At 42.3% G+C, this 144179-nt stretch overlaps 4 protein-coding genes and 1 pseudogene across 13 annotated transcripts in view; 4 read left to right on the forward strand and 1 right to left on the reverse strand.

Annotated features, from left to right (window-relative positions):
- The first annotated feature begins 4246 nt into the window (after positions 1-4246).
- On the forward strand, positions 4247-84761 carry LOC134302927 (muscleblind-like protein 1). Of its 6 annotated transcripts, none has more exons than XM_062988187.1 (11): positions 4247-4324; positions 33798-34543; positions 69153-69323; positions 72341-72547; positions 78200-78439; positions 79036-79089; positions 79746-79896; positions 81737-81772; positions 82967-83058; positions 83584-83656; positions 84257-84761. In XM_062988187.1, the coding sequence occupies exons 2-10, from the start codon at positions 34370-34372 to the stop codon at positions 83638-83640; spliced, it is 1182 nt and encodes a 393-aa protein (XP_062844257.1). In that variant the 5' UTR covers positions 4247-4324; positions 33798-34369; the 3' UTR covers positions 83641-83656; positions 84257-84761. The 6 variants fall into 6 exon arrangements, with proteins under 6 accessions (XP_062844257.1, XP_062844256.1, XP_062844260.1 ...); XM_062988186.1 differs by lacking the exon at positions 4247-4324 and adding an exon at positions 13998-14185; XM_062988190.1 differs by lacking the exons at positions 4247-4324; positions 82967-83058 and adding an exon at positions 13998-14185.
- On the forward strand, positions 28425-28566 carry LOC134302944 (U1 spliceosomal RNA; annotated as a pseudogene).
- Positions 84762-93728: 8967 nt separating the features above from the next.
- pcsk7 (proprotein convertase subtilisin/kexin type 7) lies at positions 93729-110626 on the forward strand. Its single transcript, XM_062987523.1, has 16 exons — positions 93729-93830; positions 96302-96759; positions 97169-97303; positions 97691-97856; positions 98513-98603; positions 98728-98782; positions 100770-100908; positions 101338-101438; positions 103118-103285; positions 103536-103640; positions 103730-103832; positions 108269-108425; positions 108935-109029; positions 109122-109221; positions 109457-109574; positions 109841-110626. The coding sequence occupies exons 2-16, from the start codon at positions 96352-96354 to the stop codon at positions 110057-110059; spliced, it is 2160 nt and encodes a 719-aa protein (XP_062843593.1). The 5' UTR covers positions 93729-93830; positions 96302-96351; the 3' UTR covers positions 110060-110626.
- A 1583-nt stretch (positions 110627-112209) lies between these two features.
- On the reverse strand, positions 112210-118563 carry tagln (transgelin). Of its 3 annotated transcripts, XM_062987400.1 has the most exons (6): positions 118380-118563; positions 115480-115522; positions 114522-114710; positions 114132-114303; positions 113852-113954; positions 112210-112798 (listed from the first exon to the last, which is right to left on the reverse strand). In XM_062987400.1, exons 2-6 carry the CDS (start codon positions 115489-115491, stop codon positions 112654-112656), a joined length of 621 nt encoding a protein of 206 aa, XP_062843470.1. In that variant the 5' UTR covers positions 115492-115522; positions 118380-118563; the 3' UTR covers positions 112210-112653. The 3 variants fall into 3 exon arrangements, with proteins under 3 accessions (XP_062843470.1, XP_062843471.1, XP_062843472.1); XM_062987401.1 differs by lacking the exon at positions 115480-115522; XM_062987402.1 differs by lacking the exon at positions 115480-115522 and having other exon boundaries at positions 114522-114713.
- Positions 118564-130147: 11584 nt separating this feature from the next.
- The window catches only part of LOC134302664 (death-associated protein kinase 2-like), a 16448-nt gene continuing 2416 nt past the window's right edge, over positions 130148-144179 (forward strand). For 2 of the 3 annotated variants that reach the window (XM_062987835.1, XM_062987836.1), the window contains exons 1-10: positions 134773-134877; positions 135492-135609; positions 136124-136345; positions 138032-138170; positions 139882-140011; positions 141889-141937; positions 142022-142048; positions 142562-142714; positions 142809-142854; positions 143460-143549. In XM_062987835.1, coding sequence (XP_062843905.1) covers positions 134844-134877; positions 135492-135609; positions 136124-136345; positions 138032-138170; positions 139882-140011; positions 141889-141937; positions 142022-142048; positions 142562-142714; positions 142809-142854; positions 143460-143549 — 1008 coding nt within the window. In that variant the 5' untranslated portion in view covers positions 134773-134843. Of the gene's footprint in view, positions 130412-134772; positions 134878-135491; positions 135610-136123; positions 136346-138031; positions 138171-139881; positions 140012-141888; positions 141938-142021; positions 142049-142561; positions 142715-142808; positions 142855-143459; positions 143550-144179 lie in introns of those variants that run through there. The other variant, XM_062987838.1, reaches the window with a different exon arrangement.

The following is a 144179-nucleotide window of genomic DNA, read 5'->3' on the forward strand; positions in this document are numbered from 1 at the left end:
GGAGGGTATATTCATCTGCCCCACACCCCCTCCGACGCGTGCACAGTCCCTCGACCTCTTTTTTTCGCCCGTGCGTAAGTGGATTCGTACACGAGGTTCCTCCACTTCACTTCCACAGGCACCTCGGGCCGCTAACCAGGGTCCTTGCACAGCATTTGAAGACCCCACCTGGCCTTTTCCCACCCAGCAGACTTGATAACCAATTTTGTCTGCTGCAGGCACTGCCAATTGTGCCCACTAGATGGCGCCCAGCCGACTGGTAGCTGAGATGAAATTGGAACCGGAACGTTCAGGATTATCCTACTGTGCCACCTGGGTGTCAGACCATCCACCTTTGACTGTTTGCTCACCAACATTGTACCAATGTTCTATGTCTCATCAACAAGGCGCTTCTGCCTGGAAACTGCTGCACACTGGATGTTTTTTGTTTGACTTTTTAAACTCTAGAGATGTTTTGCATGAAAATCCATTCATTTCTGCAGTTGTTGAGCAACCAGACTACACTTGTTTCTCCGTTCTGATTTTTTTTTTACATGAAGCCCTTGACTCGGGTCTGTAGGGTTTTATACGACGCTCTGCTGCTGCGTGGCTGGTGAGAGTCTAGTCTGCATTAAAGAACGCAGCACTGTTTGTACTGGCAATACTCAAACCTTGTACAAAAAGACGATGAGCCTTTAAAGGAAGGCAGAGAGACAGAGATGTAATAAAACACAGCACTGAATGCAGGATTTGCTAGAACCAACTTTTACGATAGAAAACCAAAACTGGCTGATTCATGGCAGAAGAATTGCTTTGGATTGTTTTATTGCTTCACTCATTCTGGAGCTGTGAGCCACTTTACCCAACCGCTGATGTTAGGCAACGAGCCCGAAAGTGGCAGGCAGGCCAACACAGAGCGTCGATACTTTCTGGATGGACTGTATCTGATTTTACTAAATGATCTGGTGAGTTTAATCCTACACTTAAATCCAATTCGAGCCAGTTTGGAGACCCAGTAATAGTACGGACAAGTGAGACATATTGTTTTATTTCGGTGCAGTGGGGCTAGAGTGAGTGTTGACCTTCAGAACTGGGTTTATTTTTAAGGCAGCATGATGGTTTAAAAAAAATACTGGCTTTTCAAGCTGGGTTGAAGGTTTTTAAATGGACGGTCACTTCTTCCTCTGGGTATTGTTTTTAGTTTCTGTAACCTTCTAAAAGAAGGCTGGCTGGAGTCTGTGGTGGACTGTAATGGACTGCTGCCCCACTTGAGCGCCTTAAATGACCATAAACTTTCTCATTTCTCCAACGTTACATAAAGAATTGGTCAGTTGTTGCCGCTCAGGTGGCGCAGCGGTAAAAACACACGCTGGAACCAGAGCTGGGATCTCGAATACATCGTATCAAATCTCAGCTCTGCCTGCCGTCTAAGGCTGAGCGGCCACATGAACAACGATTGGCCTGTTGTTCAGATATGGGCGGGACTAAGCCGGATGCGGTCTCTCTCTCTCTCTCATGACTGGTGCAATTACGACCTCTGCTGGCTGATTGATGGCGCCTGCACAGAGATGAGAAAAGAGTGCTCTCAGGGTGTGTGTCTCCGTACACAATGCTGAACTGCACTGCACTCGTCAAAGTGCGGGTGATAAAAAGCGTACTGCCGCTGCCCACATGTCGGAGGGGGCGTGGGTTAGCTTCGTTCGAGGAAGCATGACGCAATCGGGCAATTGGACGCGCTAAAAAGGGAGAAAATGCATACATTTATGAAGAAACTAAAGCAGAGACTGAATCTCCATTTCCTTTGATAAAGTGATGCTCCACACCTGTATATAAAAATACTAACAAAAGTAAATTAAATTAAATTAAATATCTGAGGGAATAACTGTTACAATAATACCTAAGATCCTGCATACATATCTCATCTTCATTTTAACAGTTAATCATCTTTTATTCCACGTTCCTGCGCTTCTGCCCGAGGCCGTCCGTCCTCTCCGCAGCGTAGCTCCACGCCGGCCCTCTAGAGGGTCGTGCATTAAATATAAACGCACCTCCTTTGTCTTTTTAAAAATATTTAATTTAATAAAATATCAAGTGAAAATTACTTGAGGGAAAACTGTGTTTAAAAAGTGTCAAGTAATATTCCACGTGTCCACGGTGAGGTTCAGTTTACATGTGACAGTCATGCAACACAATCAGAAAGTATCGTGGACTTTGTGACTGGATTTAGGATCTAATAATAATAATCTAGGGTACATCGGAATACGACGATCTTAATTTGTCATATACAGCGGTACCTTGAAACTTAACTTCAGTTGGTTGTGGGAGTGGCGTTGAGTTTAAAAGACGTTGAGTTTTAAGATAGCCTTGTGACAGTGTGAACGTTGTGAAGTTCATGAAGGAGAAGAAAGTGAGGGGGAGGACGGACAGTGTGGGAGGACGGACAGGTCAGGATGGACAGTATGATCGATCAGCGTCCCCACTGGACCGAATGATTGACAGGAGCTTCAGGAGGTTGTAGGTGATGCAGAGTATCTGGGCACATTGCAGCAGGTACATACACAACCTCTCCATACCCTACACACACACACACACAAACACACACACCACCTCTCTACACCCTATGTGCATATACACACATAAATTCACACACATACACAATCTCTCCATACCCTACACACACACACACACACACACACCACCTCTCTACACCCTACACACACATATACACATATACACACACACATACACCATCACTCCATACCCTACACACACACACACACACACACACACCACCTCTCTACACCCTACACACACATATACACATATACACCACCTTTCTACACCCTACACACACATATACACATATACATACACATATGCACCTCCTCTCCATACCCTACACACACATACACAATCTCTCCATACCCTACACACACACACACACACACATACACCACCTCTCTACACCGTACACACACATATACACATATACACACACACATACACCATCACTCCATACCCTACACACACACACACACACACACACACACCACCTCTCTACACCCTACACACACATATACACATATACACCACCTCTCTACACCCTACACACACATATACACATATACATACACATATGCACCTCCTCTCCATACCCTACACACACATACACAATCTCTCCATACCCTACACACACACACACACATACACCACCTCTCTACACCGTACACACACATATACACATATACACACACACATACACAATCTCTCCATACCCTACACACACACACACGCACATATACACACACACATACACCACCTCTCTACACCCTACACACACACCCTACAAAATCACCTATACAGTCTAACAATTGAATTGAATTTATACATCTAGGTGAACATGAAACTACAGGTGTGTGTGTGTGTGTGTGTGTGTGTGTGTGTGTGTGGCATTAGTGCTGGTAAGAGCCGATTCCTGAAATACAACCCAAGGTCTGCGCTAAGTGGTGCAAAGTGTGTACATGTGTGTGTGTGTGTTCTGATGACATCAGTAATGCTGCCACACTTCATATTGAGGCAGCGTATAATGTCAATAATGATATACGATTCGGTAGAGTATAAAATAATAGAATCATTTAATAATACTATAAGTTTCCTTATGTTGAACTCTGCAGGTGACACAGTGGCATTGTGGGTAACACTGTCGCCTCACAACCTTGTGTTTCGTTTCATATTTCTGTTCATTTCAGTTTGTGACGTGGTTTTTACAACCGTGAATCAGGTAGGGCTTTATAAATTAGGTATAATGCCCTGACGTAGAAACACAGAGACCCTGTTACAGGCTGAGACAGATGCTAGCGCTCTGATTAGCGCAGGGTTAAGACTGTTAACATAAGCGGCCGAGTGCTGACACGGTGGCCTGAATACGCTTCCCTCCCGTACGTTCTCTTTACGTTATCTAATCGCAGAGGGCGGAGGGCGCGCGCCACTTCCTTTCACTGCTCCACGACGTGCGCTTCCTCTGGAAAAAGCAACAGGTCTGGACTCGTGTGCTCGGCGTACACACACTAAATCATGGATGGATGTTAAGAGAGAGGTGTTGCTATAGTAACCCGAGCAGCATCGTGGCAGTAGTGTGGATGCTAATTCTAGTGAGAGAGAGAGAGAGGAGTAACCGCTCGTCCCTCTGTACCACACAGCGTGCCTGCTTACACCCTCGCTGTGGATTTTAGTAGCTGTGTGTAGTTCTGCGCTTCATTATCACCTGAGTGAGCATCAGAAAAGTGAGAGAGGAAGAGACAGTGATAGATGAATTAGAAATAAAGCGAGTCTGACTACAGATCAGGTAAGAAACACTTTAACGTTTTTCTTTACATGAGCTGTTTGTGTTTCTGTATTTAGATAACTGACCTTGTGTGGGTCCATGTAAAGCAGATGTAAAACCACCTCACATAGCTGATGTTGGGAAGACTGTTTGTTATATTCAACACTGTAAATGACTGGAGCAGTGTTCTTAAATAAATAAATAAATATACATTTTAATTACAAGCCTGTTAACACTGTTAAAAACTACATTACATTTAAAGTAATGCTTGATAAACATCAAACACATTTTATTATTACCTACGACTACTTACTTTATTATTATTATTGCCTATTATTATCCTTATATTACATATTGTTACTAATTTATTATTACCTATTATTAATTATATGGCACCTATATGTTACCCATTACTACTACTTATTATTATTATTATTATTATTATTATTATTTATTACTACATTACTACCTATATATTGCCTATATCATTACTTACTTAATTATTATTATTACCTATTACTACTTACTTATTGTATAACCTGTTGTTACCTATATATTACCTACTACTACTTACTTATTATTATCATCTATCACTATGTTTTACCTATTACTACTTATTATTATTATAACCTATTATTACCTATATATTACCTATTACTTCTTATCATTATAACCTGCTATTATCTATATATTACCCATATAACTACTTACTTATTGTTATAGCCTGATATTACCTATATATGATCTATTACTACCTACTTATTATTATAACCTATTATTACCTATATATCACCGTCTACTACTTATTTATTATTATCACCTATATATTACCTATAACTACTTATTATTATTATTATTACCTACTATTACCTATATGTTACATCTTACTACTTACTTATTGTTATAACCTGTTAATACCTATATATTACCTATTACTATATACTTATTATTATTATTACTGTTGTTACAACAGCCTAGTCAACCCTCGCAGTCTTGAATCGTCATTGTTCCAATGTTGGCAGTGAAACACTTTTAATACAGCCCTTATAATGATGGGTTAATGTTTTAAGTGTTAAAACCCACCATATGAATTCATCATTATTTTAAAATGTGCTGAAGTGGCAGCATCAGAAGTGCCCAAAAAAACTAAATGGATTGTCCAGGAATCACAGTGACCACTAAATAAACCAGTTGGAGTCTTTTCTTTTTACCTGATTGTTGAGGTAATAATAATGAGGCTATTTGTTATTATTTCCCTAAAAGTGTTTCTAATTCTAATTATTATAGATTTTAGCTTCAGTCTGAGGATTGTCTACGCCAGTCTTGTGTTTTAGTTTTAGATAAGTGCTTATTTGTTATTTTTGAAGAATCAAATGTAACAGTGTTTGTTGTTATTGTCCTGAATGTGGGTTAGGAAAAGCGAATATCACAATGATAGTTGTTGAACAGGTGGTGGTTGAGGCTGAGGGAGTTAAGGGCCTTGCTCAAGGGTCCAACAGTGGTGGCATGACAGGATTTAAACCCACAACCGTTGCTAACCCACAGCTCTATCCACTAGACTACCACTGTATATAAATTATGCTCAGAAACAAGCAAACAACAGCAGGACAGAGATGTATGGTTTAGGTGTTGGTGTTTTGGTTTGCTTTCCACTGTAGACCCTTTAATCGTGTTCTGGATGTTTCCGAGTTTCTTGTTAATGTTCAGATTTCTGTTCCGCCGCGGAATCTTTCTGTTCTCTCCCTCTTTTCATCGGTGGATCTCTCCGTAGTTTAGCTTCTGCGTAATGTGTGCTGTCATCTTGTGCAAACACTCTTTAAATCATGGTATTTGAGCGTGCTGTAGAGCTCCTTCTGTTTCTGACTTACAGCTTCCACCGCTAACCAGCGTCTTCTGAGCATCACGTGCTGGCTCCTGCGGCGTGCTCAGAGGGGAATTAGTTCTAAGTTGCCATCTGTTGAATTGGATTCAGACACCAGTAGCGAGAAGCAGTTGGGAGTTGTGGGAGGACCAGAGGGAGCATGTTCTCGTAATCGGTTTATATAAAGATTTATGGGAACAACAAGAGAAAGATAGTTTGTTGTAAGAAAAGATAAGAACTATGCATCATTACCCAACCTTAAGGGATCCTGGGTTCGATTCCAAGGTGGAGCTTTCCGGGTCCTTTCCGTGTGGAGTTTGCATGTTCTCCCCCTGTCTGCGTGGGTTTGTACTGAGTCATTTCCTTTTCAACATTTTACCCGATTTCATTTTGCCTTTAATTTCATTTGGGATCAATAAAGTGTCCATCCATCCATTCATCATCCATCCATCCATCCATCATCCATCCATTATCCATCCATCTATCCATCATCCATCCATTCATCATCCATCCATCATCCATCCATCATCCATCCATCATCCATCCATCCATCCATCCATTATCCATCCATCTATCCATCATCCATCCATTCATCATCCATCCATCCATCCATCCATTCATCATCCATTATCCATCCATCATCCATCCATTATCCATCCATCCATCCATCCATCATCCATCCATTATCCATCCATCCATCATCCATCCATCCATCCATCTATCATCCATCCATTATCCATCCATCCATCCATCATCCATCCATTATCCATCCATCCATCCATCATCCATCCATCCATCCATTATCCATCCATCCATCATCCATCCATCCATCCATTATCCATCCATCCATTATCCATCCATCCATCCATCTATCATCCATCCATTATCCATCCATCCATCCATTATCCATCCATTATCCATCCATTATCCATCCATCCATCATCCATCCATCCATCCATCATCCATCCATCCATCCATCCATCATCCATCCATCCATCCATTATCCATCCATCCATCATCCATCCATCCATTATCCATCCATCCATCCATCATCCATCCATCCATCCATTATCCATCCATCCATCATCCATCCATCCATTATCCATCCATCCATCCATCCATCATCCATCCATCCATCCCTTATCCATCCATCCATCCATCCATCCACCCATGGACATAGACATGATTGAATGAGACATGATTGGATGATTGGCTAATGTTTGGGGAAAGGGAGTGGAATGGCCAAAGCAGTCCATTGTGGGGTGCACTTGTTAGTGCGCTCTCAGTGCTGGTCACAAGTCGAATTCTGTCTCTTAATAATAAATGTGTCTCTATTATACAAAAGTCGAGTACTTCCCGGATAATGTTTCCATTAAAACTCATTAACAACCTTATTTATTGGACGGTTGAGTATTTCCGAATACATTCCATTTTATATCTCGAACCGAGGTGTGATGAGATGAAACAAGGTTCTGAGAGGATATCAGAGACCAGCCGAGGATTTTGCTTCCGCTTTAATCTGAGAGTTTCATACGTGATAATGGAAGCAGACGGGGGGCACTGGGTATGACAGGGGCGATGCTTCTTGGCAGTAGTGCTTTAGCACTTCGGCAGCTGATCTCATGCATCCCATAATGCATCACGCAGTGCCCTGGCCTGGGTTCACCCTCCGCAGTGAGAATTCACAGCCAGGCTGCGGATATTCGCAGGACCTTGATAGTTCGCTGTTATTCAGAGCAGAGCCGGGGTGAGATGAAGGGTGAGTGGGTTTATTTTTGAGGACGGGATTCATATGAGGGGCGTGGCGGTGTGTCGGTGTGGTGATATAATGCAGTAATGTAACTAATCCTCTATCTGGGAAACAATAGACAGTCTCTTCATTTAAGCTAAATTGTTTAATAAGCTTATTTATATTGTTTATAATTTAGGTACACTGATCAGCCATAACATTAAAACCACCTCCTTGTTTCTACACTCACTGTTCATTTTATCAGCTCCACTTACCATATAGAAGCACTTTGTAGTTCTACAATTACTGACTGTAGAGATCATTCTCAGCACTGCATTGACACTGACATGGTGGTGGTGTGTTAGTGTGTGTTGTGCTGGTATGAGTGGATTAGACACAGCAGCACTGCTGGAGTTTTTAAACACCCCACTGTCACTGCTGGACTGAGAATAGTCCACCAACCAAAATTATCCAGCCAACAGCGCCCCGTGGGCAGCGTCCTGTGACCACTGATGAAGGTCTAGAAGATGACCGACTCAAACAGCAGCAATAGATGAGCGCTCGTCTCTGACTTTACATCTACAATGTGGACCAACTAGGTAGGAGTGTCTAATAGAGTGGACAGTGAGTGGACACGGTATTTAAAAACTCCAGCAGCACTGCTGTGTCTGATCCACTCATACCAGCACAACACACACTAACACACCACCACCATGTCAGTGTCACTGCAGTGCTGAGAATCATCCACCACCCAAATAATACCTGCTCTGTGGTGGTCCTGTGGGGGTCCTGACCATTGAAGAACAGGGTGAAAGGGGGCTAACAAAGCATGTAGAGAAACAGATGGACTACAGTCAGTAATTGTAGAACTACAAAGTGCTCCTATATGGTAAGTGGAGCTGATAAAATGGACAGTGAGTGTAGAAACAAGGAGGTGGTTTTAATGTTATGGCTGATGAGTGTAGATTGATTTTGGGGGTTCATTGGGAGGTAGCGTGCTCTTATGGCTTGTTAGGATTGATAGATTGCTCTCTCCCAGCTGTTTGTTTACCTGTGTGTGTGTGTGTGTTTATATGAGTGGGTGTTTTTAAAAAGGATATGATGCACCGGTCGAGTCAGCAGGGACCTGAACTGCGCTCGACTTCCCTCAGAATTGGGAAGTTAGATCCCAGGATTGCGTCATCTCTACGACCCTCTGTTGGTTTGAAGTACAAAGTGTGAAGAGACGGACGCCTCCAGGAGAGCTCCACTTCTGTTTGGTCTGTTTGAGCGACGGAAGCTCATGAATAGATTCAGAGTCCACATGCTGGAGACGTAACTCAGTACTGAACTCGGGTGCAACAAATCTACAGTTTATTCAGGATAAATTCAGCTCAAACGTCCCTTAAAGATTTGGTTTATTTAATTAAGAAAAATGAAGTTATTTGGAACATGAAGAAAGGTGCTCTTTAAAGTGAAGCTTCTAAAACCCAGTGTTGTTGTTTACACCTCTAATGATGAACAATTATACCTAATTATACAATTATTTATTAAAAAAGCTCCATCTATTGACAAATAATAATGTTGCACAACCATATTTCTTCACTAAGCTCTTAAAAAACATCACTGCCAACAACGTTCCATTAAGGAAGATATACGAGTACTGACCGGATCTTCTCTTTACTCTTCCTCCAGCTCGGACACACAAATGTTTGCAGTAAAAGCTGAAATATGCTTTTTGAAATCCGTATCTGAGTTTTTTCCACTCGCTGCTGTATTTTATGTGTGTGACGCACATCTGTTCCATGCTCTTTGGGTCGTCGTGCCTGTAAATATGTTTTGTTCAGGCTTCTGGTCCTTCAAAATCATTAAAACTCTCTGACTTTTCCTTACGATTTAGTACAAATAAACAAAATAAATACAGTTAAGAGAGAATAACCGTTATCATAATCATAACAAAACATTATTGATTATATTAACAAAGACATAAAATAATAATAATAGTAATAATAATAAAGACATTAAAAATAATAATAACAATAATAATAATAATAATAAAAACATTAAAATAATAGTAATAATAATAATAACAAAGACATAGTAATAATAATAATATGAATAATAATAAAGACATTAAAAATAATAATAATAAAGACAATAATAATAATAACAATAATAAGAATAATAATAAAAAACATTGTTAATAGTAATGGACATAAAAAAAATAATAATAACAACAAAGACATTAAAAATAAAAATAGTATTAATAATAATAACAAAAACAACAGTAATAATCATAATATTAATAAAAGTAGTAGCAACATTAACAATAATAAAAATAGAAATAACAAAAACATTATTATTAGTAATAATCATAATAATAAAACAAGACAATAAATTTAAATAATAATAATTATAATATTTTGTAATAAATAAATATATATTTCATAAAATAATAAATACACAAACAATAACAAATAATAACAATGACAAAAATATTAACAACACCAAAACAACAACGATAATAAATGTAATAATAAAAACATTAAAAAAAACAGTAAAATAATAATAAAAATCACCAGTATTGATATTATTGTTTTGTAGTTTGTGTGGATAAACTATTAAACAAGCAGTGTTTAGTATCTCCAGTTATCCTGACTACACGTCTTTGGACTGTTGGAGGAAACCGGAGCGCCCGGAGGAAACCCACACAGACACAGGGAGAACATGCACATAACTCCATATAATAAGGACCTTGGCTGCCCGGCTCGTCCCACTCTTCCACCGTGTCGCCTCTGGACAGTCTTACACACTTTTAAAAGCTGGAGGACTGAAGGAAACGTTTGTGTGTCCATGACTGTATGTTATATAATAGATTATATAATCTTAACGTGATTGAAATAATGAAAAACAGAGAGAGAGAGAATTCTGATACTGATGCAACTCAGACTCAAGCTCGTCCTGCTGTCCTTACTTTACCAGAATCAAACTCCAGCGTGAGAGAAAACAAGAGTAAAATCCTGGTACTGACCTGATGGGGGAGGTAAAGGTCATTTCCATGGTAACTGTGTCAGGTCAGCATCTCAGTACTGGAGCTTCTGATGTAACAACTGAATCCAACAAGTAGTTTAACACACACACACACTCACTCACACTCACACACACACTCACACGCACACACACACTGTATACGGCCAAAAGTATTCGGTCAGGAGGACTAGATTGGAATTCAGGTTCTAGAGCAGCTGCAGAGGATTGTGGGATTTCTTTCATGTACAGTCAACGTTCTTCTGATAAATGCAGGATGCGGCCCGACGTCCTTATTTGGTTCCAGTCCCACTCCAGGACACAAGGCTGTGAGCGAGGACTGTAAATATTTATCAAGGTCCAAACTAAACATTCACACTCGTTCTGACAGAGAAATCCCTCATGTTAACTGTCAACGTCCTCGCTCTCTCATTCTCTCTCTCTCACACACACACACACATTCTCTCACACACATTCTATCTCTCTCACACACACTTTCTGTTTCTCTTTCTTTCACTCTCATACACTCTCTCATTCTCTCTCACACACATTCTCTTTCACACACTTTCTCTCTCTCACACATTTTCTCACACACATTCTCTCTCACACATTTTCTCTTTCAGTTTCTCTTTCTCTCTCACTTTCTCTTCCTTTCACTTTCTCTCATACTCTCTCATACACTTTATTTTTCTATCTCATACACTCTCACTTTCACTCTTTCTCTCACACTGTTTCTCTCACTCTCTCTTATGCACTCTCTCATACACCCTCTCATACTCTTTAATACACTCTCATACTCTCTCACATTTTCTTTCTCTCTGCATTCTCTCTCACTTGTTGTGAACTACAGTCTTTGTTTTTGTCTTTAATATTGTCTCATGACTCTGTGACACTGCTCACACTTTCAATATATTACACAAGCTTCTCTTTTTCATTAAAAATGTGGGCATGATGAATTACATCTGACATTTCCAGATCTATCATTTGTGAAGCTTGTGGGAAGCATGTGCTAGTCTCGACCTCCCGATTTATTATGTACACTATAGAAATAAGTCTCGGTTAATTTCTGACATTCGATTAAAGTGATTTTGTAGATTAGGACGAGAGTCCATATACATTTGGTTAAATAGTGAAGCTTTTTCTGGTTTTTACCTTCTCAGATTTGTTTAAATGACCCAAATTCCTCATTGTGCATTGTGTAAAATTGGTTGACTGTTTTTATCTGACAGTAATATACAGACGTCTTCAGATTTATTGGCGTACTTGATAGAATTATTGACACTCGGACTCAATTTCAGCTCCTCAACAGCAGCATTCTAATGTTTATTTAAAATCTCCTGGTACTTTACGGACTGCCTCATGCCGTGTCTTCTTAACAAGGTTTCCTGAACGTTTGAACAGAGCAGATTAGCTTTTCTGCTGTATGCTCCTGTATCTGCTACAGCGTTTATAAAGTCTAAGGATTCTCAGCAGCTGTGATGAAGGATTTATTCTGCACTGTTCGGGATGTGAGGAGTCGGACTGTACGCAGGAATGAGAGGCTGTAATGGACACTGGAATTCGATGAAGAATTTTCAGACTTTACTGACCAAAAAAGGTCTGAAGGATGTAAGGTATGTGCTCGTGTGTTTACTCCAACACTGGCTCAAATCTACAGAAACAGGAGGCAAGTAAAGAATGAAGAAATTAAAACAGCTGCGTTTCAGGGGTGTGAAGCCAAACATGGCACGAAGAAGAGACAGTTTTTATAATTACATCTACAGAAAGTTTAAGATGAACGAGTCTGAATGATTTCTGCCCCCTGCCCCCCCCCCCCCACACACACACACTCCACCAGGAAAAAATAACTGATGCCCCTAAACAGTGGATTCATTTACACTTACGCCTTTATTCAAAGCAATTTACAGTACAGTTGACTGCCTATATATTTACCCAGCGATCTATCAATATATCACTCACCTATCTGTCTGTCTGTCTGATTGTCTATCTATCTATCTATCTTTCCTATCTGTCTGTCTGTCTGTCTATCTATCTATCTATCTATCTATCTATCTATCTATCTATCTTTCCTATCTGTCTGTCTATCTATCTATCTATCTATCTATCTATCTATCTATCTATCTATCTATCTATCTATCTATCTATCTATCTTTCCTATCTGTCTGTCTGTCTCTGTCTTTCTGTCTATCCATTTATCTGTCTGTCTGTCTACTTATCTGTCTGACTGTCTGTCTGTCTATCGTCCTTGTCTGTCTGTCTATCTATTTATCTATCTATCTATTTATCTATCTATCTCTGTCCATCTGTCTATCTGTCTGTCTTGTCTATCTTTCCTATCTGTTTATCTTTCCCATCTGTCTGTCTGTCTTTCCTATCTGTCTGTCTGTCTATATATTTATCTGTCTGTCTATCTTTTCTAACTCAGTCTGTCTGCCTATGTCTTTTCAATCTCTGTCTGTCTATCTATCTTTCCTATAGATCTATCTGTCTGTCTGTTTGTCTGTCTATATATCTATCTGTCTGTCTCTCTATCTATCTTTCCTATATATAGATATCCTATATATCTATCTGTTTGTTTATCTATCTTTCCTATCTATCTATCTGTCTATCTATCTATTTTTCTTATCTCTGTCTGTCTGTCTGTCTTTCTGTCTGTCATTTCATTGTTGAGTGAGTAGGTGTAATTTGCCCTGTTATGAATCGACACCCTGTACACCTATACTATACGTCCAGTTTTTTGCAGGTGGCACCACACACACTGCAAGCCTGACCATGACAGCTCGCTTAGTGAAATTTAAGCAAAAGCAATACTGGGTTTCAGTTACGGATGGCCAAAAGGGTAACATGTAGCAGGAGAGGTTCTGGAGTCTATTTTTACATGTTCAACAGCTTGGTGTTTGCTTGCTTTACTTTTCACCCGTCTCTCTCTCACCCGTCTCTCTCTCTCTCTCTCTGTTTCTGGTGGGATGGTTGGGGGGTGGAGTCGGACTGTGAGTGGCGGGAGGGTCTCCGACGCAGAGCCACAGGCATGCGAGTGTGTGTGGTGTGTGTCTCACTGAGAGAGAGAGAGAGAGAGAGAGAGAGAGTGTGTATGCGAGAGTAGACGAGGGCTCCAGACGGGCAGAACGTTCGGAGTGTGACACTCGCTGCTGGTCAGAACAATGAGCCTCTCAGCTCTGGCGGCTCTGCCCATCTCGTCCGGCTGTGTCTGAACACACACACACACACACACTCACACACACACACACACACATGCTTGCTCTCACATGCTGCTCAACGATGTAAGGTAAGCCTGATTATTTATATTGCTCTGGTTCTGTGTCTGATCTGTGGAAAATGAAAAGAATGTGTGTGTGTGTGTGTGTGTGTGTGTGTGTGTGTGGGTGGGTGGGTGCAATGCCAGCGTGTGCCGTGTGTGCCATGTGTGCATGTATCACTGCAACACATTGACATGCATGAATGCAGTGCGACTGAGTCTTGTTACTCAGTGTGTCATCTGTTTGTGATCCATCCTGGATCTCTGGATCACATCCAGGACCGAAAAGGTTCATAAACACGGACACACGTCCGCACGTACTCGTACGAGACCGCCGGGACTGCGCGGCGTGATCTGTCTGCTCAGACCGACGCAGAGAAGTTTTACGGCAACTCCGTGCTGCAGCGTCTGCTCTGAAAGGTGAAGCGCAGCCCGGCGACGATAAATTACGCGTGACACGTTTAGCTGGGCCGCCTTATATGGCGCCCGCTCGGCCGGGCGCGGGACTGGGAAGCGTTCGATCGCTGAGCTCGGCGGCCCGGAGCTGAGCGAGTAAGCGTAGATCTCTCGGTGTGGGGATTAACGCGTGCAGGAGCTCTGCGGGAGCTTTGATTGATAGATGTGTGATTCGTCAGTGTCACATTTGGTGACGATGCGGAGGCTCTGAAACACATTTGATCAGAAACTCGGCTGCATTGTGAACTCTGCATTAAACGTCGGTTTTCCCGCAGGAAGAGATTAAACAGTCGGTTTCCTCTCGCTCTACGACGTTCTGCTCACTCGTGTGTGTTTAAGTTTTACGTTTGTGGTTTTGAGGTTTAAATCTGATCAAGCGCCACGTATTTACAGCTTATAGTAAAACTCCACTTGATCCTTCATATGGTACGTTTAGACACGATGGTTGTGTGTGTGTGTGTGTGTGTGTCCTTATTGACAGTCATTTTATCACTGATATCTTGTCTTGAGGTTTTGGAATTTCTTGTTTAAGCATCTTGAATTTGCTTTTTATTTGTTCATATTTCTGGTGAGTCGTTATTGACAGTCGTGTCATCACTGTTATTCTTTTCTGAATACGATTTCAATGGTGTGTATAATTCAGATCAAATAATCTACGTCTTGTTTGGGCAGCTTGAGCACTGCTTGAGTCAAATAAAACTATTTACACACACTGGTCCTTGATTATTGGTTTTCCTTATCATTATTGACCATCATGTCATTTTTGTTACCTTTTTCTAAATTCAGTTTCAATGGTGTGTATAATTCTGATCAAATACTCTACATCTTGTTTGGGCAACTTGAGCACCATGTAAAGCAAATAGAACTATTTACTTACAGTGGTACTTGATTATTGGTTTTCCTTAGTCATTACTGACAGTCGTGTCATCACTGTTACCTTTTTCTGAATCCGGTTTCAGTGGTGTGTTTAATTCTGATCAAAACCTCAAAAACTATATCTGTAATGACATGATGAGTATAAATTAGTTTGGGCAACTTGAGCACCACCTCCAAACTGAACTATTTACAAACAACTAAGGCTTCATTAGTTATTATTGTCGTGTCATCACTGTTACCTTTTCCTGATTATGGTTTTTAGTGTTGGTTTTTATTTGCTTAAGCTCTAAACAGCAACGTTTAAGCAACTTGAGCAAATTTTTGTTTCATTTCGTTTTGTTGTGCCGTATTTGAAAGTCACGTCATTACTGTTACCTTTTCTTAATTAAACTTTTCTTAGTTTGAAGAGCAGCTTTGAGTAACTTAAACGCCACTTTAGTCAAATGGAATCGAAACTGGAATCTTCGTTTGTTGTCGCGAGTCAGTATTGACAGTCAGATCATCACTGTTACCGTTTCCTGGTCATGGTTTTAAAGATTATAACAATGGCAACAAGAGTCATTTTAAATACCGAACTGAAATGAACATCGCCGTTGTTGAACACTGTGTTGTTAATAACATTCGTGTCATTACTGTTACTCTTACTGGTGCTGCTGTTTTGTTCTGAATGCTGACTGTGTCATTACCGATACCTCTGCACTGTTACCTGGTCCTGGATGAGGTTTTGGTTTGTATTCGTTGTACTTTGTCGTGTCTGTTGTGGACGAGGTTTGTTTAGGGTTAACATGCAGTGGGAGTTTGAACCGGTCGATAAATCGGCTGTCTTTCCTGTTATCGTTTCTGGTCTAACATCATGCCATGTCGTTGGTTGTCGGGTGTGTGTGTGTGTGTGTGTGTGTGTGAGATGGGGGGGCACTACGCCTGATGTGGCACCCAAATGCAAATGAAGAAGCGTGTGTGTGAATCGAGACGGAGAGCGACGTTCATTAGAGCTCGAGGGCTAAATGACTGCTGTGCGGGTGGCACGTGGAGTCTGTAATTTGGAAGATTACGGTGTCAGCGAGGCATTCCGATAGACACACACACACACACACACACACACAAACATGCTAGCCTGCCAAGAGTCCTGACAGATGACATCACAGACTGGCTCAACAAGGCGTCTCTTAATATGAGGGGCTTAACGGTACATAAATTGTACATTTTGATTCCTTACATGCAGCGTGTTTACAGATGGACAACAAGGCCAATATGCTGGTTCAGAAATATACATACATTTACTTTTGTGGCATTTAGCAGACGCTTTTATCTAAAGCGACTTACATTCATTACTGAATTCAGTTTGAGCAATTTAGGGTTAAGGGCCTTGCTCAGGGGCCCAACAGCTGTGGCAGCTGTGGAGCTTGAACCGGCAACCTTCTGATCACTAGTCCATGTACCTTAACCAATGAGCTTTGACTGCCCTTACAGCTCACATACAGCATCATAACATCATTTAACTTTAAAACCTTGTAATTCCTTGTTCATGATACCAATAAATCCACCCGGTGACTTCTCTGTGCTCATATAAATATGGCTATTTTGATTGCAAAAACCGTGGATAAAATACCTAAATTTTCACCTTATGCCCTGGGTCAGACAATCCAGGAGCCACCAAGAGCAAAATAGGTCTTCTATTCATTCTAATGATCTGTACCATTGGAAACAAGTGGGACAGTGGTAGCTTAATGGGTAGAGCTTCGAACTATCAACTGAAAGGTTGAGAGTTCAAATCCCAGCTCTGGGCCTTTGAGCAAGACCCTTAACCCTCTCTGTCCAGGGGCGCCGTACAATGGCTAACCCTGCACTCTGACCCCAGCTTCCAAACAAACTGGGATACGCAAAGAGAGAATTCTGTTCTACTGTACATCTGTATATGTTTATATAAAAGCATTCAAAACATTGTCCACAGTCAAGCGAGCTTCACATCTCCATAGAACTAGAGGTGGTCGGGCAAACAAAAAGGCTGCTGCAAAATCAGCACCTAAAAATTGAAGTATGTTACTGATGCTCATGCCAGTGTAATGCTCACCTGGGTTTGTGAGTGTGTCTGTGGGAATTTGTGTCACTGTGGTTGTAGCAAGTCATATTCAGTGCATGTTTTAATATCAGTCTTATACATTTGTGAGTTCAGGGGCTGATGTTGGAAGTGAAGGGCTGTCAGTCATCTCTAATGTGTTCAGTAGGGCTGAGGTCAGAGCTTTCTGCTGACCACTGGACTTCCACATTGAGTCTTTTTGATGGATGCTGGAACATGCTGGGACGGGAAATGGCCTTGTCCAAACTGCTTTAACGTGTGTATAGAATCTAATATAATAGAGCGCAGGGTCAGCTATTGACCGGCGCCCCTGGAGCAGACAGGGTTAGGGGCCTTGCTCAAGGGCCCAGCAGTGGCTGCATGGCAGAGCTGGGATTTGAACTCACAACCTTTTAGTTGATAGCCCAGAGCTCTACCCACCCGGCTACCACTGTCCATATATGTGTAGTATTGTAGTATATAATTTAGGGCAGTTGTAGCCTAGCGGGTAAGGTACTGGATTAGTAATCGAAAGGTCACTGGTTCAAGCCCCATTACTGTGAGGTTGCCACTGTCGGGCCCTTATATATATATACATACATATTCAGTACAATTAAATGCTTTATTTGCATATCCCAGCTTGTTTGGAGACTGGGGTCAGAGCACAGGGTCAGCCATTGTATGGTGCCCCTGGAAAAGACAGGGTTTAGGGCCTTGCTCAAGGGCCCAAAAGTGATTTGACCCAACAAACTTCCTATTAGAATGGATGTCTACATATTTTTGGCCATATAATGTATCACTCCTGATCCCTGTTTTGTTTCCTTATCTTTTGTTGACCATTATTGCTCCACACTCACTTTTCTAAACGCTTCCACCACAAATCAGGACCCTGGATCATCAGGATAAACGTCCTTACAGCTCAGGATGTCTGTATCACACACACCCCACCCCCCACACACATACCCTGCTCACGCGCCCCTCCCAGTGCCAACCGGGTAAAGGCTAGCATAGCACATTTCACATGAGCTGCATCATCGGTCTACTTCTCTCCCCATGACACACTGGAGTCAGTGTGCAGCTCCGGCCAGTCCGTTTAAGTCATGAGTGGCTCCTTTGTCCGAGTGCGGACACACACACGCACACACACACACACACACACACACACACTGAGGCAGAAACACAGACAGTTCACAAATGAAATGACACACTTCTGCGTACAGCTATAAGGGAAGGTACAGCGAGACAGTTCCTGCTTTGTGAGCACTGCTGCTGCAGTAGTTCCCATTTGTAGTGTGTGTGTGTGTGTGTGTGTGTGTGTGTGTGTGCAAGCATGTGGGTGGGTCCTGTGACTCGTGGGCCATGTGAAGCAGTGCCGTGTACTGCACCATGTGTGCCCAAAAGAAAGAGATAGAACCTAAAATACCTTTTTAGGAATATAATAATTTTTAGTCTGTTTACAGATTTTTGCTTCACACAAAATACTCACACAAAATCGGCCAATCTCTGATCAGTATTTGCAGAACAGCCAATCATGGCACTGTTTACAGACCAACATGTGACTACGCTTTAATTCAGCCGAAAAAAGATCACTCTCATTATATAACATATGTATAACGTATATATAACATGATATAACATATACCATATAACAGACATATGTTATAATGTTTGTATAGCATGTTATAACGTCTGTATAACATGTATAATGTATGTATAACATATGTTATGATGTATGTACAACATTATGAATGTATAACATATGTATAACGTATGTATGACATAATGTAATTATAGCATATGTGATCATGTATATATAACATGTTATAACATCTGTATAACATTATGTATATACAACATATGTTATAATGTTTGTATAACATTATGCTTGTATAACATATGTATAATATGTATAGGGTACGTATAACATTATAATGTATAAATAACATGTTATAATGTATATATAACATTATGTATATATAACATATGTTATACACGTATGATATGTCTATAGTATGTATAACATACGTGATAATGTATATATAATGTTATACCATCTGTATAATATTATGTATATATAGTATAACATGTTATATATAGTATAACATTATGTTTGTATACCATATGATGTATGTATACTATAATGTATGTATAACATATATACAACGTATGGCCAGATGTATGTGGACACTGGACAGTGAGACTGTTAAACATCCTATTTTTAAATCATGGGAATTCAGGTCCTTATTTGGTTATAACAGCCTCCACAAGATTTAGAAATGTGGCTGTGGGAATTTGTCACCATTCAGTCTAAAGTTCATTCATTGGGTCAGGCAGTGATTTTTGGCGAGCAGTCAACGACTGGCGATCAGTGTACCAAACATTTATGGTCCTCGTTTTGTGCACAGGAGTACAGTTATGCTGGAGCAGTAAAGGGTCTTCCCTAAACTGTTACCCCAAAGATAAATTGATACTGTATCATTTATATTATAGATTTGATTTTTATATACAATTGGTGTAAGGAAGAAGAATCGAAGAATTACAGCAGAATGAAATTTAAAAGTTGATGTTTGGTGTTGGTATATAACGGACGGCTGATCTGTGGTCAGTGGTTTGTAGGGTCCAGTGAGAGCGAGACGGGTGGGCCAGGTCACTCACATGCTGTTTAATTAGTCATTTTTGTCCAACCTCCAAATAATGGTTCTCGCCTCCACTTCATTAGAGCAGACGGCCGTCACAGTGTGAGAACGCCGCTCGTGATGGGCTCAGATACACGCCCACGCTCAGCTTCCACCACCACGGCCGGAGCATGCTTCAATTCAATAATAAATAATAATAATAATCAGCCTCACAATGTGGCTATCACAAAATAACATGCACTGCAGGCTGGCCAGAAGTACTGTATTTGGACACTTGACCATGAGCTTGGCGGACATGGTTTTAAAATCGAGCGATCTCTGTATGATCTTCTCAGCTGTAACAACAAGACTTTGGAGTATGTCTGTGGTAATTTGTTTCCCATTCATTTAATAGAGCATTTGTGTGGCTAGGCAAGAAACCCTCAGTTGATGTTCTGGTTAATTCCAAAGCTGTTGGGTGGAGCTGAGGTCAGGACATGCTTTATGCACAGTGGCACAGTCATGCTGGAACAGGAAAGGACCTTCCCTAAACTGTCGATGGGAGACGGGGTGTCCCAATACTTTTTTCCAGTATATATATACATGGTACTATATAAATTCACAAATGTCATATGTGCATGTGACCATCAGGAATCTATTAAATGTCGGGCTGATGGAACTTCCTCATTGTTCACGTCTTGAATACAGCAGATCTGATCAGGTATAAAGCAGCATCTCTCACAGGCAGTCGTACCCACATACGGTGGTCCGAGGAAGGACAAGCCACAAACCGCTGACTTACTGATTCCAGAGGACGCTTTGGTGTCTGGTCTGTACCAACAGAAGATCTGCTGTGGCTCAAATTGCAGCTTGTTTCAATTCTGCTGCTGACACACGCTGCATCCTGGTCAGTCAAAGTGTCCATCCTAACTCCTGTCCAGAGTCCAGGTCACCTTTAAACTGCCCACAGGCATCAGAACCGGACATCATGACAGTCCTGTTTTTTCCAGGGTGGACGACCGGGCGTGTGTGTCGTTTACTCGTGGAAGAGACGCCACATTTTCTTTGACCTTTTAAGGCTGCTTACAAATGACTACAGCGCAGGACTGAGAACTCTGCTCAGCTACGAATTGTGCTGTTACCATCACGTCAGCTTTTTAACCACATCAAATTCATTACAGGATGTTTCTATACAATACAGGTCATACAGAGAGCTGTTTCTTACACAATACAGCCTGTTTATAAGTTTTCGACAGCGGTGACCTTTAATACTTAAGAATCTAAAACCAAAAGTGTGCTTTAGCTTCCTCACAGAGGGGTGAGGGTGCAGGGTGACTTTATTTGTTTATTTCCCCCACCAGTTTTCCTCCCAACATAGTCGTATCCAGATACCCGATTGTATTTTGCGTCCTTTCCTGTCCGAGTGCCTTCTCTGTCACATATGTAGTAGCCGAATACTTATTCTCACTTGCGCCGGATTGGCTCGTATGGGGATCCGTATAGCGCACCGAGAGTCACGCGCTGATCTTCATCATCGCCATCTCTGCGCAGGCTCTATCAGTTCTGAGGAACTCCGGCCCTCCCTCCCCTGGATGGCCGATAGCAGAGCGGTTTCAGATCACATGACTATTTTTCTAAATAATTTTAGACATGTCCTATTCCCCCATTGCACTGGCTAACTCCCTGCTGGCCGAGGAGCACTGCAGACTAGCACAGGCTCCACATGTAAAGCCATCAGGTTCTTTATCTCACCAGTCAGTATGAGTCTTTATATAAAGCTGGAACCCAGACAGAAGAACACACTGTACTCAAGTGTACCTCTGCTGCTTATAAGGTACTGGACTAGTAATCAGAAGGTCACTGGTTCAAACCCCAGCACTGCCAGAATGGGCCTTCAACTGCTTAGACTGTAAGTTGCTTTGGATTCAAGTGTCTGCTAAATGCAGGGGGTCGCTGTTACAGTCAAGTCAGCTGGCCCAGTGGCACCAGTGGTGATGGGGGTAGTGTAATAGACTGTGGCACCGGTCCAGGGGTGCGTTTACTTTCTTATTTTTAATAAACAAGCTGCTTCGGGTTGCTACTCGTGTGCATATGCAGCAGTGGTCACCTTTCTGAGGTCTGATATTACGTAGCTGACCCTTGTGTTGTAGGTCAGTTTGTATTTGCTGCATCGAGCTTTTTATTTGTCCTTCAGATGTTGCTTTGGACGGTGTGTGTGTGTGTGTGTGTGTGAGATGAGCCTGCATTCACTTGAACAGTGAATCTGTACGTTCACCTACGGATTAAGAGACACTGCGTATGGATTACAATGCACCGTGACTAATCATCCTGCACCATTCTCCTACACGATACCCTCACGATGAAGCCGTCAGATTTATTCATCAGCATGTCGAACGTCTCGCTCGCCGTTCTGATGAGCAGGCGAAATAAAACACCAGGCGTAAAAGCCAATGTTCATTTTCATGCGCCGCGTTGGTCGCGTTTCCGATCGAATGTCCCGGTCGGCCGATGAAACGGAGATGCGCCGATGCTCTGGAAGCTCCAGATTAAGCCGTAACTCAAACCCTACGTGCGGGCTGCAAGCTAATCATAGACTTTATGGCGGTGTTCATATTCATTTAACACACCTGCTGCAGCGCTCGGACCATCTGCACGCTCTCCGTGGGGCTTTCTTGATGGTAACGACCTTGCGAGGGGTTGTTGTGCGTCCCGTGGCGCGAGGCTCCACCCGATCCTGAAGGAATTGAGTCGTATCTCTGTGGCTTTTCTATTTAGAATAATCTATAGGAAGCTTCTCTGCCTACAGAGCTGTTCTCATTGTGTAGGTGAGCCTGGGGAAATAATCGTTTCCTTATTCGCTGGGATCCCAACAAAGGAACTGCTGACATTAATAAAAGCTTAGGTCCGAGCACAGGGTACCTAATTATATTTATATAAAGGTAATAGACCCGTGGACTGGGCATGCTGCACGTTTTAGCAGGAATTGTTGGTAATACAACACAGGGGGTATCATTAATCTAAAATGACATTCGGTATTCAGGGTTACTGGTACCTCATGTTTATTAAAACTTGAACACAGTCGGCTGATGCATAAGCTGGCCGTATCCTCAGAGGAGCGGATTAATACATCACTGCAGATGCTAACGGCTCAAGCCTGGACGTTGCTGATGATCCGGGCAGGATTCTTCTGATCTACCCTGTTCTCGACACATATTTAGACCTTACAAATGACAGAAATTCCAACACCTTTTTTCAAAGAGTGGGAGCTGTTAATGCTGCTAAAGGGTGTGTGTGTGTGTCCACACACACTTGATTTTGGACAGTGGTCAGATATAGTTGGCACTTTTTTGGCATAATGAATAAAATAATGAATTAAAAGATAATGGGGGACTAGATAACTTCCTTTTTCTCGTCGTTATACAGCAGATATAATTAATGTCCTTTGTGAAGTAGGTATTTAGGACCGTGGTAATTGGATGGTCGCTGGTTGAAGCCCAACCTGCACCACCAGGTTGACACTGCTAAGCCCCTGAACAAGGCTTAGCTTATTACCTAGATATAAAAATAAAATAACTGATCTGTAGCTTAGCTTTAACTATGTATTGGTTTTAATGGTTGCACTATTTTACAGAACAATAGGAACAAAAGTAACAAGAACTGTCTCAATAATTTTAGACATGTCCCAAAATGCACAAAAGTAAACCAGACAGCCAAAGGGTTAATAAATATGTTACTAATGTTTCTAAGCTGTTATAACACAGTTATTACTACTACTGAATTATTAAACACCTCTGGAGTGATGAAAGGACTCCAGGAACTGTTTAGGTCTGTTAGTATAGATTGTCCAGATTGTTCTGGAACCTTTAGTGTCTCAAGGGGTAGTGGTAGCTTAGTGGTTAAGGTACTAGACTAGTATTCAAAAGGGCACTGGTTGCCACTGTTGGACCCTTGAGCAAAGCCCTTACCCCTTAATTGCTTAGACTGTATACTGTCACAACTGGATAAAAGCGTCCGCTAAATGCTGAAAATGTCAAATAAATCAGAAGGTTTGATCGTGTTATAAAGACGTTATTAAAGCTGTTATAACACATTCATTACTCTCATCTGTCTCCAGCCTTGCACATTTTTCACTTATCATAACACTTCATAGTGCAAACAGACCGATGCACCAACCCTGCGTACTTCACAGCTCAGGCTTTTCCTCCTTCCTTCCTCTCTCGGCTCTTTCACTCTCCTCCGCATTCCAGCGCTCTCCTCCCTTCTCCTCCCTTCCCTCGACTGCGGCGCTGAGAGCGGCGCTTTGTAATCCGAGGCCTCGAGTCCATGTGAACTCCTGCCGCAATCTCTGACCTCAAACTCCTCTGGACTTACTGACTCATCACTGCAGAACTGCGCCCGCTCCAACCTGGCATCTCAGGTGGGATGGGATAAAAGCCCAGCGCCGATCTGGGGACGGTTCGGATCTCACAGCGATTGATAATTTGATGAAAGCAGACGTGCGGTCTGAGTTATTATTCATTTTTTATGATGCTTTTATCCTGTTATCTATAGAAAATGCTTTGTCATGATCAGGGCTGTACTAGGACTGGAGCTTTTCCAGGGAACACTGGGCACAAAGCCTTTTGGACAGGGTGCCAGTTTGATTGTAGGGTGTTGTACGGTCATTTATTAAAACTTACTCACACCTAGGGGCAGTTTAGAGCAGATGATCCAACATACAGCCACAGTAGGATAAAATTGTAGTATAGTGGAACCTTGTTACTCAACGTCCCCTTTAACTCGCATTCTTAGAAACTTGACGTACTTTGTGGACAAATTTGTGCCCTTAAAATCGACGAATTAAAAATAAACAGCCGCTTCGTTCAGCGCTCGGCTTGAGCGGTGCTGTAAAACGTAGTCAAAGTGTGAATATAAGATGAATCTGCATCTGTGTGGAATAACCATCAGATCCAGTGTTACAGCTCCACATGTATCTGTGTTTATCTGGATTTTCCTCCCTGTTTCACATTTAAACTTGTGTTACAGCTCGAGCTTCTGAGAAACTGTGAGAATCAGAATCAGCTTCTCCCAGAGTCTAAAACGCTTCTGGTTGAAAATAAAGCTTAACGTGGTTTAATGTAGTAAAAGAAGGAGACAGGAGCACTAAACTTCTCTTCATTATTACTGCTCATAAGTTCCTCCACTAATCAAATTCCTCACTCGCTGTTTTACTACATTAAGTCACATTGCAGCTTCCAGTGCAAAAACTATTTTGCTGCTTCTCATGTGAATGCGCTGGTACTAAACTCGCTAAGGAATACGAAATTCCAAGATCAAGCATCTCCATGATTAAGAAGCATAAGGAAACAATAAAGAAGTCAAGCTAAAGTGTAGCTTTTATTGTATTTTATATTGATTTGAACTGTTTTCAGTTGTATTTCAGTATTTTTTTTAATTATATTTGTTATTATTAGTGTATAAGTGTCAAAAACAACCCCATTACTTTACATTTGCCTAAAATATATGCAGTTCCACGGGACCATGGACGCATTAACAGGTTTCCCAAACATCCTTATGGGAAAATATACCTTGAAACTCAACGTCTTTTTGACGCCACTCCCAAAACCAGCTGACGTTGAGTTTCAAGTTACCACTGTACTTGGAAGACACATGCCATGGATGTTATGCTAAAAGTGAGTTACAGTATATTGTCTAAGCAATTATAGGCTAAGGGTCTTGCTCAAGGGCCCAACAGTGGCAACCTGACAGTGCGGAACATTTGTGGGAAGAAGTCTTTTGATCTGCTGGGTTGGACACTGCGTCCAGATAATTAATGATTTAAGCTTTTGTGTGGAGTTTTTGCTTTTATTTATTTCCTGCGGACAGGAATCAGTTGAGCTCATGTTTAGATCTTCCCAGCTTTTATTCCTCCAGACTGCTCAGCAATAAAGCACGTTTTGTACTGTGGGGGGTCGTCGGTACAGTAGTTTTGTTATTTATTTATACTAGTTTGGCTTGTTTTGATGGTTTCCAGTCTGTATTGTTTGGTTACAAAGGTCGGCGCTTGGCGTTTGCTTTGCTGGAAGTTATTTGAGGTGAAAAGATGCCGGCAAGCAGAGCGGCACGGTTTCTGTTTTTGGTTTTCCCTGTTTTACTTTCTCTCCATCCTGGATTGAGTTTTTTCTTCTCATCTCAGCAAGAAGTTTCATTTCAAAGATTCAACCAAAGTCGATCAACTTAAATTGGCATCGTAATCCACTGAAACAGCTCCAGCGTACCTCTCCATGGGTTCTGCATGTTTCTGTAACTTACCAAATAAATAAAACTCCATTTATTTAAATAAAAAAAATCTTCAGTTCTGTCTTGAGCTCTTTCATAGCGTTTTTATGGGTCGTTTTTTTTTGCTTTTTTTCATATATGCTTAGTTACAAATATAAATAAATACAGCAACTTAAAAAAAATGATTTTTTTTATGTGTTTTTCTATAAAGTCATTAAACTTAGTGGCATGTCATGCTAATTAATAAAGAAATAAACAGTAATAATGACTGTAATTGTCACAAATCAAGCCTTCTAGTGCTCCTGGAGCTCATGTTTGTGCATGTTGGAGGCGGCCTGGTTTTTGGATTGGTCAATGAAGCTAATGATCTTTCAGCGGAGACGATTTTTGCTTTTTTCATTTATTTTTTAGTCCTATAGGCTGTACAGCAATCGGACACAGCACTTTACCTTCCATGGAGGATGGAATCTAAACAAACAAGCTGCTCTGGCAGTTAAGAGGTGTGTACGTTAGCAGCAGAGGGAATCAGGAGTCGTCAGGAAGGACGCTTTTATCCAAAGCGACTTACAGTTATGACATACACTTCAAGCAGTTCAGGGTTAACCAACAGGGGCATCATGCAGGTGGTGGGGCTTGAACTGGCAACCTTCTAATTACTAGTTCAGTACCTCAACCACTAAGCTACCCCTGTTTCTAGGATGATCATGAGTAATAATGTGTGTGTGAGGGCAGTTCTAGCCTAGCGGTTAAGGTACTGGACTAATAATCAAAACGTTGCTGGTTCAAACCCCACCACTGCCAGGTTGTCACTGTTGGGCCCTTGAGCAAGGCCCTCAACCCTCAATTGCTCAGACTGTATACTTAGTACTGTAAGTCGCTTTGGATAAAGGCATCTGCTAAATGCTGAAAATGTAATTAAGCGGTGTCCATTTACTTTTGTAGGGCAGTTGTAGCCTAGCGGTTAAGGTACTGGACTAGTAATTGAAAGGTCGCTGGTTCAAGCCTCACAACTGTTAGGTTGTCACTGTTGGGCCCTTGAGCAAGGCCCTTAACCCTCAATTGCTTAGACAGTATACTGTCACAGTACTGTAAGTCGCTTTGGATAAAAGTGTCTCCTAAATGCCAAAAGTGTAAATGTAATCAGCTCTGCAGGATGAGGTTTGAATCCTGGTACGTTTCTAAGCCCTAAATTTCTGCCAGAAGTAAAAAAGCTCAAACAAAATTCATAAATATTTTAACGTTTGCATCAGTTTCTCAACATCGCAGAGTTCCGTTAAAGCTCGGTTACATTTCTTTTGTTGATTTGTTTATATAATATTTTATAATACAATTTATTCAGCTTTATTTTCTGTGTAATTAAAAAGCCGGAAGATTCGTTTATGCAACTACATTAAGATTATTGAAATGTGTGTGTGTGTGTGTGTGTGTGTGTTTAAAACGGCGGTTTGGGAAATATTAAAAACACGGTGTGTTTACTGACGTGGCTCCTCGTGTATGTGCGGATGGAGAGGACGGGTGTAATAATATCTCAGAGCCTCCGGCTACATGAAATGATCTTATTCATAATTCATTCACGTCCAGACTCTTATTGATGACGCGTTTATTCAGATATTTTATCGTCGCCGCTTTTTAACAGAAACCCGTGGAGAAAACGACTCTTATTGATGATCAGAGTAAGCAAATGTAGCTGGGTTTATTTCCAGCTGTGCTAATCGGGCGTTTCATCAGATGGGTGATAGATGTTATACGGTGCGTTCGCTACATCGGTCTCAGTTTGACTTTTCAATTATGTTCTACGTGAAGTCGGAGGAACGTCTAGAGGAACCTCTCTCAGCTGGAGCTTTCTGTACAGAGGTTGGAGGACGATCACGTCTTAAATAAACCCGAGCATGCATGCAGACCTGAGTATGTTTTTGCACACTCATCACTGTCCGCTGCTCAGATTCAGCTCCACGTCTGAAGAACGCAGGATGGTCCTGATGATTTTATTCATGTGTTTATTGCATAAATACTTACCTGGCAGGGGCGAGACCATGATGAAGAAGGTGGTTCACCCAGGGTGAGGCTCAGCCAATGCACTCCGGTTGTTCTGACCCTTGGAATCTCGACTGTGTTCTGATAGTCCGGGACTGTGTTCGCGCTCTCCTCGGATTTGGGACGGCGGTAGCCTAGTAGGTAGAGCTTTGGGCTTTCAATATGAAGATTGCTGGTTCAAATCCAGGCTTTGCTATGCAGCCACTGTTGGGCCCTTAAACAAGGCCCTTAACTCTGTCAGCTCCAGGGGCTTGTGGTGGGTCCGGGCTCCTCAGAAACGCTGTGTGCAAGGCAGGAATACTCACACTCACTTTCTTAACCGCTTATCCAATCAGGGTCGCGTGGGGTGCTGGAGCCTATCCCAGCTTTTCAATGGGTGCAAGGCACACAGTAACATCCTGGACGGGGCGCCAGTCCATCGCAGGGCAGACACACATATACACACACATTTACCTATAGGGCAATTCAGTGTCTCCAATTAACCTGACTGCATGTTTTTGGACTGTGGGAGGAAACCAGGGCTCCCGGAGGAAACCCACACAGACACGGGGAGAACATGCAAACTCCGCACAGAAAGGACCCGGACCACCCCGCCTGGGGATCGAACCCAGGACCTTCTTGCTGTGAGGCGACAGTGCCGCCAGACAGGAATACACAATAGTTCATTAAAAATGAGTTAATTAAAAAATCACCTCTGACCATGTCTGTGTTGATAATGTATGTATATATTTTAACAACTATTTTTTTCATATCTAAAGCTTCTGATTAAGGCTTCATGTGTGGGGGAGCTGCTTGCTTCAAAACATCAAAGCAGCCGTTATCTGACTGTCAAAATTTGCCTATGTGCAAATCTCAGGTTCAGGTCGTACCCCTCAGCCTCGGCGGCATGATCGTAACTGTAGGAACCGTAACGGTCCTCCCCGCTCGCTGACTAATCACAACACGGCTTCGTTCAGTCAGACCAGACAAACGTGTCATGGAGTGTCGGGTTTAATGAGCTGGAAAAGCCCTGACAGGAAAATTTCCCAGCCGTGCTGAAGACGACGTATTATTGAGTTAAACTCTACGCGCCGGGTGTCATAACATCAGTTTACCGGCGGTCCACATGATGATTACTGTGATGCCGTGATTACGGGGAGCGTCAGCGGATCGTGAGGGCTGGAAACGTTTCAGCGTGACGTCCGGCGGGAGGATCACCGGTCACAAACACACCTCACTGTTCTCTGATGGAACAAAATACAATAAAGGCTGGGCCACGCCCAAAAGTTCATTTTAACCATCCAGATGTTAGAACCGCCTTCAATTTTGGATCACTGGCTCACTGGCACAGACACTATTGACATATGAATAAATATTAGAATTATTAACTTAGACATGGTCAGAGGTGAAAAGTAACCCCCTGGCCCCCAATTTTATTTAACTATTGTGTCCTCCTGTCTTGTGCCCAGCGTTTCCGGAAAACCTGGACCCACCGCAACTCTGACCAGGATACAGCAGTGTTAAAAATAAAATGAAATAGAAAAAGGACCTAGAATTAAACTCAGGTCTGTAAGACCGGTGTAGCTGCGCTGTTAGATGCACCCACTCTGCATCTAATTATGATTTCAAGATTTGATGGTTTATGGGATTTGGCAGCAAGCAGGTACATGCACCATCTCTGCTTTCTTAGACTGTGGAATTTCGTGATGTGTGTGTGTGTGTGTGTGTGTTCAGCTGTTAGGCTCTTTAAAGCTGGACTGTTGCCCCTGATTTCCAAACCACGTCTGGATGCTCTGCTTGCAATCAGTGGTGCAGAGGCAAGTGTGTGCAAGTGTGTGTGTGCAAGTGTGTGTGTGTGTGTGTGTGTGTGTAGGTGTATACGTGGGTGGATAAAACCATTTGAGTTGGAGTGGGCATGTGTTAGATGGGCGTTGCAGTACCTCCCAGCATATTTGTGAGCAGGCCAGTGCCTGTGTGTGTGTGTGTGTGTGTGTGTGTGTGTGTTCTCTGTGATAAAGGTAATGACTGGGTGAACCTCAGAAGGCTGGAAGTGTGTTCGGTGTGCAGGTGGAGGAGTGAAGCGCTGCAGGCTGCAGCATGTACGCAGAGTCACAGCGGGACGTTCAGACTAAATTTAAAGGAACTTTAATAAAATTTGGGCTTTACTGGTTCCGTTGGGGGGTGAATGCGTGGGGCGTGATAAATACTGCAGGTTCATCACAGGATTCACTGATTTAAAGCCTAAAAATCATTTCATTACATGTTTAGAACGTAAGAGTCAGTAATAAACTAATACTGGTTTATTAATGCAATAATTTTACCAGCTGAGTTTCAACTGGGTGAAAATGACTGCAGGGATTCACTTCAGTTTTACCACAGTGGAATTACTGAGTTTGATGTTGGGTGTGTGTCTGACTAACCAAAGGCGTTTGATGGAATTCAGGTCAGGGTCTCTGTGGAGGCCAGTCCAGTTTATATTTTTCTCCACAAACTTAGCAAACCACGTCTTTATAGATCTCATTTTGTATTTAAACAGTAAACAGTAGCTCAGTAGTTAAGGTACTGGACTAAAAATCATAAGGTTGCCTGTTTAAGCCCCACCACTGCCAGTTTGCCACAGTTGGGCCCTTGGGCAAGGTCCGTAACCCCCAGTTGCTTGAACTGTATTCAGTGGTAATTGAATCCTTAAATTTTTTTTGTTTAGTTTAAATGAAAACAGCATCTGAACATCACAACAGGTGTGTTGTTTTTTTTCTATTATATTTATGCATTTTCTCCTAGTTTATCATAGTCAATTTGTTTTCTGGGGGATCCCTGATTGCAGTCGAGGTGGGTATATTGCTGCTCACGCCTCCTCCGACCCGCGGGCATCCCTTAGCGGAACCCCTTTTCACCCATGCACTCTGCACAGGTGCCTCTCTATCTGCTAATCAGGGTCCTTACACAGCGTTTGAAGACCCCGCCCACATAGTCCGGTCATCCCGGCCTAGCAGAAACTTGTCTGCTGCAGGCACTGCCGATTATGCCCGCTAGATGGCGCCCAGCCGACCGGTGGCAACACCGAGTTTCAGACCGAGGAGTTCAGAACAGCGGAATATCCCGCTGCGCCACCTGGGCACCTCAGGTGTGTTTTCTTTACATCTTTCCAACCCAGACTTGCCTGTTAGATCGAGAAGTTTCACTCCTGAATCCAGAGGACATATTTTTACAGGTCCAGTGGTGCTGTGCTTTATATCACACCAACAGATGCTTGATATCGTGCCCGGTTATTTAAGAGTCGTGTGGCTGCTCAGCTATAGTTACGTTCTTTCTTACAGTTACGTTTCCTTCTAAATGCAGTTAGAATTTCTGTCAGATTATCACCTCATTAGGGAGCATTTTAAGGAATCTAAGAATTTAGACATGCCCTCCTCTCCGGAGTGTAGGATGACCTAAAGTTCTCCTTGTAGAGAGATCACAAAGTTCTCAGACAGACCCTGTGATAAGCTTGTGTAGGTACGAATGAGGTGAAAGCAGCTTTAATATTTAATATTAATTTAATATTAATGCCTGTAGTTCTGGAACGGATGTCCAGCGAGCTCCTGGTGAGTCGTCCACATACTTTTGGCCACACGCATGTGCGCAGACAGTAGAATGCCACGGTTCTTCCACAGGGTGCAGCACATTTGAAAAAGGCCAGAGGAAATGAAGAACTGGAAATTAAAAGGAGGCCGTGCAGGAAAATGAGGAGACAAATCACCTGCTTCATATTTAATGGGCTGATAATGGAATTAGCTGTGGGCACGGTGGAGCTGGCGCAGCGCATGGCACTCCGCTTTCTCTTCAGGGCAGGGCCCGACAGAAGGACGGGGGGCGACCGAGTTAACCGCCGAGCGGGGATACGGCGACTGAGCGGGCAGCCTGTGACATATTGGGACTGTCTTTTAAAACAATGAGGTATTTTTACCTAGCCTGGTTTTACACCCACGCCGGGTCTAATCAGAGCACAGATGTTCGGATCGACCCTCCTCACACACACGGGCCCAGATGTGATCTTCCCTTACAGAAGAGTTCATATACACTTGTAGGGAACGTGGAACAGTGGTCTCTTACCAAGGTTGGGAAGGAAATACTGACATACTGACAAGAAAATGTGTCCACCTGGTCAGATGTGGGTTTGCATGTACAGGACAGGAATGCTTTGGCCATCCCCCTCCCTCAGATCACGTCTGTGTAGATGCCCGATCGGCCGATAGCACCACAACAGTACGCTAGGTGGTGGGCTGACATAATAGACTGCTGTGCCACCCGAGCAGCTATGTATATGTGCTTGCAATCCAACAAACACAAATCGTAAGCTGATGTAGCCTGGGCTACACTGTCCACAGTCAAGCATGCTTTACACCGCCACCGCCGTGTGCTTAGTCCATAGTAATGTGAAGCTTGCTCGACTGTGTCACCCCTGCTACAGCAGCTTACAATTCGTTTCTTGGATTACAAGCACATATATATACATATATATATAGCTTCTCGGGTGGTGCAGCAGTCTATTATGCCAGCCCACCACCTTGCATACTGTCGCTGTACTATCAGCCGGCCAGACGTCCACACAGACGTGATCTGAGAAAGGATCTGCACCTTGTCCAAAGCTCTCAATGAAACCAGACCCACTGTGATCCTGACCAAGATAAAGCATTAATATAACCAGAAGTATGTGGACACCCTCTATTAGACTCCTAACAGCTGTTAAAAAACATGCAAACTCCACTGAGAATGAACCCTGGTCGCTTGACAGGGGACTCGAACCCAGACCCTTCCAGCGCTCTGTAGTCAATCAGAATTAGTATGAATATTTATCAGGAGTCTGGAGGCTTTAAACACGACAAAAGAAACCAGTTAAATTGCCAGGGAGGTACGGTGGCTCGGTGGGTAGCTCTGTCGCCTCACGGCAAGAAGGTCCTGGGTTCGATTCCCAGGTGGAGCGGCCAGGGTCCTTTCTGTGTGGAGTTTGCATGTTCTCCCCGTGTCTGTGGAAGTGGAAGACTGTTGTAGATGTGCATTACTGCTGTACTCTATGCACAGTTTAGACTTGTATTGTAGGTCTTGTTGTTTTGTGTTATCCTTGGGCGCGGTGCCCTGGCGAAGGCCGTGTTTTCTCACACCTGGCCACAGCACAGCTTTATCTGATTGGCACTTTGCCCGGGGTTCGCCAGTCACTCCTGCTCCGCTTTTAAACGAATTTGCCTCTCGCTGTAAGAGATCTGCTGCTCGATTTGATTGTTCCACTTCAGTACTAAGCCTGTTGATTTGGCTCATGAGTGTGTGTGTGTGTGTGTGTGTGCGCGGTCTTGTGTGTGAAGCTAAACGTTAACCCTCTCTCTCCCCGCAGGTCGCCACCGACAGACGTGCCTTCGACATCCACTGCTGCTTGGACCGCTTAAAACGGGCAGCGCCGCCCCCCCCTCCTCCCTGCTTCCCCGCTTCCGCCACCCGCTTGTGGAACGGTCTCCGCTACGTACCTGGTCGCCACGGCAACGCCCCGCACCCCTCGACGCTCGCCCCATGCCGCTCCTCGAGCCCGTCTCGTAGGGATCCGACCAGCGAGTCTTCGACGCCTGCGTGTGGGTGAGAGGTGACTGCTCTTTCCACAGCACCAGCTCCGCCCACCTCCTCCCTCCAGCCTCCGCAAGCGCACGTAATCAATAATGAGTTTCACCATCCGTCTGGCCCGGCAGCGCAGCTGAGAAAAGAGCGAGAGGCGAGAGAGTGGGAAAAACGAGAAGCATCGAGGCCTCCGAAGGGGCTTCAGAACCGAAATAAAGGTAACAAACATGGGCGTCTGATCCATCAGCCTGAAAAACACCCGTTGTTTTTGGTACTTTTCCGTACGAGCGGCGCTGCACAAACCAAACCGGACCCTTAAATAAACCATTTCTTCATTGTTGCCGTGGTGTTGCCAGAATGGCAGTGAATGTTATGCCCATCCGGGACACCAAGTGGCTGACGCTGGAGGTGTGTCGTGAGTTCCAGCGTGGCACGTGCTCCCGGCCCGACTCTGAATGTAAGTTCGCGCATCCGGCCAAGAGCTGCCAGGTGGAGAACGGGAGGGTCATCGCCTGCTTCGACTCCCTCAAGGTAAGTACGATTGTTTTGGGGTACAGCGTGATTCGGGTTCCAGTTCTGGGTGGCGGTTTCGGGTCAGTACTGGTCTTTGTATTAAATGTTTGATAGTGACTGTCGGGACCTTGCAGGGGAGTTATTAGACCTGTATGGAGTACTATATTGGAAGTGGTGTTTAGCGTATGGAACACTGTTAGGGCACATTCCCATGAGAAGCGGGGAGTAGTTCTTTCAACCTGCCAGAGGCGGCGTCTCACAGAGAGCAGCATGGCGTACGGAGACTCTCGTGCCAGAGGCTGAACCCGAGGAACCTCACTCACTCGCTTTCTTAACCGCTTATCCAGTTAGGGTCGCGGTGGGAGGTGATGGAGCCTATCCCAGCTTTTCAATGGGCGCAAGGCACACAGTAACATCCTGGACGGGGCGTCAGTCCATCGCAGGACAGACACTCACACACCCATTCACCTATAGGGCAATTCAGTGTCTCCAATTAACCTGACTGCATGTTTTTGGACTGTGGGAGGAAACCGGAGCTCCCGGAGGAAACCCACGCAGACACGGGGAGAACATGCAAACTCCGCACAGAAAGGATCGAACCCAGGACCTTCTTGCTGCGGGGCGACAGTGCTACCCACCGTGCCAGTTGAATGCACTGAAGGACGCCAGCATTAGTCATACAGGTTAAAGAGCCACACACACACTCACACACTCTCTCACACACACACTCACACACACTCTCTCACACACACACTCACACACACTCCCTCTCACACACACGCTCACACACACAAACAAAAAACCATAGCCCTTTGGTGCCAGCGTCTCCGCCTGGCTTCTGACAGGATGACGTATCTGTTTTTATCTCTGCTGGAATTGCTTACACCTCGAAAAGAGAGAAAGAGAAAATGAGAAGTGTAATACGTGGCACAGCGTGGCATTGCCTGGCATTTCTACTAAAACAGAACAGAGGAAGAAAGTTCCATGAAATGTTTTATAGTTAATCCTTACTGAGTTCCTCACTTCTGAGAGTCTGACTAATTATAACCTAGTGAGCTGCCTTGCTGCCTACTGCCTACCTCAGCTGCCTCAGTAGAGAGGATTCTAATAACACATCGAACTCATAAGGCAGATTATTTAGATGCACCGCAGTTTAGTATACTAAGCTACCACAGTTGGCATCAGGCAGCACAAACCGCTGGCACGTCAGCTAACGTCTCCGTCCGTGTACCGAAAACGCTTAAACTCTCTCCGACGAGCCTGAATTTACAAATAAATGACACTTACATAATTCTACCTTTATACACATTAAACATTATTGAGAATTTATTTACATGTAACAAGAACTTTGTTGGTTGCTCTGCATTTATTCGTCCGGCATGTTTGTAGTTTCTTGTGAGAAAAGTTGTGCCGCACTGAATGCTGGGATTGTGTTCAGCGCTGATGAGGCGTCGGATGCTTCCTCGTTATTCAGTCAGATTATCACTCAGAATTAAGGCGCCTCAGTAGGAGCGTTTTAAGGGATCTAAGAATTTAGACACGCCCTCTTCTCGGGAGTGTAGGATGACCTAAAATGTGTCCATGCATCTACACAGACCCAGTGTACGAGAAGCCGACCAATTCGTGCCCAGTTTTATTCATTTATGGGTGAAAATTAGCACTGATGTTTGAGGACTTGGTTTTAGGGATTGTTGTGGTGATCTGGCAACCTTGATGTCCTCACAGTTTTACTGCAGGAGTACAAATGTACCCAGTTAAGTGTCATTCATCAAGTTACTTCAGGCTGATGCCCTAAAGGTGTTCTGTTATAGGGAAATAAGACCAAGATGCAAAGCAAAAGCTCTGGACCCCCTGCCTAGTCCCTATTTGCTTATTTGAGGACTGGTGTAGGACTCAGCCGAGGTACAATCCCACCCTGACTGCTGATGAGAAGCCGTGTGACATCACAGGAGTTTCATTTTCCGACACAGTATAAATATTTATTGTGTCCAAATTCTATTGGAAACTTCCAGACCGCAGTGGAACAAACTTTTGGTGTCGATTCATCTGGAGATACAGACGTACTGTGTGGATTAGCGAATGCCTCCCTGCCAGCCTGCCAAAAAAAGCAAATAAAAGCAAATATATTGGCAGTGGAGATTTTCCATGTCATTATCGACATTCGTTCCTAAAAAATGAATGAATATTTATATTGTGGGTGAAAAATGCGAGCGTGCCAGCGAGGCCTGGTGTAACAGAGTCATTTTAATATTTCCACTGTCTGATGCCAAGCTGCTCCTGCTAATGAAAGAGGCAAATCGTGAATATTCAAATCTGTGGATTATTTATGAGAATGCAGAACGTATTAAAATTTATAAAGGATTAAAATAACATGAATTCTGACAACTTACATTAAAAAATCATGTGAGTTTTGATCTATTTTAATGATATTACACTGAAAACTACATACTAACACAGGACGTTAGATTTTAGATTCAGTTCCAGTCGGTTCTTTACTCAGGGGGATTTTGCCAGGGGGTTTTGATGCTCTGACACTAAAAAGTCCCTTCAAATTATTTCTGGATTCTATTTAACTATTTCAGATCATCTGCTTTTTAGAGACATTTCATTTTTACCAACCACTTTATACTGGTCTGGATCACAGGTAACACTGGGAACAAGGCAGGATTATGCTGGACAGGGTGCCAATCCATCTCATGGCCAATCATGTCTGTGTAGAAGCCAAGTTGGCCAATAACACAGCTAAGATTCAAACCTGAATCCAAAAGATCGTGAGCTAGAGTAATAAACCTCTGCGCCTCATTTTTTTTTCCACTTTTTTGCCTGTGGCACGAGACCCTCGGCAGCTGAGGAGGGTCGCAGGATAGCCCACCCCCCGACTCCAAAATGCATGAACTGCTTCTTTACCCCAGCCAGTGGGGAATTCTTACACAGTCTTAGCACCCACAGAGGACCTGCTCAATACTGCTTCTGCATATAGCAAAAACTTTTAAAACCACCTTAAAATACACAAACCAGTTTAAAATTAGTTTCAAAACCACCTTACAAACACAAAACCAGTTTAAAACCACCTTAAAAACACAAAACCAGTTTAAAATCAGTTTTAGGATTAGGACAACTGTCATTTTATTATCACCACGATCTTCTCGATCAATCCTAAGTGAACTGAAGTGAACCGACCTCGCATCCGCTCAGTGAACAGTGACCGCCGTGCCACAGCAGATTGGCATCGTATTTATTCCATATGCTCACAGTGGCAGGTGAAAATGCCAGCCTGTAGGTGTTGCTTTGACCTCTGCCGTGTCCTTGCCCGCGTTCAGGTGTCAGTGCACCTCATGCCGGGTGAGAGAAGGAGCTGGAGAGGTTGCCATCATCATCATCTCTACGACGACCTTCTGCTTCTGTTCTCTACGCTGTTCTCTAACCTGGTTTATACAGAACACACTGTTATTGATCAGGGTCGCGGTGGGTCCAGCAGCAGCCAGAAACACCGGGTACATGGCAGGAATACCTAGTTCATACATTTTCTTATTAAACCCACATGGGCACTGCTACCAGAGCCAAGGTTTGAACCCAGATCCCCAAAACCTATTTAGTTTAAAATGATCCCCAAAACCAACCAAATGAGGAATCAGCCTAATGCTCATTTAAAAGCATAACAAATTATTGTCCAATTATTTGTCCAAAATCAGCCCAAACCAGCCTGTAACCCAACCCAGCATGCACTGGAAAAAACCTAAAACTAGTCTGGTACGAAACCAAGGACTATTTAAAACCAGACCTAAAAGCAAAACCAGTTTAAAACCGCCTTAAAAAAACACAAAGCCAGTTTAAAATCTGTTTTAAAACCACCTTAAAAACACAAAAAACAGTTCAAAATAGAAATCACCTTAAATATACAAACCAGTTTAAAATCAGTTTTAAAACCACCTTTAAATACACAAGCCAGTTTTTAAACCACCTTAAAACCACCTTAAACCACCTTTAAATACACAAACCGGTTTAAAATGAGTTTTGAAACCACCTTAAAATACACAAACCAGATTAGTTTTCTGAATTCTTGTACTAGGTTCCAGTTCAGCCCTGATGTTTTACACAGTATAGACCACTGAAGTCGTTTCGTCATTTTGTAGGCCACGCCATGTTGGTATGCCCATATTTGGTAACCCGGGTGTAAGAGAAATTTTGAATGGGAAATATGAATGGAGATTTCGCAAATTGCCTCTCTCGCATCCTGTAGTCATAAAAAATTTTCCAAAGCTGTTACGTTTTGTTTTATGGAGATTCTTCTGTCTATTATCACTGGATCCTCTGAATTATGAAGTCGTTAAAGAGTCAAAATATGAATATTGCTACATGTAAGCTAATGCTACTGCGCACTGAACTGACGTCACTAAACTGGAAGCCTCTTAATGTTTTCTTTTTTTTTCTTGTATAAGCCTCTTAAATAACCACACGAAGCAGCGCGATTCACCAGAGTAACTGTGGTGTGATAGTCACAAGTTTTGGTTGATATTTTTAGTAGAAAGCAAGGACGGTCGGGTGTTACGCCTTTGGTTGTACTCACCAAAAGCGAGCCGCCCGTTCCGTTGATTTGATTGGTGTAGTTCAGTGACGTCTAATTTATGTGCAGTAGCATTAGCTTGTAGCATTATTAGTATTACGACCCTTTAACAACCTCGTAATTCAGAGGATCCAGTGATGTACAGGAGAAAAATGTACACAGGACAAAATGTACAAGGTTCTGAAAATGTTTATTTAGCACAGCATGCGTTAGAGTCGATTTTTCCCATAGGAAATCTGAGTTAGACCCGGGTCTCCAAATTTGGGCATAACGAGGACTACAGAATGACGCATGACTTCAGAGAACAAACGTTCAGACAGTGTTGGACGGCGGTAACGACGACACAGAGGACAAATCTGATGAGAAATGAGTACACTGGATCAGAGCGACTCTCAGGACAGTCGATGATGCTGAACGGTTTAAGTGTCATAAATCAGTCAGAGAAAACAGGAGAACTAATGAGCTCAGACGTGATCGACACAGGAACACGATACAGATCCGGGCGGAGCTAAAAGCTAAAGTCTCACCGCCACTGCGCCATTGATTCTGTACAGAATCTAAACATATCAGCGGCACTGTGATGGAACTGTGATGGAACTGTGAGGGAACGTTCTCTACGCTCCTCACACGAGACTCACAAATAAATATAAACACGTGAATCCGAGCCAGCGGGGGGGTCACGGCATGAACGCGCAGAGCTACGCCTCTATTTTCGTTTTACTATCACACATACACACGATCATTTCCATTTCACAGAGCCGAGCCTCCGTCTCCTCACCCCCGTGTGTCTGCGCTGGGATTTTATTTGTCTTTCTGCATGTTAATGCCATTATTGATGTACTGAAAGTGAAGCGTGAGCTAACAGAAGCACGGCGCTGTCAGAAATGCATTTAGCTCGATTCTGTTCTGATTTAGTCAGTGTCAGTTCCCAACTGCTGGCTGAGACGACTGATCACATGACAGCTACCAACTGGGAGGGTGAAACACAGGGGTCGTGTTTTTAACTGCTTTAGACTTTGACATCTTGGTCATTTTGACTGAGTGATTACTAACTGAATTGCTGTAGGATTGTTAGGACGCCTCATAGTGCAGATTAACCAGTAATCGTGATGCACTTGAACGCAACACGCTATGCCTTATTTAATGGTACAGATAACATGATAATGGTATTTAACTGGATATTAGGGCAAACTGTAGCCTAGTGGTCAAGGTACTGGACTAGTAATCAGAAGGTCGCTGGTTCAAGCCTCACAACTGCCAGGTTGCTGATGTTGGGCCCTTAATCCTCAATTGCTCAGACTGTACACTGTAACTGTAATGTAAAGTCACTTTGGATAAAAGCGTCTGCTAAATGCCAATAATGTAAATGTAAATATTAAAGGTCATGACATGTTTATGACATGCTTATTCCAGTGCTCTTCTGTGCTAAATATTAAGGAAATAAGGAAATAAAATACATTTCGTGATGGGACACCAGGCTCCAGGTAAAATCCGCGTCTGACTCCTTCACCCTGACGTCATACCGCTTCAGAAGATGCGTCCAGCATCTCAACGAAACCGGTCGTCTCTCCCTCGCCCTCCCTCCGCCCCGTCCGTCCGCTCCCCATCGGATATTTATCCCCTGCCTCCCCTCCTCAGCCGTCTCATGATTTTAAGCAGGCCATTTGTAAGCCTCGCCAGCGCTGCGGGAACACAAACATCAGAATTAGGATGCAGACGGGAACAGGACAGAGGGAGGGAGGGAGGAAACGGAGGGGGAGAATTAATTCAGGTGAGAGCTCATCCCCGGAGCGGCTCACGCGCTCTCGCTGGAATATGTCGTAGTCTCCGCTTTTATAGGTTTGTGTACAGAAGCGACCTAGCGGGTGCTAATCTGCAAGCGTCCTCGGTCTGAGCTGGTGGTGCATGTGGCATAAACATTGTAAAAGGGAATTAGACATGACTAAATTGACACATTTATTGTTAACTTTTAACGTTTATAATTAGTCCGGAGGGTTTGGTGTGATGAGCTTCAGCTTTAGTAAATTGAGCCATGTGTGTGTTTAAATCTCTCACACTTTATTTTACACTCGTTTTACTGGATCTCGTTTTGTTTTGTCACTTCCCGTCTGTCTGGGCGTCTTGTTCGTATTCACCACGACCTTAAGGTTTGACAGCTTCCTCTCTCTCAGAGATTAAGTGCTGTCATGTGTTTGAGAGTGTTTGAGAGTGTCTATTTAAAAAGTAAAAACGTCTTCGACCTCATCAGTCATGTTGGGACTCACATGAGTCGACTGTGTCGGTCTGAGCAGATTTTAGATCGTAATTAAAAGAGGTTTGAAAAATCCTGAAAACTCTCATCTGTTTAGCACACAGGGTTTAGGTTTTATTTGGTTTGTTCTGGTCTGGTGTGGTATAGTGTGATCTGGTTTAGTTTGGTTTGATCTGTTATTTTGGTTTACTTTTATTTGATTTAGTTTGGTTTGGGTTTTTTTTGTTTGATTTGGTTTGGTCTGATCTGGTTTGGTTTGATCTTATTTTGTTTGGGTTTGATTTGGTTTGGTTTGATAAATCCCATCAACTATTGCACTTTAAATTTGTAAATTCAGATTCCATTTAGCAGATAAAATCAACAGAAAGACGAGTGTGGAAAGAATTTGGCTTAAACTATGTGGACATCTTGAGTGTGTTGGACTCTGTGTTGTACACAGATTTTCTTTAAAAATGTTTTTGCTCCAATCATTCAGTCACAGAAATCATCGAGTCCTAAACCAGTGTAAGAAAACCTTTTACCTCAGATCTCCAGCTGAAACGTGTTTTAGTTTTTAGTTTCTGCCCTGACGTTTCCTCTCCTCTCTCTCCGTCTCTCCACTCCTTTTCAGATCCAGCCCTTAAAAAATGCAAGTCATTTCCCAGGATCATGTAACTGGCCTAAAATAACAGGGACTGGCAGAGCGGGGCACACGGAGGGGCAGCGCCCTCATCTATTACTGAATCGGCTTGTCTGAATGATTCATGCAACAATTAAGAGAGGAATTCAGACTCGCTTCTGCGTCACGTGGATCTACAGTGAGCTGAACGAGCACTCGAACCCTGTCATACACCGTAACCCTGATATACAACGTAAATCTACACATATGAACAGAAAGTATATAATTTAATAGAAGTATATGTTTACGAGCATAAACAAAGCTGTCGAGTGGGGTGAGGTCAGGAATCTGTGCCGTCCAGCTCACTGGAGTTTCTTTACTTTAATCTGGACTTTTCTTCATGTCTTTGTAGAGCTTGTTGTGCTGGAACAGAAAAGGACCTTCCCTAAACTGTTGCTGCATAGTCAGAAGCCTAAGATTTCCTTTATTTAGCTGATTTATTTCACCTGTTAGCAACTGTTGTGGCTGAAACTTTTGTCCGTACATTTACACTTACAGTACCGTGACAGTATATTGTCTAAGCAATTGAGGGTTAAGGGCCTTGCTTAAGGGCCCAAAATTGGCAACCTGACAGTGGTGGGGCTTAAACCAGTGACCTTTCGATTACTAGTCCAGCACCTTAACCGCTAGGCTACAACTAAGTGTTTAAATACTTGTTTCCTTGTCTGTTTAGTCTGGATCTGTGTGTTTTTGAGGGTGAAGTATTTGGGTTTGCGTCTCGTACCCTACGTGAGACACTCACGCTACGCCACATCGCTATCACGACCCATCAGCCCCATCTATTTTTTGCTGACTCGGCAGCGGGCTGAAAGGTCGTACGAGGTGAAGCCCTCCCTCGGGGAGCAGGGCTAATCGACTCCCTCTAATTTAAAAGCAGGAGGGAGGAGGACGAGGAGGGAGGCTAACGGAGGGGAATGTAGGGGTGAGGTTAAAGACTCTGTGCCAGCACGTCTCGGGCTCAACGCCAGCGCACCGGGGCTGAAGGCTAAGCTTTAAAGAACAGAATTTTAGACACATAACTTGACTAACGTTCTAAAAAACAGGCCTGAATTAGAACTCCCGCTATAGGAAGAATCTGGATTTTGGCTTATTTGTGCCCAGTTAAGTTGCATAAACCTTCAGTAAACAAGAAAGGTATTTAGAATACAAGGAAATTAATATGAGCATCAAATGATAAGCTGCTAATAACGTATGCAAGCTAACAGGAGCTTCTGACTTTCCTCAGTTCTTAGCATCTCAGAATGACACGCCGTATCCCATTAAGCTCCTTCCATTAGCGACTGCTCACTTTAAAATGCTAATAACGGATGCCAGCTAGCAGGAGGCTTTGCTATCTAAACTTTCTTCTTAGCCCTATTAGCATTTTAAGATGCTGTGCTATATTCCATTAAGCTTTCATCATTACAGAACTCTTAGAAACTTTCCCCGAGTCTTTAAAACACTGTAGGAGCGACACGGTTACACGTTTACCTCGTTTGCATTTACAGGTTAAAATATAAAATATAAAAGTGGTGTTTGTGTGGAACCGAAAAAATAAATAGCGTGCAGGAGCTCAAAAATAAAGCTGTAAGATTAGCACGATCGCTAATCAGCTGCTAATTGCCATTTGTTATTTATGAGGTTAAATTGAAGTAGTAGGAATAGCTACCATTAAAAAATTCCTGTTAGTTTGAGATTAGAACTAATTTTAAAGGAGCAGCTCCAAGTTATCCAACGCTCACATCAGCAGGTCACAGAATTGAATGTGCTAGCCTGTTAATGAAACACAGCCTCTACACAGACGCATTTTAGGTCATCCTACACGTCTGAGAAGAGGGCGTGTCTAAATTCTTAGATCCCTTAAAAAGCTCCTACTGAGGCGCCTGAATTCTGACTGAATGACGAGGCAGCGTCCAACGCTTCATCAGCGCTGAAGGCATAGGTTGATCGGCCTCAGGCTAACTGTGTTAGCGTAGTAAGCTAAAACTGCAACGTAATCAGCGTAATCTCTGTATAAGTAGTACGTCTAAATAATCTGCCTTATGAGTTCCCTGTCTTATTAGAATCCTACTACTAAAGGGGACAGTTGTGGCCTAGCGGTTAAGGCACTGGACTAGTAATCCAAAGGTTGCCGGTTCAAGCCCCACCACTGCCAGGTTGCCACTGTTGGGCCCTCGAGCAAGGCCCTTTACCCTCAATTGCTCAGACTGTATACTGTCACTGTACTGTAAGTCGTTTTGGATAAAAGCGTCTGCTAAATGCCGAAAATGTAAATGTAAAGCAGCAAGGCAGCTGACTAGGTTTTCAGACAGACACTATATGACCGAAAGTATTCGGACGCCTGACCATGAGCTTGTTGGACGTCCTTTTTCAAATTCAAATGCTGTTAAAATAGATCAGCTATAACAACAGCCACTCTTCTGAGAAGGCTTCTCACAAGACTGTGGGAATTTGTGCCCATTCAGTCGATAGAGCATTAGTATGACGGGGCACTGATGCCTCGGTTGATGTTCCCGGTTCATTCCAGAGCTGTTGAGGACTTGGTTAGCAGGAAAGGACCTTCCCTAAACTGTCCGTGCAAAGCTGAAAGCATTTAATTTCCGTTATGTAATTGATATATTACGCTTGTTAGCGACTGTTGTGGCTGCACAGAATAAATACTAAACCATCGCGCCGCTCAGCAGCTGTTTTGTTGTTGGCGCTGATGTGAACAGCTGGAGCTGCGGCCATCAGGAGAAGTCAGGAGAGGACAGAGTTCTCTGAAGGCCAGAGCGAGGAACAGTTCTAATCCGTTTTATTGTTATGGTTTCTGTCGGAACAGCGATTGTGGTCGTTGCTATTGCTCAGCAGAGCTTAACTCGATTATCCCACAATTCTATCACCAGGAAGAGAGAAATCATTTCCTGTTGCTCATTGGGTTTGCTTGAAATGTAGCATCGTTTTTTTTCTGGCACAGGAAACGATCGGTGTGGCACAGCTGTAACGACTGGATGAAGCTACTCATGTTGTGGACACGGAGCTGAAGGAAATGTAGAAATGAGCTTTTAACTTCTATAAAATATGGAAATTCTTTCTTATCATTAAGTGTTTTAGCCACACACATAAAATTTTAGCGTCATGTTTGTAAACATAACATAAAGATGTAACATAAAGCCTCCATAAGGGGGCGTACGTGGACAAATTCATTTTGTGTTTATGTGCCTGTTGAAATTCATCAGTTAATTATTATTAATTTTCTCTGCGATTTTTTTTGGTTCAGGACCCACCCAAGGGTCACGACCCTGCGCTAACCCACAGCAGCCAAGTCTTACTGGAGCCGACAGACCGGTTTGACGTGAAATCAACTTCCTCCCACTGCAGCAGTGACACCTACAGTCTGGGAGAGGAGCTTCATGAGTGGTGGAGGAATACAGATTGCGTAGTGTGGTCCTCCATATGTGCTGAGACTCTCTGTATGACTCCATCGCTGGCTGGTATGAAGACGCGATGTTGAAAAAAACAGCACTGGTGTCATGTGACCAGCAGAGGTCACAAAAACGCACAATGCACAGTTTTGAAACCTTGCTAAAGAAGTGCAGCGTTTTTGTGGCATAAGCTTTAGCGTCAGGTCCTGCGCCGCTCTCAGCTGGAGTGGCATTACCGCTCTGATCGATGCCGATCGATGTGGGTGAGTGGATCTCCGGAAGGGTAGCGAGAGACAAAGGAACAGTGATAAAACAAAACGCGGTGCTGCCGCTCCACCCTTCGTACAGGAAAGGCCACCTCCGCATAAACACTCAGGACTCCCACACACACACTCGCTTACACACACACACTTCAGCTCAGTCAGCTGTTCTGTGCTCTATAAAATTAGATTTGAGTCCCTCCATCATATTGTTTTTATTCAATACTTAAGGGCGTCTGTGTGGAGCGCGATACCTCTTGACATTTGCTTAAAATTCAGACGCCCTGTGCTCTCAGTCCGAGGGCTCGTATAGACACGGCTCACCTCACTCTAGGGAAGGGAGGTTTGATTCACTTTTACACGCTTTTGTTTTTTAAGCGTTTTCCTCCCAATCTAGTTGTACCTAATGACCCGATCGCATTTCGTACCAGATGTCACAGCCCTCACGGTCTCCGGCATCAGTGAGCCTTGGCCGTACGACACGGTGTCAGCGGTTCGCACGGCGCTTTCCGCATCTCTGATGCCACCTCTCCCACTCGCTGCTCCTGGTTTTAGATTGGTGATCAGTACGGTGGGTGTGGAAGCTCTTGTGTGAGTTTGATCCTCTGAACCTGGTAGGTGTGTGTTGGTAGATGTTTCCAAAATCCATCCGTGTCTTACATAAGCTCATTTCACATCGTTGATTGCTCGGAGGCTCGAGTGTGATTTTATTTTTAGTAATGAATGAGTGTAATAAAAATGTAAAAATGTAACATCAAACACACTCGTGGACAATTTAGTGTCTCCAGTTCACCTCACTTGCACGTTTTAGGACTGTGGGAGGAAACCGGAGCTCCCGGAGGAAAACCCACACAGACACAGGGAGAACATGCAAACTCCACACAGAAAGGATCCGGACCTTTTGCCCAGTGATTCTGAGGAATCTGGACCAACCAGGACCAAATGAAACACACACACAGGCAGTGTTAGCTCAGTGCTTAAGGTACAGGGCTAGTAATCACTAGTCGCTGCCAGGTTTCCACTGTTGGGCCCTTGAGCAAGGCCCTTAACCCTCAGTTGCTTGCAGTGTATGTGGTCGCTTTGAATAAAAGCATCTGGCAGAAATGTAAGTGTAAGTAATACACCATGACCCGTGCACGCGCGTGTCAGGAGGCGTGAGGGAGAGTCAGGAAGTCGTTCAGCTGAATATCGATCTCACATTCAGCTCAGATGGACGCCGGAGACACAAATCCGTTCGACCAATATCCACACGTCCATCCCCGGGTCGTCCTTCAGCGTCCATCGGTTCTCACGTCTCTGTTCTGTAACTGAGACATCAGAGAGAATCAGGCTGTGAGATATGGAGGCTGATTGACCTGTCTGGCGCCGATACTGTCCATCGACACTTCCAGTCAAAGGTTCGGACGCGACTGTTTAAAACGAGCTGAACTCAGTGAGACGCGGTGAAGATGCTCAGCGGACGTTCTTCATGATGCTGGACAAACATCGCAGGTGATTATCGAAGGACTTGAGCGTACAAAAAGTTAATTTTACATAATACATTAGCTAAAGTATGTGGACACCTGAGGGTGAGCTGGTTGAACAGCCCATGGGCATTAATATGGGGATGACCACGCCTTTCTTCCAATTTAGTGTAGTCAATCTGTCTTCCACTGCTGGTGGATCCCTGATTGCAGTCGAGGTGGGTATATTGCCGCTCACGCCTCCTCCGACCCACGCACAGCCCTTAGCGGAACCCTTTTTAGCCCATACATTATGCACAGGCGCCTCTCTATCTGCTAATCAGGGTCCTTACACAGCGTTTGAACATTCACATAGTCCGGCCTTCCCGCCCTAGCAGAACCGTGTCTGCTGCAGGCACTGCCAATTATGCCCGCTTAACCGACCGGTGGCAACGCCGAGTTTCAAACCGAGGAGTTGCCTTCAGCGCTGAGGAAGCGTCGGACGCTCCCTCGTTATTCAGTCAGATTATCCACTTTGAGTACAGGGCTAGTAACCAGAAGGTTGCTGGGTCAAGCCCCACCACTGCCAGGTTTCCACTGTTGGGCCCTTGAGCAAGGAGTTCTATTTGTGTTTGATTCATTGGGTGAAATTCGGGAAACACCCTGGAAAGGTCACCAGTCCTTCACAGTTCCGAATCTGGACTCTTAGATCTTAAGCCATCAGTACAAAACTATAATCCCTGGAGCTCAGAGGTGATGGTTAAGTGGGTCAGCTGACCCGACCGGACGCTCCTTTTGTCAGTCCCAGTCCTTGTAAGTGATAAGTGGAAGCGAACCCGAGCCTACCGGCGAAACACACGCGACTCAATACAGATACAGCGTCAGGGTCGAGCGGAGTCATGTCAAATTGCAGCGAATCAGTTTCTAAGCGGCGCGTACGGCTCTCGGAAGAGGATTTGTTATCGGGGGGGAACGCCGGGGTGACCGGGGGCCGCAGCCGAATCCTAATGCCTGTAGTGCTGCTGCGGTGGCTGAATGATAGTGCTGAAATGTGAGCTGTGTAAGTCCCTGAGTCAAATAAATAAGAGAGATGGAGCAAGTCCCACTGGAGCTGAACTAATCCCACTCTTTACCTTCTCCGGCTCTGTGTGTGTGTGTGTGTGTGTGTGTGTCAGCACCTTTACTGAAAGCAGCAAAGCCTACACTGAACTACGTTTCAGAGCAGATGAAGTAGGGTAGATGAAGCAGGGCAGGTGAAGAAGAGCAGATAAAGCACGGTAGATGAAGCAGGATGGATAAAGCAGGACGGATGAAGTAGGATAGATGAAACAGGGCAGATGAAGCAGGATGGATAAAGCAGGGCAGGTAAAGCGGGACAGATAAAGCAGGGCAGATGAGGCAGGACAGGTAAAGCGGGCAGGACAGATAAAGCAGGACTGATGAAGCAGGGCAGATGAAGCCGGACATACGAAGCAGAGCAGATAAAGCAGGACAGATAAGGCAGGGCAGATGAAGCAGGACAGATAGAGCAGAGCAGATAAAGCAGGATGGATAAAGCAAGGAAGATTAAGCAGGACAGATAAGGCAGGAGTGATGAAGCAGAGCAGATGAAGCAGATCAGGTGAAGCAGGGCAGGTAAAGCAGGATGGATAAAGCAAGGTAGATGATGTAGGGCAGATAAGGCAGGACTGATAAAGCAGAGCAGATAAGGCAGGACAGATGAAGCAGGGCAGGTAAAGCAGGACAGATGAAGCAGGCCAGATGAACTAACTTGTTAGAAAGGTGCCATCCTGCATTAACTGCTTTGCTATGACCCGGTGAAACTGGGTGTATTTTAAATACCTGTCAGCAATGGGTCCAGCCAAAATAGCTTAATTAGGTTTAGGTAAAGTGTCTACATACTTTTGGCAGTGTGTGTGGTGTGGTGTGGTGTGTGTCATGTCTTACCAAGGAAGGTCTGAAGCCAGTGTGTTTTGTGAGGGTCTTTGTTCGACTGGCGCTGCCAGGCTGTTTAAATAAACAGTTGTCTCTATGAGCTGCATGGCTGCTGACATGGTTCGACGCGCACACACACACACACACACACACACACACACAGTACTGAGAAACTGAATCTATTCATTCATTTATGTTGCTGTTCTTTGTTAAAACACACTATGAAGCATTATAATGCTGTAATAACTCTGGTTCTCCGGCTTCTCGAACATTTTATAATCTAAAGAAATTGAGCGGGACTGGACCAAAGACATCTGTAGTGTTGGCCAGTGCATAATAAGTAAAATTAAATTAACAAATTTTAACATGCACAAATATGAAACGGCCCCTTGTGGAGGCTTTACGTTACATCTTGTAAACCACAGTGGGACCAGATTGCCACTATTTTTATTAATAAAGTATATTTCGCTTTGGTGCGTTGTTTGTGTTGCCAAAATGTGGGTCACTTGAAATAGAATTTGAAAAACCCTGATCTACAGGAGGGCAGGGGGACAGCCGGGTGGATTGTTTATCTTTGTACGCTTCACCTGTCAGTATGTCTGACAATCTAAAAATAAAACTCCTTTATGCCGCAGCTCTTTCAGTTTGTCCTGCAAGTGACCACTAGTGACCGTCCAGTATGCACCGTGATTCACAAATCCTTAATGTACATGCCTGATTTTAAACCCAAAATAAAAACTGAATTAATAGAGACCTGGACAGACATGTTTGCTTTACAAAAACGTCCGCTGGGCACACACACACACACACACACACACACACTCCGACCTCCACTGCCAACACAATCGCCACCTTTATTTCATCAGCGCTTGTCTTGGCGTCGCCGCACGACCCCGTCCTTTCTTCTCTCTCTGTTTAGTATTTTAATGAGATAAGAGGTCCTCAGTCGCTACCCGCTGCTCAAAAATCTCTAAAACAAACTCAGGAATGAAAAAAAGACTAAAATGGCAGATAACACAGAAGCTTTTCCGAGCGATAAAAGCCTAAGAATAGAAAAGCAGGACAAAGTCTGGCTAGAGACCAGCAGTGATACGGAGGAAGAGATTGAAACCGAGAGAGAGAGAGAAGGGGGGGATAAAACGAAATGAGTCCACATGTCACAATTACAGAACCCGGCTATTAGGCAATCAAACAGAAAAAAAGGAAATGAGGAGGAGGAGGAGGGGGAGCGATCTAAAAGATGTTAATTCCCTCGTGCTCTGCAGGACTTTTTCAATTTAGCCCAGATGAAAGTTCGGGAGGGAAATAATTACGACTAAAAGATGACGAGTGGCACCTTCATTCCTCTGCTCCTCTGGTTATAATCGCGGTGCGCTCTCTTTTGGTTTTTTCTTCCCCCGTTCAGAGGGATTAAACTGGATCAGAAAAAGAGTCTCAAGTCCTGATTTGGAGTCTCGGGTACAGCTGTCTGTGTCAGTTTATTTAACCCCTGAAAAACCTTTCAGACTAAAAATGTGTATTAATTATTCACCTAAAAATTCTATATATGCATCTCCCTCAATATTCCTCCCAATTTAGTCATATCCAATTACACAATTTGTATTTCCAAGCCTACTGCTGCAGACCTACACTCCTGACCTAGGAGAGCCCTAACTAACACACACACCCTTGTGCATTAACGTGTTAATCACGTGTGCATTAACAGACCACTTCCTTTCACCTGCTTAGGTGAGTGGGGATCTGTATCGCGTACTGAGAGATTTCCCATTCATTACATTACATTCACAGCATTTAGCGGACGCTTCTATCCAGTATACAGTCCAAGCAATTGAGGGTTAAGGGCCTTGCTCAAGGACCCAACAGTGGCAAAAACTGTGCCGAATCAATGATACGGATCACGATCCGCCAGCGACCCCTAACAGGAGCAGCCGAGGAGGATAGATAGATAGATAGATAGAGTCATATTTAGAATAGAATAGAATGCATTTATTTGTCATTTATATGTATACACGTGTACAATACAATAAAATCCGCATATCCCAGCTCATCAGAGCGCAGGGTCCTAAAGCCGAGAGGATTAAGGGCCTTGCTCAAGGGTCCAACAGTGGCTGCATGGCAAAACTGAGATTCAAACTCAACCTCTGGATTGATAGTCCAAAGCTCTACCCACTAGGCTACCACTGTCCCCAAAGTGTTTAGTAAATTAAATAATGTTCTGGGTAGAAAAAGGGTCATAACAAGTCTGTGAAGTGGAGAAAATAGAAACAAAGTGGTGTTGGGATCAGATCTGACTACACTGGACAAACTTTCCATTACATCTTCATCCAATCTAGACAAGATTCACATCTGATTATTCATTTGTTTGACAGTGTTAAAACCGTTTACATTTTTCCTCATCTTCTTCCTCTGCTTCCTCCTCATTTCTCCTCCATTTCTTCATGCACCAGTTCCCGAATCTCAGTCTCGTGTCTCCTGGATCCTCACAGCAGACGGAGGACGCAGGATTGTCCTTTGTTGTCCTGATTAATGAACTCTCGTCCGTCTGAGTAATTAGTTGCAGTTCTGTGGCTCTTGCGTGTGTTAAGGCGTGTGTAGCGAGCATCGAGGAACTGGAGACGTGCCACGTCCTCGTGGCGGATCTGAAGTCAGCGGGCACCTATTTATCACTGCGGGGTTTTGATGACTTTCCTTTTCTCTGACCTGCATCTACTTGTAGCGGCTGAGCACGGGGTTGGATAAATCCGATCGGTCTGATGAGACGTCTGGGGCTGTCACTTCCTGGAGGTCGACTGACGCCACGTTCTAGCTCTGAAATAAATGAGAGTATGTGAGATACGTGACCTTAGGAACCTCAAAAAGCTCAGCAGTTAAGGAAAGGGCTAGTAATCAGAAGGTCGCTGGTTCAAGCCCCACCACTGCCAGGTTGCCACTGTTGGGCCCTTGAGCAAGGCCCTCAACCCTCAATTGCTTGCGATGTATATTTAATGTCTCTCAATTGTCCTGCTTGGGCGGCACGGTGGCTAAGTGGGTAGCACTGTCGCCTCACAGCAAGAAGGTCCTGGGTTCAATCCCCAGGTGGGACAGTCTGGGTCCTTTCTGTGTGGAGTTTCTGTGTGCATGTTCTCCCCGTGTCCGCGTGGGTTTCCTCTGGGTGCTCCGGTTTCCTCCCACAGTCTAAAGACGTGCAAGTGAGGTGAATTGGAGACACTAAATTCTCCATGACTGTGTTTGATATAACGCTGTGAACTGATGAATCTTGTGTAATGAGTAACTACCGTTCCTGCCATGAATGTGACCAAAAGTGTAAAACATGACGTTAAAATGCTAATAAATAAACAAACAAACAAACAATTGTCCTGCTTAAAACGCCTTTCAGTCAAATTGAGCGCTTTGTGTTTGGAATATACAGCTACAAAACAATTCACATTTCACAAACACATCAGCGATCGCATCGTCGTTCAACGTGAGGAGCCGTAACGCCCGTACACGACTGTGTGGCAACCCGGGTCTCCCCGGACCGCGTACGGTTAAAGCTAGAATACGTGTGAAATGAGATGTTCCTCTTCAACACGCACGGAAATGAAACACAGCCGCTTGTCTGGCTTCAGTCTGTGCCTGGAGATGACATTACTCACAGGACTGTCTTGTCTTGTGTGCTTTTACTTCTAATGTAAGACGGGGACGAGTGGACGCTGCTGGGAAGCTTGTCAGAGCTACGTGGGGTGGTTAGCTGGATGGTGCTAGCTGAGTTGACAGATCCGTGCTGAAATATCCGGCCTCAGGCTGTAGCATCGTGTGTAAAGGTGTTGTTTGTTTGTGTGTAATCCGCTGGATGTATGAGCTAGAGATATCAGAGAGGATCATCATCAAGGCTAAGTTTAACAAACCCTAAAGCTTTATTTCATCCTGATCAAGTGCACGTTTTCCAGAACCCTTTTTTTTTTTTTCTTCTATTTTTCCAACCTTTTCCCCCCAATTTTCTCCCCCTAATCCAGTGACTGACGACGCTTCTCAACTGTCACACCCCCCCTCCGACACGTACAGTCAGTACAGACTGCATTTTTCACCTGCCTTCACGAGGCGAGTTCACATATACCGATCAGCACTGTGCACGGAGAGCCACACCCTGATCAGCATTATTCCTCAGCCCTGTGCAGGCGCCATCAATCAGCCAGACAGTTATGAGGACCCATGATCCGACTTGCCCCTAACCCTCTGAACAACAGCCAATCGTTCATTCCGCCGCCCAGTCCAGCCAGATGGCAGAGCTGAGATTCGATACGATGTATTCGAAAACCCAGCTCTGGTGTGCTAGCGTATTTTACCGCTGCGCCACCTGAGCGGCCCCAGAAAGCTCATTTTTATCTCAGCGTAAGATAATGGGTTTTATTCTGACCTTTACGAAGAGACGTCTGATCCATGTGCTTTGTATTTATGAGCAGTTGTTTGTACAGATATTCTTGCAAGAGAAATAGATTAGCATAATGGTTCAGGTCAGAATAATCACGCCAGACCGCTGAATGAAATCAGCATCGCTAAAGCACTGGAAAGAGCTGGACAGTTGTTTAAAGCTGCCATAAACAAAACTATACACACATTTCTTATACATATTTAGCTTAATACCGACTCTCACGTTATTGATACAAGTAGACGAACAGAAAGTAGTAGTTTCTTGACTTTCATATTTGAAACTGTAGTAGGCTGCACAGCAGCCTTGATTTTAACCCCAGTGAACACATTTGGGGTGAATTAATGCCATTCGACAGCTTGGCCTGACATACAAATGCTCCTTGGGCACAAATTCCCACAGACAATCCACAATCCTTTATAAAAAGCCTTTCCGGGTAACTAAAGCTGGTTATATTTGCAGGACAACAAGGAAAGTCGACTCCACATGAATGCACATGCCTTTGGAACTGGAATGGATACTTGAATTATAACTTACAGTCTGGCGTGCACATACTTTCGGTCAGTCCAGCACCAGCCAGGTTGTCCAGATGATATTAAGACATAAAAGAGCATCTACCCGGTCCACGCTTCGGTTCGAGCATGGTTGGCAGTGATGATGGACCGGGCTGGCCCATCATGGAGAAATTCTCCGGCCAGGCCGCGCTATCGATCCCCCTCTGGCCTCCTGAGAAAAATGAGGGGTTTTTTTACCCTCCTCCATTTGGCACATCGATAATGGGGAAGCGGTCAGCCCGGGCCGGTTTAAAGATTACTGATGTGGGCAAAAAGGCGAGCAGGCAAAAGGTCACCATCAGTCTGCTGACGTCTGAACTGAGGGAGTCATTATCACTGGCTGAAGCAACAGTACCGGTACAAGTACCTCTCTGTCTCTCTCTTTCTCTCTCTCTCTCCATCTCTGTTGGATGTGTTTTGGGTGGCATTAAAGGGGTATTAATAATAAACAAAGGGAAAAAGGGCGTGTGCCTGTCTCTCTTTCCAAATATCTGCCACCAGGACCTTTTTTGATTCCAGCATTTATCAAAAACGAATAACATTTTCCTGAGATAAATTATTCATGATACATAATCGATTCTTTAGATATTTGAAAAGCCTCGTATAAAATCGAACACAGGGTTGATGTCAGACATTTATATTATTATACATTATATATTATAAAAGACCACAGTGACTAAAAGTATGTGAACACCCCTGCTAAGATGATTTGACGAGTTTTAATTGGATGAGGCCTAAACAGAGCTCTGACCTCAACCCTAATGACCATCGATTGCATGCTATCTCATCTGACATCAGTCAGTGCTTTGACAGTGTTCACAGTCAAGCCAGCTTAATACAAGTCTTTGCTCTGGATGCTCTTTGGGCACAAATTCCCACATATACTCCATAATCCTTTAAAAAAGCCTTTCCAGGTAACTAATATATTTGCAGGACAATAAGGAAAGTCTGGAATTGTTACTGGATTTATAACTTGTCCAACAAGCTTACAGTCTGGCGTGCACATACTTTCGGCCAGTCCAGCACCAGTCAGGTTGACAGTGTTCACAGTCAAGCCAGCTTTAAGGTGCCGAATTTCTCTTGAGCTGCACCTTACATAAAACAAGCTTACTTACCCAGAATCGGTACCCCATCTCACTGGGGTTAAATTTCCTCACATGTCAGTACTTTGGAAATTTGTAAAGATGGAATAATGTTACAGGCTACAGCTGCTAGCAGTTAAGGTACTACACCAGTAATCAGAAGGTTACTGGTTCAAGCCTCACCACTGCCAGGTTGCTGCTGATACTCTGAATTGCTCAGATTGTAAACTGTCACAATACTGTAAGTCGCTTTGGATAATAGCGTCTGCTAAATGCTGAAAATGTAAATGTATTTCTTGCGGTCTTACCATGTTACAGTGTGTGTGTGTGTGTGTGTGTGTGTGTGTGGGACCTGTTGATAGCCGTCATAAGTGGATGGATAGCCGACGTGGTGTGCAGTAGTTTTCCATCAGATAAAACCCAGAGGGAATCTCTGCACTCCGCTTTGATTAACACCGATGTGAGAGCAGATTGCTCTCTCACTCTCTCTCTCTCTCTGTCTCTCTGTCTCTCTCTCTCTCTCTCTCTCTCTCGCTCACTCACTCTGCCTGGGTAATTCTCTCTTTGTGAATGAAGGAGTGAACAAATGGAGGAATGAAACGTAGGACAGGGATTAGAGCTGCTCGCCGGCGGGATCAGGAGGTGCACGGTTAATCCTTTCCCTTCTGTAAATGATCCTGCTGAGACGTGGCGTCTCTTCTTTTTGTGAGCTCTTCAAACTTCTGAAGCTCTCAAAGAGAATGAGAGGAATCTTCCTGTAAGCGTCTGCCAGTTCCTAAAGACGTTCACATTGCCAGAAGTATAGAGACAGCTTTTTAAGAGAGGAACACTGGCGGTAGATTGTGATATAGTAAGGAGGTTGTTTTATTGAATACGCTGCTACCTTTCTAGTCAACAAGTCACATTTATTTGTATAGTGGGTTTTTTTTGTACAATGGAAATTGTTTGGCCACTTTGGGCCCCCAGGTGGTGCAGTGGGATATTCCGCTATCACACCCGCGCTGAGATTCTGAACTCCTCAATTTGAAACTCGGCGTTGCCACCGATTGTCTGTGCATCATCTAGCAGGCATAATTGGCAGTGCCTGCAGCAGACACTAATTAAACACCGTGTCTGCTAGGGTGGGATGACCAGACTATGTGGGTGGGGTCTTCAAACGCTGTGCAAGGACCCATATTAGCAGATAGAGGCACTCTGCATGGGCAAAAAGAAGTATACTATTCTGACAGTATACTCTCTAAGCATTTGAAAGTTAAGGGCCTTGGTCAAGGGTTCAACAGTGGCAATTTGGCAGTGGTGTGGTTTGAACTATTAGTCTAGTGCCTTAACCACTAGGCTTCAACTGTCCTGCTTACTATTCTTCTCACATCTTTATGGATTTCATCTGGATCCATCGGTCACCTTCTGAAAGCATCCAGATGGTGGATTGGCTGCTTAAAATCTGACAAAGATTGAATAGATGAGCATCCATAAGTTAGTATTTCAGATAATCAGCTGCCACCAATCAGTGAGCTGCATTTAATTCTATTTCTCATCACAGGACTGAAGCATGTTCACTGCCCGACCTTTGAATTCACCAGGCGAGGGATTTCAGACTAGATCTCATGTCCTTCCAGTCCCCAGACCTTTCATCTGACACCCTGTTTTAATTGGTTAATACGATACATTAAAAATGTATCGGGTGATAAATGAGCTCCCTGATTTATTGTTCTTTTAGGATCTTTTGGCATTTTGGTTGAAGGTACCGAGGCACTGGTGTTGCCCTTTATGTCACTCACGCAGAGGTTAATATTAGCACCCCAGGTGGCGCCTCCTGCCTGTACTGCCAATGTTTTATTTCCTGCGTCCCTGGGGCTCTGCACATCACATCTCAGTGTCACTGTGTATTTTTATCCACCTTCCTGTCTGCCCCGGTTTCTTTCCCACACTACGTTAAACTGTCCTTGGCCAAAAGTATGTGGACACCTGACTATGAACTTAATAAGCATTGCATTACAATTCATTGGGCAGAATGATGGTAGTCATGTAGTCCTTTTTATACCAGCCTCTACTTTTATAGAAGGTATTTCTCGACCATTTGTATGGTCGGACACTGAGGTTGGGAGAATGCCTGGTTCACAGTCTACATTCCACTTCTCTTTTGTGTTGAGGCCACTCTGTACTGGTCACTAGACTTTTTCCACACCAAACTCATCAAACCAAGTGCTTATAGACCTCAATTGTTTCAAACCATGTGTTTATGGACCTTGGATGTGTTTAGGTATATTTTACACAGTCCCCTAGGGCAGGACAGGAAAGGACCTTCCCCAAGCTGTTACCATAAAACTGACGTACATTGTATATTATTGTATATTATTTTAAACGTCTTGGGAGGGGTGTCCACATATCTTAAAGCCATATAGTTTATTAAACCCCAATGATGTGAGTAGCATTAAACAGCTGGATTAGATGTTGTTGGTGTGTCTCTGATGTTCTCAGTCAGCTGATGATGGGAGGAATAAAAGGACGCATTGTAATTACCAAGAAAGCTCTGTGGTGATGATAGCGGTTTTTAAAGATAGATGTTTTAGTATTTAAGGAATGGGGTACTGATAACTACTGCCCACTGTTGTCTGTCGTCACATCCAGTGTGAAAAAAACCACTGTTCCATGTACGTTTAATAGGATTAGTCAAATTAGCCCTGTTTATACACGAGTGCATGTGTGAATTTTCCACAATGACGGGAGATGAAAAACATCATGTGATATGATGTCACAGATCTGTGTGTGTGTGTGTGTGTGTGTGTGTCTGTGTGTCTGTGTGTGTCTTCAAAGCATTATTTACCTTTTTCAGCAAACGTCTCTGTCTTACAGTGAGCATTAAAAGATAAAAGACTGTAAAAGTTAGTGGTGGTAGCATTATACTACAAAAAATAAACTCTAACCCTTTACACTAAATCCTTAACCCTAGCCCTAAATCTATTCCTAGCCCTAACCCTACCCCTTAACCCTAGCCCTAACCCTACCCCTAGCCCTAACACTTAACCCTAACACTTAACCCTAGCCCTAACTCTATCTACCGCCACCACCAAGTTGCCACTGTTGGGTCCCTGAGCAAGGCCCTTAACCCTCAATTGCTCATTGTGTTCTGCTCATTGTGTAAGTCGCTTTGGATAAAAGCGTCTGCTAAATGCTGCAAATGTAAATGTAACACTTAATCCTAGCCCTAATCCTAGCCCTAACCCCAGCCCTAACCCTACCCCTTAAGCTTAGCCCTAACACTTAATCCTAGCCCTAACCCCAACCCTAGCCCTAACCCTAATACTTATACTCAGCCCTAACCCCCAACCCTAGCCCTAACCCTAGCCGTAACCCTACCCTTAATTCTAGCCCTAACCCTAATACTTATACTCAACCCTAACCCCCAACCCTAGCCCTAACCCTACCTTTAACCCTAGCCCTAACCCTACCCCTTAACCCTAGCCCTAACCCTAACACTTAAACCTAGCCCTAACCCTACCCCTTAACCCTAGCTCTAACCCTAACACTTAACCCTAGCCCTAACCCTAACACTTAAACCTAGCCCTAACCCTACCCCTTAAACCTAGCCCTAACCCTAACACTTAATCCTAGCCCTAACCCTAACACTTAACCCTAGCCCTAACCCTAACACTTAATCCTAGCCCTAACCCTAACACTTAACCCTAGCCCTAACCCTAATACTTATACTCAGCCCCAACCCTAGCCTTAACCCTACCCCTTTACCCTAGCCCTAACCCTACATTTAACCCTAGCCCTAACCCTACCCCTTAACCCTAACCCTAACCCTTAACCCTAGCCCTACCCCTTAACCCTAACCCTACCCCTTAACCCTAGCCCTACCCCTTAACCCTAACCCTAACACTTAACCCTAGCCCTAACTCTAGCCCTTAACCCTAGCAGTATACCCTAACCCGAAATCCTAACTCTAAACTTAACCATAGCCAAAACTTAACCATGTACTAAATATATTAATAATTTGAAAATTAAATTCCCTAGTAAAACAAATTGACATTTCAAACAAGTGTGTAAAAAAAGACTTCATGGCGCTGTACATTACACACACACACACACACACACACACACACACACACACACACACACACACACCTGGGTTCCACTTTGCTCTTCAGGATGTGGACGTGAAAATGGCTCGACACTTTTTTCAATCGCTTCAGCAGATCAGTGATGTCAGAGAGTGTGAAATATACGAGCATGTCATCTGACACCTGAGTCCTACGGCAGCGCTGCTAACACACACACACACACACACACACACACACACACAGACAGAACAGTACACACACACATAAACACCTTCACATGCACACACAGAACAATACACACACGCCAAACAATACATACACACATCTTTCTGCACAGGCATGTAGGCAGTGTGTGTGTGGTAGACCTGACCAGCTGTTACACACTCTCACTTTTATGATCGGCTCAGTTCAGAAGGTCAAACATCTTACCTAAGTACAAAAACCATCACACACACAAACACACACACACTTTACATTCCAAAATTCCCAGGGAGGTGCACTTGTGTTGTGCTTTTCAACCTGAGGGCTGTGGCCCCCTAGTGTGCTGTGGTGGTACTAACAGGTGGGGGGATTTATAGTTGACATGGGTTTAACCCCTGATGTACTGTGTACATTTGCCTTGATCAATCATTCAAGCCCCTCACTAGTGGTGCACATCAGACGGAAGGTTTCTCCAGGGCGAAGCTCAGTCAAAGTGCTTTTATTAACAAATATCTTCATCATATAACGTACACGCCAGATTTAACTGTTAGCTGCAGCTTTGTATGATTGTTTAGCTACCAATAAACTGCCAGTTTCTCAGCAAAACCTTTGATTAGCCACTTATTTCAGCCTTTCTGTGGATGTTTTTCAACACAAATGTAGCAAAATAGCACACGTTGATTTATATCACAACTTGGCCAGTTCGTGCCACATGGAAAGTGTCAGCTTCTGACTTCATTGACGTTTACTTTTTCGGCATTTAGCCGACACCTTTATCCAAAGCGACTTACAGTAGTGTGACAGTATACAGTCTGAGCAATTTAGGGTTAAGGGCCCAACAGCAGCAACCTGGCAGAGGTAGGGCTTGAACCGGCAACCTCCTGATTACTAGTCCAGTACCTTAATCGCTAGGCTACAGCTGCCCTAACACACTTCCGTGGTTGTTCATGTGGAGCGTCCTGGTGAGAAACTCGTTTTTACGAAGGGAAAATGATGTATTCGACCAGACAGGAGTCGTCCCTCTCACTACGGGAACAAGAGGAGAACCCTGACTGACCTTCAGTCCCTCAGACACAGCCTGACCAGTCTACAAAACCTGATGAGATGCCGTAAAAGCAACCCACATTTTGTCCACGATTTTTACCGAGACCCAGGCAACACAAATGACCCAGACATCAAAACAAACCACAAAGTGAAATATACCTAATTAATAAAAGGCGGCAATCTGGTCCCACTGTGGTTTACCAGATGTATTGTAAAGCCTCCACAAGGGGGCGCTCGTGTACAAGTTTATTTTATTCAAGTTTATTTCATTATTAATATTTTCTTTTTGGCTTGCGACCCACCCTGGCGTTAAAGACTGCTGTGCCACATTAGTGCCCGGTGTACTTCTGACTTCTGACTCCACCCAAAAGTTTAAAGACACCCATTCAGGTTTGTTTAAGTCTAGAAAGTCTCGGGTTTGACTTGAGATTTTTTCTCAGACGTTAATTATTTCTAATGTGTTTTACAGACGAGAGTTTTTTCTGAAAGAAATGCGAAGGCTCTACGCATAACTCCTGATTAGACTTTGAGCGGTCTAGACATCCAGTCCTGAGCATCTCAGACTCTACGGTTATTTTTTCTCTTTCATTCTCTTTCTCTTTCTTTCGATTGTTTGGTTTGCTGGCTGTGACTGTGAGGGTGTTTTGAAAACGCTGACCTTGTTGAAAACACAATCCTGCACCAGATTCTTTCTTCTCGCTCTACGTCTATGTCCAGTCCTGCTCGTCCTCCCCCTCGTTCTCGTTCCCCCATCTACCGAATTCCAGCCGAGAGATATCTGCTATAATCAGGCCAAGGTGATTTATAACAGCCTGGCGCTCTATATAGACGCATTTTTATAACCCCTCGCTGCATATGATCTCCTTGTGGCGTATTCTCCATCCACTCCAGCTTTAGCTCTAGCTTTCTGCAGTCCACCCACATTTTGCTCTAGAGCAGATGCTGTGGAAAACATTCCCGCTGTAAACACCATTTAACCAGTCGTTAGTTTGTATGTATACCTGGCCTCTGACATATCGATGCACAAACACACGTTCACGTTTCCGCACCAGTTCATATCGGTGTAGCAGATCTGGCGCATGATTGACAGACTAACAGCCCCGGATACGTCTGTTCCAGTTCTCTTGCTAAGATTAGATCCGTGCTGCGAGCGGGTGAAGAATACACACGACGTGCACTCTGGCCTACTAACCCAAGTATCAATTTACCAGTCACATAAACACCAATTTTAGACGCAGAAGGCTTCCATCAAGCAGCCTGATTGTATATGACATCGCAGCTGCGGTGAAACCAGGCTGGTTTAAAGAAGCCAATATACAAACCTGAGTAAAAACAATAAAACAATAATAGTGTAACGGCTCCACATGCTGCACAGACCTCCATCACTCCGACAAGTGTGCATTTACATCAGTTTCATATATGAATATTAACACACTGACCTACTTTATTACCCGTCTTTGTGTAAAGAAGAAGAATTATTTGTCACATGTACATATTCAGTACAATGAAACTCTTTCTCCGTATATCCCAGCTTGTTTGGAAGTCTGGAGCAGACAGGGTTAAGGGCCTGGCTGCATAGCAAAGCCTGTACTTAAACCCACAATCTTCTGACTGATAGCCCAATGCTCTACCCACTAGGCTACCACTGTCCCAATAAAACAGACATCATCTAGCCATATCAGCAGAGGCCATAACTGCAGCAGCAATCAGGAATCCCTTCACCCTTCTTTCCCTCGGACACAGTCAATCATGTCTGTGTAGGTGCCCAACCGGCTAATAGCAGAGCTGATATTCGAACTCGAGAGCTCGAGATCGCATCGTGTTTTACCGCAGCGCCGCCCGAGCACCAACAGTTGGTCATTTCTTAGAGATGGAAGACCAGATTAGATTTGCACTCCTTGAGGGAGCAACATCTACTGTTTGATTGAGGCATTGATTGGTTAAAGCTTTCTATAGGAATCCACCACTGTCCGGTAAAAAGAAGTGATCCAGTTAGGGTCACGGGGGGGGGTACTGGAGCCTATCCCAGCTTTTTAATGGGCGCAAGGCACACAGTAACACCCTGGGCGAGGTGCCAGTCCATCACAGGGCAGACACACACACACACATACACCCACACATGGGGAGAACATGCAAACTCCGCACAGAAAGGACCCGGACCGCCCCGCATGGGGATCGAACCCAGGACCTTCTTGCTGTGAGGCGATAGTGCTACCCACTGAGCCATCGTGCCACCCGTTATAATTTTTAGTTCAATTTAATTTTGTGTATGTATAATTTGTGTAAATCATGTTTATTAAAATTAATTTCCAGACCACACAAGGTGCTGACCACAAGTCTGGTGCCTCTCAAGTTTTTACCTGCCACTATCGCTCTTGGCTTGCTCAACGGGGGTTTTTGGTCTGTCGGTCCTGGATTCTGTAAAGTAGCTTTGAGATCATATGTACTGTAAAAAGCGCTATAGAAACTAGCAGGTTTTCTTAAATACATATTTTCTTAGGGGGTTAAAGCTTCCTGCAGCACATTTAATTAATCGTGACATTTTTATTCACATTCACCAAATGGGCCGTCATTTTGGAACAGACTGTACAGGAAGACATCGTTAGAAACATATGGGTCATTACTTCTGTCCACAGTTTTTTTACAACGCCATAGAAGGAAGATTCTCGAGGGTTCGTTTGCGACGTTGCAGCATGATCGGTGTAAGGTAGTCCGTCTTGCTCTCAGGCACTTGCTCAATCTATCTCTCAACACACACACACATAACGACAGCTATGATTGAGGACAGCACCTGCCAGTTGACATCAGGCTATAAAATAATAAACCTCATCCATCCACCATAGATGAGCGTCTGCGGTTTAAAACTGGAGTAAGAGCTCACATAAATAAGTGTGTTTAAAAGCCGGTTTCATGCTAGGATTCAAATCATTTTTTCAAAGCTTTTTAATATTTCATAAGTCAAAGAAGTTCTAAAAAGACTTTTTGAAGCGTCTCAGCCTACGCTGCAAAGACGATGTACGATTCTATCTCATACAGCACTAATCAAGGGCTATCTGCTGAAGTTTAATCACGTCTAAGGGTTTATTTAATTTGACTAACCAACTGAAGTCAAAAAGAGGGATTCACACTTAACAGCAGCACCATTTACTGAGCCTGAACATGTTTTATTAACATGAGAGTCAGTGGCAAAGTAAATTAACTAAAGTAACTAAATTGTTTGGAATAAATTCGGTGGAGTCCTGCACATTTTGGATAGATAGATAGATAGATAGATAGATAGATAGATAGATAGATAGATAGATAGATAGATAGATAGATAGATAGATAGATAGATAGATAGATAGATAGATAGATAGATAGATAGATAGATAGATAGATATGAAGATTTTTAGTGTCCTACTTAATAACTCCGACACTCCTATTGTTTATTGTTTCTTCATATTTACAACAAAATGAGACAAAAATCTATATTAACATCTCACAGAGAAAAGGCAATCTATAGCATTTTACTTCCCACTCTGCAAATACAAATGACATTACTAAGAATTCATGTCCTCGTGACCTCCAACCTTATGAAAAACGAGTTCTGTCTCTTTCTCTCTGACATAAACAGATATGAAGAATTTAAAATAGCTTAGCACGTTTTTTTTACAAGATTTTGTACATATCTGCTACATAGGGCGGTGGTAGCTTAGTGGTTAAGGTACTAGAGTAGTTAGCAGAAGGTTGCCGGGTTAAACCCCACCACCTTTGCCACTGTTGGGCTACTGAGCAAGGCCCTTAACCATGAACTGCTTGAATTGTTTTCAGTCACAACTGTAAGTCGCTTTGAATAAAGCATCTGCTAAATGTAAACAAATGAACATTGTCCTAAACTGAACTAATCTATTAGTGACGAAATAATTTTTATATTTGTTTGTCACAGAAATTGTTTATAGCAGCATAACTCTGGTGTAATGATGAAGCATGTCACAAGCTCAAAGCAGCTGTATATCCTTGCTAAATTGTAAGATTGATCCCATTACGGTTAGCAAATAAAATTATAGCTGACTTAGCTGTTCAGGTGGGCATCAACAGCCTTTGTTTGTCTTCCCCTGTTTCACCCGTCTGTTTGTAAACAACTTAATTTCCCTAACTAATGCTCTTGTTCCTCTTTACAATAACGAATCGTCAGGAGTCACCTAATGTTTGTAAAAGAATCCCTAACTGTATTGTTTTATAGTGTGTAATGGATTATCACTGTCTGTGTTTAGCATGCTAAACACTTAATCCTGTTCAACCGCATGTACTGTGGTATTTATCAACGCTGTAAAGTGTGGCGCTTTCTCTGCTGTTAGCAAATGTAGGACTTTGCTGATACACATACTGAGATTTGGACGTTTAATTAAACCAGTTTAATGATGGTTAAAGAACCAAATAGAGATGTAGCAAAGAATACTAGAATTTTGATAATGACTGTACAGACAGGTTGGCTATTTTAATAGGACTGGATATTTTTTTATTTTTCCACCTAGCTGGATAGCGATGTTGTGTAAATGTAGGTTAAACATAGAAGAATGTGTTTAAATGAATCTCATGATGTCTTACAGCTATTAACAGTCCTCTTTAGGTAATGCTACAGCATCTCAGTGGGACTTGACACTGAAAAGACGCTAATCCTATTAACTATTCCATTGATTCATGTATCCTTTTTCCAGGTCTTTGCATTAAGACGACCCTAAAATTATTTAGTATTTTTTATTATACAATTCTCTTGTAGTCCGGGCATTAAGCCAGCAAATCAAGCCTAAACCATGTTGTTCCTGCGATGATTTACACTTAGGATGAGGCTGTTTTGTTGTTGTGCTATGGTTTATTTACTATCTTTTTACAAAACCTAGAGTTGTACGTTTCCGCCCAAACTAAATCATTGTAAAATGTAGAGATGATATTTTACAAATCTGAAATGTGTGTGTGTACGAATGTTGTTGGAAAACAGTGGACACTGAAACTGATTTCTGCACCATTAAAAGCCACACTTGTTGACAATTTTCCCCAGACTCCATATCTCATTACGACGATGGCAGCCGGCCTTGAGAGACCAAAGGCTATCAGAAGTGACCGACCGAGATGTGCTTTTCCTGAAGTGTTCTGAAAACGCAGGGTTCATAAACACCCTGCGACTGTAAGCTACTCATGCCGTAGATGGACCTGCGGATTGAGTGGCTGGAGAACAGAGGAAGAAAGGAGAACACCAGAATCCATTTGTACTGTTATTTGGACTGTTTGATGGAAGCGGACCGTCGGGCCCATTTAAATGCTCATCGTTCGGAGAGAGTGGCTCTCGTTTCCATTCCGGAGAGATCGATTTATTCCACCACTTGCTGCTTCTGTGATTGGATAGTGAATTCTGGATCTGGCAGCTCTGTCCCCAGAACCCAGTGAAATGAACACGATGAAATTCTTGTTCCTGGGTTAGACGGACGGAATTCAGAAATGCTGCTTAGACTTTCTATATTTTCTATTAGATTGGATTCTGAATCCACCTGCTTGAATTACCGCACATTCATTTTAAACTAATGGAAGGTTATTTCGAGTCAAGCTAATGCAGAAAGGAATTATGCCGGTAATGGAGGCGAACGCAGCCATTCCCGGGGCTGCGGGGAACAGCCATGTAGAAGGAAATGAATTTAGCAATTAGTTAAAATCAATAGCATGGAGAGTTAAATAAGGTTAACCACAGAGAGGGCTGAGACCTGTCATTAGGAGATCGGCCAATCAGCTCACGCTGCTGCGCAGTTGCCGGGCAGATTTACGAACGCAGCAGCCAGTCATAACAGGGGGGCGGGGCTTCACCAGGCAGCAGGGAGGAATGGAGAACGGAATGGTGGATGAAATTAAACTACCAAACATGGTAGTAGTTTCAGATTAAGTCTGAAACAGCAAATTAAAATGAATTCTACAGTCGGTCCAGCCACACATAGCGTCCGAATGAGAGGATATCATGTCAGTGTTTTAGTCTGGGGCTGTAGGGGTCATCAACTGTGTCCTGTGTGATAGCCCTTGTTTGCTCGTGGGTAATTACTTACTGCCTGATGGCTGACGACACACTTCTCTCCTCACACACATAAACGCTTTCCAAATACGCAAACACCCACAATCCCTTCTGGCCAGATCTGTTCAGTATTCACGGGGAGTGAAGCACAAGACAGCATGGGACTGCTTAGAGTATGAAGGTGCAAAGTGAGAGAGAGAGAGTGTGTGTGTGTGTAATAGGGATTAAGTAAAAGCTTTATGGCTTTAAATTGTGTGTCCTTTAATGCCGTACAGTGAGCATTCTTTATTAAACAAAAAGAATTGTATTGTTTGGTGATCATTCGGGTTGCAAAAGTACCAAATCCGTATCCAGTATGAGGGTCTGAAAAAGACAATACTGACACCATCATTTCTGGTCAACCGGTTCCTGGTTGTAAAACTAAATATGTTTTATTTATTTATTAGGATTTTAACGTCATGTTTTACACACTTGATTACATTAAGTTTAATATCAAACACAGTCATGGATAATTTTGTATCTCCAGTTCACCTCACGTGCATGTCTTTGGACTGTGGGAGGAAACCGGAGCTCCCGGAAGAAACCCACACAGACACAGGGAGAACATGCAAACCCCACACAGAAAGGAATTGAACCCAGGACCTTCTGGCTGTGAGGCGACAGTGCTACCCACTGAGCCACCGTGCCACCCTAAATGGGGTTTATGTTTTGAGAAATATACCCACAGTAATTTTCCAAATGTGCAACCAAACCATAACCAACTGCAAACAATGTCATCCTCTCTAGCATATACGATTACAATGTTAAATAAATCAAAGCCAAAACTGTATCGTTTATTTTACTAGTTCATTAAGTTTCAATTCAGTGTTTAAATCTTATTGGGAGCGTGTGTTGTTGGATTTGCAGTCCATACAATTAGTAACAGTGTACTGGGAAAGTGGAGCTTTTGTCTATCAATCGTAAGGTTGTGGGTTAAAATAAAGTCTCAGTTATGAAGTCACTGTTGGGTCCTTAAGCAAGGCCCTTGACCCTCTCAGCTTTAGTACAATAACAATGACTGACCCTGCTGTATGACCCCAGCTCCCAAACAAGCATGGACATGTAAAAAAAGATTTTTATTGTACTGTACAGTATATGTGTTTATGTATATATGACAAATACAGGCGTTCCACCTCCCCTCCAGCATGATCAGTTCTTATTATTAGTTAGTTATTATTATCATTATCACATTGTCTTTAGATTCTTTTAGTTTATCCTCCACTTTATATCTATCAGAGTATTTACTGATTATTTCCACAGCGCTGTTAGTGTGCATGCCCATTCCTACAACGTTTTCAGTTTCACAAATTCTAAATGTCAAACTGTCAAATCATGATTAACTTAAACGTGTCGAGTCCTCCGAGAGCCGAACAAGAAAATTATGATCGCTAAAATACAAAGAACAAGTCATAACCAGATTCCATAAACAAAGTGTCGAGGGAAAGTCTATTCTCCACAGATTTAAAGGTTTTCCCCAAAATGTCTGATCCTGATGTGTATTATTATATAAAGTGTTTACTTTTTTATCTTTAAGCAAGGCTGATGTATCTATAACTTCCAAACCTCAACTGTTAACTGGAAGTGTGAACATTTACATTTTCAGCATTTAGCGGACGGTTCTATCAAAAGCGGCTTACAGTACTGTGACAGTATATACTGTCTATGCAATTGGGGGTTACGGGCATTGCTCAAGAGCCTAATAGTGACAATCTGGCAGTGGTGTGGCTTGAACCAGCGACCTTTTGCTTACTAGTCCTAAGCACTAAGCTACAACTGCCTTAACTGCCTTAAAAGTTCATTTCCAGCCTGAAAGATCATCCAAAAGGTAAACAGCATTATTTCGTTTTTATTTTGACATAAAGTATTGTACAAGAAAATAAACTGAGTGCATCCCCCTTGTTTACCACAGATTGGTTAGCTTCTGGGAATATTGACATCACTTCCTGTGCTTCCTGATTATCCATTAAAACCATTCAAATGTAGTTAAAGTTATAAACGGGTTTGATGCCCCCTGGTGGTCAGCAGATATACACAGTCACATTTAACTGTGAATTATCCAGAGTTACTAAGTACACTCCAAGCAAGGGTGTTAAGGGCTGTGCACAAAGGCCCAACACTGGCCATGTGGCAGTGGAGGGGGGCCTGAACCAGCGACCTTCAAATGATTAGTCCGGTACCTTAACAACTGAGCTACCGCTGCCCATTCCCCTGCTACTGCTTACTGTCCGTATGGAGTGTGGAACTGGACTGTATTTTCATACACCTAGTAGTAATATGTGTTGCAGAAACTGAACTGAACTCAGTAATCATGTATACCGAGGTGTGAAAAAGTAAGTGCACCCTTTCTGGTATTCAGTAATACTTTCCCCTTCTCTCTTTCTATCCGTCCTTCAGCATAATGAGATATGTACAGAGCTAATCTGATTTACAGCCTTTACGGCAGCCACTACGTCTCAGGCATTGGCAGGGGGAGGTGATATGAAAGGAGGGGTGAACAAAGCAACAGATGGAGGTGTTAAATGTGGAGGATAATTGTGATGTAGGCAGGAGCAACAATGGAGGACGCAAAAATGAAAAACGATCAATATTTCTTTGACCTGCGAGTGCATAATTTCGTGTGACTCATGCGCTTTTCCTCTAGCTGTAAAATTGAATCGGCTCTAATTGAAAATTCGGGAGCATAACTCTTCCTCGCTTTCTGATTTAAGGGCCGCTGCTCCAGAGAGAACTGCAAGTACCTGCACCCTCCACCCCACCTGAAGACGCAGCTCGAAATCAATGGCAGGAATAATCTGATCCAGCAGAAGAACATGGCCATGCTGGCCCAGCAGATGCAGCTGGCCAACGCCATGATGCCTGGCACACAGCTCCAACATGTGGTACGACACGCACCCACCGAGTTCATCCTCACTGACCCTCTCGTATTACCACAATTACCGTCCTGCATCGTGAACGTCACCGTGAAATCAGATTAGTGATAATCGGACACCAGATATCTTTAGCACAGTGAGCTGAATCTATTGGATTAGAAAATATAACTGAATAAGGTTTAACAAGAGAGAATGTGAAACGAAAAACGATAGCCTGCTCCTAAAATCTTGCCCTACAAAATAGATACGGATAGGTTCACGATTCAGCCAAAAGTATGTGGACACCCATCCTAAGTGTTTTGGTCACAATTATTCCTAACATCTTAACATTCCTAAGATCTTAACATCATGCAAAGCGAATTAGTGGAATATGTTGATATATTATATTATTTTTTTACATCAGTTTATTGGGGGGGGGGCATTTTGAGTATATCCGAATATTGGGTAGGACTTGCTAACTGTAGGCGCCCAGTGGAGCTCCGTACCTGCAATATTTGGATATAAACCCACTTTACAGGATGCTTAATCAAGGTTTTTGCTCTAACTAAACGCAAATACCTTTTATGACCTTTTTACCATCTTTCCCAAGGGTTTCAATCATTCTGAAGCAGACCGTGAACAGAAACATGGATTTCAGGATTTGTAATTTGTACAGAGATGCAGTTGTTTCCTGTGCTGTCACTACAGGCTTTAAGCACCAATATAATGCTATATGGTGTTGGCCATTTCAGTTATCTTGGGGGCCGTGTACCTTTGGTTATTCCTCCTACACAGTAAAAAATAATTAAAAAAATATAAAAATGAAATATAGCTGAAACTATTCTGCTTTAGAGTATCCTATTCGAGTTCCTCCACGTTGTCACCCAAAAACAAACTTTTTTTTTATTGCATGTGCTTTTTGGAGTGAGATGCTCCAGGAAATAGATCAAGAGGGTGTTGTGAAAGTGGCCTTAATTGCGTATCTGGCCCCGTTCGGCTCAAGCCTTGCAGGTCTCAGTGGAAATGCTAAATAAACAGATTCCTCTTTTACATTCCTCATTGTCTTTTATATTCTCATTTAAAAACAATCTATTAGCGATTAAGCACGTCCGTTCAGAAAACCCATGAGGTTTGTTTTCCAATCATTCAGTCTAATAAAAAAAAAAAAAAAACGGAAATCACTGAAATCCCAAGACTGCCATGACACACAATGTATAAGCAAAACTATGAGGACGCGTCTCAAGTCAAGTCAAATGTATTTGTATAGCGCTTTTTACAATATACATTGGGTGTGTTCGAAAACCTAGGGAGCTCTCTACATAGACAGCATTTTACAGCATCCTATGCGCACTCGCAAGAAGGAGGCTCAATTATTGTTGATTTTTAATTAGTATACACTTGTACAAGTGTATTTATTTGCAAGTTCGGGCTTGTCAGGGACAGTTTAACCGTTTTCGGTACACGGAGGGAGATGTTATTTGACATGCTAGCGCATTGTGCCACCTCGTCCCATTGGTTTGAATGGCATGATGCTAACTGTGTTAGCTTAGTAAGCGAAACCCGATGTTATCGCTGTCTAGCTAGTGCATTCGAATAAGCTGCCTTATAACTTATTAGAATCCTCTCTACTTAGGCAGCAAGGCAGCTCCCTAGGTTTTCGAACACACCCATTGTCTCAAAGCAGCTTTACAGAATCCAGGACCAACAGACCAAAGACCCCAGTTGAGCAAGCCAAGGGCGACAGTGGCACAGTGGCAGGAAGAAACCGTAAGAGGAACCAGACTCAGCATGGACCTTCATCAGGTGTTTGATATGCTTCCATCTTTGTGTCAACAATTTAGGGAGGAGTGTAGAGGAATTCCAGTGACCTGCACAGAGCCGTGACCTCAACCTTATTAAACATTTTTGGGTTGAACTGGAACTTTGATTGTGAGCCCTACCTTATAAGTGAGCCAATAAGATGTCCAAGGTTATGGCCATGTGTCTACATACGTTTGGCCATAGTGTAGCTACAATTTAAGCAAATAAAACCCAAAAGTTAGGTGCATCAGGAGGACTGATTTTGGACCTTGTGTTGTCCCATCAACAAGACAAACGGCAGCATTTTGTGTGACCGGACAGACTAGACTTAAGTCCTTCAGTCCTCTGCCTGGTGTGTATGTAATTGCCCTGTCCTCTTTGTTTATTAAATTTCCATCTTTGTCCTGTCTATACAGTATATACAGAGTCCAACAATAATAAATCATAAATAGTCTTGATGGAAATTTTACACCATATCGGCTCTCCTCACACAAGAGGAGGTGATAAACGACAGAGAAGATTTAAAGAAAAGCTGAGAAAAAAAGTGACAGATCTTCAGTAACGGAGTGCAGGATGCTTTCTTCCCTCTCCACCACACAGGACGGTGAGAAGGACAGAGCCAAGGATGCCATGAAAGAGAAGACAGGCTGAGAGAAGAAAACGACGAGCCTGTTGAGAAAGATCTCGACACAAAGGCAAAAAGAGATGAAGGACTGAGATAGTCCATCTCATCTTCACTTCCAGGCTCCATCCCCGTCTATTCTGCTTTCATTTATTCATTCTGCATACGCTTTCATCCAAAGTGACTTCGGGAAGCGTTCAGAACCCTTCTCAGCTTCAACAGCCTTTACTCACAGGATTTTGGAGTGTGTCTGTGGGTATTCATGGCCATTGATTCAAAATAGAATTTATAAGGTAAAGTAATTGGGTTAAATCAGACAGCCTAGATCACAATAGGCGTTCCAATGTTTAATTTAAACAGTTGTTAGGGTGTGGCTGGGGCAGGGTTACATACCCTTGGTTTTGTAGTGTCGGGGATCTGCTTTTATCTTTACATTTTTATTTAAACTACAGAGAACAACAATAGCACAAACAGTGTGAAGGCCTTAGAGAAGTGAGGCTTTTAAAGGCTGGCTGCCAATCTACTGCAGTGCTGAAACCAGTTTTGACCACACTGATGTTTTATTACCATGATTTACTGTTATTGTTTATCATTATTAATCAGCTCGTCTTGTGTCTGTCTGCAGCCCATGTTCTCTGTCACACCCAGCCTGGCCACCAACGCCACGGTCGCAGCAGCGTTTAACCCGTATCTAAGCCCAGTGTCCCCGGGCCTGGTACCTACTGAGATTATGCCCAGCACACCTGTCTTAGTTACCAGCAGCCCCAACGTACCTGTACCTGCTGCAGCTGCCGCCGCTGCCCAGAAGCTCATGAGGACAGATCGACTGGAGGTGGGTCCACACACTGTTTAACACAAATATACAGTTAATGTAAATCTAGGACAGCATTACAGACACATTTAGGCGCTATGCACTACTATGAATCCTCTTCCCCCAATTTGCAGCTATAACAGCTTCCACTCTTCACTGAAAGATTTTTGCAGTTAGTGCCTCTCTATTTCCTCGACTGCTCCCGTTAGGGGTCGCCGGCGGACCGTGATCCGCATTATTGATTTGGCACAGTTTGCCCTTCCTGACACGACCCTCCCTATTTATCCGGGCTTGGGACCGGCACTACAACGCACTGGTTTATGCATCCTAGTGGCTGGGTACCTATAGGACAATTCAGTGTCTACAATTAGCCTGGCTGCATGTTTTTATACTGTGGGAGGAAACCGAAGCTCCTGGAGGAAACCCACACAGACACAGGGAGAACATGCAAACTCCGCACAGAAAGGACCCGGACCACCCCGCCTGGGGATCGAACCCAGGACCTTCTTGCTGTGAGGAGACAGTGCTACCCACTTAGCCACCAGGCAGTCAAGGTTCCAATTCATCACAAAGATAAAGTATGGACCTTCCCTTGTGCATTGGAGTACAGTCATGCTGGAACAACTTGTATTTAGGAATTACAAGGGCTGGGCACCCGGATCAGGGTGTATTTCCTGTTGGCACTGGACACAAAGCAACCCTGGAAAGGACAAAACGATTACGAAAAAATGGTTCAATTTAATGAATTTTAGACCCCTCAGTGGCATTTTAATGACATCTTCTGACCAATCAGAATCGAGGATGCGACTGTACAAACAAAATTAGAGAAAGTGCAATTTTGCTTTAATTTACGCCTCAAGCAAAACGGAGTCATGATCAGATTTCTTTAGTGTGCTGGGACTGGGATGAATCTGTCCGTAAGCGCCGAGTTTAAGTGGCAAGAAAAGTCATCAAGTGCTCTGATATGACTGATTAAGAAACTGATGGAAGCTCGGCTGTTAAAATATCAATTAAAACTGTAATCACTATCGGCCCGGTAATAGGGCCCACCAGGCAGAGGCCGATTATGTTCACGCTACATTGTTATAAATCACAGTATGTTTTGCTTGTTATTAGCAGCTCTAGTTGGAGATCTGTAATTAGCCACATCATGCTTGCTGTTAAGACGTTTGCTCGTTTTCTCGAGCGTCACGCGTCCCTTTGTGCACGACTTTCTTTCCCCCCGCTGTTATTCAAATCGCTCGATCAACCAGGACTCGTATAATAATACAGCAAATCAAAGACCTGGTGAGCATTGTTCAAACAGCTCCGTTTATTCGCTTTAATTATGGATTAAGTAGACGTCCGTTACTCCGTACTTCATCAACATAAATTCTTCATTAAACATGCCCGAGCAAACATAGGAAAAATGATACATGGATCATATCACACCCCTCCCGGGCTACACCGCCGGCTCGGCTACGAAACGCTGACAAAACAGCTCATTATTCTCTGAACGGGCTTTCCCACCAGTCACGGGGTAGATAAATCAGAAATGCTTGGCTAATTCCGCCCCCGCTCTGTTTGCCCATAATTATTAATTGGACAGCAAGTCAATGTCGTGCATAATGCATGGAGCAGGAGCGCGTCGCTGCCGACAGAACAGCACAGGAAGCCGCTGGGAGGCGAGTGAGAACCTGGATTAGAGGTTTGTTTGTGAAGCACAGTTCTGGTCTCCGCTGACCAGCAGCACGAGAATTAGTCTTGTTAGGACACTGAAAGTACTGCTGAGGGGGAAATTAGACGTGGAACCAAACGTAATCCGTGCTGATTCTGAGAGAAAAGAGCTTCACGCTGAGAGCGGTGCTGTTGTCAAGACTGGCAAAATCAAAATCAGTTGAGACTAAGATATGACTAAGAATAAAATCCAGGTTATAATTCTGATTTCTGAGTTTAATTCTGATTATAATTTTGATTCTAATTCTGGTTCTGGTTTTAATTCTACTTCTGATTCTGGTTCTAATTTAGATTCTGATTCTAATTCTGGTCCTGATTCTAATTTAGATTTTAATTCTTATTCTGATTCTGGTTCTGATTTTGTTCTAATTCTGGTTCTTATTCTGATTCTGGTTCTAAATCTGGTTCTGATTCTAATTCTGGTTCTGTCTCTAATTCTGGTTCTGGCTCTAATTCTGATTCTGGTTCTAATTCAAGTTCTGGTTCTAATTCTTTTTCTGATTCAGTTCTGATTCTGATTCTAGTTCTTATTCTGATTATAATTTTCATTCTGGTTCTAATTCTGATTCGAATTCAAATTCTGATTCTGATTTTAATTCTGATTATAATTTTGATTCTAATTTTGGTTCTGGTTTTAATTCTATTTTTGATTCTGGTTCTAATTTTGATTCTGGTTCTAATTCTGATTCAAATTCTGATTCAAATTCTGATTCAAATTCTGATTCAAATTTTGATTCTAATTCAGATTCTGGTTTTGATTCTAATTCATAAATATCTGGCCAAAAGTCCCCTCTTAATTAAGTTCAGTTGTGTCAGCAACACCCTGTCAGGTGTATAAAATCTATGCTTCAAATTAGTGGCAACAGTTTGGGGTAGGCACTTTTCTGTTCTGACACGATGACGTCAGATAAAAGCATCACGGCTTTGTGTTTCTGTTTTACGCCTTTCTCCTTCATCCGTCTCTGCCAGATCTCTCGCTCTTCAGTGGTCTCAGAAACCTCCTGACCCTTTTCATTGTTTTATTGTCTCCATACACATATACTCTCTTTCTCTCTCTCTCTCTCTCTCTCCATCTCTCGCTTATCGCTCTCGCTCCCTCCTTTCGCAGTGTCTGCCTGACAACAAGGCTGCCTCCGTCTCCTTAAAAAGCAGCCAGGCTGGAAAGCGGCGCGAGTGCCCAGCAGATTTCATTAGCTCCCCCTCGGCTATCACTCATGCCCATGACATCGACAAATCGCCAGAACCCACTGTGGGTGACATATCGTATTTAACCTTTCTGGTCAGTTCTGGTCAGACTGACCTATTAAATAGCAAAGCAAAGCCGGACCGATTTCCCAACATGAAAGTTTGTGCTTTCACTTCTGAGCATGGAATCGTTTTTATAAACCAATGTAATATGAAGTAAAACGTAAGCATGATTACATGGTCAAAAGTATGTGGACGTCAGACCACAAGATGGGCATTGAATGATTAATCATCTCTCTTTGTGGCCTCTATTTTTAGAGAAGTTTTTGTACAAGATTTTGGAGTGTGCCTGTAAAAATCTACACTCGTTCTTTCAAAAGAGCATTTGTGACATCCTGTGGCATTCCAGTTCATCCCAAAAGTTCTTTAAATTTGAGGTCAGTTGTGTGAAGTCGCTGGAGTTCCTCCACACCCCTGTCAAAGCTTGTTTATAGACCTGGCTTTGTACACAGGGGTTCAGTCATGCTGAAACAGTAGACGGTCTGCACCAAAATTGATTGCATACACCTGTTAGCAATGGGTATGGCAGAGACACCTACCCCTAGTGTTTAGAAGGGTGTGTCTATAATTTTGACCTTGTGCTGTACCTATGTCTTGGAGAAAATGCTGAAATTGTGGACAGCTGATCAGATCCTTAAATACTTTATATTTAAGGACTTATGGTGGTCTTGCTTTTCAAACAAATTAACATGTTGTGCTCATGGGACATCCCTAACCACTAGCTACTGACCTGTTTGTCAGGTTGGTCTTGCAGAATCTGAATGTGCAGATAGGGTGGTGTTTGTGATTTGTAAGGATTTGTCTTGGTTCCATCCTTCAGGTAATGCTGCTGTTCATGAGCAAAGCCTGTCTTGTGTAAAATACTGTATTAAACAAGCTTTATGTTCAGTGTCTGCCCCCTACTGGACATCAGTGAAAATTACACATCACATGGAGCAGCAGTTTTGTGAATTAACTTCAAAATAAATGACATATTTTACAATTTATCACGTGTTGAAATACTTGATGCGACTTGCAAAGCATGATCCTGGTACAACACATACTGTATATAGCGATTTATAAACCACAGACCCTTAAATAGGTGGGTTCTCAATGTAAATGTTCCACCTGCAGGATGCAGTCTAAGAAAAATGCATCAGTTTGTAGAGCAAATCTAAAAATCATTTGGATCCATTACATACATTTGGCCAGTTTAAAAGCACTCTGGGTTGTTACAACGGAATCCCTAAAGAAATATTAGGCTACAGGCACAGGTCCAAAATTGAGATCTACTAAAGTATAAACAAGAAAACTGGGCGATAAAACAAGGACCAAATTACGAGAGACAATAAAAAGAACTGTTTGATAATTTCGGTACAGCCAGAGGAACACAAGGGTAGAATTACACATACTAATGAAGGTTGGACACCCAGGACAGGTGTAAACAATGAACAGTCGGGCTACAAAAACACACAGGAGACGTGAACACAGACGGTGCAGCTCGCACCACCAATTAGTACCGGCATCACTCACCAAATCTCTGGGATCCTGGATTAGTCCAGTCCATTTAAAACGCTCCGGTAAAACAGGCTAGCACACCTGAATCTTCGAATCTCAGGTCTGCTCCCGGCAGGCTGGGCACCTACACAAACAACGATTGGCTTGTTGTTCAGGGAGAGTACCGGAGGGGATTCCTCAAAATCGATGCAAGTACGACCTCTGCTGGCTGATCGATGGTGCCTGCACAGAGGCGAGGGATAATGTGATCAGGGCGTGTCTCTCCGTACACAAAGCTGATCCGCATATGCACATGTGTCGGAAGTGTCAGTCACGGCTCTCCTCAGTCAGAGTGGAGGTCAATATCATTAGAGAGGAAGCGTCATGCAGTCAGGTAATTGGATACGACTAGTTTGGAATGAAAATTTGGGGAAAAAACGCTCCTGTGACATTACTGATTCCAAACAGGTCTTATACTCTCATCAGTACGGCAGATCAAGTGTGATTTTCTGGTAAATGCGGCTGCCACAACATTGTCCTGTGCAATCAATAATGCTGAGACCGAGCTTCTCCAGACGTCAGATAAAGATGTCATGTGTGCTGAAACGTCTGACAGATGAGTTCGTTGTTTGTCTGACTTTTCCAAAACTGACCTGAGACATCAAAACCAAAGCATGAACTGGTCAGGAGTTAATGGGATTTTCTGAGAGAACCACTTAGATTGAACCTCCTAGGTGAACTCATCTTAATATGCGTATCCTATTTAAATATATTAGCAGCTCACTGCTTGTTCTGCCCCGCCTATATTCCAGCCCTGGGTGGACGTTATGTGATGTGAATCACCTGTTAAAAATGTATGACGTCCTGTATTGCATGAGTGAGCTGCAACCCTGGTCCAGAATGTACTTTGCATTAAAAATACACAATAATAATAGAGTTTTCAACCCACATTTTGTCCATGTTTACTGCGATCCAGGCGAAATATAATCTGGTCCCACTGTGGTTTACAAAATGTAACATAAAGCCTCCACATGGGGGCGGTTGTGTACAAGTGTTTATGTGCCTGTTCAAATTTATTTAATAATTATGATTTAACTTTTTTGGCTTGTGACCCTTAAAAACCATGAATTTGAGGACCTGAAATAAAATTAAAGAAAGAAGATGAATGATCTCTCTCTCTCTCTCTCTCTCTCTCTCTCTCTCCCTCTCTCTCTCTCCCTCTCTCTCTCTCGTTAGGTGTGCCGGGAGTATCAGAGAGGAAACTGTACGCGAGGGGAGAACGACTGCCGCTTCGCACACCCGTCCGACAGCACCATGATTGACACCAACGACAACACGGTGACCGTGTGCATGGACTACATCAAGGGCCGCTGCTCGCGCGACAAGTGCAAGTACTTCCACCCTCCGACGCACCTGCAGGCCAAGATCAAGGCCGCGCAGCACCAGGTCAACCAGGCGGCCGCGGCCGCTGCCATGGTAGGTCGGTGCCAGTCCCTTCCCTGTTGTACCCAGCATCCTTTGTGCTTCTCGAGCGCCCATTTCAGGCTCTGCTCCTTTTCTGTACTAAGCTAAGGTTGCGGTAACGTAGCGTGAGCTGAGAGCAAATCAGCGTGTTCGCTTAACCCTGTGTCTCTTTCACCTGCTATAACTGTGTTATAACTGCTGTAACTGCAAAGTGACTATGTTTATGTCAGAATCATTTTCACTAGACGTCTCTGACTTTAAATAAACTGTAAATGTAATAATAGTTTCTATAAATCGAGGCGCTGTGTAGATTTCCTGGTTGTTGTAATGTTCGTGAAGCTTCAGTACATTTACAGTATAACTAGTATAACTAGTCTCTCTCTTCAGTAACTCATTACTGTGCATGCTTTAGTCGACTTATTTGTTGTATATTTGCATTCTGGTGATTTCTTTTTTGTTTGTTTGTTTTTTTGTTTTTGTTTTGTTTCTTTTCTCACCTCCCCAAACTGCACTGCTGCCCCATGATGCACCTCTGCTTGCTGTTTATGTTAATGCGCTTGACCCCCATTGGCCCATTGCCATCATGTGCTCGCTGCCTGCTAATTAAGACTCAGTCGGCTGTCAAACCGCTGAAGCGACCCCTCGAGGCAACCTTTGACCTGGTACTATGTCCTTTCACCTTTTAGCTTGGCATGTAGCTCTGTTGTAGTGACTATAAAGAACTAAAACCTTCAGCAGACGGGGGTGATTTACTGATTGTGCTGAATTGTACTGGATCAAACGATCAAAATGTAAAAACGACCCAGAAAATGTTGAATATTATTAACACTATTATACATAAACAGATAAAAAACAGTAAAAAATATTGATTTTTGTTGAAACCACAGTCAGTTTATCACCTCTAATGACATGGTGTGCACAAATGTGATGTTTTCTTTTATGTAAATTAATAAAATATCAGCTTTTATAATTGTTTTCTCTGTAATTGCATGAAAATTGCTGTTTATAGAATTGCATGTGCAGTTTCTATTTATATGTAGAGAGATATAACAAGGGGAAAATGATTATTATACTAAGATTTTATTAATAGTATTCCTTTTAAAGATACCTGCCATGGAGCTAGCAGTGCAGTCCTATTTAAAGCTATTATTATTATAATTATTATTATTATTATTGACCCAGAATTTGTAACAGTAAATATTTGTGGGTTTAATTCCTGAATAGTACTCATATAAGTATAAACCTGACAGTATAAATATCATTTTTGTCCGCTAATTTTACCCTTTTTCTCCCTGTTCTCTCTCTGTTCGGATGGCAGGGGATTCCATCCGTTATGCCTCCATTACCAAAGAGACCCGCACTTGAAAAAACCAACGGTGCCACAGCCATGTTCAACACTGGCATGTTCCAGTACCAACAGGCCCTTGCCAACATGCAGTTCCATCAGCAGGCAGCCTTCATACCATCAGGTAGGACCCACACACGTGTTGATTCGTTCGTTTAGCTAATTAGAAGCCTGATTGCAGTCTGATAAGTACAATAAGCCGATTTAAACAATATTAAACCTTGGGTCTGATATGTGATTGGTGACTGACTACTGCATGCAGGAGCTGCCAAATTCAGAATAAACCTTCAGTACTATTTGTACTATATACTACACTATATCTCTATAGATGTATATATATAACAATTACACTTGTCATCTGGTCTGAACAGGGTTTTAATGTCTGATAATTATCATAGTAAACCCTGATCAGGACTTTATATATATAGTAATTAGACAACCCTAATAATCCTGTTTAAAAAGGCTTTATTTACAGTGTTTATTTATTAGGCACATCAGAACACACACACACTTATCTACTTATACTTCAATTATAAATAATTACATTAGAGTTTTTATAGCACCCTGTCATGCCTTCAGTTCTACAGAGTTTGCACATTTTATTGGACTAATGCAGTCCTCTGTATCAACTGTTGGTGGCGTCCTGCATCAGACTGTCTGATATTGTTATACACGATCACATCATGTGATGGTGTGCAGTTTTGCTTGTGATTCCCAGGGTGTCTAAATTATATATAAAAGTTTATTAAAAGAGCTACACATGTGTGAAGAGAACTAACAACTCAACCACTTTCATACTTTCATCTGAACCGGCTTCTGAAGCACTACTGGGCACAAATGTGGCACATCAGAGATTCTCAGACTGAATCCTCCGAACATCAGACCAACTTTTAAAATTTTACTGCTAGAATTAGATTAATGTGTTAATGTGTGTTAAGAAAATTCACCACCACCACCAATGGAACCACAAACTTTACGCTCATGAGTATGTGGAGCAGCCCCGGTTCTGGACTGCTTTGCTTGGGGGGGCAAAGACACAATTTGGGGGGGCAATGCCCCCCTCAGCCCCCCCTAGCCCCGGTTCTGGACTGCTTTGCTTGGGGGGGCAAAGACACAATTTGGGGGGGCAATGCCCCCCTCAGCCCCCCCCTAGCGCCGGCCCTGATGTGGAGACTCTTCATACATTACATTTATAATTATGGCATTTAGCAGATGCTTTTGTCTAGTAGTTATGGTACTGGACTAGTAATCGGAAGGTTGCTGGTTCAAACCCTCATCAATGCCAGGTTGCCACTGTTGGGCCCTTGAGCAAGGCCCTTAACCCTTAATTGCTTAGACTGTGACTTGGATAAAGGCGTCTGCTAAATGCTGAAAGTGTAAAGATCATCTTGAGACCCCCTAACTGAAAGATAAATCCCCAAAATATCAGGGCAGTGGTAGCTTGGTGGTAAAGATACTGGACTAGTAATCGGAAGGTTGCTGAGTTATGCCCCATGGCTGTCAAGTTCAACTGTTGGGCCCTTGAGCAAGGCCCTTACCCTTAATTGCTCACAGTGTAATGAGCTATATTTAAGCATTTCACTGACAAGCAAGGTCTTCTACAAAGGATTTTGAAGATTTTGGAGCGTATCTGTAATCTGAAATTTGTGCCCATGGGTGTGGCTCAAGCACTTTAACTCCATATAATAGGGGTGTCCCTAATATATAGCTCTATATAATCCACATGTAGCTCTTTTGATGTGATTGTACTAATATGGAATGTAATGATTTTACTGTAACGATGATTTATTATCATGTAACAGTCAGTAATTGATGAAGTTTATTCTTCTGTACCCGTAACCTTTCTCTCCTCTGTTTTTTTTTGTGTTCTCCGTTCTAATGGCACGCACGACGGGTTGTGTTGATTCTCCTCCACCTCCTTCTGCATTTCCTCTTCACGTCCTGTTGCAATGCATGATGGACAGGCTCGATATTGTGCATGACACCTGCAGCAAGTGTTGGTAGGTGCCACTCTTCCTTCTTGATTGTCGTTCTCGCACACTCTGTTTCACACTGTTTCAGGCGCAACTTAGTGGAGGGTTTTGGGCAGGACTTGAATTAATTATTGTGTCGTGACTTTTATCTGACATTTTACTGAGAGAATAACGACAATAACGACAAAACGTGTGACTGATGATTGAGGTTCACTGGTAGCAGGTTGATTTCTTTACTGTTAAATGAATCATTTATAAATACTGTGCCATGAAAAGTTGCCCAACACTTTTCACCAATAACAACGCTGACTTAGAGGATTTTTAAGGTCTAAAACTCATTGACTTGAATCTCAGCTCTGCTACCGGCAGGCTGGGCACCTACTTGAACAACGATTGGCTTGTTATTCAGTAAGGAGATTCCTCATAACTGGTGCAAGTACGACCTCTGCTGGCTGATCGATGGCACCTGCACAGAATCGAGGGATAGTGCGCTGATCAGGGTGTGTCTCTCCACACACAAAGCTGATCCACATATGAACTCGCCCCGTGTGTCAGTCACGGCTCTCCTCAGTCAGAGTGGAGGTCAACATCAGTAGAGAGGAAGCGTAATGCAATCGGATAATTAGATACGACTAGATTGGGAGGGAAATTGGGGGGAAAATGCTATTTTTGAGGTCAGGAGCTGATGGCTGACAAGGTTTGGCTCGCATTCCAATTCATCCCAAAGGTGTTCAATAGGGTCTAGGTCAAGGGTCTGTGCAGATCACTGGAAATTCTCCATCATGAATGTCCAGGGACACGATTTCTAGAAATTTTATTCAGCAAAGTTAAAGAATTATGTTATAATTTACTTAATAAAATGGATTGTGTACACCTGCTACCACGTAAATTACATAATAAGAAGTTGTGTCTATGTATTTTTTAGCCATATAGTGTAAAATAATAAGGGCTGATTATTTTCCCAAGGCACTGTAAATCAAATTAAAGTATGAAGTAATTTTAATAGTGAAATATTGTATATTTAATGTTTAAAGTCTCAGTGAAATGTTGCTGTTCTGCACTACAGCATGTCGTACTACTAATATATCGAACCCTTACTTACGGCACCTTATGGCATGGCTTTAGCTTCCATAACCCGCCTTCATTGAAAGTAATCGTTTAGATGTCACATCTGCCCTGTCCCCATGTTCATTTTTGGTTATTTGGTTTTCCCTCCGAAAGTTCCCATGATGCACGGTGCTTCAGCAGCCACTGTGTCAGCAGCCACCACATCTGCCACAAGTGTTCCCTTCGCAACAGCCACAGCCAATCAGGTTTGCTCCTTTACCGCTTTCCCTCTGCTTTCCATCAGTCTGTCGGTCTGTCGTGCGTCTGTCTGTGTCGTGTGTGTTGTGTGCACGTCTGTGTGGTGACGGGTGGGCGGTCACGCCTTGTTTGTGCTGTTCCTACTGACCTCCGTCCGGTTAACCTGCATGGAAACGTAGTCGTGAGCCGCAAACGTTAAGCACACAGTCAGACTCATGCGGCGTATTCTTCGCTACGCCTGGTGTACGGTGTGTGTTGCTATTTATTTGACATGAATAATAATAGTTGTAAGACATTATAGGTTTATTATAGTGATATCTAATTATAAATATTCAACCACGTTTTTTAGGTTTAGTGCATACACTCTATGGTCAAAATTATATAGACGGTCCTTCTAATTGCTGAGATTAGGCATTTCAAATGCATTTTTTACACAGGCCGTATCTGTTACAGCATGACTGTGCCCGTATAAAAATGCAGGTTTGTTGGAACACAGCCGTTCCTGCTGGACTCATTTTCTCTCTCTTTTCTAGATTCCAGTAATATCTGCAGATCAGCTGACTAGTCACAAGTACATGACTCAGATGTAGGAGCAGACTTTAAACAGTAAGTTTAAATAACAATTACAAACATGATTTTGATTTTGTGGTTTTGAAGACGGTCAGAAATATGTGGACACCCCTTCTAATTGTTAAGTTCAGGTGTTTGAGGCACATCCATCACTAACAGGTTACAAAATCAGCTACATAAAACAAATTCCAGGCCTTTTCCATAAAGGCTTAGTTTGAGTCCAGAACTTAACCCCACTAAATATATTTGGGATGAATTAGCCTTCTTATCTGACCTGGCTTCACAAATGCATTTATGAATGGGCACAAATCCCCATAGACACAGGGCAAAATCTGTCAAACTAAAAAGTGAAAGCTGTTAAAGCTGCAAAAGCTTAAGTTGAATCAACATATAGATAGTTGGAAGGACAGAAAGACAGACAGATAGATAGACAGATATTTTATTGATCTCTAATTGTAATTCTTTCCCTCAAATCTACACTTAATTACTATTATGACAGTAAAAAGATGCTACTTTATATTATTTTTGAGTTTTTTGATCATTAACTTAACTCTATACAAAATCATTTATGTATGATGTTATTTTTAGGTTATGAATCTGCATTTCTGATCTCTGTATGTCTTTTTTCCCCACCAGATCACATCCAAGTGTGCTCGTGTGCCGTCCGAATTTTAGGATCCACCCTTTACACACCATCCAGAGCAAAAGAATAAAAGAAACCATGTCACCATTCCCTGGAATGACGGAAAACACGCATGCTAACACTGATAAGGATTCCATTAGCTCAGCTGGGGTCTTGAAAACTGTTTTCTATGAGTTTGTTTTGGTAATCGGGGCTATAAGAGCATCACCGTCTGCCTTTTTCTGTGTGTGGATGGTGCAGAGCATGCCTAAACCATTACAGTGAGAAAAGGCGAACCCACAGTGGTGTCTTGTTTTCGGTTTTTGGTTGTTGTTTTTTTTTTTGGTACTTTGTTTTCCGGGGTGTTGTGGGACATTTAGTTTCATTTATGGTTTACAAACTATGGTGCACCTTGAAAACCTATTAAAAATAATGTAAAAGGAACAGCGAATGCTACATAAGACTAGATATCGTGCATGCAGTGTTCCATTCGTGAGCAGATCTTTTTTCTATAAGATTGTAAGAGGTGCGGGGTGGTGATGGGGGGGTATACGGGGGCGGTAATGGGGGACACTTGCAAAATGACAACTGAATGTCGTAGATCTAAAATACAGCAGTGTTCCTTTTCTCGAAGCACACTGAAGCGCCGATCTTCATGTTGCAGACTCCACATCAAGTGCCATAGACAGTACTCGCATCCAAATAAGATACATTAGACTTACTGTCGAGGAGTTTTGTGTTCGTTATTAATGCCTTTAAGTCTAATGTTCTGTCTTATTCTGTTATTTTCTTCTCCAGATATTCAGTATTTTGGTTCTGTTACTGAGTTACTTGTTACCTGCCCTACCTCGGCCCAGGAATCCGAACAACAATCACCAAAAAAATGTCAAGAATTTTAAACAGAGGGGGATTTATTCACTCTTCAGCCAGACAGATTAGATTTTTTGTGTTTTCATTCCTCGTATTTTAGCACTTAATTAGATTTTAATGAATAATAATAATAATAAGAGTTCGAATGAGAAGAACAGGTGGTTTTAAGGTTGTTTTAAGAGCCATTGCACAATTAGGAAAGTGACACACACACACACAAATTGTGAAGTATGTAGTCACATGACCTTTAGCTTGTTGGATAATCCATTCCAAAACCATGGACATTCACAAAGACACCAATTCCAGTTCACACCAGAAGTGTTTTATGTTGGGATCTGTGCAGGTCGCTGGTGTTCCTCCACACCACACTCAACCCACCATGTATAGACCTTGCTGGAACAGACAGGGCCTTCCCCAAACTGTTGTCGCGAAGTTAATGCCATGGTTTTGAAGTGAGCTCCACAGACTTTTGGTCATGTCATGCAGGTTCATCCTGATCCTGTTCTAATACAAATATACGACTATATACTATATACTATATTAATATAACAGACTTAGCAAATGTGCAGTTTGAATGCTCAGATTATTTTTTATTGTTAATTTTGAATGTTTGTAGATGATTTTGGGTTTTTAGATTAGAATAAGACGTAAATGGGTCTTAATTCCATATATGGAAAGTAAAAATAAGAAAAGTGTTTTTTTTCTGATGTAAAGTTTTAGTGTTTTGATTTTTTCACCCACAGTGATCAGAGGCTGTGGGTGTTTTTTCCTCCTCAACGCTGTGTGGGAGAGCAATTAATCCTGAGGTCAGTGACCCCATTGAGAGGGCTTCTGGGTAAAAAAAAAATGGACCTGCTTCACCATGGTTGTGGGTGTTTTGATAAGCATCAGTGCCTGACTACATCCGAGGGCAAGATTCAATGATTGTATGATTCAATAAACGCCTTATAGTCCACCGATCAGCACGTCAACACTCATAAACCCACACATCGTTTTTTAATTTATTTTTTTGGGTTTTGTGCAGTTGAAGTCAAAAGTTTACATACATCTGTAGGAAACACGTTAGGCAGTGTTTTGATTTGTAATGTTTTCTGTAAAAATGACTGAATGATTTGAACACATACCAGTTTATCCAACAACTGACCAAATTTAACTCTTTTCTAAAAACAAATTGGGTTAAAATACACATATAGCAACTTAGATTATTATTTTTATGACAGGGCAGTGGTAGCTGTGGCAGTGGTCACTGTGGTAGCTGTGGTAGTGGCAGGTGTGAGAGTGGTAGCTGTGTCAGTGGTCACTGTTGTAGCTGTGGTAGTGGTCGCTATGGCAGCAGTGGTAGATGTGGCAGTGGTCACTGTTGTAGCTGTGGTAGTGGTCGCTATGGCAGCAGTGGTAGATGTGGCAGTGGTCACTGGTAGATGTGGCAGTGATCACTCTGGCAGCAGTGGTAGCTGTGGTACTGGTTGCTGTGGCAGTGATCACTGTGGTGGCTGTGGTCACTGTGGCAGCAGTGGTCACTATGGGAGCAGTGGTAGCTGTGGTAGTGGTCACTATGGCATTGGTAGCTGTGGCAGTGGTCTCTATGGCAGTGGTAGCCGTGGCAGTTGTGACAGTGGTAGCTGTGTGGTATTTTGGTAGTGGTCACTGTGGTGGCTGTGGCAGCTGTGGTAGTAGTCACTATGGCAGTGGTAGCTGTGGCAGTGGTGACTGTGGCAGCAGTGGTCGCTGTGCCAGTGGTAGCTGTGGCAATGGTCACTATTACAGCAGTGGTAGCTGTGGTACTGGTAGCTGTGGCAGTGGTCACTCTGGCAGCAGTGGTATTTGTGGCAGTGGTCACAGTGGTAGTGAAATATTTAGAATGTCACCTATTTTGTTGAATAGCTTCATAATTCCTAGTTACTAATTATCATTGACTACAGCTGGTGACTTCTCTGTGCCTATATAAATTTGACTAGTTTGCTAGAAGCTGCTGCAGTGAGCTTAACATCGCCGTAGGCTTCCTCTAGCGATAGGGGGACGATTTTAAAGCAGGGGCGTCTTTCTCACAGGTCTTTAAACTTTGGACAGTGATAACAGACCTGCTTGTGACTACCGGGGGGTGGGGGGAGCGTCTTGTTCAAATCATTTAGTCACAAAACAAGCTGAAATGATTGAAGTTCCATACAAGTGTACGTAAACTTTTGACTTCATCTATTCATATATAATTGTGACCCCCCCCCCCACACACACACACACACACCCACCCACCCACCCACAGTTTTGTTCTTGTTTTCATGACAGTGTTTAGTTGTTTATTTAAACGTCAAAGAAAATAGGAATGTTCTGATACATAACTAAGCTGGGATACGACTCGGTATTCTGTTTTGAATAAGATTTAACTTTTGTAGAGTATGAAATATTAGAAATAATGTGTTTGCATTCTTTATACCATACTAAGTTTTAAACTTCTGTAGTATTTGAGGATTAGAATTAAAACCACACGGTTTTTATTTTTAGTAAAAGTCCGTTTTTGTTTCAGATATTTAAACAAGCATCTTTTATATAAATATATTTAATGATGAGGAACTAGTTGCCAAGAGAATAGCGGCCGTGGCGTCGACTGCGGCTCATGTTGGAATAATATTTTAACAATCCTCAAACAGGTTTGTAATTAGTCATTATAATTAGAGAGCGAGTGAAGACGAGAGTAGTTCTTAGATGTTAAATGTTGTTTTCTACTGTATTCAAATAATAACTATTGTTCAAGTATTTCCAATCTCCCTAGACGTCAGGCCTTGTTATAGGAATAAAAAAGCTGCATACGTGATGGTTGGTAATAAATGGACGTGATGTCAGGAGGGTGAGCATTAATCCGAATTTAATTTGTGTTAATGCCACACAGGTAACGTCTGGGATAAACAGGACGAAGGTCGACTTTTTTTGCACTTCTGTACATAGTCAAAAAAGAAAGAATCGTGTATAATATCGAGATCTTATTTTGAATAAAAAATGTCTATAAATATGAGGAATTTTGTTAACAATATTAAGAAAAAAAAACATTCACTCACGTATAATGAAAGTCAGGCTGCTTGCAGAAAAAGTGACACAGAAATTCGTCGCTTTGCTTTTTTTTTGTCGGCGGCTTATAGCTTGGCGGGAAACGTATATTTGGAGGTGACCCTTGATCTCTGGAGCAAGGCCCTATGGGAAAAAAGCCATGTGGCCTAAACCGGTGGTTCTCAGTCTTGGTCCTGTAGTTCTTCTGTCTGATCAGTCTTAATTAACGGCTCACAAATTCTGTATGTCAGGTATGTCAGGTCTGTATTCTCAACCCACATGTTAACCTCAGCTGTATCCAAGTTATACAAAAAATTTGAATCATTTTTGTTTTAAATACAAGAATAAATGAATAAATAAATGCTTACAATGATTTTCTTTTCATTTCTTGGGTTGTGACACTATACTTATCAATATGATAATTTATCAATATGATAAAATAAGATCATGACATTAAAGCTTTAAAATAAATACTAAAGAGAACTAGAATTTATCTGGATTACAATTTAATTTGTCACCACAGACAGTAATAATCTGGTGATCGCATTTTAGGAACAAACTTTTCACATTATCAGGAATTAATATCAATTACTTGTTTTCTGCTTATTTTAAAAGATTTAGTGTAGACATGATTTAGAGGAACTCAGGCCAGGAGAGCTCTACTAAGGAAAAATCTGTCAACCTTTAAGCTAAGAAGTTCAGAAAATGAATTCAACACAACCTAGAAGTGCAGGAATAAATATAAACAAATCTCTCTAAATAATCATTTCAATTTGCTTAATTCAGCTCAGAATAATCAGGACAGGTACTTCAGGACTAAGACAGGAATCACTGGAGTAACTCACGCCCAAATAGGTTCAAACTCGATTTTTTTTATTATGGTACGATGGGAGTTGCATGTGAAGGGATGTGACATATACCACGAAAAGACTTCACTGAATAATTCAGAATAAATAACCATGTTATAAAACAACCATGTTATAAAACAACCATATTATAACGCAACTTATTTACAGTGTACCTTGTAATATTAATGTAACAGACTAAAAAAAGGACAAAAAAAAAAAGTGGTTAACAAAAAAAGTAGATTCCTAAAGAGCACTCTGTTAGCTCTCACGGAGTAATAACAACTGTACATCATAGCTATAAGTAAGATTTTTCTTTACATATGTCGTATTTTAAGTAGATTATGGATCGACAACCAAATTCTTTGGCACTCTGAAGTATGGGTACCTGTGGTGTTAAGTAAGGAAATGTTTTGCATTTACGTTGAGTTGCCAAATGGATTCTGTGTTACCAAAGTTGATTGTGCTTACGCATTTCCTGCTCGTTTGTGACTCCGCCCGGGTCGGTGTGGCCGGCGAGTCGTTTTTCATTGGCTACAGGTGAACATTTGATTTGATGACACATTGTAACCTCCAACTTCTGGTTTTGTTTTGCTTGTAGTGATTAATAATGTATTTTGTCTTATGCTGCGGTTTGTTTCAGCCAATTTTATTATTTGGAAAAGGTCTTTGTAATTTAGCCAGATGTCAGCGTGCACTTTTAATGGCCTGGAATCACCACAACACAGACCAACAGTCTTAAGCCATAAACAATGAAAGGATTCAGAATCATTTCGTATATCGACACCGGGCGGTTCCCTGCCGATTCAGTTCAGCTTTGGGTCAATATTTAAACACAGGTCATTAATGGATCTTAATGCTGTTTTACAAAGACCTCAATGTGGCTTTTAATGCTTGATTTCATTCTTGCTGTTATGGGAAAAAATCTAATGAAAATATATAAATAAATTAAATAAAAGTGGATTTGCAAAGAATATGTTTGTTTGATTATTTATTAGGCAAGCTTACATTATCATTTCACTTTAACAAAGATGTTTTTATTATTTTGGCCAACTCTACATGTGTTCTGCAGACATATTCCAGTGACTAAATTAAATTGTAATTCCTGCAAATATAGCAACTCTAACTATGTGGACACACCTCCTAATCATGCTGTTTTGGTCTTTTATGGGTTCTTTTTGACTTCCCGGACGAGTCATTGAGCTGTCATTGGCTCTTACTGTGGTTTGCTGGAGTCCCAGAGTCTTAGAAAATGTTTTTGTGGTGCAGCATTTGAAGAAGAGCTTTGAGAAAGGTCAGATTGGGTTTCAGAAACTCCTGCTCTCTGTTTCAGGCACCAACTCAACTGGTGGATAAATACAAAGGGTGGTTTTTCCATAGCAAAGCTTTTCGTGTGAGAATCCAACACTGGTGTAAAGAAGCAGTCAGTAATTTTACAAGAGTCAAAGGAGACGGGTGCTAGTCTGCAGCCCCATTTGAACAGCGTAAAATTATTAAATTTGGAAATTATTAAATTGTGAAGATAGATTAAAAAAGCTAGGGTTAAAACTATTTTAAGACATACAGTATTTTAATGACATTCTTTAGTAAATCCTCAGGAACGTATTTTGATTACTGCATAATGTGAATGCTGACTGAGACTACTAAGACTGAGCTTACTGAGCTACTGCACATTGCTAAAGCATTTATTTAAGTGCTGTTTATATTCATCTGGGCTGCAGTAATCATGGCTTTGTGAGTCTATTCTAATTACACCTTTAGGGTCAAAACAGGACTTGGAATCAGTTTAAGTACAGTCAGTTTTGATGAACAAACAGTAATCAGCGAGTTGTAATAAGCAGTTGTAATAAGCAGCTGTAATAAGCAGTTGTAATAAGCAGGAGTTATCTATGCAGAGATGTGATAAACTTTTAGATTGACAGCGCCACCACGTGGTCATAGTGGATTACCTGTAGTATCCTTTTTGGTCATTTATTTTTAATCATAAGGCAATATTCAAGAAGTTTAAAATAACTGGAGCTCCTGATTATGTTTTTCTTACTCTAACTTAAAATTATAAAATTAAAAAGCACCTGAGATTTGCTGGATGTTTGTAACTTTTATTGGAACTAGTTTAGGCATTTGTCATTAACAAATTTGTCAGGGTGTGTTAGGGAGGGTAAATAAGGAGAGGCAGGTTAAACAGGAGAAACTGGGATGGTTTGCCTTGTTTGGATACATGTCATGGTGGAATTCATGATATAGATTTGGAATTTTAAAATGATGCCTCTAGGATGCTTATTTGGTGTATAAAACCTCATTGGTTCATAATTTCCATCCATACCGTATACCATATACAGTGTATCACAAAAGTGAGTACACCCCTCACATTTCTGCAGATATTTAAGTATATCTTTTCATGGGACAACACTGACAAAATGACACTTTGACACAATGAAAAGTAGTCTGTGTGCAGCTTATATAACAGTGTAAATTTATTCTTCCCTCAAAATAACTCAATATACAGCCATTAATGTCTAAACCACTGGCAACAAAAGTGAGTACACCCCTAAGAGACTACACCCCTAAATGTCCAAATTGAGCACTGCTTGTCATTTTCCCTCCAAAATGTCATGTGACTCGTTAGTGTTACTAGGTCTCAGGTGTGCATAGGGAGCAGGTGTGTTCAATTTAGTAGTACAGCTCTCACACTCTCTCATACTGGTCACTGAAAGTTCCAACATGGCACCTCATGGCAAAGAACTCTCTGAGGATCTTAAAAGACGAATTGTTGCGCTACATGAAGATGGCCAAGGCTACAAGAAGATTGCCAACACCCTGAAACTGAGCTGCAGCACAGTGGCCAAGATCATCCAGCGTTTTAAAAGAGCAGGGTCCACTCAAAACAGACCTCGCGTTGGTCGTCCAAAGAAGCTGAGTGCACGTGCTCAGCGTCACATCCAACTGCTGTCTTTGAAAGATAGCCGCAGGAGTGCTGTCAGCATTGCTGCAGAGATTGAAAAGGTGGGGGGTCAGCCTGTCAGTGCTCAGACCATACGCCGCACACTACATCAAATTGGTCTGCATGGCTGTCACCCCAGAAGGAAGCCTCTTCTGAGTCTCTACACAAGAAAGCCCGCAAACAGTTTGCTGAAGACATGTCAACAAAGGACATGGATTACTGGAACCATGTCCTATGGTCTGATGAGACCAAGATTAATTTGTTTGGTTCAGATGGTCTCAAGCATGTGTGGCGGCAATCAGGTGAGGAGTACAAAGATAAGTGTGTCATGCCTACAGTCAAGCATGGTGGTGGGAATGCCATGGTCTGGGGCTGCATGAGTGCAGCAGGTGTTGGGGAGTTACATTTCATTGAGGGACACATGAACTCCAATATGTACTGTGAAATACTGAAGCAGAGCATGATCCCCTCCCTCCGGAAACTGGGTCGCAGGGCAGTGTTCCAGCATGATAATGACCCCAAACACACCTCTAAGACGACCACTGCTTTATTGAAGAGGCTGAAGGTAAAGGTGATGGACTGGCCAAGCATGTCTCCAGACCTAAACCCAATAGAACATCTTTGGGGCATCCTCAAGTGGAAGGTGGAGGAGCGCAAAGTCTCGAATATCCGCCAGCTCCGTGATGTCGTCATGGAGGAGTGGAAAAGCATTCCAGTGGCAACCTGTGAAGCTCTGGTAAACTCCATGCCCAGGAGAGTTAAGGCAGTTCTGGGAAATAATGGTGGCCACACAAAATATTGACACTTCAGGAACTTTCACTAAGGGGTGTACTCACTTTTGTTGCCAGTGGTTTAGACATTAATGGCTGTATATTGAGTTATTTTGAGGGAAGAATAAATTTACACTGTTATATAAGCTGCACACAGACTACTTTTAATTGTGTCAAAGTGTCATTTTGTCAGTGTTGTCCCATGAAAAGATATACTTAAATATCTGCAGAAATGTGAGGGGTGTACTCACTTTTGTGATACACTGTATCTGTCTACTATGTTTTATATATACATTCCTCTGTTATGTTCATAGCACCTTAATCTGCACCTTAATCTTAATCTGCACCTTAATCTGTATATTATGTCTATAGCAATCTATATATCTTGTTTATAGTACATACAATAATATATTCACCTGTATATATTGTTCATACCACTGCCCATATCCTGTATATAATGTATATCGTAGATATCATTTATCCTGCACTTGATGCTTATTGCACTTCTGGTTAGATGCTAAACTGCATTTCGTTGCCTTGTACCTGTACATGTGTAATGACAATAAAGTTGAATCTAATCTGATCTAATCTAATCTAAAATTAAAGAAAATTAACTGTATATTCTAACTGTATACTGGAATCATTATTATAATCGCATATTATACAGTATATTTAAGCTTCCATGAGTTTACATTTACATTTGGGGCATTTAGCAGACGCTTTAATCCAAAGCGACTTACAGTTATGACTGTACACTGTGAGCAATTGAGGCTTAAGGGCCTTGCTCAGGGGCCCAACAGTGGCTTGAACTGATTACTTCTGATAGGACAGTACTAGGACAGTACCTTAACTACTACGCTACCACTTCCTTGAGTTTGTAACTGTAATTAGTTTAAACAAGTAATATGCAAATAAGACCACAATTTATTTCTTAGCTTACATTTAAAAATAAATAATATAATAATTCTACAGACAGTGAAACCGGATGTGCCGTCATAGTGGTTTCTCGCGGAAACGCAGAGCTAACATGTCGAGCTACGATAGAGAGAAGAAAGTGGCGAATATTTATCTTAAAACCACCTAAAATCACACGAAGTTTATTTAAAGGAACTGAATATCAACGGTAAGATTAGATTCATGTTTCTAATTTGGGTACAAGTGATGTGTGGTAATAAAACAATTATTATCAGTTAATGACAGGAGCTAGCAGAATGAAGTTAGCTTGTTTTGTTTTGGTAACGATTAGTAGCGTCTAATATTACATTTAAAAAAATAATAGTTTTCATCTACGGTGGTTTAAATTATTAATAAAGCATTAAGTTGTTCATTTTTGTACTTCGGGTGCTAAAACTCCTTAAACGCGCCTGCCAATAATACTCCAATCACTTTACTTCACTGTGTTCCGTACAAGTAAAGATTATTTGTATTAGACTTATAATAATCAGGTCAATCTTTATTTCTCTCCGTGAAGAAGAGAAAGATCAGACAACACCTAATCTGGTCATTATTTGCTTTATTGACCTGAGTTTAAACGATATAAAACTTGAATATAAATATCAAGTGCACGGAACACTGTTATTTTTTTTACACCGTATTCCGCACAGCCTCTGTGTTCCACTCAGCTGACTGTTATAATATTATGATTTCTAGTCATAACCTGCTGATCAGTAGGAGAATTAATTAGCACCTCAAATTGTGAGTTTTGTTTTGCTTTATTGACCTGAGTGTAAACGATTAAAACTTAAATATGAATATCAGGTGTACGGAACACTGTTATGTTCACTGTATTCCGCACAGCCTCTGCGTTCCACTCAGCTGACTGTTTAATAGAATTTTTTTAATCATAACTTGCTGATCAGCAACAGAATTAATTATTAATTAGCACCTCAAATTGTGAGTTTAGTTTTGCTCTATTGACCTGAGTGTAAACGATATGAAAACTGAATAAGAATATCAGGTGTACGGAACACTGTTATTTTTATTAGTCGTATTCCGCACACCCACTGTGTTCCACTCAGCTGACTAATATAATTTAATTTTCTAGTCATAACATGCTGATCAGTAACATAAATAATTATGAGTTCTCTTTTATGTCTGGTTTGGTCATTATTTGCTTTTTTTACTTTAGTGTAAACGAATAAAACATAAATATGACTATCAGGTGTACGGAACACTGTTATTTTCACTGTATTCCGCACAGCCTGTGTGTTCCACTCAGCTGACTAATATAATATTATAATTTCTAGTCATAACATGCTGATCAGTAAGTGAAATAATCACCATCTCAAATTGTGATTCTGTTTTATGTCCGGTTTGGTCATTATTTACTTTACTGACCTGAGTGTAAACGATTAAAACTGAATATGAATATCAGGTGTACGGAACACTGTTATTATTTTTTACCATATTCCGTAAAGCCTTTGTGTTCCACTCAGCTGACTGTTTAATAGAATTTTTTTAATCATAACATGCTGATCAGTAACAGAAATAATTAGCACCTCGAACTGTGAGTTCTCTGCTTTTTTATGTGCCACTCACAACTACCCTACTCATTTGTCAGATGATTGTGGTTAAACAATTCACCCACATGTCATGCCACACTCCAGCTTTTACAGTTTGCGTTGGCAGGGAGAACAAAAAGTCTGTTATTTCCAAAAACTAATTTTAAAGGTTGACTTGTCCAACCACAGCACACGTTTTCACTTTATGTCAAAAAGGTCAGTTTCATACCAGCTTGAGCTTAGAGAAGTCCAAGGCATTTCTGGGTGTTGTTGATGTATGGATTTTGTTCTGTAGTAGAGCAGATGGAGCGACAAAGCTAAGAAATCTTTAACAGTTCTAAAAAGCTATATACGTATACTACTGTCTGTCGTTTGAAACTTGAAACTTTAGGCGTTTGAAACTTGAAACCCATCTCAGTCGTGCATGTGTTTGAAATGTAAATTTCACCAAATTCGTTGTGTGTGGGATCTTGTTGTGAACCACTTTGGGTGTTAATGTGTAAATAGAAGCAAGGTAAATTCCTGTTTGATGGCTGCAAGTTTAATGACACAGAGCTGGTCTATTATTGATTAACATAACCCCATCATTCTAGCTATAATAGGGTGTAATTTATATTCTAAAGGTCACAATGGGCAGTTGTAGCCTAGTGGTTAAGGTACTGGACTAGTAATCAAAAGATCGCTGATTCAAGCCCCACCACTACCACTGTTGGGCCCTTAACCCTCAATTGCTTAGACAGTATACTGCCACTGATGATTAATAGGGTAAATGCTGTAAATGTAAATTATAATGCTTTCCCATCTTGGACAGAAACATCTGTGGTTGGAAAATGTAGCGGTTGTGATATTTGGCTACCACAATCTGCATGCCACACCAACCTCCTATGTTTTCACCCTGTTTTGCCTGCGTTCAGTGTTGTACAGCTACCATGTCAATACTGGCACAGGCGCACGGTTTCCCTAGTGTTATTTCTAATGAGCAAAATTGATTTCCAGTTCTAAAAGCCTGATGCTAAATGACTCAATTACATTGACAGAGCGGCCGACCACTGAGCATTTCCCCCCCCCCCCCCCCCCCCCATTTCACTTTCAGGCTCTAGGTCTAATGTGGTGCATCTGCATTGAGGGTGGCACCTGTTTGCTATGGCATCACCCCCCTTCCCTCTTTTCACCGTCCTGTTCCACCTGATCTCGCTTCCTCTGCACTCGTCCTTCTTGCTGGACTCTTCCACTCCCTCGACGGCGTGCGAGCCCGGGCGCTCATACGCGGTGCATCTGAGTCCGGGCGCGGAATCACCCCGAGGCCCCCTAGACGAGCTGGCCGAGGAGGTGGCGCTTGAAGTCGGCCTGGAGAGCCATGGGCAGATCGGGCACCTCCAGGGACACTACTTGCTGTGTCAGGTAGCGGGCGAGAAAGAGCACCTGCAGGCGGCCGGAGAGGCGCTGGGCGCTCACCCTCACGTGCTCTGGCACTCGCAGGAGAACATTCTACGCAGGTCGAAGAGGGGCATGACGTTCAATGATCCCAAATACCCGAGCCAGTGGCATTTGGTAAGTGCATTTGGATTCTTTAAACGTTTTTTTTTACTGATTTTAGTTGATGTTTTTGAATCGATTGTTTTATTTCAACAGACTTGAGGCAATAGGTCACCCATTTTTGGTCAGTGTCCAGAGTTTTTTGACTCCATTGACTCCCACTCATGCGCCCAATAAGTCAATTCAGTTTGTGAAAAATGTATATTCTGACCTTTCAATCAAGAAAAAATGACTTTCTTTATGCAAACATATCTGTCTGACACTGACTCTTTATTTTAAAGTTCCCTTAAATGTGTGGCCAAAAGTATGTGGACACCCCTTTTAATAGTTGAGTTCTACTGTTTCAGCCACACTCATTGCTAAAATGTGTATGTAAGCATTTGCATAAAATAGAACCACTTCTTTATTTGCTTCTTTATTGCAGCACAATGATGTAAAGCATGGGATGGACATCAACGTGACGGGCGTGTGGGAGCACAACATCACAGGTGCAGGGGTCACCGTGGTCGTAGTGGACGATGGCCTGCAGCACACGCTGGCCGACATTCAGCCTAACTATGTGAGTCCAGCAGCATTTGGTTTCTCTGTTTGCCCGCATCATTAGGGCTGAGTAGCTGCTTGTGCCAAGAATCAGAACAGCCACAAAGCTGCCCTGAGCTGTTCTCTTTACCACAGTTTGTGGGTGGCACGGTGGCTTGGTGGGTAGCACTGTCGCCTCAAGCAGGAAAGTCCTGGGTTCCGTTCGCAGGTGGAGCGGTCCGGGTCCTTTCTGTGTAGAGTTTGCATGTTCTCCCCATGTCTGTGTGAGCTCCGGCGTCCTCCCACAGTCCAAAGACTTGCAAGTGACTACCTGTCCTGCCATTAATGTAACCAAAGTGTGCAAAACATGACGTTAAAATCCTAATAAATAAATAAATAAATAATAAACTTGTCTTGTTCGTCCTAGAGTCCAGAAGGCAGCTACGATCTGAACTCCAACGATCCAGATCCCATGCCACACCCAGACTCACACAGCGATAACCATCACGGTACACGCTGTGCCGGCGAGATCGCTGCTGTGCCCAACAACAGCTTCTGCGCCGTAGGAGTTGCATACGGCAGCAGGGTGGCAGGTGAGTAACTCTACCCTGTTATTGTGCTCATCCCTATTATCATGTCTGGGTGTGGTTTAGGTTTATAAACCTTTATGCAAACTATTGATCAGTACACAATACGGCCAAAATATTCGGACACCTGACCATGAGCTTGTTTCAAAACAAATAGTATTGTAATAGTGCCATCAGCTATAATAACAGCCACTCTTTGGAGAAGCCTTCTCACAAGACTTCGAAGTATGTCTGTGGGAGTTTGTGCCCATTCAGTCAAAGGAGCATTTGTTCCAGTTCATTCCAAAGCTGTTTAGTGGCAAAGGATTTAATTTAAGCATTTAATTTTCTTTATATAATTGATTTATTACATTTACATTTTCAGCATTTAGCAGACGCTTGTATCCACAGCGACTTACAGTACTGTGACAGTATATTGTCAAAGCAATTGAGGGTTAAAGGCCTTGCTCAAGGGCCCAACAGTGACAACCTGGCAGTGGTGGGGCTTGAACCAGCAACCTTTTAATATTACTAGTCCAGTATCTTACCCACTAGGCAGCAACTGCCCTCCACTACACTTGTAAGCAGTCAATGCAGCAAAATTAGAAGGTGTGTCTGAATACTTTTGGCCACCTGCATCGTTGAAGCAAAATGAACTATCAGGCTTTATGTTTCTCTCTCAGGTATCAGAGTTCTGGATGGTCCCCTCACTGACAGCATGGAGGCCGTGGCTTTCAACAAACATTACCAGGTCAACGATGTTTACAGCTGCAGGTACTGAACATTTACACGCTTAAATGACCTTCAATTAACAAATAGGACCTGAAATGTGGCAGAAGATTTAATTATCTAATCTGTCGAGTGCTTGGGATAAATTCCTCTGTCATTTCTGTTGAAGCTGGGGTCCAGATGACGATGGCCGGACCGTTGACGGACCACATCTCCTCGGCAAGGTCAGTGCTCAGTTCTTTGATAACTGGGATCTGTTTAATGTTGTAAATACTTGATTCAAATTTGACTTGTTTGCAATTGCACTTTCTTTCTCCCCCTGCAGAGGGCGTCATCATAAAACCTGCTCTCTATTCGTTACTGATCATGTACATGTCAAATTATGCAGATATAAGTGTCCACTCGTGTTCCTGTTTAAATCTGGACTCCTTTATTTAGCAAATCTGCTTGTTGGCAGCATTCTCCACATGGCACATTTCAATACATTCGTGTGTTTGACCCTTACTCAAAATACACAAAGCGGCACGATAGCTCGGTGGGTAGCGCTGTCGCCTCACAGTAAGAAGGTCCCGGATTCGATTCCCAGGTGGAGCAGACTGGGTCCTTTCTGTGTGGAGTTTGTATGCTCTTCTGCGTGGGTTTCCTCTGGAAGCTCCGGTTTCCTTCCACAGTCCAAAGACGTGCAAGTGAGGTGAATTAGAGGTTCAAAATTATCCATTAAACTTGATGCTTCTGTCATGAATGTAAGCAAAGTGTGTAAAATATGATGGTAAAATCCTAATAATAAATAAATAAACACTTACAATACAGTGGGTGGGGCGGTGGTCTAATTTGCTAACCCATCACCAGGTGTCCAGTCTGTGCGGTGGTACATACAGGGCTTTTAATAGGTTACAGTGACACACACACACATACTGGTTTCTGTTCCTACATGGTGTCCTGAAACTTGCTGTGCTTGCTTAGATTCAGTAAAGCCTGTACTGTATTGTACTGATTTTGTTTGATGTGAAACGTGTCTGAACTCAATCAGTTTCCTTTTCTTTTCTCACTTTGCCGAACATCTGGGAGATTAATATGCAGCGGGCCCGCAGCGCATCAGCAGGCTTCTTTTTCCTGTCGGTCTACAATTTCTGGAGCAAATTCGTTTCTGTTCTAGTCCAGAATAGCTTGATTTCCATTTTCTTACTTGCAGTGGAAGTCAAGCGGATCCAGATGTTTTTACAATCAGACCGACTGCAGATCTTCTGCACAAGACTTCTTGATTCGAGTTTATAATTTTCATTCGCCTTTTCCACCACGTGGATGAATTTTGCAGACCACGCTACATGAAACCGGAGCCGATCTGTTCAGATTCGAGCCTCAGCCATGTTCCTGAGCGTGTGCCTTAGCTTGAATAAAATGTGGCATGTGGATAGACGTTTGTGTTGGGTTGTACAGGCTGTAAAGCACTTGGTTGAAGATCCTGATTTATAAATGCACACAGTGTTGACGTTGTCAGCGCTTACGTTTGAAAGAGAGGCATTTTTATTTAGACGTTCACTATTAGCAGATCATAATATACGCCGCCTCGTTCGGGCAGATCTCCTGCTACGTCCCTTCTGCTTGGCATGCACTGTGGAAACGTTTCAGTCAAGGCTATTTTAGTTTTCAGCGGGCCTGTAAAGTGCATTGCAAGAGCTGCTGTGCTCTGCCGGGGTTTGTGTTTGAATTCTGGCTCGATGTTGAGGTTTTGTTTTGTATGAAAATTGTCATTAGACGTAAAATGGGAATTAGCTCATTTCCATTAGCTGAGTGTAAGGAGTTTGTACGAGGGTAAATATTTCTTTGCCTAGTGCACACTTCACACATTTCCAGGCCAATTTTCCACTTGCTAACTCCTTAAGCGGCACTTAACCCAGAAGAAGGAAACTGTATGTAATTCCTCATTAATAATAGTGATTATGATTGACTGCAGCTGATTACCTCTCAGTGCCCACAGAAATATGACTAAAATCTAAACTGTCTCCTTATCCTTGGAGGAAATCGGTCTGAAGCGTCAGATACAAACCATCTTGTGATACTGTCTACAGTCGAGCCAGCTTCACATCACCACGGGTTAAAAAACTGCCACGCTGTGCCTAACACGCAAAAAGAGAACAAAATCAGCAGAGGTGGCAAATACTTTCTCACATCTCTGTAGGAAGAGGTATTAATGTCTGTATGTCCTTGCAGGCTGCACTACAACACGGAGTTATAGCGGGGAGAAGAGGCTTCGGGAGCATTTTCGTTGTTGCCAGTGGTAATGGAGGACTTTATAGCGACAACTGCAACTATGATGGCTACGCCAACTCCATTTACACGGTCACTATCGGTGAGAAGGGGGCACCTCATTTCTTTCTTCTGGTGTAAACACTCTAATCACAACTCTGATAATGCTTGTGGTTTAAAATGGGTTCAGTACAGTAGTTCACACAGAGGATCTTGTTATTAATTAATACTGTCATTGATTTTACTAAGAATGGAACCGGTCTTACAATTATAAAACGTCATATATGCCGGCCAGGCACCTACACAGACATGATTGGCTGTGTCTGAGGGTGGGTAGGCCAAATTGGTTCCTTATTGCTGCTGCAATTGAGGCCTCTGCTGGCTGGTCAGTGTTGCTGCACAAGGATGGTGAATGGTACAATAACACTATTGAACGATTGCAAATTCGAATGCATATTTTTAACCAAGTTTTAACTCTGATAACACATTATTTTGACTGTCTTATTTTTATTTGTGTGTATTTGTGATATAGGGGCAGTAGATGAGAATGGTAAGATGCCTTTTTACGCAGAAGAGTGTGCCTCCATGCTGGCTGTTACATTCAGCAGTGGAGGGAAACAACTACGCAGTATTGTAAGTGGCAGCATCTGGCCATTGATTTAATGCTGGAATGTGTTTCTCATGTGTTTTAGCCACACTAACTGCTCACATGTGTTTATTATATAAATTAAATGATGTTTCTAACTTTTTGGCACCAAAAAGACTTGGTTTGACGGGTTTGCTGTGGTGGAACTCCAGTACCATGCAGAGTATTGACTGTAATATAATATATTTATATAATTTCTATAACTGAACATCCACTTCTCAAATCAAAATGCTGTGAAAAATATTTCAGCTACAGCTGCAAATCAGACTGGGATGTCCAGCAAGCTTATGGTTAGGAGTCCACGTTTTTTTAGCATATATCATGTGTCTTGTGACAACGTGTGAGTTTGTTTGACAGTTTTAATAATTTATACCCAAACCTGTGCTCACTCGTGTATAAACAGTGCTAACAGAAGTGGCATCTAATAATGCACAGCTCTCGGTCTGGAACACTCAAAAGCACACACTGTAATAAATTACGTGTCAAAAAAGACGATCATTCGTAAAACAGATGAGATTTTAGACACAGCCTTCTCGGCTGGTTCATTGAGATTGTTATTACACACACACACACAGAAATACCTTGCGGAGAGAACGTTTAAAGAGGCCTGCTCGGAAAGCCTGTAGTGTGCAGCTCTGTTTTGCATTATTTATCCTCGTGTCCATGGTGACATGGTTTTGGCAGCTTTGACTCGACCTCAACTGTTTTTTAAAGCCATTACAGCGATCCAAAACCTCAAACAGACTCAAAATTGGTGCTGGAAGTTAAGTATAAGAATGAGAAAGATTGTCTGAATTGAAATCTGGTATAGCTCTATGGTAGGTAGGTAGGTAGGTAGACAGACAGACAGACAGACAGACAGACAGATGATTAGGTAGGTAGGTAGGTAGGTAGATAGATAGATAGATAGATAGACAGACAGACAGACAGACAGACAGACAGATGATTAGGTAGGTAGGTAGATGATTAGGTAGATTAGATAGACAGATGATTAGATAGATAGATAGATAGATAGATAGATAGATAGATAGATAGATAGATAGATAGATAGATAGATAGATAGATAGATAGCCTGTAGCAGACACGTTTCTGCTAGGGCGGGATGACCGGACTATGGGTGGGGTGACCGGACTATGGGTGGGGTCTTCAAACGCTGTGTAAGGACCCTGATTAGCAGATAGAGAGGTGCCTGTGCGGAGTGCATGGGTGAAAAAGTGTTCCGCTAAGGGCTGCTCACGGGTCCTCCAGCAGCGGAAGACAGATTGACTATGATAAATTGGGAGAAAACGCAGAAATAAAATAGAAAAAAAAAGATATTTACTTCCTAAAACCAGACAGAACCATGTCACTTATTTCTTGCAGGTTTAAAACTCAGTTTCAGGAATTAACATTGAAACATTATTGACAGTTAAAGACATGTTTATAAATCAGCCATGTCTTTGCTATTAACACTTTAACCCAAGTCATGTGACCTTCAAAAGACTCAGCAGTCATGCTGGTGGTTCACTGTCCCACTGTCAGATCACGTTTTGGAGCCCTATGTTGAGCCTCAGAAAACACAAATGCAACACTCATGTTCTACTTCTGGTGTTAATTTGGTATTAGGACTTCAGAACACTAATCGATGTGTGTGTGTGTGTGTGTGTGTGTGTGTGTGTGTGTGTAGGTGACGTCAGACTGGTCGCTGCAGCAGGGCACCGGTTGTACTGAGGGCCACACTGGCACTTCCGCAGCAGCTCCGTTGGCAGCTGGCATGGTGGCGTTGATGCTGCAGGTGCGGCCCTGTCTAACCTGGCGTGACGTCCAGCACATCATCACGTACACGGCGACTCAGGTAAAACATTCACATACATCAGTGCGACTCATTTAACAATCCGTGAGTGGAGAGTATGTGAAAACACCAAGATTGTAGGATAACCCGAAGGCAGCAGAAACAACAGTTACACAAAGAATAATTAGCATTAACTTGGTTTAGGCATCTCAAAGCTGTAGTTACAACAGCTTTTACATCATGATAATGTCTATTGTTTTTGATTGGCTGCTATTATCATGCTGTATTAAATAATGGTTTTGTATCGGTGCAGTATGACTCCGATGGAGACTGGGAGACCAACGGCGCCGGCTTCCACCACAGCCACAAACACGGTTTTGGTCTGCTCAATGCCTGGAGACTGGTCAATGCTGCAAAGGTGAGGCCTATCATCATCTGTAATGTTCTGCTCTTCAGAGCTTTCTCTGAATCTCAGCAATAACAACAACCATGTCTTGTGTGGGACAGGTTTGGGATTCCGTCCCCTTCCTGGCATCCTATCAGAGTCCACTTCTGAAAATAGAGGAGACCATTCCAGTCCACCCAAAGAGACTCGTCCTTGCTTGGAATGGTAAGAGTTGTGTTTGTATCGTTGTGTACTCAGGTTAGGTTGTGGAAGCTTTATGGTACATCTTGTAAACCACAGTGGGACCAGATTACAGAGCAGAGAGAATAAAATGCATTGTTTGTATTGCCTGGTCATGTAAATAATCATGGACATAATGTGAGTTGATTAAAAAGTATATAAATTGAAGAACACCGGTCTAAAGGACTAGCCCACCACCGAGATCCTGGGCTCTTGAGTGCTGTTCTATGTACATGGCTTTATATCCAGCAGACACTGACACTGAGGGAGGAGGGTTGACAGGGTTCCTCATTGCTGGTTGGTCAAGACCTAAGGGAACTCGCACAGATGTTAAAAGGGGGCGGGTGATAGTCTGCGGATCACTTCGGGACAAGGCAGGGGAGTTACAATAAGGGAACTGGATGGAACTAAGTGGATTGCTAGAATAAGCAGCTAAATACAAACATATAATTAAAAAAAAGGAACTAGTATTGGTGGAGTCAGTCTGGCTCATACTTAACATTCCAGTTCATCATTGAGGTGATCAGTGGGGTTGAGGTCAGGACCTTGTGTTTATTTTTTTTGTTTTTTTTAATACTGGATGCACCTTTTTGAACAGTCCAGTCTTGCGCACTGAGTCCCTATGAGCCACAGGTTCCATAAACCCTTTGCTACTGTATAAAGAGTAGAAAGACCCAAGTATGTTCTTAGTTTGGACATTTTTTGTGTGCTATTCATAGTTTCTTGGGGTCCAGCCTGCTGCTAGGATCTCTTTCTTCTCGTCTCTCATCATCAGCCTGATTACCCTGTCTAACACGGCTAGTCAAAACTGTGGTTTATACTGGCATTTAGTTCAATTCGATCCGTCTGTTTCGGTCGTCGAGACCCTGCTACCGACGAGGCCGTCACAGTCTGAGTGTTTGTTTAAGATTACAAGACGGAGAGAACGTTTGCCAAGACCCTCCCTAGTGGCAATCAGCAGGCTGCCCTTATTAGGCAATGTTTGCAACATCAGTGTTGCTAAATGCTCAGAGAAGCCGAGACGTCCCTTATCCACTTTCCTGTCCGTTTCTATTGATTTTTTTTCTTTTTTTTTCTTTTTTTTACCACTCCTCTCACCAAACATTCTTGTTTCCTCAGTCACTTTTTTTTTCTTGCAGTCCTTGTAGGAAAACATCGGATTTGTTCTGGCTTGGACCTAATAAGTTGCATAATTGGGAGTAAACATACGCTATATGGCCAAAATGGTATATGGTAGCTTGGCACCTGACCATAAGCTTGTTGTACATCTTATTTCAAAAACTAATGATATTAAAATAGAGCCACCTTTATGTATTTGGTCTTACAACAGCCACTCTTCTGAGGAGGCTTCTCACAGTTCTCGCATTTGTATAGCTGGACACTGATGTTCCGGTCCGGTTCATTCCAAAGCTGTTCAGTGAGGTCAGGACTCTTCAGTGAGGTCAGGCTTTTCTTCATGTCTTTATAGAGCTTGCTTTGCCCTCCCTGAAGTGTTGCTGCAAAGTTGGAAGCTTGTAATTTCCTTTATATCATTGGGGTGTCCCAAGACTTTTGTCCATATAGTGTATTTGTACCTCTCGTTTCTCTTAGAGCAATACTCGAAGCGCTATATTTGCCAGTTTGAAGGATGCCTAGGCTCATTTCCTCTCAGTCCGAACATGTGAGAAAGTGTCAGAGTTCACTCGGTGCCCAAGAAAATATCAGACACATAGTTTGGAAATAATTAGCAGCGGCTGTAGTGTGGTGAGCTGCATGCTTGCATGTATGAATCAGTACAAAAACACCCAACAGTTTGATTTAGTATGTAGCATTTCCCAGAATGTCTGTTTCCCATTCAGCGAGATGTTTTATCTGGAGTTGTCACAAGTGCTTTAGCCTGTTTCTTCTTCTATTTCCATCCATGGCAACAAGCACATCAGTCAGCGTGTATGGTGGGGTGTGTTCGATTAGACTCCGTGGTAGCAGACACATTGTAAGTAATCAACTAACAAGCTTCAGATTTCAGAGTCCTGATTTGCGTCAATAAATTCATGCAGATTTAATTAACTGAAGTCACTCATAATATCATAATACAGTGAATGACGTTCTTCATTTAGAAATAAAAAAAGTTACGGGAGAGTCAAACCCTGAATATGTGGATGGACATTTATGAAATGGAAAAGATAACAGCGTTTGTAAACCTCAAATTGAAACAATCAACTATGTAACACCCCACAGGCCTGATTTTACCTTCACCAACTAATACATATGTTGTACACAAGAGATCACTCCCTACTTGTACATAGTTTCTTTTGAATTATTGTTATTATTATTATCATTATTATTGTTGTTATTATTTTTATTACTGTTTTCTTTCCTCCATGGGTGGGTAGAGAGGGAAAGGGGAAGGAAATGTTGGAAAAAGTGTATAAAACTCAGAAGATAGTTTGTACTGAAGTCTCTGTGATGTTTAACATCAATAAATAAAGAAAATAAATAAATAAAGCCGGACTGTATCTGTACTGCAGATATATCGGTTTATCCGAAAATAGGGCCGCATGGTGGCTCGGTGGGTAGCACTGTCACCTCACAGCAGGAAGGTCCTGGGTTCGATTCCTAGGTGTGGAGTTTGCATGTTGTTCCTGTGTCTGCATGGGTTTCCCCAGGGAGCTCCGGTGTCCTCCCACAGTCCAAAGACGTCCAAGTGAGGTGAATTAGAGACACAAAATTGACTGTTTGACGTTAAACTTGAACTGATGAGTCTTGTGTAACCAGTAACTACTTGTCCTTTCACGACGTCTTGTAAAATCCTAGTAAATAAATGAATAAATATGCTAAAAAAATATTAAGATCTGAATTATTTGGGGGAAACAGGGAGGCTGAAGGTTAGCCTTCAGTTAAATGATATAAAGAGGGTCAGTTTGGTGAATGAGGAGTTAAACAGCTTACAGTCTGTTATTTATATGGCAAAAAATAAAAATACCATCCATATCAGCATAGCTAAGACATTTAACTTCTTTCTACTGCCGCTGACAGTGTGTGTGCGTGTGTGTGTGTGTTTGGTACACTGTTGTTTGCCCCATGGGATTTTCAGTATGCAGTTAACTGCACCACGGTTCTCCTCCTGGATTCGTGAAGTCATTTTTTCCCTATTGGTTGTTTATGTTTGGCTTGCTTTCTGCACTTGTGTTTATAGTTTGCGTGTTTGACTGCGACTCTGGTTTTCTCCTTTGAAAAGGTTATTTAATCCCTTATATTCCTCACGATTTTCACTTATTCTATTTTAACATTCATAAACAAATCATGATCTTTCTAATTAGAATGGGAATAAGTGGCAGCATGTTTATTTCATTATGGGATGTTTTACAAAACTTCGCCAATGACGAATGAATGCTGTGGCGACCCCTAAAATACAGAAGCCACTTAAAAAATTAAGTATAAATATTTAATGATATCGTTATCAATCAGCTGACAATGTTAAAATGTAATGATCCTAAGCTTTATATATGCTGATGTGTCTGAAAATACTGGCCCGCATGTAAAGAGCTCTAAATCAATATTTCGACTTGCAGGTACCCTCTGCGATCGTAAAGTCTGTAGGCTTGACTAAGCAAAGTCAAATTGAAAAAAGAAGCTTATAAAATATACGCTCTCCGTGTCGCTCTGTCAGTCCTCAGGGACGCGTACTTCCCAATATGGTTATGGTGTGTGGGAGCATGTTAGCGAATGGCGTTTAAGGAAATGCCAAAGAGTTGCAGCTACCTTGGACTCGTGCAGAAATTCCTTGTACTCTCAGCTGTAGCTTTATACTCTGTGTTTAATCTGTGATTGTGTGTGTACTGTCATCAGATGGTGGCAGGTAAAACCGCCAATATTTTATACAATAAAAATAGATGTCACGCGTTCTTTCTTTATCTATCTTAACATTATGATTTCCCAAACTTAATAGAATCCAGACCTTCGTGTTGGTGCAGATTTAGGGGCTGGTCAGTGAACTGTCCCCAAATAGTGTTAATTAAGCAACACTATGGCCAAAATGTGTGTGTTTTAGCTGCACCCAGTGTATACATTTGATTATATATAATAATCTAGCACCAACTTAGTGGCAACAGTTTTGGGAGGGCCCTTTTTCTTTCCAGTATGACCTTTCCCCTGTACACAACTCTACTGCTCTGGACACCTCCATGCCCTGAACACTTCATTTATCCATTACAAGCCAGATCGTCTCATCTAACACGTGTTTCTGACCTAACATGCTCTTTTGGCTAAACTGACACAGACTTACTCCAAAATCCTGTTGAAACCCTTCCTCGCAGAGTGAAGGTTGTTCTAGCTACAAAGATTACCATTAAAATAATTATATAATAAAGTCCCACAAGCTCATGTGTCTAAATACTTTAACCACATGATATACCTTAATGATCGGTCTCTGTCTCTTTCAGTCACCTCTGAAGATCTCCAGCAGTCAGGCATGCAGACTTTAGAGCATGTATCTGTTACCGTGACCATAAGCCACCCAAGGCGTGGTAACCTGGAGACTGTGCTTCTGTGCCCGAGTGGAATGACCTCGCTCATCGGCGCCAGAAGACCCCTGGATACGTACGTAAACGTCATCAGCACGGATACTAAGGGATGTAACAAGGATGGATTACGTGCTTGAGGTCATGTAGCATGTATGCTTGTTTAAGTCATAGCAGATCTATTAGAGACAGGCAGTAGTGAGCATTACTGATTACATGTTGAAAGCACTCTGGTGGCGCAACAGTCGAATGCTCTAGCCGGTCACCGCTAACATCTTAAGCTCTTGAGTTTCAATTCCAAGTGGTGCTATTGACCTGAAAGGGCATCCAACAGGCAGGGAGGTTGAAAAGGGTTTCACTATTGCACCGGTGATGGATGCTTTGCAGAGTGCTTAGCGTGGCTCTCTATTTACAAAAAAGCTCTCTGTGAGATTCCACCAGTGGCAGGTGAAAAGATGCTGCCATCCAGCTGCACAGCGGGGGAAGGAGGCAGGAAGGCAGGCAGGAATTGGCACAAATAGGGAAGATTGGGAGATTAGATTTAGAGAAAACACTGTTCTAAAGCTTTACATTCATTGTTTTTAACAGAGATGCGACCGGATTTACAGACTGGACTTTCTCCACTGTCCGGTGCTGGGGAGAGCGAGCCGAGGGCCAGTACAGCCTCCAAATCACTGACTACTGTAAGTGCTTTTAAAGTGGGGCCTAAAAATACCAACTTTTAGATTTTTTTTTAAGCTGTTTTTGTATTTTCTGGAAACGTCTGCTTTTGCAGTTTCAGGTGAAGCGTCTCTTTCTCTGGGCACGCTGAAGCACTGGAAGCTCACGCTGTACGGCTCTGCTCTGTCTCACCAGGACGTGTTAAACAGACAGAGGTGAGACCTAAACATTTAATGACCAATTACTTTTAATACATGTCGGTTTACACTTTATCATTAAAGGTTTTTGGACACCTCTGCTAAGTATTCAGCTCTGCAGTTTTAGCCACACACATTACTAACAGGTGTAGAAAATCAATCATATGAATCAGTTGTTGGCTGAACTCTGGTGCTACACTTAATGCTCAGTGAGTGAAATCAGGATCACAGTGTCGTTTGTTTTTATTGACAGGCTGGTGGAGGAGGCTATGAATGGCCAGTACCTGGGCAGCAATTTCTCACTGCCATGCCCGCCTGGGTTAGACATCGCTCCTGAGGTGGTCAGCCCGTTCACAGCCAACACCCTTAAGGTAGGTCCTTGTCTCAATTTGCTCCCAATCTAGTCATTGCAAATTCCCCTATTGCAATTCTCTTGCCTCCCCCACACTGGCCAAGGAGAGCTGAAACTATCAAGCACCCCATCCAACACACTGTACCACATCTTTCCATTGCCAATGTACAGTGGATGGAGAGGCGTGCTACGAATACACAGTTAGAGAGCTTCAATGAATCCCTTCAGTGAACGTGCTATGATGTGAAATAATGTTATTTACGTGTATTATATTTATATTTGCAGTCTTTGCTGCTCCTGGGTTGCTTTGCACTCTTCTGGTCCCTGTACTACACCCTGGAGATGATATGCGCCCACGTGGACTGGCGGGGTCTGCGACGTGCTGCTCAACGTGCGAGAGGCACCAGGGCGCCCGCATCGAGGTCCAGCCAGATCCTTCAGATGCACCCTGTGACGGACATAGAGGCCAAACTGCCCCTTATAGGAAAAGATGGGGGCACGTAGCCCTCAGGGGAGTGAAAACGGGAGCTAGACCTGAGTCAGACACCTTACTCAGACCGAGCAGCTTCTCTGTGATCAGTATTTAAGTGCTCACGGTGTTTATTTAGGTAAGGGAACCAGGATGAACAATCAAAAGCTGACATTCGTGTTGAGTGTCTTTCCTTCTGAACAATTCAGTGACTAATAAGGAAAGTGTGGTAAGTGTGTGTGTGTGTTTCAGAGAGACGAGTGCTCTATTTTTATTAAATATTTTCTGCAGGTTTTGTCCTTTAGAATGATAGAAGTGTAATAATAACTGGGTCTACTTGAGTCGTTTAGGCCGACATCCATCACTTTCCTTTCAATCCTTCTTCCTCACTTTCGCCCAAAGCTTCGAGCCTAAAATACGGATTACTGTACACGGAGCGTGTCATATCCAGTGTTCCCTTTTTACAGGGATGGTTTTTATGAAAACGGATGCCTTTTAAAAACTTGAGTATTTTTACTGAGGTGAAGTGTACTTCTTTAAAAATCCAAAGACGTAAATGTGACAGCTGGTCTGAATACAATCAATAAATAATAATAATCTTTAATAATTTTTTTATGCCTAGTTCATTCATGTATTTATCTGTATTTATTTAATAGGATTTCAACGTCATGTTTACACACAGGCTGTCATAGCTGCAAATGAACTAGGGAGGGGGAGGCTGTATATTAGCCTAGTTCTTTAACCACCATGATAAAAATGGTGAAATCCTGCTAAAAATCAGATCTAGTTTACACCCACGTTCATGTAAAAATGCTGGTTTCTTATTTTGACCACACTACCGTGTTTCCTGTGCACATCGAAACATGAAAGCAGTCGGACGTTGTTGCTGAGCGTGCACAGCTTTTCATATGTTTGTCATACCTCAGTTGAGCTGCGTGCCCTCAAATCTCCCAATCCCATTTATCTTCTGTTTATCTTATCGTCTGTTGGCTCGGAACACACGGGCCAGCCTTTGCTGCCCACGTGCATTAGACTTGGCCGCCCATGACCCTGTCACCGGTTTACCACTGTTTCTTCCTTGGACCACTTTTGAGAGATACTGACCACTACAGACCGGGACACACCCCACAAGAGCTGCAGTTTTGGAGATCCTCTGATTCAGGCCATCACAATTAACATCAACTTTGATAATAAAATGTTCACTTGCTGCCTAATATGTGAAGAGATAATCAGTGTTATTTACTTCACCTGTTAGTGGTCATAATGTTATGCCTGATTGGTGTATATTTTATATATCATTTTTAAATTATATTATCTTTGTTGCTGTTTACATGGACAACAAAAAGCAGGAGCAAAGGCTTTTCTTGCACAGCAGCCTTTCAGCATAAACAAACGGGTTTGAGAGACAACTGTTCCATGTCTTTTTGTTTTTAATGTTATAAGTGCATTCAGACTAGACCTTTATATTTTCAGACAGCAGGTCACTATCTGTAGTCAATCATGATTTCCAGGAATATCTAGGAATGACAAAACTGCACTGTTCTTTACTTAATTGAATTCAAATTATACAGATGCTCAAATTTGATTGTTTTAGTCAAGTTTGCCAGATTTGCATTACAAAAGCAGCCCAATGACACAATGAATAAGGAGGCACTGCATTAATTCTCTAAATAATTACACACTGGTAAAATGCATTGTTTAAATCTAGCCCTAGTTTTGGTTTGTTTGGGTTTTTTTTTTGCCCAAACTGCATTTTTAATCTTGCTCTTTTATGCACAACTTCATCCAAGAAAGGACATGTTTCCTAATGCAAGATTTTTAACTCTGTTTATTCTGTTGCTACGTCCAGATACTCATCAGAAGCTCGTACTTACTAGATGGTTAACTGATAATTACTTCACTCTGTTCTGTGTTTGTGAGAAAATATACCCGCAGCACAGCGGAGGCATGAAAAATGCATGAACACAGTCATAGTAGCTTGTTCACACGCTGATGAAATGCTGCGTTCATTCAGTAGATTCAAAGGTGTTTAGAATTTCAATTTACTGGTGGAAGAGGAATGAAGTTTGTAATATACGTCACATTTCTTAAACTCGTGTTTTACCAGGAATCATGAGTTTTTTACTCATTTGTGAATACATGCAGCATAAGGGTGTCACATCAAGAAAGAGCAGCAGAAACAGTATTTTGTTTTAAGTCACCATTTAATTAGACAAGATACAAAAATATCTGCAGTGGCTGCACCAGAATAAAACAGCCTTACAATTTAGAATCGCCAAATTACATTTTGTGCACATTTCATGTACCTGTATGTATTTGCTTGAGCTTTACCACCAAATGCAGGTTTCCTGAAAATCATTGTTGCGTCTTCTATGCAGCTATTATAATCACTCTCTGTGGGGGTATTAAGATCATAAGCGGGGGTTCGTTCAGCATTTGCAGTAACACAGTCGTTCGTTGGGGTCGTACTTTGTTCCAGGATTAGATAAACAATTCAGCTTTGTTGCTCTAAAGGATTTCAGAAACACCTGACTGTAGGTTTAGTTGAACTTAATACTGATGGCATGTTTTAGACCGGATCTGTTAAGGGTTGAGGGTCATTTTAAAAGGGAGGGAGGGTGAGTGGAGCTTAGGGGTTGATCTGTCTGGGTCTACCGTAGCCTGTCATGCCAGCTTGGGACGCCCCTTTGTTGGAGCCCATCTGCAGGCCGATAACGCTCTTTCCTGATTTCATCTGGTCATCAGAGAAGTCCCTTCTGTTCTCCTGAGCTTTCCTGTAACAGACATCACCAAAGTACACATTTACTTACAATAAAAAAGGAAGCTGATGGATGACACTTGTGCCCCGTGTATGCCAGGAAAGTCTACTACTAACAATTTAACTGTTTTAAATATTAACCTGTGTCGCAAACTGACTTTGTTCACTGCTCATCAAACCATATATGAATGCATGCAGTTGTCCTGGTAAACGATTCGACTGACACTTCAGCCAAGGCACTTTAGTTTTTATTTAAAATCACCTGGTACTTTATGGAGTCCATGATTCCATTTATCCTTACATGGCCCAAGAGAGACAAAACAACCACAAATCATTACAGATCCTCCACTATACTTGATAGCTTTCCTGTAATCCGTCCATCATTTTACACCAAACCCACATGGATCGGTTTTTGTTTTGTCTGATTGCTGCAGCTAAACAGTTGATCTGATCACATGAATTATTCCTTCCGGTGGTCCCTGAGTTTCCTGAGGTGGTTGCTTGAGGATAATTCATCGGCATATCAGATTGGCACTGTTTTACACTGGATGCCCTTTTCAATGCAACACTTTTATTTATCTAGCTTGGGACCAGCACCAAGGGAGCACTGAAAGAGTATGTGTCCTTTTCAGTGGCTAGGTTCACATTATACCATCTGTATTTGTGAGCCCAGTCTGGCATTTGAACCCCAGGAACTAGCAGTGTGACTCTTACCGTTACTCCACATTGGCTTATGTGCAAATTTGCTAAACTTTGTAATGAGCCAAGGAACAAAAGACTTTCTACTGCAGGATTCTCACTTCAGTGCCACGTTACCCCAACTTCCATTCTGCAGAGCCCCATCTAAATCCAATGGAGCTCTGACAGTATATTGTCTAAGAAATTGAGGGTTAATGGCCGTGCTTAAGGTCCCAACAGTGGCAACCTGGCAGTGATGAGGCTTGAACCAGCGACCTTTCGATTTCTAGTCCAATTCCTTAACCACTGGGCTATAACTTCCCTGAATAGCGGCTTTTGGTTGTAAACAATCCGACCATTATGAATACTGCAAATATTGTCTGCTACTCACTTAAAGAACCAGTCAGGATTGCCGCGGAAATTCCCATCATCCTTAGTTACTGCAATGCTGCCGAGGGCCATCAGTGTTCTCTGCACCGCCGCCAAGTCTTTTCCTGTGAGCACAGAAAAGTAAACATGCACCTTTAACAGGCTGAATGGCTATAAAAGCAAGATAAAGATAACTCATCTTGGTTTATAATCTTTCTGGACTTGTTAACGTCTCTTTTAGAAATCTGTGGCTGCTTTATGATGTTTAATGAACTGTATAACAGTTTTAACAGTTTTCTTACCCTCCCAGAGATCAACGGTCTGAAACATGTCAGTTTTGCTGACGCCGTACACCTCGGCTGCGTTAAGGAACTGAGACACCTGCTCCATCTGTTTGAAGGCCATCGGTGAGCTCTGGATCTTTTTTATAGGCTTCTCACCATCGTGCAGACTGTTAATGAGCTCGCTCAGGACCTGGAAGACGCCAAGAGAAGTCATTTTTCATTCAGATTTAGAGGTATAATACAGTCCTAGTGGTAAAATGGGTTAAAAGGTCATGAGAAATGTTGTTTTTTTTAGGTAATTAGCTTAATCGTTCTCTATGTGAATACGAAAGGAATGCATGTACAATTAGTCAATCACATTTGGAACAGTTAAAGAGGGCATCAGTAGAACTTGACATGGTCACTTACACATCCGTCTTTTAGCCAGTCCTGGAAGCCCTGCTTGCCCTCTGCAGGTTTTCCAACCCCGGAGCCGCACTGAGCCACAATCCACTCAACCAGTCGCAGTTCCAGGTCAGGGTCGTACTTCTTATCGATCTTATCCTGAACCTGACGACTCAGCCCGTAGGATGGACCTTTGTTGGCCATGCCTGATCCCTGCTCCATACACACGGACCAAACCAGAAATATCAGTAAGCATATGTTTAATGCTCATACAAACAGAAAGCTGAATTATTATTATAGACCGGTATTTAAAGATATTTATCAGTCTGGGTAACAGTATGTAAATAACAGAAACTAAGAACAGTGGTTAATCTACCCAGTGATGACCTGCTGAGATTTCTTTAAGAGCTTGCCACCAGATAAATATGTAATAAAAACTGGAGAACTATAGACATCCCTAATCACTAAGGTTAATGTTTTTAAAACTCTGGCAACCAAAAGCTTCTAAGAAAGTTTCCTTTCACGAAGACGTCATGGCTGGTTTCCCAGTTCAGCAGGTATTTTTGCTGAAACACACATCACCTGAAGCCACAAGCCAATCACAATCCAGTGAACAGCCACAAACCAGCAACAACCAACAATGCGAACGCAGGCTGCCACATGGTACAATCAGCAATTCATAAATCACACATGTATCCATAAATCATGCATTTAATCAGATGCATAAGCTGAAAAAATGGATTCGCAACATCCCAGCATCACGGCCTTTAAGGTCCTTCTACTCAGCACAGCCCATTATCAGTTCCAAATTAAATTCTGTGTTTTTATTATTTCTATGCTTGAATTCTACCTGGAGTTGATAATGAGAAATAAAGGGCTGGACAGGAGGAGGCTTTAAAGGCTACATGAGCACATCTATCAATGTTCTCAGTTCCAGCAAAGCGCACACTGCAGCAGCTGTGTAGATCAGTAGTACTTTCACCTGTGCTGCCATCTTGAGGTCTGGACACCACTGATCTCTGTGCCTGCAGGTTACAGGTGGGTAGAAATATGCATGTCAGGTCAGGCTCAATACATTTTGGGGGAAGAAGTTGTCATTTGATGTTGAAGATGTTGAACAGTGTATTGGCTGTGTTGCGTTGATTATATGTTGGATAAACAGCAACGTCCTAAAATTACTCTATCAAGTATAAGCTCAGGAAACGAGGGGGCTGTTGGGGCGCAACCACCTCCTTGCCCCTCCAAAAAACATATATGGCCAAACCAACCATCAATATTTATTCAGATTTTTTAATAAACATGTGGTAACACTTGCAGTGGGTCTGATTCACTGAGCGAAAGGCAGGACTCAACCCTCCACCCTGTTGGGTAAAGAAGTGTCTTCTCTGAGTTCTTAGATATTTCATTATATTTATTTAATTCAAAATTATTTAAAATTATTTAGTTATTTAAATAAAATAATTATAGTGTATAGGGTGTCCACATACTTTTTGCCATGCAGCGTTTTAGTATATTTAGCTTTAATCTATACTAAACTATAACTTTAAACATAATAATAATAATTATAATAATAACATAATAAGTGATGTCTACACTGAACTGGAATGGAATGTAGATAGCTTTATCTTCTCCACCCACTCTCGACATGCTCCTGAATGTTGACGTCTGGCTCTTCAGGTACTTGACAGTGGTTTATACAGTACATGACATTCTGGATGTTTTGCTGATGTTGCTTGAAGAAATTATATCAGTTAGTTTTTTGTCTGGACAGGTTCCTGTTTTATGACTCAGTGAAGCAGCTGCTGGTGTGGGTGCCGCACGTCAACATGAGTCCTGAGGACCAGGGTTCAATCCTTGCCTCTGAGTATGTCTGTGAAGACTTCTCCTCATGTCTGTTTGGCTATGCTTTGAATATTCATACTTAAGGTTTTTTTTATTATTATTTTATTTTTATAAAGACATGCCAGTAGTTGGATTGGCTACTTTAAGTAACTCTTAGATATGAGTGAGTAAATGTGTCAGTGTGTTTTGCCCTATGAGGGCCAGGTTTGTGACTATTACAGCCTTCAGTTTTATGGAAAGGCCTTCACTGGAACATGAAATATATGTTATATGGAAGCATATATATGTTATATAATTGATTGTATACACCTGTTAGCAATGCAAAGTGTATAAAGACAAATATGTGTATGTACACCATATGGCCAAAAGTATTTGGACACCTGACTATAAGCTTGTTGGACATCCCATTTCAAAAACTAATGGTACAACAAAAGGCTTCTCACAAGACTTTGAAGTATGTCTGTGGGAATTTGTGCTTATTCAGTCAAAAGCATTAAGCTGATTAAGAAAGCCTCAGTTGATGTTCCAGTTCATTCCAAACTGTTTAGTAGGGCTAAGGTCAGGACTTTTATTCGTGTTGTTATAGAGCTTGCTTTGTGCCAAGGCGCACAGTCATACTGAAACAGGAAAGGGTCTTCCCTAAACTGTTGCTGCAAAGTTGATATAAATTATATATAATTACAAGTGGTGTCCCAATACTTTTTTCCATATAGTGTATTTACTGTGATGTATTGGTGGCTTGTCATCTCAGACAGACCCACTGCAACCTTGACCAGGATGAAGCACTTAGTGAAAATGATTGATCACAAAGTTTTAATGAAGTTAAGGCTCCACACAAAACCATGTCCTTATAAACCTCACTTTTTTAAAGAAAAAGGCCTTCCCTAAACTGTTGGCACAAAGTCAAAAGCATATTATTTCTTTAACATCATTGATTTTATACACCTGGTAGCAGTGGGCATGGTCAAAATGCGTTTTTTTTTTCGGGGCCTTCGCGTCAGAACCTTCTGTTAAACGTTTATCTGAGCTGCTTTGCTTCTCTACAGTCCTTGTGTTTACAGATCAGGATGAGGTCACAGTGAACGTCAGATAAATCTCTGGACGCTCGACTGTAAACTGTTCCAAGGTTTACTTTAGACTCTTTGTTATTTAAAACAAATGTCGAGTAGTGATGACTGACTGTGAATCAGGGGGCATTAACACTGGCAGTCAGTGGAGCGGCAGAGGCTTCGGTGGTGAACCTGGTCCAGGATGGTGATGAGCCTTTTATGGTAATTATTTGCATTTGAGCTGGAGTTTTATCACTCCTATGATATGGGAACATCCCATTAAGAAACCAAAGGCAATAATATAAAACCCGCCCAGTCCATTTGCAGCTATAACAGCCTGTCCTCTTCTGATGTTTCATTGGGCTGTTCCAGGCCAACTTCATCTTTATAGACCTTGCTTTGTTCACATGGGTACAGCCAGCATATAAGTCATTCTATATACTTGATTTTATCCATCCTTTAGCAATGGGTGTGGCTGAAAAATCAAGTCAATAATTAAAAGGGGTGTCCACATACTTTTGGTCATAAGATTTAACGTGGAAATCTTGGAATAAATTAACAACTTAAAGTATCAATCTTCATAAAGCCTTAATGTATTGATCTCACAGAACTTATCTAAAGGTCTTGTGTAGTAATCTAAATGTTCACCTCCAGACTCATGTCTAGTAATGCTGTCTGCCTCAAATGATCAATCCCGTCAGTCTAAAACTGAGTTATCAGGCCATTTATTATTATTTCTTTGGTTTTTTTTAGTCTGACTCATGTTACATCTTCTGGAAAATAAATATGAACCACAGTACAGCACAACATCTTACAAGAAGCATTAAACGACTTTAAAAGGACTTGGCATCACTAACACAGAGGTTCAGATAAACACATCAGTACAGATAGGTTCCAGTCCCCAAAGATATTAACCAAGTCACATGACCCTCAAATAAAAACACACATTCAGGCGTCTCTGAAAGTCTGAAGGAATGACGTTCATACTCACTGTGTATTAGGTTTGGATGAAGACCTGGTCCTTCGGCACCGTTCAGAAGGGTGTACGTATGAAAGTATGCACCAGTGTGTCTCTGGGCGTGAGAGTTTTATGCCCTGGTGGAGTCCTCCCTCCGAAAAGAGCAAGTTTAAAACTAGAAGAGCTGCAGTGACTTCACCATTCGAGAACTGGGCAGACAGAGAATGGAGATAGAAAAAGGAAACCGTGGCCTTAAATGGACATGGCCTTTTTCTCCAAGCCTTCCTTTTCGGCGGCCTCTCCCTCCCGACGTGCTTCGTTTTTTTCATGTTCTGCAAGAAGGGCAGCCTTATTTGGGAAGACGCCGGGAAGTGAAGAGAACTTGGGCCAAGAGGCTTCTGGTTTGGTCGGGGAGAAGAATTCTCCAAATACCACACAGCACCACTTCATCAGCTCAGGCTCAGGCCAGGAAGGAATCAGAGCGAGGCAGACATGAGATGGATGTGAGGGATTAAATAAAAAAGGTAAAGGTAAAAATAAAAAAGATGTCCTGCTTATACAGTCACATAACAGTCAGATACAGTCACATAACATCTGTATCTGAACGTTAAAACCTTCTGAAAGCATCTCACGTCTGGTAGTAAGGAATTTTATTTATTCTGTGGTCTACTTTCCAAGCAATGTACTTTTGCAGAAGAATTGTTTTTCCCCATGTGGGTTCTGCACAATTAATTCTTTATAATAATTTATCATTTTCTTCCCAATCTAGTCGTATCCAATTACCTGATTGCATTACGCTTCCTCTCTACTGATGCTGATCCCCACTTCTGATTGAGGAGAGCAAGACTGATACTTGCGCAGTAGTCGATTGCATCTTTTCACCGGCACGAGGCGAGTTCACATGCAGATCAACTTTGTGTGTGGAGAGACACGCCCTGATCAATGTATTATTCCTTCGACGTAATTGCATCAGTTATGAGGAATCTCCTCTGGCACCCGCCCTGAACAACAAGCCAATCTTGAACATGTAGCCGCCCAGACGGATGGCAGAGCTGAGTTTCGATCCGGCGAGTTTGAAATGTCAGCTCTGGTGTGCTAGTGTGTTTTACCACTGAGCAGCAATCATTGCTGACTAATATTAACAGGTGCCTCTTTATCCTGCCCCCATTTTTGGCCAGATGTTGCATTAGATGTGCCATCAGACTTATCAACACAAAACTAAACAAAACAAAAAAACCAAGAGCTTGAAATTGTAGCTGAACAAAATACTTATAAACAGCAAATAAGAGAGCAAGAATTTCTGAATTAACAATAATTGAACGTATTAAAGTGAATTAATTAATGCGTGTTTGTCATATTTCATCAAGGAACCTTTGTTTAGACTCTAGTGAAATTACTGTATGACACCAAAGTGTCTAAAATATAATGCTAAAGATCTTATTCGATGGTGAGCTTACTATTTTTAGAAACACTGTTAGTAAACAGTGTGCAATTTGAGACACAACCTTTCAGCTCACAGGCAGCGCCACTTTTCTGTATGCTATAGTGAGTTTCAGAAAGCATAGTCAAATATTTCATGCTAAATTATTGTACCCCATAAAACACTCCTGTAAAAGATTAATCAATGTGTCCAAAAAAGTACTAAAAATATGTTATAATAATTCAGAATTTATGCAGATTAATTCTGGTAGCCCTGATGTGTATTTTTGCTACTATAGATACAGATATAACAGTAATGTCAGATTTCTCTTTGATCGTTTGCTATAATACAGGCACAGCATTGCTGAGGTATTTAAAAGCATCCAAGCATCTTACCACCTACCCTGGGGAAGGAACTGGTGGAGGCCGCTTTTCAACCACTAAAACCTATTCAATCAAGAGTGGAAATCTCCTTCAGCCAAAATTACCGGGATCTATTCAGCCACAACCCAAGTTTACTTAAGATCATCATCATTCTCTCTGATTCAAGGCAACATGAGCTTCTGGTTACTTTCCACTTGACATTCATCGAGAAACTGGAAATAAATAAAAAACTTCGTTTTAATTTAGTATTTAATTATATGTTATTTGATAATTGTTCTTGCAGTTCCAAACATGAGCAGTTTCTCCTGTTTTGTCATCTGTGCCAACCACATCAACCAGTGAGCAATAATGGCCTCATAAAATCAGCCTACTGTCTTGATCCTTGATGTCATTTCAACGTTAATGCATTTGATAAACATCTCATTCCTAAACAATGAGCAGGACCATGAAGTTCTTTTGAATTTGCTGCTGTAGCAGCCTCCAACCATCCAGACCAGACTTCACATCAGCAAGCTCTGGCACTAATGTAAGATGATAAGGCATTTCTCACAGTCTGCGTTCCAATTTATCCCAAAGTTCTTGGATGGGCTGTTCCCGGCCAGTCCGGTTCTTCCAAACAAAATGTGGAATATGTAATACTGAGACAGACTTTTTCTGTATATAATAAATTTCTGGCAACAGTTTTGCCTTTTTCTGTTCCCTGTGCACAAAGCAAAGTCCATAAAGAAAGTCCATTGTTTGACAAGATGGGTGTGGAAGAATTCTCCTGTCCCACACAGAGCCCTACCCTAACCTGAATGACTGCAAAGACAGATTGTCTTTTCCAACATCAGTTCATGAACTCACAAAAAGTCACACAAGCTCCATCCAAATTGTGGACAGTGTTTGCAGAGAGTTAAATGTTGTATAATAAAACACAAAACGGAGAGCTAATACATTTATAACCGTGGTTTTGGAATGGCATGTCCAACAAGCTCACGGTCAAGTGTCCACGTACTTTTGTCCATAAATTCGTACACTCCTGCTTCACCAGTCACCTGTCGCCATCTATTGGAGATGAAATAAACAGCACATTTTTTGTGCTTCTGCTTTTCTTCAGTTTAACCCAACCACGTCTATAGTCATGGCTGGATTACTGACCGGGCCAGTGGGGCCAGCGCCCTTGCTGCTTCTGTTCTGTGCATCACATCATGGATCCATGCGTTCGCTTTTAGTTTGATCAGGGACTGACACAAAGGAAATAACTGTATGTTTATCAGTGCTGGTAATTTTCAAATTACAGTGGGACAGTGGTAGTCTAGTGAGTAGGGCTTTGGGCTATCATCTAAAAGGTTAAGAGTTTGAATCCCAGCTCTGCCATGCAGCCACTGTTGGGTCCTTGAGCAAGGCCCTTAACCCTGTCTGCTCCAGGGGTGCCGTACAATGACTGCCCCTGTGCTCTTTCTATGCGAAGAAAGAATTTCATTGTACTGTATGACTGTATATGTGTATATGACAAACAAAGGTGTTCTATTCTATTCCAAATTAGTGTTTGTTGCTTTGGTGGAGTGTACACAAGATTTGTTATCGCAGGAACATATGAAAAAGGAACACCTTTGTTATCTTGAGAACACTCAAGGTCTTTCCGTCCAGAATAAATATTTACCTGCTGTGTCTAACGCTACTAAGCTACATTACTAGTTAGCTTACATTTACATTTTCGGCATTTAGCAGACGCTTTTATCCAAAGCGACTTACAATTATGACTGAACACATTTTTTGAGCAATTGAGGGTTAAGGGCCTTGCTCAGGGGCCCAACAGTGGCAATTTGGAGGTGGTGGGGCTTGAACCGGCAACCTTTTGATTACTAGTCCAGTATCTTAGCCACTGAGCTATCACTGGTCATTGTTTAGCTGACTAAACAAACAGCAGAGGTATCAATTTATATTAGAGGAAACGATGTCCACATTCTTATACTATCATATTTTATCTGGACATTAAATGGTAGTAAAGTGAAATTGCTTTATTCATGTTTTATGTTTAGTTTTGTTTTGTTTGTTTGTTTGCTGTTCTCATTGAAAATCAGTTACCACGTCCTGTACAAACAACAACACTTAGAAGTAGTGCTGGGCGGATCGATCCAAATATCAATATTATCGATACCAACGTTGGTATTGGTATCGGATCGATACTAGTGTGATGGGATCGACACTTTTTCTCCGCAACTTTCAGCACTTTTCTCCTGTTTTGTCAGAAAGTAAAGACCATGTCTGTACACACACACCGCTCCTCTCACATCTTACACACCTCGCTCCTGTCCTGCTCTGCTGTGTTTTGTCGTGGTACCGTCACACTGCTATGTTGGTAACATCCTAACAGACATCAGTACCTCGGTAGGCATTGGAAGATTGTAAGTTTTTGAATACTTTGATTTGCAGATACAGAAATGGGGGCAATTTTATGGAAATAATAGTGTCAATTATACGTACGTAAAGTATTCGACGCACCTTACGCACTTTGCGCATCCTACGCAAATGAATCGGAGCATGCGTAGTGAGGCTCTTATACCGTGTGTTTGTGTTTTGATGAAGTGCTCTTTTCTTTTAAGTTTGTGCTTATAAATGGACACAGAATAGCATTTTTTATTTTAAATTAACAAGGACACATGTATTCGGTTACTATTAAAACACAACTATGTGGTATGATAGGCCATGATGGTAACGTTGTGAGAAAGTAAAGCTCCAGAAACAACAAATCTGACCACTTTAAACAACTACATTTATTTTACAACCCTACTGAGAGCAGCTACTTACAAAAATGTAAGTATTACAATAATACACTTAAGGTCATTCGGATTTAGCAATTTGATGATGCATCTACCTTAATTATTAAAAAGTATCGGTATCTGCGATACTGGCCCTGTATTTACTTGGTATCGGATCGATACCAAATTTTGCAGTATCGCACACCTCTACTTTGAAGGATAGTTCTCTTGAGTGATTGACCTAACCCTGTTTTAAAATAGAAATATTAAATGATTAACGTACCAGAACTTTTGTGCTATGTTAAATTTATTAAATAAATGTGCAAATAAACTAAAATGTGAAGTGAACATGTATTAAGTAGTTGTAGCCTAGCAGTTAGGGTACTGGACTAGTAATCAGAAGGTTGCAAGTTCAAGACCCACCGCAGCCTGTTGGGCCCTTGAGCAAGGTCCTTAACCCTCAATTGCTCACACATTATACTGTCACAGTTCTGTAAATCGTTTTGGATTAAAAAACGTCAGTTGAATGCTGAAAATGTAAATGTAGTAACCGATTTGACCAAAAGGTGGCGCAAACATTTCAACTGGCCGAAAAGCTTCAACATCGGAATTCATCAGAAAGCTTCATTTCCCATCACTGCAGCTGGTTTAAACTAATGGGACCAAACTCAACAAGTCAAGAGATCTTTAACTACATTATTTACTTCATATTATTAGTTTTATTTGTCCCACTGCCGATGGGATCCAGGATTTGAATCGCCAGCTGTGCTCTCGGCCAGTCGTGCATCTACCTACAGACAACATTGGCTGTCAAGCTTTGAGGGGGGTATGTTACAGCATTGCACCCAGTCATTCTGGAAAACCTGGGCCCACAGCAACCTTGACCATGATAAATTGGTGGTAAGTTTTGTAACAGTAGGTGTGGCTAAAACACATATACTCAGTAACTAAGATGGGTGTCCACGTACACCAATGAGTGATAATTTGGGATTAATATGCAGAATGAATCATAAAGACACCAATTTATTTAAAAGCAGTTTTAGTATTCATTATGTTTGAACGTAATGATCAGAGAAAAATATAAAATAACATAACATATCAGAGCTCTTGCCAGATTAGTCTGCATATACAGAAGAACCCAAAATCACAATGAAAAGATTCGATTTTAATGAGATGCTGGAATAACGAGCTGCATTTGATGTTCCACCATATGCGAGAGCTGAAAAGAAATATGTTCGGTTCTGTCAGCCAGAGAGGACATCTGTTCTGTTCCAGCACTTGGGACCCACAGCACATTGTGAAATCTTGCTATTCTTTCAACTCTAATAAAGTGCAGATGGAGGAAGCTAATGTGCGTATGAATTCTGAGAAATCGACCAAGAAATTCAGTGTAAATATGAAACCAATAATAACACTCCTTGTTTAAAAGCGGGATTTTTACACTCCAGATTTAGTTTCTTGGGTTTCATCTCTATTATATCCTGGTACATTTGCTCCATATCATGACATATAATGCTGCAGTACCCTGTCATGATCCTTCCACTTTTATACGTCACGATGGGTTTGGTGTTCTTGGGAAAATGCATGGAAACCCTATTTTGGAGTGCATCTCTGTGCTTCCTCTTATTAAGCAGAAACCATTATGTGCAGTGCAGTTAACTGCTTATTGTGTAACTTTATTTCTGGTGTGTTTAGGTCATCCTGCAACTCTTACCTTTGTTATTATTGGTCTGGGAGTATGTTGTAAAAATTTCATGTGGGTTATCTGTCCAGGGACTACTTGTGGTTCCATAAACTTGATACTGACAGAGGTGTTTAACCAACCACATATGGATACCTTTGCTATGATCGCTACTCTTTGGGTGAATTATCCCAGTTAAATGGGAACTAGATGCAATTTGCATTAAAATAATATACATACAATATGATACAAATAGTTGAATATTTGTTTACCATTTTTGTATTGTATCACATTTGATACAACGGATCAAACAGTGGATCAAAAAAAGCTCTGTGTCCACTTATCAACTTGGCTAAGTCGTCCTGATCGTATGTCCTGGTCATGCTGTTCCCACTTATTAATAATCTAGTTGGTTCAGTGCTCCATGTTATACCCAATGCCTTTGATATTTTATTACTCCCTGTACGTTCCCTTAGAATTTTTGCCAGCTCCTTGTCGCCTTCCCCCAATGTTGATAAAAAGCTTTGGGACAAAGTATTTTGCCAGACACTCACATCTGTATTTATTTAGTCCCACATAGGGGAATTTAGAGTAGACAATCCACAACGTTCCATGTTTTATAAGGAGAGAGAAAACTGGAAACTGGACTACCCAGGGGAAAATAACATTGGGTTTGTTTGCCTGTTCCCCCCATTGACTGAAGGCCAGGCTTTAACCCTAAGCTAAGTGGCACCCAGACTTTAAAATATATCTTTCTGATGAAGCCTGAGCAGTGTTGACTTGGAATGGATACTTCTAAGTACCTTGACTAAACAGTCTTTAAAAACCAAGTAGAAGCTCAAGAAAACTCTGTAAGCAACATCTTTTAGTCAAACCTGGTTTGTGCAAAAGTGCATACATCTGCCATATAGCATCAGTTTGCTAATCTTAGAACTGGTGCCCCAGATACAGTAATCTATGCTGAAAAACATGGTTGTACAATCCAGGCAAAACATCTTGCATCAGTTAGTCCTTTAGCTAGTTTTACCTTTTACCTTGAACCAAGGTCTGTTTTAAATACATCTGAATTAAATAAAACACATTGCTGTGTGTATGACTGGATTGTTTGGAAATGTGGGTAAATGGGTAGGTTCTCAGGTTTTTGCTAAAGTTCTTCTAAATTTCAGCAAAGCCGCTGGAAAACCTGCAGATGATTGCATTCCTCGGCTGACTTTCTAGGTTCTAATGAATGAATGCTTTGGCAAGACCGGACAGCTCCTGGGTAGCTGTTACTCCTTTTAGCCCTCAGGGTGCAACGATCAGAGCAACTATTTTACTGAGCTGTGAAAGCCAAAAAACTCCACCCTGCTGTACCACAATGCAATGACATAATATTATTTATTATAAGTGTCATCCCTGATTTCATTGTGCTGCCAAGAAAACAACCATCTAAATAATTTAACATAAAAAGATTGGTGTGGAGAAGATCTGTTTGGCCTTCCTTGTTGGCCATATGATTGGTCAGAGTTGGTGACTTCTTGGTGCCCATATAATAGAGATTAAGAGAGTTTGACTGCAAAGTATATGGAACAGTGGTCTCTTTGCCAAAGTCACAAGAAATTGAGGTAGGGGTATAATAGTTTGGGTGGGGTCTATGTGATCAGCACATTGTAGTCAAACTGGGTGTTTGTTTTGGAGCAGGGGCTTCATTCTAATTCTTGCTTGACTGTGGACAGTCACCACATTCTAGCAATTTCTAAAAGCAAATGCCTGACCTCACAACTGGTCTTTTGACTGATTCCTTAAGATTCCTTAAAATTCCTTAAGACATTGTGAATAGCCTTGCTGGAAGATTTGGATCTGTTACAGCTCATGGTTCGAGAACAGGATGACCAACAAGCTTATAGTTCCATGCTTAGTTCTAGTATAATTCCAAGAATTACATAACAACATACACGCGTCCCCTGTGGGTGCATGGGAACTTTGGACTGTGACTGCAACAGTTCAAATGACTTTAAATTCCAGCGTAATTGCCTAGATTTTGATCAAGCAAAGTCTGGAAGTCATTTTAGCATACAAACAAGCATGCTTCAAAACAGCTCCTCCAGTTTCCATGTGTTAGGTAACCAGTGAGTTTAGAGCATCTGGTGTTGTGCAGGTAGGTAGAACTGGGGATTGGATCGTCAGTATTCAGATGCAGCAAAACTAAAGAATGAAGCCCAGATTGTTGTGTTTATAAACAATGGAAACACAACATAACCGATCATTATGGAGTCAGAAGATCGCTTTAAGCGATTCAGGCATAGTCTCAATGAAACTGTTGTTGCTAATGCTGCTTCTCACCAGTATGCTGAATGAGTCTCACCATAACACAGCAGATATCAGTCTGGGATCAGCCTGCCAACCCTGAGGCTGAATTTTGACATTTTTTGGCTCCCTGATGTTGAAAGTGCAAAAATATTTTTGACAGTGGTTTTTTTTTCTTCTGTAAGACGTGAAGACATGACATGACACCCATAATTGTAGTGTCAAATGCAGGAATCTAGAAGAGAAGTAGATCTTGGAGAACTAAAGTTAGCACCATGATGATAATAGTAATAATAATAATAATAATAATAGAACACCTTTATTTGTCATATATACAGTGTATCACAAAAGTGAGTACACCCCTCACATTTCTGCAAATATTTCATTATATCTTTTCATGGGACAACACTATAGACATGAAACTTGGATATAACTTAGAGTAGTCAGTGTACAGCTTGTATAGCAGTGTAGATTTACTGTCTTCTGAAAATAACTCAACACACAGCCATTAATGTCTAAATAGCTGGCAACATAAGTGAGTACACCCCACAGTGAACATGTCCAAATTGTGCCCAAATGTGTCGTTGTCCCTCCCTGGTGTCATGTGTCAAGGTCCCAGGTGTAAATGGGGAGCAGGGCTGTTAAATTTGGTGTTTTGGGTACAATTCTCTCATACTGGCCACTGGATATTCAACATGGCACCTCATGGCAAAGAACTCTCTGAGGATGTGAGAAATAGAATTGTTGCTCTCCACAAAGATGGCCTGGGCTATAAGAAGATTGCTAACACCCTGAAACTGAGCTACAGCATGGTGGCCAAGGTCATACAGCGGTTTTCCAGGACAGGTTCCACTCGGAACAGGCTTCGCCAGGGTCGACCAAAGAAGTTGAGTCCACGTGTTCGGCGTCATATCCAGAGGTTGGCTTTAAAAAATAGACACATGAGTGCTGCCAGCATTGCTGCAGAGGTTGAAGACGTGGGAGGTCAGCCTGTCAGTGCTCAGACCATACGCCGCACACTGCATCAACTCGGTCTGCATGGTCGTCATCCCAGAAGGAAGCTGACGCACAACAAAGCCCGCAAACAGTTTGCTGAAGACAAGCAGTTCAAGAACATGGATTACTGGAATGCCCTGTGGTCTGACGAGACCAAGATAAACTTGTTTGGCTCAGATGGTGTCCAGCATGTGTGGCGGCGCCCTGGTGAGAAGTACCAAGACAACTGTATCTTGCCTACAGTCAAGCATGGTGGTGGTAGCATCATGGTCTTGGGCTGCATGAGTGTTGCTGGCACTGGGGAGCTGCAGTTCATTGAGGGAAACATGAATTCCAACATGTACTGTGACATTCTGAAACAGAGCATGATCCCCTCCCTTCGAAAACTGGGCCTCATGGCAGTTTTCCAACAGGATAACGACCCCAAACACAACCTCCAAGATGACAACTGCCTTGCTGAGGAAGCTGAAGGTAAAGGTGATGGACTAAACCCAATTGAGCACCTGTGGCGCATCCTCAAGTCGAAGGTGGAGGAGTTCAAGGTGTCTAACATCCACCAGCTCCGTGATGTCATCATGGAGGAGTGGAAGAGGATTCCAGTAGCAACCTGTGCAGCTCTGGTGAATTCCATGCCCAGGAGGGTTAAGGCAGTGCTGGATAATAATGGTGGTCACACAAAATATTGACACTTTGGGCACAATTTGGACATGTTCACTGTGGGGTGTACTCACTTATGTTGCCAGCCATTTAGACATTAATGGCTGTGTGTTGAGTTATTTTCAGGAGACAGTAAATCTACACTGCTATACAAGTTGTACACTGACTACTCTAAGTTATATCCAAGTTTTATTTCTATAGTGTTGTCCCATGAAAAGATATAATAAAATATTTGCAGAAATGTGAGGGGTGTACTCACTTTTGTGATACACTGTACATATACAGGTGTACAGTACAACATAATTCTTCCTTTGCGCACCCCTGGAGCTGACAGGGTGAAGGGCCTTTCTCAAGGGCCCAACAGTGGCTGCATGGCAGAGGTGGGATTCGGACTCCCGACCTTTCAGTTAACAGCCTGTTGTTGATAGCCTGGAGGAGACACGGGGAGAACATACAAACTCCACACAGAAAGGACCCGGACCGCTCCACCAGGAAATTAAATCCAGGACCTTCTTGCTGTGAAGGCCACTGTGCCGCCCGTGCACATAAACAAGCACACGCATGCACTCACAAGCACACGCATACAGACATGATTAGGGTTACCCTAAGGGAGCAATATAACACCCCACAAGCACACACATACTCTCTCTCACACATACAAACACTCGTGCACATAAGCACACGCATGCACTCACGAACATGTGCATACACACATGATTAGGGTAACCCTAAGGGAGCAATATATCACCCCACAAGCACACACTCTCTCTCACACACACAAACACATAACCCACGGGCGCACACAAACACTCGTGCACATAAACAAGCACACACATGCACTCACAAGCACACGCATACACACATGAATAGGGTTACCCTAAGGCAGCAGTATAGCACCCCACAAGCACACACTCTCGCACACACACAAACACAGACACTCATCTACCGACCTAAACACGTACACAAACCCACACATAACCCACGGGCGCACACAAACACTCGTGCACATAAACAAGCACACGCATGCACTCACAAGCATGCGCATACACACATGATTAGGGTTACCCTAAGGGAGCAATATGACACCCCACAAGCACACACACACAGACACGCATCTACGGACCTAAACACATACACCAACACACTCATAACCCATGCGCATACACACATGATTAGGGTTCTCCACGACATGAAGTCAACCCCCCACCACACTGCCTCCCCCATTGGCTGCACTCGCCAGGTTGTTATTATTATATTACAATATTTTCGTATCATGATATGAAAATGTTGGGCCCCCTCAATTTCATATATATGAAATTGAGGGGGCCCAACATTTTTTTTTTTTTGCACTGGGGCCCATGAGCTCCTAGTTACGCCACTGCCCACACGCACACACACACAGACGCGCATCTACGGACCTTAACACGCACCCAAAACACACACATAACCCACACGTATACACACATGATTAGGGTAACCCTAAGGGAGCAGTTTAACACCCCACACGCACACACACACAGACAGACGCGCATCTACGGACCTTAACACGCACCCAAACATAACCCACGCCCACGCGCGCACACTCATACACGCACACGCGTGGTAGGCGGATTGTGAAAGTCGTCGGACCAGTCAGACAGCTCCGGGTGGTGCAGTGAGGAAGTTACGCAGTCAGGGAAGTAACAGGTCGTGTAGAGACGAAGCGTGAAATGCTTTTGCGTGGTTCTGTTTCAGTTTTGTCCGCGGTGTGTGTGTCCGCGCAGAGCTTTTAACCAGAGATGCGAAGATCGGGATTCCTGCAGCTGCGCACCACCAATCTCTTACACACGCACACACACACACACACACGCGGAGAGCAGAGTGGACGATCAGAGGTTCGTTTGGGCTTTATGATTGAGGTAAGTTCTGATCTGTGTTGCTGAATTTATCTGGGTTCGTGTCGTTATTACGCATTTATTATTACACGTGATGGTTCAGTGTTCATTTCAGTACAGGGTTTGGTTTTCCGTTTCCTGACTGAAGGGTATCTGTGGTGATTCCTCTGTGACTTTCCTCTGGTGTTTATTTATTTATTTATTTATTAGGATTTTAACGTAATTCATGACAGAACAGGTAGTTCCTTGTTACACAAGATTCATCATGGACAATTTTGTATCTCCAATTCACTTCACTTGGGACTGTGGGAGGAAACCGGAGCTCCCGGAGGAAACCCACATGCAAACTCCACACAGAAAGGACCCGGGTCGCCCTACCTGGGGATCGAACCCAGGACCTTCTTTCTGTGAGGCGACAGTGCTACCCACCAAGCCACCAGGCCGCCCAGAAAAAGATCCAGGAATCTATGGGGTCTAAACGACTTGAATATGTTTTCCAGACTGCATCTTATATTTTTTTACTTCATTTTTATGTTAATATTTCCTTCTATTTCAATATGACCTGCAATCATGAACAATGTGACACATGTGAAGTCATTGGGCTCTTCTTTCATCAGTCAGAGGCGGACAGTGGGAGTTGCCGTTCCAGTGGTGACGAGGTGAATCCCCAACCTCAGACGTAACCAAATGCATCTGTAAAGTGCCCACCAGACCGGGTCTTAATGTTGGCTTAGATTCTCAACCCCATACTCTGCACTTCCAGGTTTATGTATTCCAGGCATGATACCAGCTGTCAGATAAAGTCATTGGTCTAGTTTTCTACTTTTTCTGGCATTTTTTCTTATGAATGGTTTCTGAAACTAAAAATAGCCGACTGTGACTGTGTGGGATTGCTGTTTGTAATGCAAACCCCTGTTTCTGTTTCTATATGGAAAGTGCAATAAGGTGCCACAGTTGGTAGAGTGGGTGGCACACAACAAGAGGAGACTTTGAGACCTGGGTTGAATCCTGTCTCAGGTAAATGTGGTATGTTTTTCCCCTGTGTCTCAATTGGTTCTGCTTCGTTTAAGTTGACCATCACAAAAAAACAGGAATGGGGATAGGCTGGTCTAAATTGATGTATTTTTGGGAATCTAAACTGATCACTCATCAATACAGAACCTCTCTAGATCATCCAGGTTCCTAGGCTATTTTTGTGGATGCTCCTCCTAACATCAACCCACACCTTTATAATAGGGTTTAGGTGAGGATATTTGGATGACCATACCAAAAGTCTTATTATAGTATAACTACAGTATATTTGTGTGGATTTGGATATTTGATGTTTTAGACCTTTTTTCCTGCTGGAAGACCTTTTTTAATCTTCTGGTACTTGGTGAAGTCCATGATGACATCCATCCGAACAGGATTCCCAGTAAAGTATATATGACGTCAGTCCCAGTTAACACCTTGGTCTTCTTTTTCCGGCTTCTGGTTTAACATCAGTGCCCGACTTTGAATTGGTATGAATTCCAACAGACTTACTCCAGATTTCTATGGATAGCCTTCCCAAATTTGTCAAGGCTCCTTCATATAAATGTGTGTGTTTGAAATCTAGCCTTTGTGGCTGAGCAGTTGTTGCTCCTGGACATTTCTTTGCACAGTAACAGCACTTACAGCTGACCAAAACTAGACAGAAATGTAATGAGCCTATGTGTTAAAAATGCGGCTTCCTATCACCACAATAAAGGTCAGTTTTTCAGCTTGGTCAGTTCTTCTGCTGAGGATTGTCTGTGTCGACTACACAGGTCGTATATAGTTTTTAGGGAGGGAGGAGGTTGAACCTGTTTGCAATTTATGTGACATATTTATATTGTTTTATCAGCGGCCATAACAACCAGCATTGTGTAATCAAAGATTCAGCAGGTATGCGGTATGAAAATGTAATCCGTGCACGTGCCTGGCAGCACTTCCAAAGACTTATCACATCCATCCTGTAATTCATGTTTATCCCTGACATTTGTAATGTTACTGGCTCTTATAATAGCTCTTCGTTTTTCACAGAGAAATGTACTTCATATACAGGGAACCGTTAAGGAACAGGAGCGTATTCGTCCAAACATGGTGTCCTGGAGTCAAACCACACTGAGCACGGTCTCAGATCCTTATTTGCTGGAACCAGAGCATCAGACCAGCAAGCAGGGCTTGAGAGCACTACTTTTATACTTATTTACAAATTAAATGAACAGCTCTGCAAAAAGTTAAAAGCTATTTAACTAATATGTCACTGTCCACAGTCAAGCAAGCTTTAGGTTTCTATGCTTAAATGCTACCAGCACAAGCTAGAAGATCCCGCTCTAAAATCTTGCTGCTGATGACCTGGACAGAGGAAAAGCAAAAGGCGGCGACAGCACGTTTAAAACAGCAGCTTCAAATTCTGTTGGGGGGAACCTTCTCGCTACATTTAAGTCCATCCCATCACTTTTTTTTTCTTCCTGGCATAAGATGCCTGCAATCATGTTAGTTCCATGTGTCAGAGGAGGTAGGTTTGAGACATCAGCCCTTCTCAGTGAAGGTGGGGGTGTCATGCAAGCAGCAAGGGTGTACAGAGTGCACATGGGAGTCAGACATATCCAAATTGGAAGAAATGCAATAGAAGAAATGGAACATCCTACCCCGCCACATTACCAGTCTGCCATGCTGCCATTTAATTACTTTCAGGGCATTTAGCAGATGCCTTTTTTAATCCAAAGTGACTTCCAGTTGTGACTGAATACAGTGCCAGCAATTGAGTGTTAAAGCCCTTGGTCAGGGACCCAACAGTGGCAAATTGGCGGTGATGGGGCTTAAACCAATGACTTTTGGACCAATAGTCCAGTACCTTGAGTGTCTTTATTGTCATTGTATATAATATACAAAAAAATTTTGTGCAACTCCTTGAATGACAAGAACATACACTGTTGCATAAACTTACTCACTACAATGTATATAAAACTGTGCTATAGGTATTTACATGTTACATTGTAGAGGTATTGCACATGTTCAAAACAACAGTACATGTGCAATACCTCTACTGTATAACATGTGAATACCTATAGCGTAGCTCATGTACCTGCTGGTCCTCTGTCTCTTCATCACATACAAAAAAAACCTTTATCTGCTTTTAGTCATACACTGAACGCACCCTATTCAAAGCATTACTGTAATTCAAAAGCAGCCTCCAACTAACTCACTTTTAAGTGGCTAAATCGGGACTGAAACTTCTGTAGAAGCCTACAACACCTTTGGTCTGGTTTACGTTCTGCTTTTAGACGTTTTCACAGAGGACGTGACTTTTGTTCAGAGTTCGGAGTGTGTGGAGGGATTTTTTTGTGTGTGTAGAGTTTGTGTGTGTGGAGGGTTTGTGTGTGTGGAGGGTTTGTGTGTGTGTAGGGTTTGTGTGTGTGTAGGGTTTGTGTGTGTGGAGGGTTTGTGTGTGTGTAGGGTTTGTGTGTGTGGAGGGTTTGTGTGTGTGGAGGGTTTGTGTGTGGAGGGTTTGTGTGTGTGTGGAGTTTGTGTGTGTGGAGGGTTTGTGTGTGTGGAGGGTTTGTGTGTGTGGAGTTTGTGTGTGTGGAGGGTTTGTGTGTGTGGAGGGTTTGTGTGTGTGTGGAGTTTGTGTGTGTGTAGGGTTTGTGTGTGTGGAGTTTGTGTGTGTGGAGGGTTTGTGTGTGTGGAGGGTTTGTGTGTGTGTAGAGTTTGTGTGTGTGTGTAGTTTGTGTGTGTGTAGAGGGTTTGTGTGTGTGTGTGTAGAGTTTGTGTGTGTGTGGAGGGTTTGTGTGTGTGTAGAGTTTGTGTGTGTGTGGAGGGTTTGTGTGTGTGTAGAGTTTGTGTGTGTGGAGTTTGTGTGTGTGGAGGGTTTGTGTGTGTGGAGTTTGTGTGTGTGGAGGGTTTGTGTGTGTGGAGTTTGTGTGTGTGGAGGGTTTGTGTGTGTGGAGTGTGTGTGTGTGGAGGGTTTGTGTGTGTGGAGTTTGTGTGTGTGGAGGGTTTGTGTGTGTGGAGTTTGTGTGTGTGGAGGGTTTGTGTGTGTGGAGTTTGTGTGTGTGGAGGGTTTGTGTGTGTGTGGAGTTTGTGTGTGTGTAGAGGGTTTGTGTGTGTGTGTGTAGAGTTTGTGTGTGTGTGGAGGGTTTGTGTGTGTGTAGGGTTTGTGTGTGTGTAGAGTTTGTGTGTGTGTGTGTGTAGGGTTTGTGTGTGTGGAGGGTTTGTGTGTGGGGTTTCCATGCAGGCTTTGAGCATGACCAGAGTGGGATTATGAGCGTGTGTTGTTTCTCCTGACAGTGTTCCGAGGGCGTTCGCTGATAAATGTGGTCTGGTCCTGCTCTACTCACAGCCTGCGTGAATGTTTGTTGTGACAGATCCTGTCACGTTTCTCCCAAACTCAGCAGGAAATCTGGATAAACGGGGGGACACCGGGGACGGTCCCTTTGTTTCATCGTCCAGCATGGACACACCTCGTACTGTGGACTGTTATTCTGGTGAATTATCTCAACAACAACTTTTTATGACTTTGAGGTCTAGTTTTGATATAAATTGTTTTATGCAAAGTTCAGTATATTAATGTTCAGTTTCAGTAACTAGTGTGAGCTCTGCTTTTAGAAGGTCTGAGTTTGGTACCATCCTAATAAGACGCGACTAACCTAGTAGGAACATCAGTACAAAGTTATTCTGACTGATCAACATAAGGAAACATTTCTGTCCTGATGGATGACGGTGCCATGAGGTGTTACTGAATGGTTAATAAGTAAAAATAAATGACAAATGATGTAAATCAAATAATTTTACCTAATCTGACCTTTGTGGTTAGATGTGCTAGACAGCATTCTCCACCACCATCAAAAAACCAGCTGAGAGGAAATATTTTAGAAGAATGTTGTTTCTTCAGTACAGTTACTGAGACTTCGACTAGTAGATTCAATGCTGAGGTGAACTGAAGCTGCTCTGATGGCTCACAGTGGCTTAACAGCTCACATAGGTGTTAACGTTGGATTTTAATTTAATTTGTCATTTAGCCCTTGCTGCCTCTATAACATGACATCCTGGACTTTCTCTCCTTGTGTGTGTGTGTGTGTGTGTGTGTGTGTGTGTTTAGGATGCAGGACTAGCGATCATCAGACTGTAGAGAGTGGACAGAAGGTCAGCGCTGCCATGGCTCAGTTCAGGCTGCAGAACGTGGAGGACTTTTATGAGATCGGAAATGTTCTGGGCAGGTGAGCGCAAAACGTGCAGTGCATACAAACGAAATCAAAAGATAACACGTGTGTCCATATGTATACGGACACCTCGCTGGCCTGAAAAGGTCACAGACATGAAGTGGAATGACGACTGTGAGCCACAAGCATTTTACTTTAATAGTTTGCATAGAATTGTACAGATGTTTTAGCTGTGGAAGGCATGTCAGGTGCCAAGATTGTCAGTACAGTATAAACAGTATGTGGAACAGTGGTCTCTTTGCCAAGGTCATGAAAAAATCAATTTGTCCTTCTTATGCTGAGAGAAAATTAGTCCAGAATTTAACCAAGAATCACCAAAAACAGGTCTGTAAATTATAGTCTGCTGGGATATAGATGTCACTGCCCACTGTCAAGCAGGCTTTTGAAGCCCCTGTTGTAACGTTCTCTTCAGGGGGCCATGTACCCTTGTACAGTCTTCTCTTGGCAACTGTACAAGAACAAGATGTTAATGGAAAGACCAGTACGTAACCAGTATGTGTGTTATCGGCAGCGGTCACTTCGGGCAGGTGCGGGAGCTGAAGGATCGCGCCACCGGAACCTCCTGGGCCGGGAAGTTCGTGAAGCTTCGTCGGAGCGTCAGCAGCCGACTGGGTTTGGAGAGGAAGAGCGTGGAGTGTGAGGTGGAGATTTTACAGAGCCTGCAGCATGTCAACATCATGGCCCTGCGAGACGTGTTTGAAAGCCGCGCCGAGATCGTCCTCGTCGTCGAGCTGTAAGTGTCCCAGGTTTGTCATTCTGAGTCTGTTGACTCTATAGCAGTCTTCACTCCTCTGGAAAGGCTTTTCATGATGGTTTGGAGAGTGTTTGGAGTGGGAATTTGTGCTTTTTCAGTATTCGTAAAGGTGTGACACTGGTAAGACGTTCCAACGAAGCCCAGTGTGTTCGGCATTCTGTGCAGGCCACTGGAGTTCATAATACAGGGTGACATAATACACGGTGAATTATTGTAAGTTGTCTTGGCCCTGAAGCAGTAAAGCATCCGTACACCATTACAACACCACTACCATGTTTTTATGTTCCTGTTGTGAAACGTTCTGATAGCTTTAAGCCAAATGCAGTACGACTAATATCTTAGAGTTACAGTTTTGAACATAATCCAAAAGGCTTGGAAGGAAATCAAGATCTTTTTTGAGCGCAAATGCAGGTCTATTCTGTGTAATTTAGGTATGAATCTCTTCCATGGATACGATTTTCTACCCATATCAGTTTCTTTGTAATGCTGGGATCATAAATCCTGACCTTATCTGATGCAAATGGGCAGCACGACACGACACGACACAACACAACAAAGGGATTAAAGAGCCAGTAAGTCGATCAGATATTTTTAGCACCTGCTTTCTGTAATTTAACCAGCTGTGCTTTATCAAACGAGTCTCATAGATTAGCGTTGGTGGAGGGAAGAGAGAGGATCAGGTAGCTGCATGGGGAATACCACTCACTCTTCTAGTCCCGCTGAGGAAAACACTCACCGGCCTCGGTGGGAGGCGAGTAGGATCGAATTTTCCACTGTAGAACATTTCACTGAGGGGTTCGGCATGTTTGCACACAATGTAACCAAGACAAAGACACCGCCGCTATAGATGCTGCCTATTTAAAGACGTAGGTCTTATCGACGGCCATTGTGCACCCTTGTGATGTATCTCCAGGCAGTGTTGAGCATTCATGTGATTGTTTCGGTGTCTTTATTCAGCGTGTAGTCTGGAAGTGCACCTGGAGACTGTTTGCCTGTGTTTGTTACAGGTTTCTATGAACGTGTTTGCAAAAGCGCCTGTTTATAGCCGCTGCTGACGAATGAAGTCCAAGCCGTGTTTGGATCCGTGTCAGATTTATGGATTTTTTGGCTCTGAATCGTATCTCAGAGGGACAGTAGGGCTGAGAGAAGGGACTGTGCTTCCAAATATGCCTTGACTCAGCTACATTATAAGGATTAAAGGAGATACAGTGGATTTGGAAAGTATTCAGACCCCCTTTGCACACCTTATTGTGTTGTGGATTTTATTTTAAATGGATATAATTGCAGCACTAAATCCTCTGTGAAGTGACGAAGTGGCACTTTAATTCTAGTCAGCTGTATCCTGTTTGCTATGATGATCATTGAGATGTGTCTAGTACTCAGTTGGAGTTTATTTGTTGCAATTTAAATTGATTAGACGTAGTTTGGAAAGGCACATCTGGGTCTGTAAATTAAGGGCCCTAATTTACCCTGTTTATAGAACTGTCTGTGGATCCCGGCGAACAAATAGTGGCAAGCAAATATATAAAACAATATCTATCAGGGTGTAGTTATCAGCTGGTGCTGGATCTCCTGCAGCCCTGACCAGAATGATGCTGTTAGAATAAATGAATAAATGTAGCATTGTTTTAGTTTCATCTCTCCGTCTCTGTCTGTGTTGTTCAGTATTCATGGAGGCGAGCTTTTTGACTTTATTGCTGCTAAGGAGAACCTGTCCGAGAACGAGGCCATAGATTTCCTGAAGCAGATACTGAAGGGGGTCGGCTTCATGCACGGCAAACAGATCGCCCATTTCGATCTAAAGGTGAGTAAAAGACACTGAAACAATGTGCTCCCACCCAAATGTGAGTCTTTGTGGAGTCACCAGCCTGATCAGACACTCAACAGGCCCAGTTGGACATACTAGATGTTGGGAAGGCTGGATGGGATTCACTGCTGCTGCAACAGCGACTCCTACTGTCGGGTGGAGGAATACAGAGAACATATCATGATCCTCAATTTGTTAGAACTGTCTGTAAGCTGGAAAGGCTATAAAATTGAAAGTCTTTATAATTAAAATCAACTATTGAATTGTTTTAATAATTTTTATACATTTATTCCAATCTAGTCATATCCAATTACCCAGATATGTCTCTCCTTACCACTGTAGACCCCTATCCTGACCAATGAGGGTCATACCTAACACGCGCCTCCTCCAGGGATCAGTAATCACACCAAGAGTCATGCACTGATCTCTATTATTCACCATCAGGAGCCAGCAGAGGCCACAATTCCAGCAGCAATGAGGAATCAATTCGGCCCGCTCCCCCTTAGACACAGCCACTATTGTCCCTGTAAGCACCAGGACAGCCAATTGATGAAATTGGTCACATTTAGGGCAAATTTTAGCCTTTTTTGTTGTAATACTAGGTAATTATAATACATATCACTGCAGGTTTGCCTGAATACTGTAGCTAGTAAATAAACTGTACACTAATATACTCCGTGCCCAGATGTAGACAGACAGCGAAGACGCAGCTAGCTACGTTAGCCAGGTGATCCCAGTGTTCAAAGCTCCTAAAACTATGGCTGACACCATTTACAGTCAAGCAAGCTTTTCATCACCATGAGCTTAGAAGCTGCCATGCAAGAATAAACACCTGCTTCTGCTTTTCTTCTCCATGTGATCAGCCGTAAGCTTGAGGTTGCTAATTTCAGAGCATGAGCTTTTTTTCATGGATTGTTTTTAGTATACAGATCGACACAGTTGGGTTTTCCAGTTATTTTAACCTGGCATATTATTAGAAAACACATCGCTTTCAAGTACGTGCAAAATACACTGTATGGACAAAAGTATTGGGACATCTATTCTACTTTTTGAATTCATGTGTTTCAGCCACAACAGCTGTCAACAGGTGTAATAAATCAGATATGCTTCCAACTTTGCAGTAACAGCTTAGGGAAGGCCCTTTGGTGTTCCAGCGTGACTGCGCCCCTGTGCACAAATCAAGCTCTATAAATACATGAAGAAAACTTTGGTTTAAATAAACTCCTCAGCCCCACTCAACAGCTTTGGAAAGAACTAGAACATAAGCTGGGGGCTTTCTTGACCAGCTTCAGTGTCCAGCCATCCAAGTGCTGTTTTGAATGAATGGGCACAAATTCCCACAGACAAGACTACTTCAAAGTCTTGTGAGAAGCCTTCTCAGAACAGTGGCTGTTGTTTTAGCTGAACAGATCACTTAGATGTCACTCTATTTTAATACCATTTGTTTTTGAACTGGTATGTCCATCAAGCTCATGATCAGGCGTCCAAATACTTTTGACCATACAGTGTTTATGTCTTGTGTTATTTCTCATTTAAAAGATTATCCACACTAGAAACAATCCTGTCTGTAAAACTGTGCATCCTGTAGTTTTGCAGCCAGCATTATCCCTCAACCCCTGACCTGCAGGGTGACGTAGAGAGGCCGAGCACGTCCGGAACATTTCTGTGTTGTTGAAATAAGGTTCCAAATATTTTTTTTTCTATCCAGCCAGAGAACATCATGCTGTCGGATAAGAATGCTGAGCACCCCGAGATCAAGGTCATTGATTTTGGACTCGCTCATCGTTTCACCTCAGGAGAGGAATACAAGAGTCTGTCTGGAACTCCTCAGTACATAGGTGAGACGTGGTGTGTGTTGGGAGATGTCATGTATGCTGATTTTAAAGAGCTCATGTTTCTTTGGCGTTTGGGGTGTTGGTGTAAAAGCATCACTGATTCAACATTGTAGCACTCGGGTGGGATCCACTGGGATCCAGGGTTCGAATTCCCAGCTGTGCTATTGTTGGTTGGGCGTCAGATATCATCGACTATGTCTTGGGGGGGAGGATAGGGTTGGCCAAGGCCAGACGATGGATTGGCGTCCTGTCCAGGGTGTGTTGCGCTCAGTGGTTCCAGGGGATGGGGCCAGACCCACAGCGACCCTGACCAGGATAAAGTGGTGGTAATACAAAATAAATTGATTTTTTATATGCTGTGTGCACAACATGGCCAATCATGTGTTAATCAATGTGTTTGCTAATTCTTGAGTTCAGGTGTATCAGCAACACTCACACAATAAATAAAACTGTTTTCTTTTCTAGTCCAGCATGACTGTAACCCCGTGCACTAAACAAAGTCCATGTAAGCCAGGCTGTACAAATGTTGTTTTCACTCAATTGGTACAAATTTCCACAGACACACTAAAAAATCTTGTGGAACTGTATAGAGGGAATTAGCCTATGTCGTCTTTACCATGATGACACTGCATTTTGCTTGTGGCATACAGGTATGTGGATGAGTGAATACAAGCCAGTAACGATTCAGGACAGGAAGTGAGAAAGTAGTGAGTGGTTAGAGACAGGAAGTGAAACAATTGACAGTGATGGTGCACTAAGGTGTCAGAAATAGTTCTCAGGTTATATATATGTATCTACGTATATCGATGAAATGAAACTTCATTTTTTATTTTTGTTCAACATTGAATTAAGAAACACAGATACAACTACTCAGAATGTGTTTTGGTCAAATCTCATGCAACTTCGTTTAAGATACAGGTACAAGAGTACAAGGTTTCTAAGTGGAAGATGAGCTGTATATGAGTAACAGGACTGACAGTAACCGGACTGAGTTTTTAACACTGAATTAGTAAACACATGAAATATAGCAGCATGGAGAACATGCTAAAAGCACAAGATTTATCACAAAAATGTATTTTTAAAACAAACAACAACTAAGAAAAATTTAGGTAACAGGTATGAACGTGGAGATGAATCTTTTTGGTCAGATTTACAATATTATCAAACATACAAGGTGAAAAAGGGAGAACCTACTAATGCTCTTTTTTCAGTAGATACAGATCATGTACAATCAATATAGTCTATAAAATATAGACTATAAGGCCAAAGCTACAAGGATGCCTGAACATAAGCTTATTGCACATCCCTTTCCAAAAGCATGGGCATTAATATGAAGGTGGGGCACTTAATTGCAGCTATAACAGGCTACACGAAATAATTCAGTCAAAAGAACTGGGCGCAAATGCCTGACTCACGGTTGAAATTCCAATTCATCCCCAAGTTGTTCGGTGAGGTTGAGGTCAAAAGTTATATTCAGGCTGCTGAAGTCCTTTCACACCAACCTAGGCTCAGTCATGTCAGAACACGTAGAGCCTTCGCCAAACAATTGCAACAAAGACAGAAGCATATAATTATAATTTATTGTTTGCATCTGTTAGTGATGGGTGTGGCTGAAACTCCCAAAATCAATGGGCGTCCACATACTTTTGGCCACACAGAGTACATGTGTGTCTGACCTGACCTGACAGTTCCTGCAGAGGAAGTTGTGACACCAGCCAGCTGAGATGATGACAGCTCAGTAATTTCCCTGAATTGAAGACTGGATGAAAAGCTGCTTCTGGCTGATTTGTTCGAGTTTTGCACTTGTTTATGTTTCGTTCTTCCTCCGACTCTTTCCTTTGAATCTTTAGTTTTTTTGTTCTCTGTGTTTGTTCTCTCAGCTCCTGAGGTGATAAACTACGAGACGCTGAACATGGCCACTGATATGTGGTAAGAAACACACACGTGAACACACACACTGTGTTTCCTGCTCACAGTTACATGCTCTGCCATCTTGTGTGTTTGTTTTTACAGGAGTATCGGCGTCATTACATATATACTGTAAGTTATTTATCACTTAGTAATAATCGTTTTATATACACAAACACAAAGAACAACAAACAAACACGACTGAAGTACATTAACACCCCTCCCAGCTATTTCAGTTCAGCTATTTCAGCCACACACAATGTTTTTATTTCCTTTAACATATATTTCTTTCCAATTCCTCGACTGGCGCAGACTATCACACGCCCTCTTCCATGTATGTGCAGTTGCTGGCCACTTCTTTTCACCTGCCAGTAGCAGAGACTCACAGACAGCAGTATCACTTACTTAATTCCATGAAATTTTAAATGACTGCACTCAAACTAGTCCTAGTTTTGATCATAAATTTGCAACCCACATCATTTGACATCAGCTGTACATGGTAGATGTAGCTCCCTAATCAAATGTCAGAAGTGTGTAAGCACAAAGTTGGTCTAGCTAACCATAAGGCAGCTATATAATCGGATATAATCGATTAACCATGTATTTTTTTCTAACCTGCACCCATTCGGTATCTCCCTTGTGTAGATTAAGCGGTATATCCCCTTTCCAAGGAGACACAGATGAAGAGACGCTGAGGAACATTGTCGATATGAAGTATGACTTTGACGACCATTACTTTAGCCAAACGAGTGAAATGGCCAAAGATTTTATTGAGAAGCTGCTTGTAAAAGATCAAAGGTGATTTTATGATTTGTACAGAAAATAATGGTGTAGATCCAGTGTTTATATAAAGACTGAGGTGATGACAATGATGCTTATTTTGTCTACACAGTGAGAGAATGACCGCTGATGAATGTTTACTGCACCCTTGGATCAAGGTAAGATGTGATTATTTTTTTAAAAGGCTCTATTTATCTGAAGCATGTAGAGATTTGAAAGGAAGCCTTTGTCTTTTTGTCTCAGATGTATAGTCTCCTTTATAGTGGTCTGAATCCTAGTCCTGTTAGTTCAGCTATGGTATCTCAGCAAAAGCTACACTGAAAATAAGCGTGGATATGCCTCCAGATTTTCTAAATTTGCTCCTAACACCTGACGAGTTCAAATTATAACAAAAGCAAGCTTAAAGTTTCTCAAACCACCCAAAGCTTTCAAGTGAGGGTTAACATTTGGTGTTTAAAGCATGTAAACTGTTTGCATTCCAGTTTATGTGTAACAGCAGTGTTTAGCTCCAATACAAATCCTAGTCTTCATATTTTTATGACAGTTCTTCAGCTGTTAATTCTTTTAGCTTATATTTATTTTGACTGCATTTGACTGCATGATTTATGTTCATTTTCTTATTATTAATATTATATTTAGTTATGTGTATGTATAATGTATGTATAAAATTTCATTTATTAATGTGTTTGTGTGGTGTTTTTGATGTTTGATGTTAAGATTATCAAGTTAATTAATTTGATGTTGCCGTATCGTTCTCTCTCAGCCTCTCACACGCAAGCAGGCAGCGAACAGAAGTCGCTCGTCCATAAACATGAAGAACTTCAAGAAGTTCAACGCCAAAAGAAAGTGGAAGGTCAGTTTGTGTGTCTGGTACAGTGTTCACACTCTTTCTGTTTTAAAGATGTTTTGCAGATGTCTCACTTAATTGTTTAAGACAGCGGCCCCTGACCTTTTTTGCATCATGGACCGGTTTCATATAAGATATCATTTCACGGGCCTGCGGGGATGGGGGGATTTAAAATACAATAACAATACTACTCACAAATGAGTGGGAACCCTGAGCTGTTTTCACTGCAGTGAAGTGTGTTGGAAATGGAAGCTGTATATTCATTGCTTTTGTAGCGATCTTTCATTATTTATAATTTCTGTGCAGTCCGGTGATAAATGACCGGTACCGGTCCATGGCCCGGTGGTTGGGGACCACTGGTTTAAGACTAAATTTAACATAACACGTAATAATAACTATCATAAACATTGTTCCAACTGCAAACAAGTTTGCTAATGCTTCCAACATGCATAAAAACAAAGCTGACCTTCTAAATGATCGTTTCATTTATTACAGAACAAATATCCTGGCCTTCTCTACATACATTAATAGTTTTCTTTTTTACTTAATAAGATGTTAAAAATGTGAACACAGACTGGTGTGGGTTTGTTTACAATAGTAGAAACATACTGCCACCTGTCGGACAAACTGTATATA

The sequence above is a fragment of the Trichomycterus rosablanca genome, chromosome 25, assembly GCF_030014385.1.
Source record: "Trichomycterus rosablanca isolate fTriRos1 chromosome 25, fTriRos1.hap1, whole genome shotgun sequence".
Taxonomy (NCBI): Eukaryota; Metazoa; Chordata; class Actinopteri; order Siluriformes; family Trichomycteridae; genus Trichomycterus; species Trichomycterus rosablanca.

Excerpts from the sequence above, each read along its gene's own strand:
- tagln (XM_062987400.1), bottom strand. Across the intron at positions 114,304-114,521 it reads ACTGGCTAAAAGACGGATGT|GTCCTGAGCGAGCTCATTAA; the intron begins GTAAGTGACCAT and ends GGCGTCTTCCAG. Across the intron at positions 112,799-113,851 it reads AATCCTGACTGGTTCTTTAA|GAAAGCTCAGGAGAACAGAA; the intron begins GTGAGTAGCAGA and ends TGTCTGTTACAG.
- LOC134302927 (XM_062988187.1), top strand. The coding sequence starts at position 34,370 with ATGGCAGTGAATGTTATGCCCATCCGGGACACCAAGTGGCTGACGCTG. Across the intron at positions 72,548-78,199 it reads TGAGGACAGATCGACTGGAG|GTGTGCCGGGAGTATCAGAG; the intron begins GTGGGTCCACAC and ends CTCTCTCGTTAG. Across the intron at positions 81,773-82,966 it reads GACACCTGCAGCAAGTGTTG|TTCCCATGATGCACGGTGCT; the intron begins GTAGGTGCCACT and ends TCCCTCCGAAAG.
- pcsk7 (XM_062987523.1), top strand. The coding sequence starts at position 96,352 with ATGGCATCACCCCCCTTCCCTCTTTTCACCGTCCTGTTCCACCTGATC. Across the intron at positions 98,604-98,727 it reads AACGATGTTTACAGCTGCAG|CTGGGGTCCAGATGACGATG; the intron begins GTACTGAACATT and ends TTTCTGTTGAAG. Across the intron at positions 101,439-103,117 it reads GGAAACAACTACGCAGTATT|GTGACGTCAGACTGGTCGCT; the intron begins GTAAGTGGCAGC and ends GTGTGTGTGTAG.